At 43.6% G+C, this 144,179-nt stretch overlaps 1 protein-coding gene across 3 annotated transcripts; it reads right to left on the bottom strand.

Moving 5' to 3' along the window:
- Positions 1–43,438: 43,438 nt before the first annotated feature.
- Positions 43,439–121,781, bottom strand: LOC115086176. Of its 3 annotated transcripts, XM_029592674.1 has the most exons (6): positions 121,519–121,781; positions 48,882–48,977; positions 45,641–45,833; positions 45,302–45,392; positions 44,303–44,377; positions 43,439–44,091 (listed from the first exon to the last, which is right to left on the bottom strand). In XM_029592674.1, the coding sequence occupies exons 2-6, from the start codon at positions 48,956–48,958 to the stop codon at positions 43,862–43,864; spliced, it is 666 nt and encodes a 221-aa protein (XP_029448534.1). In that variant the 5' UTR covers positions 48,959–48,977; positions 121,519–121,781; the 3' UTR covers positions 43,439–43,861. The 3 variants fall into 3 exon arrangements, with proteins under 3 accessions (XP_029448534.1, XP_029448536.1, XP_029448535.1); XM_029592676.1 differs by lacking the exon at positions 44,303–44,377; XM_029592675.1 differs by lacking the exon at positions 48,882–48,977.
- Between the last annotated feature and the right edge of the window lie 22,398 nt (positions 121,782–144,179).

The raw sequence follows: 144,179 nt of genomic DNA, 5'->3' as shown, positions 1-144,179 counted from the left end.
GTAATAAACTCTGGATGATGTGTGCATGATGGTATTATGCAATATGATGCAATATTACATCATTCTAGGCTTATTTACAGTCCTACTGGATACATTTACATGACTAAACATAGAAAGTGAACTATATTAAATATCTTCAAAACGAGAGCCAATAAAATCTTTTCATGGTCATATTCGTGTTCAGCGCATCAAGATACTACAGAGTAGGACCTTTTTAGGTCAGTAACACTTTCATTGTTGCCCAGTGTGGCCAGATATTTTGGGGGCAGATCAAGGTGGGGCAACTTATCCACTTATCATAAACAGCTAAGTGCCTATACTTAGCCTTATCCGGTGGAGTTAACAGAATAAGCTAGACCAGATCAATAGCAGGTCTAACGTTATCTGGATATAACTTAGCCAGTTAGCTAGCACTTATCTGGTTATATTCAGCAACTGTTATGAAAAATATGTTGCTGGTAAGGAATATGGGCTTAAGTGATCTGCTTCTGATCAACAATGTATATCTAAGTAATTAATTTAGACTGAGTGTTCAGAATTCATAGTGTTATCTGGATGTTGAAATAGATGATGGACAAACTATAATTACTTTAACAGAATAAAAAAAAAAAATCCTTTGAGGGTAAAGTCACTATTTATTGAAAAATAATGAAACTCATCCCTTATCAGTTACACAAAGCTATTTGGTGCATATGTATGCATAATATCTTCAGAGGGATAGCTGAAACAAGGCGGGTGGCACCTTAGAGACTAACCAATTTATTAAAGTATAAGCTTTCGAGGACAGAGTCCACTTCATCAGATGCATCTCTTAACTGGGCGCACTGGGTACAAACTGGTAAAACTGGAGATAGCATCAGCGTGCCCCTCTTTTAAAATCCCCCATTTATGCAGTAGAAGTTGCATTTGCATGCTCATGTGCGTAACCACTTAGTTTGGCTCTCGTGTGCGTTCAGCCAGGCTATTTTATAGCATGCGCATTTACGTGCTCAGGTTATAAAATAGCTGTGTGCCTGGGCTGGGCTGACACATGGCGTGCACATGTGGGCCCGTGCACCGGTTTTAAAATTACCATCCCTGTGTAGAGGAACTGGAGGGCAGTTTTTATCTCTTTCCGTCCACTTCCTTTTTATACAATCATTGTGCTCTGATTAATGGATGTGGAGGACAGGAAAATAGGGAAAACTTATAGCTCCGTTTATTTCAGGATTTGACCAATTCTTGGCCCTAATCACTTAAAAGGTCCTGTTCTTCTGGGATTTTGACATCACTCTGTTTAGGACAGTAATTTTGAACATAAAACCTTGAACCAAAATAAGATTTTGGTTCAAGGTTTTGCTATTGCCCTTCACAAGAATTCATCTGATTCAATGTTTCTCTAATGGGTTTTGAGACAAATTCGCCTTTTGCCGCCACACATCTTTAACGGGTAAATTTTAAAGCCCGGCGCATGCAAATACTGGAAGATGTGCGCAGGGCTGGGCAGTGCACGTGCCGGGCGCATTTTCGAAACGGCCTGGCCACATGCTTATCTCCCAGTACACGTGGAAGTGCTGGGTCTGTAAAAAGGGGCAGGCCAGGGGTGGGGACTGGGTAGGGCAAGGGATGGGGAATGGGCTGGCTGGGACAGCAGCCATTAGGCCCTGTCCCAGGGAAGCTTGAGCTGGCAGCCGGATGGTTAGTGGAACTTACTTCACCTCTGAAGAGGAAGTAAGCTTAAAAACAAAAAAAAAATTAACATAGTTAGGTGGGGATTATGGGTCGGGGCAGAGAGGGGAAAAGGGTAGTTAGGAGGGATAAGGGAACTTCCCTCCCTGTCCGATCCTTAATTGGAGCGGATTGGGAGGGAACTGGGAATGGTCCAATCGTGTCGCCGAGCATTGTTTTTAGAAAATCACCCACCCTTGCGCACGCAAGTTGCGACCCGTCCGTACACGTGGGCTCCGATATAAAATTGGGTGCGCATGTGCGCGCAGCCATTGTATTTGATTAGATGTGCACGGTGACGCGTGCATGTTATAAAATAGGCGCGTCCATGTGCGTGATTCGGGAACTATGTGCACATGGATGCGTGCGCATGTTTGAAAATCTACCCCTAAATGTTCCTCAAAAAGAATGCAAAACATTTTCCACTCTAGCGGGCCTATGCGATATGGATGCACTAAAAACGTGCGTCCAAACTGGGCGCATGTTTTTTAACGTGCACAAAATCACCATGTAATAAGCAAATGAGCTGCTGCACTAAAAAAGCTGCGCTAGGGATAAATTGTGTGTCGCTAGCGCGTCCATGGTATCTGGAGCCCAGGAAACATGGCTGTGCGTGGGATAGGAAAATGGATGCTGAATTTACAAGCATCCGTTTTATCCCACGGCAGCTAATTTACCAGCACAATGGGGTAGATTTTAAAAAAGTGCAACTTCGCGTACTTTTGTTGGTGCATCAGGCGCAAACAAAAGTACGCTGGATTTTAGTAGATACGCGCGTAGCCGCGCAAATCCTGGATCGGCGCGCGCAAGGCTGCCGATTTCGTGTAGCCGGCGTGCGCCGAGCCGCGCAGCCTGCCGCCGTTCCCTCCAAGGCCGCTCCAAAATCGGAGCGGCCTCGGAGGGAACTCACTTTCGCCCTCCCCTCACCTTCCCCTCCTTTCCTCTATCTAACCCACCCCCCCGGCCCTATCTAGACCCCCCCTACCTTTGTCGGGGGATTTACGCCTCCCAGAGGGAGAAGTAAATCACTGTGCGCCAGCGGGCCGCTAGCGCGCCGAGACGCGACCTGGGGGCGGTTCCGGAGGGCGCAGCCATGCCCCCGGACCGCCACGGGTCGAAACCACGCCCCCGGGCCCACCCCCGAAACGCCGCGTACCGCCCCCAAAACGCCGCGCCGATCCTACACGCCCTCGACACGCCCCCTCGAAAAACCCCGGGACTTACGCGAGTCCCGGGGCTCTGCGCACGCCGGTGCGCCTATTGAACATAGGCGCACCGGCGCGCAAGGCCCTGCTCGCGTAAATCCAGGCGGATTTACGCGAGCAGGGCTCTTAAAATCCGCCCCAATATGCGCACACAATATACACGGCCCGGAATGTGTATATTATGGGCGTATATTGTGCACCTCCCCCCCCCAATTTTTTTTTTATGTCAAGACTTTTTTTTTGCATGGTGCTGCTTTCTATGGTTCTTCCTACTTAGTATTGCAATGATACTGAGTAGGAGGAGCCATAGAAAAGCAGAATTTTTTGTTTTTAAGTTTTTTTAAGTTTAGCCCTTGATATGTGGAAGACTTTACGTCTGCTCCAGGGCAGGCATAACATTTTATGGGTTAAAAAGTGCTCCTCAGGCATACAGGGATTTTTTGCACAGCGGGTAATAGCTAATAGCCTCATCTACATGGTACTTGCATGTGATGAGCGCAATTAGCTACTCCTTTGTTTGGACCCATGTTTTGGATGCGCCGATCCCTTATTGCATCAAGGGTTATGGACGCGCATCAAAAACACGCATCCAACTGCTGTTGAATCTTTGCTCTAGGCTGGGTGCACTTTATTGCATCAGCCCCTAGGTTGAGTGCTGTAATGTAGGTAGGTATTTGTGAGTCTCCACATTCCTACAGATTTGAGAAGACAACATTTTAGAGTCACTTTTGACCCATCTGAGGTGAGCACCCTGCTCCAAGTTACGAAGAAGAAGTGAGTTTTCTTCTTTGTTAACACCTGTTTTCTTTATGTTAAGAGATTACTTTGAAACAAGAATTTAAAATTCAGAACAGAATCAAATCTTCCTTCTTACCTAGAGTCAAGCAATCACTCTAAACCCATCTCTAATTTGTGTATTTTGCATTCTCAAAAATTCCATCCTTCATTGATATCTAAGCAATTTACTGTCATTGGTAGTTTTAAAAGAAATGTACTGTATTGAGAATTAGCAAATATATGAAAACACTTGAGTTGCAGTCATTGTAAAGTTCACTGGGATCTTCTGTGGATAAGTGTTGTAGGAACATCCAAACTGTTATTGTTAAGAACTGAGACAATATACAATGCACCATTGCTCTATGCTAAGAATATGGTTTTCTACATCTACATTGGTTGTCTGTTAGCACAATCAGGCTTTTCCTTGCAAATGGTATATTCAATCATTCTACGAAAACATTTTGAATGATCCACTCTATGTCTTTGGGAAGATCTGAGCAGAGTTTGAATACAAGCCAAGCAGTATTTAATCGCTTTAAATCATTTCAAGTCCATAAATACTTTCTGCTATAGAGTTTCAATCTCTAGTAGTTATACACTATGTCTCTCAGTGACTCTGTTTTACAGTCTAACATGATATTCTCAAATTAATAAAGTCTCATACTATTAATGGATGGTGTGTGCTCCACAAAATGTTGCAGTATGTAGGATCACGAAGAAAAAAATCCAAAACACTAGTTTAATCATGTTCCTCATTTGAGTGAGCAAATCTATCCTTTCTTAAGGCTCCTTTATCAACCTATTCCTTCTGTCTTCATTTTTATCCAGTGATTCCAATCAAATAAATTGCTAAGCATTGTAACTGGATCCAGTAGAACATTGCCATTGCCTGTACAAATTACTATAAATATGCTGCAAAGACTAATTAGGAGGCCTAAAAGCTTCTGGCACACACTAATGCTGGCAGTTTGGAGAGAATGATTATTAGAAACTCCACCTCCGTATCTTCCCTGCTTATTTACCGTACAGTATTTCATTTGACCGAGGGCATGAAACCTGCACCCTCAGTGGCACAATTAACTGTGGGAATTAGCAATTGTTATGGAATGATACATTACCACCTGCCACGCTGCTTTAAATCTAGATAAGGCACTTGAGAGAGAACTCTGTTCAGATATCAGTCAGATATCTTTCTCAAGCCTTCAGTTTCTTCGTAAATCATGTTAAGATCAGGAAATGACGTTCCGAAAACCAGAAGTTGGGTGTCATTTTTAGATCCACCTTTATTTTCCCTATGGTCTTCCATTTTGTGCTACTCAGTGGGAAAGGTGGAATAATAATTATTCAGTTCCAAATTCACATTTCTTGAGCTATCCTAAAAAGCTGTAGGGGCAGGAAAGAAATGGTTGGCCAGATCTTTGGAAGGATGTTCTGATTAGCCTTTGGATGCAAGTTCCCGGGCGGATTGAGAGAAAAAAAATGGAAAGCATATATGGAACATTCTATTTAACTAAACATAAATTTTTCCCACGTAACACTTTGATCTTGAAATGTTAATCTGCAACACAGAGGGATACTTTTGCTTAAGTCTAACAGAAGCCTTATCTGAAAGCAGAATATTAGACTAGGAGCCAGTGATGTATATCCTATGGTGCAAGAACTGGGTAAAGTAAATCAATCCTCTGACATTTTCCTGTGCTTCTTCCAGGTGTGAAACAGAAACACAAATCAATGATGTAATAGATTTTGCAACATGAGCGCAAAACTATCCACCAGGAGATAAAATTCCTGCTTTACTCTGTCCCTAATAACCAGGCTCCGTAAATGAAGTCTTGGAAACTGTTTTGAAGCTCCAAAAACAAACACGTAACAGAAAAAATAGTGTCAATCAGAAATCAATCCTACCTTGTCATCCTTTTTTTTTTTTAACCAAAATTGCTGCTTAGACTATAAATGAGCTTCTTCATTGCATTCCCTTTGTTTCATAGGTTGAGGAGCAGTGGGGGTGGTTGAGAAGTTCCTTCCCATGGCATAAACAAGATTATCAGCTTAGGTTCCAAAAAGTGTTTATCTCCCTGTACAAGCCACACTGAATTTTTTAAAGCAGCTTATTTGAATTTTGTTGCAAATGAAAGTCTCTCTTTTCAACTCCATCGCTTTTGTTACTCCAAGAGGACATTTCTTCCACTGAAAAGCTGTTAGCTTAGTGAGGAACTTCAGGCAGTTTGAAATGCATGAATACATCAGCAGCGAACAAATGAAAATGTCCCCAGCTAGAATATGTATTTGTAATTTAAAAAAAAAATAGAATGCATTCCTTAAAAAATGACTGATTGATGGCATAAACATGAAAATGTAAGGTTTATATGGAACACCTTCAGAAAAAATCATGTAGCTTCAAACATCTTAGAAGTAATGGGTATGCAGGTTGGGATAATGAAGAGGCATTTAAAGATGAAAGATGTAGATTATAGGGAATGACTCCATTCGTATGGAGGCAGCAGAAATATTAGAGCAGCGGAAAGATGCTGGGTGCTGGCTCTCACTGATCACACGTGCAGAATCATTTTAAGGTGAAAGGGCTTCTTGAATTGTCTGGTTACAGTTAGCATTTTGTACAGCATTAGTCCATAACAATCTTAGATTCGACAGCGTGACTGCCATCAACAGTTGCTGGAAAGGAGCATGCACTTGCACTTACAATCTGCTGCATTAACATTACATAAAATATGGATTTTATTGCAGCAGTGACAATAAATGCTCATGCAACTGCTGACTAAATATGCTCTGTTTCTCTTTCCCTCTCTCTCTCTCTCTCTACCCCATCCCCATCCCCATCCCCCTTCTCTGTCTCTCTTCTGCTCTCCAGATATCCTCCCTCTCTTCCCCCAATTTATAGCTACTGGTTCAATTTCTGTTACCCTAAAGTGTAATGAATTTATGCTATCATCTATACGCCTACTTACTTGCCAAACTGCCTACACATACTGTATGCAGACCTCTATCTCTTCCTACAAGAATAAGCAATGCTCAAATGTGGGCAGCTTTAATAAGATTTATTGCATCCAGGACTGTTAAAACAGAAAGTCATATATTGAAAGTGGATTATGTATGATATATATAGAGATATAATGTACTACATAACTATAAAGATATAAGTAGTACGACATACATTTTCACTAGTTACATTTTTTTCTTGCTCAATATCATTTAATTCTTTACACTATGAAAAATATTTGTGGTCAAAATACCTCATATTCATTCCCCCCCACATATTTGACATAATCGTATACAAAAAGTTCACCACTAACATAATATTGGGTTGGTCATGATATATTATTCTAGTCAAACTTATTCTAAAAAAAAAAAAAAAAAATGTCAAATTCATGCATCTGGAATAATAAAGGGCATTATTACCGATTGGTGCATTGGTTCACACAGTAGATATAGTTACTATACCATCCGTTTTTGTCTTTAATGCGATGTTTTTGTAGTGCATTAAAAGTTCTTCAGTTGAAAACAGTGCTGAAGAATGCTAGTCATGGCATTAGACACAGAGCTTCCACTATCCAAGCAGAGAAACAAAATCTTCAAAGCATAAAAACAGAAACGGCTTCCTACCTTTCATTCTGCTTCCGAGAAAAGGTATAGCAGTATTGTCCAACAAGGCAGCACTGGGAAATTGGCTAATATCTTCCCCTTTATGTTGGTTTTCTGCCGTTATTTCCCAAGACTGATCCTATTTGAATCTAACTCGGGCTTTTTCCTCACAGCATCACTTTTAACTCTGAAAGGCAGGGAAGCAAAGCTAAGGAGGGAGCTCTCTCTCTGATTGGCTTTCATTCCTAGCTCCTGATTAATAATAATAAAAAAAAAAAAAAAACCCTCCCTTCCTCACACACACTGAGACTCTCTGCTGATAGAGCTGCAGCGCTTACCATGGGAAGGTTAGGGACTAGGGAAAGTGCAGGCTGTTCCAATCTTACAGTGATTTGCAAGTGAATGAAGTGGGAGGCTTTGTTAAAGACACCAAAATATAATGATGCTCTTTGTTTGAAGCCTAAGGTCATGAGTTCAATTTAATCAAATGGTTTTCTTGGTGACTGTGAACTGGAAATATATAGTCATGCTCATACGATTTGAAAAATACCTTTTTTTATATTATTAATGCCATAAGTAGAAATGTTAAAATGCTCCAAGATAGCTCACTTATGTGTATCTCTTTCCCTCTCGCTTGGTATATACAGTCTATCTATGTGTGTGTGTCTATGTGTATAACTTATTTATAATAGCATGCTTTTATGAAACTCTGTTCTAATATAATAGCAGAATCACTGGCAGAATACTATACTTGTACATCATAATATTTTTTTTTTCAGATGTTATTGTCCATAGCATAAAGTAGGCCATTACTGGCCCCCTCATAGATGTTTTGCCATGATTTAAAAAGTGCTAATGAAGTCTAGCTTGGTATTAAATGCCAATACATATTCATAGGTCTACTTACATTACAAGGGATTTCATTTTCACATTCCAAACTTCTGTAGAATCATTAGCCTGCAGCCGTATGTCCTGTAGAGCATTGCAAGATGGGAAAAACTGAAATTGAATCCAAAATGTTGGCCAGGGTTAACATTCTGATATCAAGATTGCAACAGCACTCAGCATGAAGGTATCGTTATGTTAAATGCTCTTTAATTCTAAAAGGAAAAAAAACATTTTAACCCCAAGTAAATGCAGTGGTGGAATAGAAATGAAGCACTATAAGGTGTGTGCCCTTACTGATCCTGGATCTTTTGACATATATTAAAGCAAGAAGGGAAAGAATGAAGAGGCATGACTTTTGACATGCTTTCCAACATACATTTGTTGAAGGTTATGGTAATGGATTCTTAATTTGCATATTGATTACATGCTGTGTTTCAGTATGTTTTTTTTTTCTTGTTGTTTTTACAGGTTCCACTTGTTACAACCATAGGTCTAGAGAAGGGAGGGCACCTAGGAAGGCACGGGGGGGGGGGGGAGGGGAGGGCTGTTCCATGTGTGTGTGTGTGTGTGTGTGTGTGGGGGGGTGATCTTAGGAAGAATCCTCGTGCTTATAGAAATCAGTTACAAGCATTCAAATGTTGGCAAATGCTCCATCCAAAAGCCATGCTCCTCAATGACTTGACCCAGATCAAACTATCCACTCAGTATCCCAATTTGCTTTGTTATCACAAAAAAATTCTGGTATTAATCAGCAAACAATGAAGAGTGGGCTGCATACAGCGATGTATGCATCTATATATACATACAAAAACTAAATCTCAGATGTCTATGCATGTGTCTCTCTGTGTTTGAATACATTGATGTCTGTGCTTCTGTATGTTTAGACATATGTTTATGTGTGTGGGGGGGGGGTGGGGGAATGAATCTGTGTGTTTGTTTGTGCTTATGTGAGTACGTGTTTGTGGGCAGGTGGTAGTAGGGGGGGTATACATTTGCTCAGGGATGTAGAGTGACTGCTGAAGTTGGTGGTGCATCAGAACATTTTCTGCTGCCATGTGACCAACTCGCTGAGTTGCCTCCCAAGTATGACATCATCAATAAAGGCCAGGCACAAAATGTCTCCTTTGGCATGCTAACACAAGCAAAATTGAGCCGGCCTTTGATGATGATGTCAGGCTGTGGGAGGTAATGCAGAGTGTTGGCAGCCCAGAGCAGGAGCAGTGCTTTACTTTATTGGTAACTGTCAACAGATGCTGGTAGTTAGGAATAGATCATGTTAATATACTGCCTTAGCTGAGGGATAGGATACTAGGATAGGACAGGGTGAGGTGTCCACCCCTCACTGCCACCCCTGCTAAGGTACCCAAAAGGGGTCCACTTTTCAAGAGACAACCCACACCAACTCACCATACAATAGAACATTCATATTTCTGGTGTCACCTCAGTAACAGCCACAGAAACACCTTTCACTGCCAGAAACTTTTTGAATTAACACCTGGGAACTGATTTTCAGTCACCATGAGTTTGGCATGGATCAGTAGAGAAGAGGTGGAGGGGAGCAGGGAATATACAAACTTTCCCCTCTCTCACATACACACACAAAACCCTTCTACCCTCTCTTTTTCTTACTCCCCTCTTCCTCTAGTTCATTCCCTCTTTCCTTTCTCTCACTCATCCCTCTTCCCTTCCCTTTCAGTTACTCACCCCTTTCTTTCCAATCCTCCCCTTCCCTCACCCTTTCCCTTCCCTCTCAGTTACTCACCCCCTGCCTGCCACTTCCCTCATTATCTTCCTTCTCAGTCACTCAGTCACTCAACTCCCCCTCTTATCACTGCACAGGGTCTCTTCTCATTGGGGAGTGATGGGAACGCCTCTAGTGCTTCACCACATGGCGCTGCTGCACATGGCCAATGCTAGCTTTTATGCTGCCCTGTATGAACAATTACTGTGCTGGCCCCTCCTCATTCTGGTTTTTTTTTTTTAACATTTAATTTGTATTCTTTTTCTAATCAGGGCCACTGCAAGGCTGTTACGCAGCCTAAGTGAATCTTATAGCTTTGTGCCTGGCCCTCTTCACACACAATTTAAAATTATGAATTTATAATGCAAGATTTTACTCTCAAAGTATAGTTTTTTGAAGTAAAAATATAACAACAGCATGTATATTATATTTACATGCACTGTGTTGTGATTCCTCCCATGGCTGGAGCTACGGGAGGCCTCTCACCTCCCTTCTTCTGCTAACTCCGCTCCCCATCACCGTTCCTATGCAGCTTGGAGGCCGCCCTGAGGCCTCATGTCTTCGCGGCAGGAGCCGCCGATGTTAGCTGCCGCTGAAGTCCCTTCCATGCGGCCTGAAGACCTCCCTAAGCTCCTCCTCTTCTACGTGGCAGGAGCCGCAGACCTCGGGGCTTCTCTTCATGGCACGGCCTGCTGCCAACGTCGCTTCTAGCAGACTTGGGGTCCTGCTCTCACACGGCTTGAGCTGTTGATGCTAGAAGCTCCTCTTCTTGAGGCCGGGAGGCTGCCTTAGAGCTCCCCTTCACCGCGGCGGGAGCCATGGACTTCAGTGCCACTCTCTTGAGGCGGGAGCCGCCTCTGCCTTCCTCTTCTTGCAGCCAGGAGGCCGCTGGGAGCTCCTCTTCAGGGTCTGGAGTCACCCCCCCCAGTCCCATTTCACGGCAGGAGATGCTCTGATGCCTCAGGGCCTGCTCTGAGGCCTAACTCCTCCTCCTGCAGGGCAGCGGCACAGACACCGCTGCCCAGGGTCCTGCGGTCCTCTTCTTCCTTCTTCCTTAGGTGTGGGGCCATGCCTCCTCTCTGGCTTTAAAGGGCCAGTGAGGGAGAGGCCCTCCTGGCCCCACCTGATGACATCATAGAGGACGCTGCCTTCTTCAGCCTACAAATGCCTCTTGCCTTCATTCCAGCTTTGCTTTGGCAAGGAGTGAGTTCTCTCTGGACTCTCGGCTTCCTGCTCCTGCCTGGCTTCCTTGTCTTAGTCTTGGGATTCCTTGATGTTCTTCGTTCCTGGTTTCTTTACTGGATGACCATCTTGTCTCTTCATTCCCTGATGCCTTCTGTCTTCGATGTCCTTGTTGTCCCCATGTTCCGAATGTCCTTTGTCCAGATGTCCTCCGTGTCCAAGGTCTACTGAAGCTTCACTCATTCCATGCCTGCATGGTCCGTGACCAGCCCGGTGGGGTTGTGTAGGGCACACAGTGGCCCGAGTGATCCACGACCATCCTATCTGGGGTATGTAGGGCAATCGGTGGGACTCTTCCATCTACCCTCGCCAAGGAGCCTCCATCTTCCTTCAAGACCTCAACCTGGTTCCTGTTGTTCCTGACCTCTTCCCAGATGTCTTCTCCTGATTGGCAGTGCAAGCCTCCGGGACCTTCTTCCAGCTTCAGATTCCAGCCTCAGTTCTGGTCTGTCTCCGAGTCTGCTCCGAGTTCTGCACGCCAAGCCTTGGAGCCTGGGGTTCTGCTTTGGATTCTGATCCTGTCCGGGCCATCGGAGTCCTTGCACATGCTTCAACCCTTGCCTCTGTCCTCGAATGAACTCTTCTTTACCTGTCCATGGCGTGGTCCGTGCCTGGCCTTAGCTGGCTGTGGAGGGCGCACTTCGGCACAGACTTTGTCACCTGTGTTCCAGTTCCTAGTCTGTGTCTCATCAGTGTCTTTGTTCCTCATCCAGCAATAGATGTCTCCTTCTGCCCTTGACCACTGTCCAGCCTGCCACTCTTTGTCATTACCCAGCTGCAGATCTGAAAGGGCTTGGAGTAGTCGGAGGACTACTCAGAGACCACCATTGCATTGGTGGCCTCACCGAGCATGCAGGTCTGATGGAGGGTCAGGGTCCTCAGATTCCTCCTGTCTGCCCAGAAGGAGTTTATCACTCTGCAAGGGCACACATCTCCCTGGAATCGGGAGCGCCCCCTAGTGTCCTCGCCAATGGATCCACAACATCCTATTGTGGCATCAACCAGAAACCCTGCATAAAAGTAAAAAAGACACTTGGAACACCTATAGTATTAGGACTATTGTAACACATGTTAGGTGTTGGTTTGGTCCTCAGAAAGCCAGGATCAAACTAAATAACAATTACAATATAATAAACCTCTAATTCCAAAACAGCACTAACTGCCAACACACAGTTACAACCCTACTTATGAAAAGGAAGCACTGCAAATATTACAGCAAGCCCTAAAGCACTAAATCACTTTCTATTAGGAAAACAAACAAGTCAAGCTGCTATAGATCCCTACATAGAAATGACAGGTTAGCAGAATATTTTACCTCATTCACACAGGCAGAACCCAATCAGATCCTCACCAAATACAGAATAAAGTAAACCATAAAGTATACATGGAAAAGTTCAGACTGGAAACCTAAACATCAACTCTGTAAGTAAGAACATAAGAACATAAGAACATAAGAAAATGCCATACTGGGTCAGACCAAGGGTCCATCAAGCCCAGCATCCTGTTTCCAACAGTGGCCAATCCAGGCCATAAGAACCTGGCAAGTATCCAAAAACTAAGTCTATTCCATGTAACCATTGCTAATGGCAGTGGCTATTCTATAAGTGAACTTAATAGCAGGTAATGGACTTGTATTGTATAAATAGAAAAACAGAAACATCACCATTCCTTAGAAAACATCACCATTCCTTAGAAAACATCAAGCAATAAAAACAAGAAATATGAAGCATCAAACATTATACTAAAACCATACTCATAAAAAAATTAATATTTCCAAACAGATGATGAACAGAATAACTTCCAAAAATTAAAAACTCATATAATATATTTTTTAAATTTTCCAAACACCAATAAAATATTTCAAAACATCATATAAATCAAATAACACCCAATTAATTGAAATCAATAAGAATAAAAAAAATCACTCTCCATACCTGGGAAATATTGACTTCTGGTCACCCTGAGATTGTCATGAATGGGAAGGGAGGTGCACAAACATTCTCCTCTCATATACATACATGTTCATTCTTATGCTCACAGAGACATACACAAATGCTTTTTCAAAACACACACTCTTTCAAAACTCACACATGTTCACAGACACACACATACACACCGGGTCCCTCCCTCTCCCTCTCAGGCATACACACACACTTGTTCCCTCTATTTCAGACACATACACTGGATCCCTCTCTCATGCATACACACAAACATACACGCAAGCAGGATGGGCTCTACCCAGGACTCATGGGGTCCAACTTCTCCATCTTTTTCAGCTGCGAGTAGGATGGGCTCTGCTTGGGGCTTATTCCGCATCTCCAAATGCTGCATAGTAGGGGAATTCTGTGCAAATTTTGCATTCTACAGTAGTGCAGAATTCCCCCAGGAGTAAAGTTGGTGGTACAAGGCACTCCCTTTTCTAAAGTTGGTGGTGCATGTGCAGCACTGTGCACTGTGGACACTACACTCCTGCATTCATTTTGAAATAAAATGAAAAATGCAACAAAACACTCCATTTTGTTTATATCTTTAAAAATGAAATTTAAAAACAATGATTTTTTTTTTCATTTAGGAGTGTACCTACCACTGCTGCTACCGCCATCACAAAACCATCACAGTACCATTGTAAAGTAAAAGAGTTCTGGAGGTGGATGCTAGGGCCAAGGAGGAGTTGTTACCACCTGTAGGGAGGGCCCCCACAGGTCGCCTCTATCAGCTGGTAAGGCTGGAGAATAGCAGAGACCCCTGCTGGGCTTCACCACTACCAGCCCCGTTCCTCTCAGGTTGAGCCTTTGGGTACCAGGGCCAGCTGGACTTACGTAGGGCCTCTGCAAGGATGGAAGTCAGAGGGTTGTACAGACTAAAGTTGGTGTCCAGGCTAGATGTTGTAGCAGGTGGCGTAGCTCAAAGTCAGTGTCCAGATGAAAGGTTGTGGCAGGCGGCATAGCTCGTAGTCAGTATCCAGTCTGAAGTCAAAGCCAAGGTCAAACAGAAGAGGCAAGGAGGGCAGGAGTGAGGAAAGAGCTCAGGAACTGACAGCAAACTCAGGAAGCAAGGAGACTTGTTTGCCAAGGCATCTGCTGGGAGTTGGATGCAGCTTTATATAAGGCTGGAGGAGTGATGTCATCAAGGAGGGTCGGCAGCATTTTCCCGCCGCCGAACCTTTAAGAACTGGAAGGAGGCATGCACGAGCGCCTAGTGGGAGCTCACAGAAGGGAGTCAGTCGGTGGCATCCCAGCTGCAGAAGAGAGGGAGGAGACTCCCGAAGCCCCCGGACAGGGTGGCTCGCATCGGCAGCGGCTCCCCGACGCTGCCAGGGAGCCTGCGTCCGCTGCTACTGCTGCAGGGCAGCAAGAGGTGAGAGAAGCCAGTCGTGGGGTTGTGCAGCCAGCATGCATAACAGTACCCGCCCTTCTAATCCCCCCTCCTTTGGCTTCCTGCGGTGGGAGGCATAGAATTGTTTAATCAGGCCTTTATCTAATATGTTGGAGGCTGGTTCCTAGGTGATTTCATCTGGCCAAATCCTTCCCATGTGAGAAAGTACTCCCATCTTTGACCACGTTTCCTCAAGTCAAGTATGTCATGCACTTGATAGGTGGTATTGCTCTCAGAGATAAGCTGTTGCGGTTTGGGTATTTTCCTAGAAGGCCAAGAGAGTACCAGGGGCTTTAGGTGTGAGACATGGAAGGAATGTGGATTCTTAAGGACGAAGGTAGGCGGAGCTGGTAGGTTACTGGACCCAATTGATGGAGCACCGAGATGGGACCAATATATCATGGAGCCAACTGCATGGACGGGAGCTTGAGCTGGATGTATCTTTACTGAGCCAGACCCTCTTGCCATGTTTAAACTGCAAGGCTGGTCAACAATGAGCATCAGCAAATCTCTTGGCTTTATGCTCTGCTTCATGAAGCATCTGCTACGTATGGTTCCAGAGGCGGTGCAATCCTTGGGCTGTCAAATGAGCCGCGGATGAGGGAACGGTCAGTAGTAGAGGCAGAGGGGGAAGCGGCCGCCTTCCATAGATGATCTGGAAGGATGAAGATCCGGTGGCGGAACAAGGATGAGAGTTATGAGAGAACTCTGCCCAGGGAAGCAGTGTTGCCCAATTGTCCTGACAAGCGGTGACATAGGCACGGAGGAAGTGCTTCAGTGTGTGAATCATCCTCTCCGCCTGCCCATTTGCTTGTGGATGGTAGGTAGTCGTGAAGGCCAACTTGATGTCAAATTTCCTACAAAGGGCTCTCCAGTACTTGGCTGTGATTTGAGTTCTGTGATCGAATACAATATGCTTAGGGAGACCATGGAGATGAAACACGTGTTGGATGAAGAGCTGTGCTAGTTGAGGCACCGAAGGAAGACTAGGTGAGGTGATAAAATGTGACATCTTAGAGAAATGGTCAATTACCACCCAGATGACCGTGTTACCATTTGAGAGCGGGAGATCCATGACAAAGTCTGTGGAAATGTGTGTCCAAGTTTCCTTGGGTGCTGGCAATGGCTGTAACAGCCCCAAGGTCATCAGATGGAACAAGAGTCCACGTAGGCCCAGACATTTTTTTTTGCATATTGGGTCACCAATAGAAACGCTGTAGAGATGTGAGGGTCCGGTTTCGTCCAGGGTGGCCTGCGACAAGGGGAATCGTGGGACCAGTATAACACTTTATTGTGGAATTTGTGGAATGACCATCTTCCCTGGAGATGGTCATGGTGGTCGAGAGCAGGATCCATGCAGGAGTGGTTTGAAGGTATCTTCAGAGATAAAAGAATGGGAAAGGGCATCTGCTCAGAGGTTTTTGACTGTGGGTCGATATCAGAGTTCAAAGTCAAAGCAGTCAAAGAAAAGGGCCCAATGGGTCTGACATGGGTTCAAATGCTGAGCTTGGTGTAGGTATTCAAGATGTGTATGATCCTTGTAGATGGTGATACGGTGCTGGGCTCCTTCCAACCACTGGCGCCACTCCTCTAAAGCGAGTTTAATGGCCAATAATTATTTGTCACCAATCCCATAGTTCTGCTCCACTGGGGAAAATTTCTTAAAAAAGAAAGAGCATGGGTGTAGAGTGCCCGAGGATGAGTACTGGCTTAAGATGGCCCCTACCCCTTTGGAGGAGGCATTGACCTCCACAATGAAAGGGCATTGTGGATCGGGATTCCAGAAACAAGGTTCCCGGAGGAAGGCTGCTTTTAAGTCCTGGAAGGCTGCTACCACCTCAGAAGGCCACAGTTTAGGGTTCACCCCTTTTTGCATTAAGGCCATGAGTGGGGCCGCCAGCTTAGAGTAGTTGTGAATGAAGGTACGATAATAATTGGCAAAGCCAAGAAATCTCTGTAAGGCCCGTAGGCCAGTAGGTTATGGCCAACCTTGAATACGTTTGAGCTTTTCTGGGTCCATTTGGAAACCTCTCTTGGAAACTGTGTAGCCCAAGAATGGTAGACTTTCCATCTCGAAAGAACATTTCTCTAGTTTGGTGAACAACTGGTTATTCCGAAGGTGTTGGAGGACACAGGAGACATCTTGGAAATGGGTATTTAGGTCCTTGGAAAATACCAGGATATCGTCAATGTATATGACCACATATTCATATAGTAGATCCGGAACACTTTGTTCATATTTTGGAAGATGGCTGGCGCATTGCAGAGTCCAAACTGCATAACCAGGTATTTGTAATGGCCGTTTCTGGTGTTGAAGGCCGTCTTCCACTCGTCAGCTTCGCATATACGGATTTTTCTGTTTCACTGTAAACCGGCATGATTTGCATTTAATGCAAGAATGTCGGTATATAAAAGTTAAAAATAAATAAATAAAATTAAGTTATAGGCTCCCTGGAGATCTAACTTTGAGAACACTCTAGCCCCTTGTAAGCAGTCAAATGTTCTGCAATAAGTGGCAAGGGATAGCGGTCCCTCCTGGTGATGGCATTCAACCCCCAAATATCAATACATCGACAAAGGGTCCCATCCTTCTTGGCCACAAAGAAGAACCCTGCCCCTCCAGAGAAGGGAGAGTGCTGGATAAAGCCTTTGGCCAGGTTTTCCTGTATGTACTCAGATATCACCTGGGTCTCAGTAAGAGATAGAGGGTAGATTCTACCCCTCAGAGTGAGCCTCTGAGGGGTAGAATTTGCATTTAATGCAAGAATGTCGGTATATAAAAGTTGGGTAGGAGGCACAATCATACTTGCAGTGAGGTGGCAGTGTGTCCGCTCCTTTCTTAGAGAAAACATCTGCGAAGGAAGCATATTGGGATGGAAGGCCAGCAGGAAGGAGCGAGGACAAGAGACGGTGCTGGGCGGTGACTCTCTCCAAACAGAAGGTGTGACAGGCCAGACCCCCACCGGGACAGTTGCAGGGAAGCCCAATCAAATTGGGAGAAATGCTGCTGGAGCCAGGGGAGATCGAGAATCATGGGATGGATGGCTTTGCTGATGATGTGAAATGCCAAGTATGCCACGTGGAGGGAGCCCATGCAAAGCTTCACAGGAATGGTAGTGTGAGTAATTCTCCCAGGTAGGGGATCGCAATGGCTAGAGGAGAGAACCAGTGGCACTGGAGAGAGAAGAGTATGTATCCAAAGGTGTCCCACCAGAGACTTCAAGATGAAGTTGCCTCCTGCCCCGGAGTCCACTAGGGCAAGAATATTGAAATCTTGGTTGTTCACTGAGAGTGTCACAGGAATGGTTAGTGGGGGAGCTGGTGAGGTCAGGCCTAGGGACAGTCCCCCACTGAGACCTAGGCCTGAGAGTTTACCGGATGTATAGGACAGTGGGTTATTACATGCCCTGCTTCTCCACAGTAAAGGCAGAGACCAGCCTTACGGCGCTGGAGTTATTCTTCTGGGGTTAACCTGCCACGGCCCAATTGCATGGGTTTCTCCTCTGTGGTTCTGATTGAGGAAGCTCCTTCCATCGGTAAAGGGGAGTGCTGGAAGCCATGGGAAGCAGACAGGTGCTTCTTCAAAGCTTGCAACTCCCGGTTCCGCTCTTGGAGTCGGTGGTCTATCCGGCCAGCAAGGTCTACGAGAGTATCTAGGGAGAACGGTAGTTCACGGGCCACCAGCTCATCCTTTATTCGAGCAGCCAAACCATCCAAGAAGATGGAACACAGGCAGTCCTCGCCCCCAGTAGAGCTCTGAGGCCAGGGTCCGGAATTCTATGACATACTCTGTGAAGGAACGGGCGCCCTGGCGTATGAGTAGGAGAGCTGAGCCAGAAACAGTCTGTTGACAAGGATTATTGATGACCATCTGGAAGAGGGCCAAGAAGATTTATAGGTCCCCTAGGTCAGGATCTGGGCATACCCACAATGAGAGGCCCAGGCTAAGGCCTTGCCATCCAAGAGCGAGAAGATGTAGGTGGTCTTAGTAGCATCATCAGATAAGAGTGTGGACTGGAGGCAGAAATGCATATTGCACTGATTCAAAAAACCCTGACAGAGTTGGGGGTCCCCAGAAAAGCATGGCGGACCTGGAAGTGGCATGACAGGGCGTGTAGTGAGTGCGGAGACTGCATAACCTGGAGCAGGAGGAATCGAAGAGCCTGCCAAGATGGTGGAAATCCATATGGACACTAAGACATTCCACAGACACTGCAAGCACTTCCAAGACCTTTTGTTGTTCAAGGATCTTCTGGGCCAGGCCCAGAATAGCCTGCAAGGCGGATGCCTCCATCGGGTCCATGGCCTTGGCAAGCTGTTCTGGAGGTGGACCCTAGGACCGAGGATGAGTTGTTACTACCTGTATGGAGGACCCCAACAGGTCCCCTCTGTCTGATGGCAAGGCTGGAGAATAGCAGAGACCCCTGTTGGGCTCCTCCACTACCAGCCCACATTCCCTTCAGGTTGAACCCTCGGGTACTAGGGCCGACTGGACTTATGTGGGGCTTCTGCAAGGATGGAAGTCAGAGGGATACGCAGAACAAAGTCAGTATCCAGGCTAGAGGTCATAGCAGGTGGCGTAGCTTGAAGTCAGTGTCCAGGCAGAAGGTCGTGGCAGGCAGCGTAGCTCATAGTCAATGTCCGGTCTGAAGTCAAAGCCAAGGTTAAGCAGAAGAAGCGAGGAGGGTAGGAGCAAAGAAGGAACTCAGGAACTGACAGCAAACTGAGGAAGCAAGGAGACCTGTTTGCCAAGGCTTCTGCTGGGAGCTGGATGCAGCTTTAAATGAGGCTGGAGGAGTGATGTCATCAAGGAGGACAGGTAGCATTTTCCTGCCGCTGGCCCTTTAAGATCCGGGAGGAGGTACGCGCGAGTGCCTGGGGGAGCTCGCAGAAGGGAGTCAGTCGGTGGCGTCCTGGCCATGGAAGAGAGGGAGGAGACTCCCAGGGCCCCAGCACGGGGTGGCTCATGTCGGCAGTGGCTCCCCTATGCTGCCAGGGAGCCTGGGCCTGCTGCCGTCACTGCAGGGCGGTGAGAGAAGCTGGTCGCGGGGCTCCATGGCCAGCAAGCATAACAAAAAGTTAACCCCCACGGCCCCTCCCCTATCTTCCCATCCTCCCTGGATACATGATCTTAACTCATTCATGAAGTCAAATATATCAAAATATGGCAGGAGCATTCCCAGTCACTTCTTCCCCTGCAGGTCTTGTGAAAATGACATTGGACAGCCCTGAAGCCAGCAGCCTTCCGTTATATCGCTGTATGTTATATGATGATACATCATCCTAAGCATTCAGGCTTTCACCTAGGGTACAGTCTGAAATCAGCTTTAGTAGCCATGCTGAATTAGGAAACAAGGGTAAAGATACACTCATTGGGGTAAATTTTCAAGTATACCTGTAAAATTTAGCATATATGTGCATAAGTAACCTGTACTTGTGCAATCACTATTTTATAAAAGTCGAAAATACACATGTACTTTATATTTCGCATACACATATATGCACGGAAAAAGGGGCATTCTAGGGGTGTTCTGGGGTGTGGTCAAAAGTTACACATGGAAGTTGCTTTTTTATGACACTTACACACAGACATTTAGCAACTTACTCGTGTAATTTTATACCTGCCAATTATCTTGTGTTACTGATATCAGACTTGTTTATTGTGTAGTATTAGTTGTGTGGGAGGTCTGAGAGAACAGTAAGAAATTCAAGTTGAAGAACCTGGAGGGTCTCGATGACCTGGAGAAGGACAGGGTGAACTGCTGGAGTAATTGGTAAACTGTTTTAAAATATGCTGACTTAATTTTTTGTCTTTATCTTTACCTTTTATTTGAATTTGTTAATCACCCATATCCTGGGTGATGTACATAAAAACAGTCATAGCATTTCAAAATGATACAAACCAGAATCAAAATTCACAGCAACAATAGAATTCACACAACTAGGAACCTTCTGCAGACTTAATAGACCACCTGTCTGATTAGCCATGTTTTTAGTCTTAAAAGTCTAAGCACTGTCTGCCAAATGTAGAGCTTTGGGAAGAGAGTTCCAGATGACTGGGGCAACCACAGAGAAAGCACAGTCTCTGGTAACACTAGGTCTAGCGTGCAATGGTGAGGGCACGTCTAAAAAGCCTCACTGTGTGGATTGAAGTTGATGGGAGGGACAGTAAAGCCGTAAAAGAGTATTGGTCTATGGTGAAGCATCGGAAGAGACAAGATTAAATGTGATAGTTGTGATCTTATACTTAATACGTTATGCAATCAGAAGCCAGAGTAATTTGGAGAGTGTTATGGGTTTGAGGTGTTTGAGTGGATTCTCGGGGTACGGTGGAGGTGACCATGCCCACAGGGAGGAGCCCTTTCAGGAGCCACAGTACCAGGCTAGACTCAGGATGCACAAACACAGAGATTTGTCTTTTATTAAACAGCTGATGAGTTCCAGCACAGGTGGCAGTAGTGAGGCAATCCAGATATAACAGTCCAGGGATCCTCGACAGAGGAGACCCATCTCACAGTGATGGTTAGGGAAGTCCGGTTGCAGGTTCCCAGTGCAGCAGAGCTGTAGATGAAACAGACTGATAAGTTAGATTACTCACTAAGTTGGTAGCTGATGGTAGCGATTCCAGTAGGCAGAAGTAGATGGTTACAGGCACCAAGGCAGGGAGAGCAGGCCCTCAAGGAGCGAGTACCTGTTCCCAGTAAGGCACCTGAAAGAAAGCAAAGGACCCCCGAGGAGCAGGTACCCAGGTTAGAGAATACCCTGAAGGGCAGAGAGAGCTTCCAGCAGCAGCACAGAAGCGGCAGAGTAGCTTAGACCGGACAAGTCCAATCCTTGCTAACTCAACGAGCTAGCAAGAAGTGCAGGCTAAATACCTGGACGGCATGATGTCAGTCGAGGGGGATGCTCCCGAGGTTCCCGCCATGACGTGGATAAAGACATAGGTGGCGTGCACCCTAGGAGGCCCTTAGGAGAAACATGGTATGAGGCTTTGCCATAGCCGTTCCGGGGATGCCTGAGAGCACGGCTAGCAGACGCGGTGGTAGCCATCTTCCCAAGGCTAGCGGGGAGAGCAGAGAGAGAGGTGAGGCACAAAGGTCAAAGCCATCTGAGACCGACGGACGCAACAGTACCCCCATTCAAAGGGCCCCCTCCAGAGCTCCTACCTGGTCTTGGTTTCTGAGGATGTATTTTGAGATATTGTTGAAGCATCTCTTTATCCATGATATTTGCCAAAGGTTCCCAAGAGTTTTCTTCGGGTCCGTAACCCTCCCATGACAGGAGGTACTCCCAAACTTTGCCTCTCTTTCTCACATCAAGGATGGCTTCTACTTTGTACTCGATGTCTTCTTCTGCATCAATAGGTGTAGGTTCCGGTGTCTTAGAGGAAAACTTGCTGAGAATGAGCAGTTTCAATAGCGAGACATGGAACGCATTATGAATCTTCATTGCTGGTGGAAGTTTTAGACTATATGTCAGAGTACCCAGATTTCGGAGGATGGAAAAAGGTCCGACAAAGCGAGGAGCAAAACCATCTGATGTTAGTTTGAGTCTTAAGTGTTTTGTAGACAGCCAGACTTTATCACCAGGCTGGAATTCCGGAGCCTTTCAGTGGTGAGCATCATAGCCTTTCTTTGCTCTTTGTCCTGCTTTCTGTAGCATCACTTTAGTCTTAGTCCATAGTAGATGGATATCTTTGGCAGTAAATTGAGCTGCCGGGGAAGACACTGAAAGTGGAAGTGGTAAAGGCAGTCATCCATAGACCACTTCAAATGGGGTTGATCCAGTGGATGTAGATGGATGAGAGTTGATGGCGAATTCAGCCCAGGGCAACAGTTCAGCCCAGTCATTCTGACATGAGCACACATAGACTCAGAGGGATTGTTTGAGTGTTCTATTCATTCTCTCCATTTGGCCATTTGACTGAGGATGGTATGCAGAGGTGAAGTCGAGAGAGATGTCAAACTTCTTACACAAAACTTTCCAGAACTTTGCTGTAAACTTAGCTCCTCTGTCGGAGACGATGTGCTTTGGCATGCCATGTAGGCGAAAGATGTGGGTGATGAAAAGTCTTGCAAGCTCTATGGCTGAGGGCAAGTCAGGGAGAGCCACAAAGTGAGCCATCTTTGAGAAATGATCCACTGTAACCCAGATGGTATTGTTACCTCCCAAGAGTGGTAAGTCTACCACAAAATCTGCCTTAAATCAGCAACTATCAAACCCATACTGAAAAAGACCAACCTTGATCCAGAAAACCCACTAAACTACCGACCCATATCAAACCTACCATTCATTGCCAAAATTATTGAAAAAATCGTCCACTCCCAACTAAGTGACCACCTGGAAAGGAACAACATCCTACTCCCCACGCAATTCGGCTTCAGGAAACAACTACTGAATCACTACTCCTGTCTTTAAATGACACTATGCTCAAAAGGGTGGATTTTAAGAGCCCTGCTCGCGTAAATCCGCCTGGATTTAGGCGAGCAGGGCCTTGCGCACCGGTGCGCCTCTTTTACATAGGCCTACCGGCGCGCGCAGAGCCCCGGGACTCGCGTAAGTCCCGGGGTTTTTCGAGGGGGGCGTGTCCGGGGCATGTCGGGGGCGGGGCCAATCGGCACGGCGTTTTCGGGGCGGGACGTGGCGTTTCGGGGGCAGGCCCGGGGGCATGGTTTCGGGCCGGGGCGGTCCGGGGGTGTGTCCGCGCCCTCCAGAACCACCCCCAGGTCCCGTCTCGGCACGCTAGAGGCCCACTGGCGCGCGGGGATTTACGTCTCCCTCCGGGAGGCGTAAATCCCCCGACAAAGGTAAGGGGGTGGTCTAGATAGGGCCGGGGGGGGTGGGTTAGATAGAGGAAGGGAGGGGAAGGTGAGGGGAGGGCGAAAGCAAGTTCCCTCCGAGGCCGCTCCGATTTCGGAGCGGCCTTGGAAGGAACGGCGGCAGCCTGCGCGGCTCGGCGCGCGCCGGCTACACAAAATCGGCAGCCTTGTGCGCGCCGATCCAGGATTTTAGCGGCTACGCGCGTATCTACTAAAATCCAGCGTACTTTTGTTTGCGCCTGATGCGCCAACAAAAGTATGCTAAGGCGCACTTTTTGAAAATCTACCCCAAAGGATTTGACAACAGCCACAGCTACCTTCTAGTCCTACTAGACCTATCAGCAGCCTTTGACATGGTAAACCATTCAATACTGATTGACCGTCTATCCGAAATTGGTGTAGCTGAAAAAACCCTTCAATGATTCTCATCCTATTATCACAAAGGACCTACCAGGTGTCAATCAACGACACCCTCTCAAAGAAAATAAACCTTGATACTGGAGTTCCCCAAGGCTCAGCACTATCAGGGACACTCTTCAACATCTATCTTCTCCCAATATGCCACTTCCTCTCAAACCTTAAACTGACTCACTTCATATATGTTGACGATATCCAAATACTTATCCCAATATACAACTCTGGAAGACACCTACAAAAAAAACAGCCAATTACCTCACCAAAATAAAACAATTCATAACCAACATGAGACTTATCCTAAACATTGATAAGATAGAAATAATCATGCTGGATAGGAAGAACAACCCTACACACTTACCACCACTCAACATAATGAATCAAAAGACTGAAATCTCCCCTGTCACTCATGCCCGCAACTTAGGAGTCATAATCGACAAGGAACTATCCTTCAAGAACCACATCTCCGCTAAAATAAAAGACGGGTATCACAAACTCCTAACCCTACAACATCTAAAACCTTTCTTTTCCCCCAATGACTTCAGAACAGTCCTCCAACCACTCATTTTGTCCAACCTGGATTACTGCAACTCCCTGCTATTCAACTTACCTCTCACCACCATCCGACCTCTCCAAATCCTTCAAAATACAGCCACCAGAATACTCACAGGAACGAAAAATTACGATCACATTACTCCAACTCTCATTTCACTCACTGGCTCTCAATAAAATACAGGATAGACTACAAAATACTATCCATAATACACAAAATAATATATGAAAAACAAACAAACTGGCTAAGTGCATCCATAAAACTCCACTCACCGAATCAAAATCTCCATTCATCTAACAAAGGTCTATTAAAAATTCTACCTACACGCCACAAACAACTTACCTTAACTCGGAAGAGAACCATTTCCCTAGGAAGCCACAAACTCTGGAACACCCTCCCAACCAATCTGAGAACACAGCAAAACTTAAAAACCTTCAAAAAAGAACTAAAAACTTGGATGTTCACTAAAGCATACCAAAACACCCAATGACTCTATGCTTCATATAAACATGCAGAACCAATCCAATGCACGTAATTAACCTGTACAGTTTAACAAATGAACTATGCTTATAACGACTATGATAATGTTAACAAGCACGTGAATTTCTGAACACTCTGTTAAACATCGATACTTTGTAAACCATTATGATGGCGAAACCGGATGACGGTATATAAAACTCGACAAATAAATAAATAAATAGATAGATAAATAAATAAATAAATAAATAAAGGCTTCCCATGAGTAGAAGATAGGAGTAGTGGAGACTTTATGGTAGTGGTGGGAATCTGCAAGTGTTCCACTAGACATTTCAAAATGAAATTTCCTCCTGTCCCAGAGTCCACTAGGGCAAGAGTCTTGTATTCAAGAGGTCCGCAGATCAAATATTCAGGAAGAAAGAGTGGAGGAGAGGGTGCAGTTAGACCTAAGAAGAGTCCTCCCACAGGACTTAGGTCTGCCAGTTTCCCAGATATATAGGGCATGTTTGAACAGCATGGCCAGCTTGACCACAATACATGCATAGTCCCAGTCTCTTTTGTGTTCTTCTCTCTTTTGAAATTAGGTGACTGCGGCCTAATTGCATTGGTTCTTTTTTGCCAGTGACTGGACCTGAGGGAATAGGCCTGGGTGTGGGCTTCACTCGAGTCTCTCCCGGAGGAGGTTTTTTGGGAGTCTTGGACTCTTGAACCTTGTCATGAAGTCGGCAATCAATCCTTGTTGCCAACTTCATTAGTTCAGCCAAGGTCTCAGGCATCTCACAAGCAACCGGCTCATCTTTCAACCGAGAGTTAAGTCCTTCAAAGAAGAGGGTCTTCAGGCACTTAGGGTCCCAATGTAATTCTGACGCCAACGTCTTAAATTCTATGGTGAAGTCTGGTAAAGGTTTATTACCTTGCTTCAGGTGAACCAACATGGATCCTGCAGTCGTGTACCTGGCAGGGTCATCAAATACTGATCTGGACAGTTCTAGGAAGCCATCAAGGTCATGCAGGAGAGGGTCATCATGTTCCTACAGCAGAGAGGCCCAAGCCAATGCTCTTCCATCCAGATAAGACAAGATATAGGTGGTCTTAGCATAGGCTGTAAGAAAATGATTAGGTTGCAGAGAAAAATGCATGCAACACTGATTTATAAATCCTCTATATTTCCAAACTTCCCCTGAGAAGGGTGTTGGAGCAGATAGACGAACAATTGTCTTGACCGTCACTTCTGGCGTGTAACTTCTTTACCTGGGGTGTTCGGTGTATTCATCTGTGCGTGCAACTGTTTGAAGGCAGCAGTCAAATTATCCAGCGAGTTCTGTTGTTCGGCAATTTGCTGGGCCAGGCCTGGAATGGCCTGCAAGGCACTTATCTGAGCCAAATCCATAGAGTTAGCAATCTGTTTTGGTTTGAGGTGTTTGAGTGGATTCTCAAGGTACTGTGGAGGTGACCACACCCACAGGGAGGAGACCTGTGAGGAGCCACAATACCAGGCTAGACTCAGGACACACAGAGATTTGACTTTTATTAAACAGCTGATGAGATCCACCAGAGGTGCCAGTAGTGAGGCAATCCATACATAGCAGTCCAGGGATCCTTGGCAGAGGAGACCCTTCTCACAATGATGGTTAGGGAAGTCTGGTTGCAGGGTCCCAGTGCAGTAGAGCTGTAGATGAGACAGACTGATAAGTTAGATTACTCACTAATTGGTAACTGATGGTAGCGATTCCAGTAGGCAGAAATAGATGGTTATAGGCACCGAGACAGGGAGACCAGGCCCTCAAGGAGCGAGAACCTGATCCCAGTAAGGTACCTGAAAGAAAGCAAAGGGCCCCCGAGGAGCAGGTACCCAGGTTAGAGAATATCCCGAAGGGCAGAGAGAGCTTCCGGCGGCAGCACGGAAGCGGCAGAGTAGCTTAGACTGGACAAGTCCAATCCTTGCTAACTCATCGAGCTAGCAAACAAGTGCAGGCTAAGTACCCGGATGGCATGATGTCACTCGAGGGGGATGCCCCCGAGGTTCCCGCCATGACGTGGCTAAAGATGTAGGTGGCGTGCGTGCACGCACCCTAGGAGGCCCTTAGGAGAAACATGGTGTGAGGCTTTGCCATAGACGTTCTAGGGACGCCGGAGAGCGCGACTAGCAGATGTGGTAGTAGCTGTCTTTCCAAGGCTAGCGGGGGGAGCAGAGAGAGAGGTGAGGCACAAAGGTCGAAGCCGTCTGAGACCGACGGATGCAACAGAGAGCACTGGAGTAATGTGTTCACGCTTATTAATGATGGTGATAAGTCATGCTGCAACATTTAGCTGTAGTTGGAAGGGTCTAAGCATTGCTGCAGGAAGTCCAAGAAGAGTGGAGTTGCAATAATCTGCCAAAGTTAGGATGGATGCCTGTACCACTATTCGGAAGTCTGCTTTCTCTAGCAAGTGTTTAAGGCCACAAAGCATGCAAAGTTTGAAAAAGCCTGCTCTAATTCTGTTTTTGACAAAAGGATGAAAAGATAAAGAAGGGTCAAATAAGACACCCAGGTGTATATACAAATATAAAAAACTTCATTTTTAATTCTGTTCTATGTAAACCGCTAAATGTAGCGATAGTTACTGTTCCTTGTAAACCGGGGTGATATGTATATTATACAGGAACCTCCGGTATATAAATTATTTAAATAAATAAATAAATAAATATACAAATGTTTGGTGAAAATGAGAGATTGTCTATAGTGATAGAATCGTAATGGATTTTAGACAAGTGTTGATGAATCAGCAGACATTGAGTTTTTGATAAATTTAGCAACAGTTTATTGATAAATAGCCATCACTTGATGGTAGATACACACAGATTTACTAGATTAACTGTTTCAGTCCATGAGGGGTGCACGCAAATGAAAAACTGGATGTTGCCAGCATACAGTTTATATCCATTGCACAGACCGACTAATATTTTGCACAAAGGTGAAAGGTACATGTTTTTAAAAAGCATGGCTGATAATGCTGGACCTTGTTGCAGTCCTGTAATGACTTCGGCCCATTGAGAGAACTTTTTGTTAAGTTTAATGTGCTGAAATCGATAAGATATGAAAGAGGTAAACCACTGTAGCACAGTACCTGAGATGTCACATCTCAGATGCGATGTATAAGAATGGCGTGATCAATGATGTTAAACGCTGCTGTGATATCTAACACCACCAGGATATAACTATTAGGGGAGTGCATTCGTATTGAACATAAATGTAAAACGCTACTTTTTTTTTTTTTTACTTAAAAAAGTGATCAGACATAAACGATCGGATTTCCAACTTATTCAACATAGCTATGTTGAATAAGTTGGAAATCGCGATTGTTGATCCAAAATAAAAATTTAAACCCCTCACCTTCCTTAATCCCCCCCCAAAGACTTACCACAACTCCCTGGTGATCCAGCGAGGAGTGAGGACGCCATTTCTGAAAGCCTTTCCGAGGAGCACGTGACGTCGGCGCCACGTCGGAGTGACGTTGCGTCACGTGATTCCCCGCGGGTTCGCGCCGGAACGCTCGTTCGGCCCAAAAGGAACTTTTGGCCAGCTTGGGGGGGTCAGGAGGTCAGGAGGCCCCCCCAAGCTGGCCAAAAGTTCCTTTTGGGCCGAATGAGGGTGCCGGAGGGAACTCGCGGGGAATCACGTGACGCTGCGTCACGCCGACGTCACGTGATTCCCCGCGGGGTCGCTTCCGGGATCCTCGTTCGGCCCAAAAGGAACTTTTGGCCAGCTTGGGGGTGTCAGGAGGCCCCCCCAAGCTGGCCAAAAGTTCCTTTTGGGCCGAACGAGGATCCCGGAAGCGACCCCGCGGGGAATCACGTGACGTCGGCGCCACGTCGCAGTGACGCGGCGTCACGTGATTCCCCGCGAGTTCCCTCCGGCACCCTCGTTCGGCCCAAAAGGAACTTTTGGCCAGCTTGGGGGTGTCAGGAGGCTCCCCCAAGCTGGCCAAAAGTTCCTTTTGGGCCGAACGAGCGTTCCGGCGCGAACCCGCGGGGAATCACGTGACGCCGCGTCACTCCGACGTGACGCCGACGTCACGTGCTCCTGTCAAAGTTGGTCAGAAATGGCGTCCTGACCCCGCTGGACCACCAGGGAGTTGTGGTAAGTCTTGGGGGGGGGGATTAAGGAGGGTGAGGGGTTTAAATTTTTATTTGCACATATGGACATATACTCAACTCATTGAATTCTGTTTATGTCCATATTGACCGCAAATGGGACCCCCTTTGGACATATGGACATATGAACTTAAACTTTTGCTCTGCACATCCCTAATAACTATGATCTGAGTCAAGACTTTTTCTGAAAGTGTCAATGAGAGACAAAATTAACAGTTTGGTGCTTAAAGATTGTCAGAATCCAAACTGATGGGGGTCCAAAATTTGTTGAAACTCAATGAAATTGGTCAGTTGAATGAGAATGCTACTTTCAATATTTTTAGCCAGAAAAGGGAGAGATGAAATAGGCCTGAAGTTATTGAGATTTTCTGGGTTTAAGGTGTTCTTTTTCAAGAGAAGTTTGACCACTGCTTTCTTGAGGGGTTCAGGGATTGAGCCCTCAGATAATGATAGGTTGATTAGGACACATAAAGATGGTAATAAAGTGTCTTTGATCCCCTTCAATATTGCAATAATACATGGATTCAAAGAACATTGAGCCAGTTTAAGTTTGGAAATAATCTTCCCTAATTCTAAAGAGGAAACAGGCTCAAAATCACTCCAAGTAGGGTCGGAGAGTATTGAATCCAAAAGGGGCCGATCGGGGATAAAAGAAAAGGAGGCCACAAGAATGGACATTTTATCAATAAAATGGTTCAAAAAATCTGTACAATTGTGGTCACATGTGGGAATCGAAGAAGCAAAGAGAGCACCCAGAAAGGTAATGGTAAGGGTTTTAGCTATCTTAAACAGTGCTTTCGGATTAAAGCTGATGTCATGAATGCATTTAGAATAAAAAGTGTATTTAGAGTCCAGAATAGCAGTATGGTATGAATTTAGTAAAGACCAGTAAATGGTAAAAAAATCAAAGGAACATCGTTTTCACCACTGGTATTCACTGCATCTGAGCTGAACTGTCAGGGGTTCTGACAACAGGGGTAAGCCAAGGTGAATGATTTTTTGTGAATTATGTTTCAGTACTAGTAAGCAACCTTGTCTAATGAATCCTCTAACAGTGCAGTCCAGCTGGAAATGCCTTCCTCGATGTTGGTCGGACAAAAAAAGCTAAAATATTTTGTTTCTGTTTCACTGAGATCAAAGATGTAAATGAGCCCTCTTGTGACAAAGAATCATTGGATATGTCCGCAGATGTCCTTGGCTTTGAAGAGACAACACACAGCAAAGAAAACTTAATAAAAAAATGATCTGACTAGGGTACTCTGGTGACTGACACTGATTTGTTACAAATTTCTAAAACTAAAACAGCGTTATTGACAAAAAACAAGGTCTAGGGTATTGCCCATCTTGTGTGTAGTGGATGAAATAATCTGTTCCCATCCTAAGGAAGATAAAATAATCACAAAAAATGACACCCTGTGAAGAAAAGGAGTTTTCACAAAATTGTAGATTAAAACTCACCTAAAATAATCATGTTGTTCAGGTTAGCCTTTGAAATAACTAATTGCTCAAAGAATGGTGAAAGGTCATTAGATAAAAGCAAAGATGGACAATAGACCAAACATTCATAGGGCGATTTGTCACCGAGGTTTTCATGAGCCATCATGAATGTATCCCTATAAATGATTAAGAGACCATCCTCCTCCACCATTTTTCCTTGGTTGGGAAATCACCATGTATCCAGGAATGGACATTTAATTTAGGAAAACTGCATCAGAAGCCAAAAGCCAGGATTCAGTGAAGCAGAAGAAGTCAGGCGTGTTGTCTCTGATAAAATCAGCAATGATGTAAATTTTCTTTCTGACCACCTATGCATTAATCAGATAGATGCTAAGATATTGGGGAAGGGGAGGAGGGTCATGAGGTAAAGCAGAGAGAGAAATAGGGATCTGACAAGATGGAGGATGAACACCTCAGTGACGCCACAACCCACTAAGATTCCAGTATCTCCCCTGATGTAATACAACCAGAATAGAGTGGCCAAAAAAGGTCAGGTGGCCATCCAGAGAAGATGAAAAATGAAAAGAACAGGGCTCGGCACTACTCGGCGCTCACAAAGGAGCACACAAAGGAGCTCCTTTGTGTGCTCCTTTGTGCATGTCACGAGGTGCACGAACCTCTGGCACACAGCACCTCAGGGGTTGGCTGCCCCCTCTTCTCCCCCCTCTGCATGTGTTGTCATCGGGGGTGGGGCTAGAGCCAAATGTTGTCTCAGCTGATGTGGAACACACCGGGAAGCAGTAGCACAGTCTCTTCACTGATGGGCCTGCTGGAAATGGCCTAGAAGATCCGGGGAGGTATATCAGGTTTTATGTAAGTCCTACTTTATTTTCACACAAAGTTTTAAAATAGGTAGGAAAAGTGTGTGTGCTCAATGCATTGAAATACTTGCTTTCATCACACTGCATGTATTCACACATAAGCATACATATGAATGTATGTTCTAGGGTAAAGATGAACATATTTTGTAATACTATCGTAAATCTACGCACGACCATATACATGCATATATGCTGACATGCAATGTTGTTTGAAAGTCTTTTTAGATATATGAGTGTAGCATCAATCCACAAGCTCTTAATTTATAGGCTGAAGGAACATGGTTTTCAAGGAACCATTTTCAATGGTTTATATCCCTTTGGATAAGAGAGTTCATCAACTTGATTTGGAAATATAATTGAGAGTATCACAATGGGTAAGGTGCAGTGTATGTCAGGGATCCATTTTAGCAGCTATGTTTTTTAACCTTTGTTTAGGTTCACTTGTATCCTTAATGAAGACCTTGGTTTTAGCCCTTTTTTTATAAGCTAATGACAGCTCAGATCAATTGCTAAAATTTAAAGAACATCTGGACAAAATCTCTGAGTGGCTTCTGTTTCATTAATTAAAAGTCAGTCTCAGTAAGAATGAAACTTTAAGGATGTCCAGAAAGAACATCCCTTTGGCTATTTGAACAGAGATGGCAAGGATTCAGATATCTCTTGGAAGGTGGTCAGTGTCACTATCCTTAAAATAATCATCAATTTTAAACTTACATTTGCAAATCAAATTTCCACCTTAGTCCAACATTCATTTACTATCTTCATTACATTGGCATTAAAGGTCTGTTTTAGAATGGAGGCATCTTCAGAAACTTGTTTATGGATTGGTATGAATCATTTGGTAACTATGATGCTCTTTACCAGGGCTTACCATTGTCATCAATTTGGCATTTGCAACTTGTACAAGTACTGTAACAAAAGTAAATTATAGGGGTAAGAAATTGAATTATGTTACCCATTACTGGAAGAACTTCATTGGTTACCTATATTATGCAAGGTGAAATTTCAGATTGCATTTATTATATTTAAAGTATTTTATAGTGGTCTACCCACTTAGTTAGTTTTCTTATTCCTTATAAGCCAGTTAGAATGTTAGTACCATATCAAGCTGATCTGATAAAATTATCATCGTTTACAAAGATTTGGAAAACTACAGACCAGTTAGCCTGAATTTAGTGCCAGGAAAAATAGTGGAAAGTGTTCTAAATATCAAAATCACAGAACATATAGAAAGGCATGGTTTAATGGAACAAAGTCAGCATGGCTTTACCCAAGGCAAGTCTTGCCTCACAAATCTGCTTCACTTTTTTTAAGGAGTTAATAAACATGTGGATAAAGGTGAACAGGTAGATGTAGTGTATTTGGATTTTTAGAAGGCATTTGACAAAGTTATGAGACGCTTCCAGGAAAAGTAAAATGTCATAGGGTAGGTGGTGAGGTCCTTTTGTGGATTACAAACTGGTTAAAAGACAGGACACAGAGAGTAGGATTAATTGGACAATTTTCTCAGTGGAGGGGGTGGGCAGTGTGGTGCCTCAGGGATCTGTACTGGGACCCGTGCTTTTCAATATATTTATAAATGATCTGGAAAGGAATACGTTGAGTGAGGTAATCAAATTTGCAGATGATACAAAATTATTCAGAGTAGTTAAATCACAAGTGGATTGCGATAAATTGCAGGAGGCCCTTGTAAGGCTGGAAAATTGAGCATCCAAATGGCAGATGAAATTTAATGTGGATAAGTGCAAGATGATGCATAAAGGGAAAAATAACCCATGCTATAGTTACATGATGTTAGGTTCCATATTAGGAGCTACCACCCAGGAAAGAGATCTAGGCGTCATAGTGGATAATACATTGAAATCATTGGCTCAGTGTGCTGTGGTAGTCAAAAAAGCAAATAGAATGTTAGGAATTATTATGAAGGGAATGGTGAATAAAATGGAAAATGTCATAATGCCTCTGTATCGCTCCATGGTGACACTGCACCTTGAATACTGTGTACAATTCTGGTCACCACATCTCAGAAAATATATAGTTGTGATGGAGAAGGTACAGAGAAGGGCGACCAAAATGATAAAGGGGATGGAACAGCTCCCCTATGAGGAAAGACTAAAGAGGTCAGGACTGTTCAGCTTGGAGAAGAGACGGTTGAGGGGGGATATAATATAAGTGTTTAAAATCATGAGAGATCTAGAATGGGTAAATGTGAATCAGTTATTTAGTCTTTAGGATAATAGAAGGACTAGGAGTCCCTCCATGAAGTTAGCATGTGGCACATTTAAAACTAATCAGAGAAAGTTCTTTTTCACTCAATGCACAATTAAACTCTGGAATTTGTTGCCAGGGGATGGGGTTAGTGCAATTAGTGTAGCTGGTTTTAAAAAAGATTTGGATACATTCTTGGAGGAGAAATCCAATACCTACTATTAATCAAATTGACTTAGAATATCGCCACTGCTATTACTAGCATCAGTAGATTAGGATAGACTTCATTTTTGAGTACTTGACAGGTACTTATAGCCTGGATTGGCCACTGTTGGAAGCAGGTTGCTGGGCTTGATGGACCCTTGGTCTGACCCAGTTTGGCAATTTCTTATGTTTTTATGTTCACCGCTTTGACTTTTTACTAGAATTTTGTTTAAATAAATATTAAATGAACTAAAGTAAATCATACAGACCTCAGGGCTGACTGGAGACATTTTGATAATATAGTCAGGAGGGACAGAATTAACTGGTTATTGCTCCTGCCCCATTTTTACTTTTTGATACCACAGATGGAGTAAGATCATGCATCTGGGGAGCATGAGAGGATACAGCAAAAGGCTGGTGGGGGGGAAGCAACTTTCATAAGTAATTGGTCCTGGGAAGGGGGAAGGGAATCTGTCTCTTTTGTTTTTTTATTCATTTAAATTTTTTTTTCAATTAAACAAAATAAATGGTATAAACATAAAAATAAATTAAAACAAATAAAAAAGAAATTTAAAATATCAAAACTTAATTTTTTCCTCTGCACATCCTTAGTCTGTGCAGTTTTATATTTCTAAGCGTATGTGTTGGAGTGTGTGTGTGTGTGAAGATAGTATGAGATTGGGTCAAGTATGAGGGGAATGTGCAGGCATGGAGTATGAGTGAGTGTGTGTGTGTGTGTGTGTATATGTCTGTGTGTGTGTTTGTGCGAGTGTGAGATGTGTGTGTAAGTATGTAATGTGTCAGGGTGAATGTGTGGGATGAAATAGTGTGGAAGTTGGTGGGACACGTGTATGACATGTCAGGGTGTATGCGTGTGTGAAGGGGTAGGTGTAGAAAGGGTGCAAGTGAGTGTACATTATGAAACAAATGTACTATCCTTTGCTAGCTGCTACAGTTTTTGTTTTGGTCTGTCTGCCTCTCATTTTCTCTCTTGTTCTGGATCAAACTGCTGAAAGAGAGGAAGCCTTCCCCAACATTCCATAGCATGTAATGTGGATTTTTTAGTAAGGTTCATTCTCCAAAAATACTGATCCAGTATTACTGATTTTTTACACCAATCTGAGATACTCCCATTTTCTTCTTGTAGACCAAATTTGGTGACTTTCTATCTCTTCTTTACCGAGATATTTTGCCCCCAAATATACTCAAACCTCCTATATAAGTGTGTGTGTGTGTGGGGGGGGGGGGGGTCCCCTCAAATTTGCCTTTTACTAGTGGTAGTTGCTCTTGTTTAGTGTAAGATCAGTGGTGTGATCCGACCCTGCCCCTGTGAGCGATGTAAGTATAGATTAGGTGTGTTTAGGAAGGCATCTTAGGTTTAACACAACCCCTATGTCCAGTAGGAGCAGGGGGAGTACTGAGGTGCAGTCTGCAGATGAAATTGTGAGGGTATCAACTTTTCATAAAGTTGTGCTAGTATAGGCTCTTTCTCTCCATAGAAAAAGGACCCAGGAGTGGGCCCTCTCTCAACTAAGGAGTGACTGGAGAGAAGTGTTCCTATGATGGTGTAACCGGGTGCACCTATCCTGCATGGGTGGGGCTATAAACTTACTTGTATTGACTCTTTGGGGCTGGAACCCACCATACAGTCTCTTACTTCCAGGGCCTGAATTCTTCATCAAGTAGGGGAGAAGATTACTTCCAAGGCCCCAAGTGTTAAGAGTGACCCTTTTTGTCTTGGTTTTCATCCCTAGGAGTGGGGTATATGTATGTCCCAATGCATCCTGAGTGTGCCAGATAACACCACTGGAGCCTCTGTGTTAGTGTCCAAAATAAAGTCTTTACTGTTGAAATTACTGATGGCATATATGGCACAATTAATTTAATCCACAGCACCACAGAGTCTTTTACTTTTACAATTTCTTCCTCAATCTGTGTAGGAATCTCTGGTATCAGACCAGGGAAACTTCTACCCTCCAGGATTAGGAAACATAGGGCTCCCAGGTGGGCAGGGTAAAAATTAGATGGCCAGAAAGCCCCTTCCAAACTGTCAAAAAATACTGATACTGTCTCTGCATAGAGAGCTAAATTATCTCTCTTCCCAGGGCAGTGGAAACATTGGATGGGTGTTTCCAGTAGAGATGTGCATTCGTTTTTCACGATTTAGTCAATGCCAACGACATTGTCTAAATCGTCATTGTTGGGGAAGTTGGGAAAAAGAATCAAAATTCCACGAATTTTCGGGTTAAAGTCGTTTTTTTATTACTGCACACTAACGGATGTTAGTGCGCATGGATTATCCGTTAGTGCGCAGTCTCTGGAATTAGTGCGCAGTACATGGCGCCACACCATACTGCGCACTAACGGATTAGTAGTGCGCACTAGGTACATGACAGTGCGCAGTGATATATGTTAGTGCGCACTAATGTAAATTGATACTAAATTGACACTTTTTTGTAAATTGAAGGTTGAATATGTATTCCTATTGGGTGTCTTCTTGTTTTTTATTCATTACCAAGGTTACCAACAGCCAAGGTGCTGTTTTTTACAGATTGTTTTATATGGGGGAAGGAGAAATGGGAATGGGGGATAGAGCTATTAGCTTGAAGTTCTAATCCTACTGTAGTAGTGTGTCTGTGGATATTGTGATTATGTCATCAATCATGTGACTAGAATTTGTTTGATATATTATGCATAATATTCATTTGCATCATTTTTGAATTGGCCACTTAAATTAATAGGTTTTATTTTCCCTCCTACTTTTAGTCAATAGGTAGCTATAATAGCTATATAATAAGGGGTAGGGATGTGCAGACCAAAAGTTTAAGTTCATAAGTCCATAAGTCGAAAGGGGGTCCCATTTACGGTCAATATGGACATATGGAGAATTCCATAAGTTGAGTCTATGTCCATATGTGCAAATAAAAATTTAAACGCCCCCCCCCAAGACTTACCAAAACTCCCTGGTGGTCCAGCGGGGTCAGGACGCCATTCCTGAACTCCTTTGCAAGGAGCACATGACGCGGCGTCACGTGATTCCCCTCGGGTTCGCTCCGGGACCCCTCGTTGGGCTCAAAAGGAACTTTTGGGCCCAACGAGGGTTCCGGGAGCGACCCGAGGGGAATCACGTGACGTCGGCGTCACGTCGGAGTGACGCGGCGTCACGTGATTCCCCTCGGGTTCGCTCCGGGACCCCTCGTTGGGCCCAAAAGGCACTTTTGGCCAGCTTGGGGGGGCCTCCTGACCCCCCCAAGCTGGCCAAAAGTGCCTTTTGGGCCCAACGAGGGTTCCGGGAGCGAACCCGAGGGGAATCACGTGACGGCGCCACGTCAGAGTGACGCGGCGTCACGTGATTCCCCTCGGGTTCGCTCCCGGACCCCTCGTTGGGCTCAAAAGGAACTTTTGGCCAGCTTGGGGAGTTTTGGTAAGTCTTGGGGGGGGGGGATTAAGGAGGGTGAGGGGTTTAAATTTTTATTTAGATCAACAATCGCGATTTCCAACGTATTCAACATAGCTATGTTGAATAAGTTGGAAATCTGATCGTTTACGCCTCATCATTTTTTTAAGTTAAAAAAAATAATAAGTTGCGTTTTCCATTTAAGTTCAAAACGAATGCACACCCCTAATAAGGGGTGCTCTGCTTATGTGTTGCTTTTGTTTTGTGGGTTTGAGAAGAAAACATCAGTCAATTAGTCATTATAGCTAGCTGCAGCTGTTGATTGATAGTTAATATTATACAGTCTTTATTGTTATTAATAAGGGGTAGCTGCTAGCTGGCTTAGCTAGCTGATACTAGTATCAGCCTATGATACTAGCCAGCCAGCCAGTAGCCAATGCCACTAGCCACATTAGCATATAGCTACTGCTAGCAGCCAAGTACCACTAGCCAAAATAGCCAATAGCCACAACCAGTGAGCTGAGCTGAGCTCTACTATTTTTTTCTGTTTCTTGAGTGAGCTCTTCGTTCGCAGCATTCCTAGCCTAGGCATAGGCAGGCACCAGCACTCCAGCAGCAGTGCTTGCTTATAAAGGACAAGGTAGGTGCTTTGACTGCTTTCTGAACATTGCAGCAGTAGAGTTTTAATAGATTTATAAATATATAATATTATATAATATTATTTATCAATATTATATAGATGTATTAATGTGTGTAATCTACTAGATTTATCACTAATAGTGTTTATAGCTAGCTAGCCATAGCCAGTGACAGTAGGCTAATAGCTAGGCTATTAGCCTACTGTCACTGGCTATTAGGGGTGTGCATTCGTATTGACCGCATATGTAAAACGCTACGCATATTTTTTTTTTAACTTAAAAAAGTGATGTGACATAAACGATCGGATTTCCCACATATCCAACATAGCTATGTTGGATATGTTGGAAATCGCGATTGTTGAGCCAAAATAAAAATTTAAACCCCCTCACCCTCCTTAATCCCCCCCCCAGACTTACCACAACTCCCTGGTGATCGAGCGAGGAGTGAGGACGCCATTTCTGCAATCCTTGGCGAGAAGTATGTGACGTCGGCGCCACGTCGAGTGACGCGGCGTCACGTGATTCCCGGCGAGTTCGCGCCGGAAGGCTCGTTCGGCCCAAAAAGAACTTTTGGCCAGCTTGGGGGGGCCTCCTCGCCAAGGATTGCAGAAATGGCGTCCTCACTCCTCGCTCGATCACCAGGGAGTTGTGGTAAGTCTGGGGGGGGGGATTAAGGAGGGTGAGGGGGTTTAATTTTTTTTTTTTGCACATATGGACATATACCCAACTCATTTAATTTTTTTTATGTCCATATTGACCGCAAATGGGACCGCCTTTGGACATATTGACATATGGACATAAACTTTTGCTCTGCACATCCCTACTGGCTATGGCTAGCTATTAAAGCCAGTGAGTCACTACTATCAAATCAATTCTACTACTAAACCTATAATTGGCCAATAGTCTGTCCAATATCCTATATTATGTATCTTGTGCTTGGCTTGAGGCTTCTGCTCCTGTGTGTGAGATTTGTGGGTAAGACTTGAAGTGGGAGGGAGAAGTTATTTTAGTCCAAAGAACAGAATAGGCCTGAAAAGGATATGAAAAAATAGGAATAGGACTTCTCTAACCTCAATGCTTGGCTTGCATGTAGTATTAACAGAAAAGCCTAGCCAGTCCTGCCAGGAGGCTAATATAATGAGTGAACTGAAGTATTGCAGCCTAGTTTCAGTCTCAGTCTGCTGCAGTTTGATGCTCTGGCCAATGCATGGTATAAATTGCAATATAATATATTAGTAAGTATACTATATCAAATTATCAATTGTCAGTGTCACTCACTGACTAATAATCACTATATCCTTCTTTGTCCTGTGGTCTGGGGGTAGCCTTAGCAATAGCTAGCTATTGCTAATGCTATTAGCTCAATAAAGTTTTAAAAATGAATACCAAACTAATTTATTAACTTGTTTAATGTACTATATTTATTATATATTTCTTTGACCACAGGATCATAATGCCCCTACCAGTACCCTCTGGAAAAAAACGTGTTGCTAGTGATAGTGCTACTGGAAAGAGCTGTCTGCCAGACCCTAGGAAAAAACTGTGATTTATTGAGAAGAAAGAGGATGTAGAAGTGCAAGGAAACTTGTTGCAAGGGAAGGAACGAGCAAAATTTGAGGGAAAGGTGAAAAGATTAGATGAAAGAATGGTGCTACAGAAAGTCTTGGATGATGATGATGAATCAGATATTGAGGAGGAGGAGGAGGAGGAGGATGTTCAGGAGTTTTTGGCTAGTAAACATTCTGAGGAGAAGGAGGAGGAGGAGAACACAAGCAATGACAATGTTAGTCAGATTGCAAAACAAACAACTACTGCCAGTGCCAGCAGTATTGCTGGTACCCTGTCCCCTACACCATTTGAACATCCACGTGTGACTACTACTACTACTACTACTACTATTTCTACTACTAGTATGAAAATGACAAGAAGTATCCAGCCTAGAGTAAGGAACAGTACAAGGACATCAAAGATTTGGAATCATTATCATGTTGTGGCTGACCAGAGATTTGGACAATGAATCCATTGTAAAAAGATGGTGAGCCGTGGAAGAATTCTTGGACATCTTACTAACAGCAACATGAAATATCACCTTGAAAGAGAACATAGAGCACTGTTGCTTGCAGAAGAAGCTGGTCCCACCGTGCTTGCCCAGGCTTCAAGTAAAGCAACAGGGAAGCAGCCACAGAAGGAAAGTAGTAGTACTAAAGAAGATACAGATTGTGTGCATCTGCAGAAGCAGCAGTCTCCTCTTCCTCATCCCCAGCAGCAGCGGCAAGCTACCATGGAGCAGATGGGGTGGTGTTCTTCTGCAATGTCACAGAGCAGGAAGCAGGCAATGTCTAAAGTGGGTACACGACATATTGCTCTAATGATTGCTTTGGATGATCAGCCACTGCAGATTGTAGAAAATGAGGGATTTAAGCGGATGCTCCATTATTTCGCCCCTTACTACAAACTTCCTTCAAGAAGTACATTTAGCCGTCAGGTGCTTCCTTCCCTATACAGAAAATGTCGTGCTGAAATGCAGATTATGATGGCAAGGGCAAAGGGGAGGAGCATCCATCTCACCACTGATGTTTGGACTAGTATGAATGCAATGCATGCATATTTGTCTCTAACAGCACATTGGTGGCAGCTGGATGAGGCATTAATACCTGTAAGCACTAGCAGCATTGGCAGTGGCAGTGGCAGCAGCTCCAAAAAGGTTTCGCCAGGATACCGGTGGGCTTTACTGCATGCTCAAGTGCTAGACAAGAGACATACTTCAGAAAATATCTTACACGCAATTCAGGGGATGATGGAAAAATGGAATGGGCTCCTTAGAAGCAATGATATGAAATGCTTAAATGGATTTTTCATTACTGACAATGGTTCCAATATTATTAAGGCTCTGGCTGATGGTAGATTCAACGGCATCCGATGCTTTGCACATACCCTGCATCTGATAGTGAGGGATGCTTTGGTGCTTAGTGGCAAGGAAGGTGGTACTACTAGTTGTAGTAGTCAACACCTGAAGCGGTTGATTGAAAAGTGTCGCAAAATAGCTGGGCATTTCAATCGTAGTGTAAAAAGTGGGAAGCAACTCAGAAAGAGGCAAATAGGAGTTGGCGCACCTTTGCACAACCTTCTTCAGGATGTGCCTACCAGATGGAATTCCACCTATCTTATGTTGGAGAGGTTGTCTGAACAGCAGACACCTCTTCATGATTTGGCAATGGCAACTGAAATTGGATTGGAAAATCCTCTTGGATGTCAGGACTGGACAAACATTGCACACATGGTGCATGTCCTCAAGCCTTTCAAAGTATATACTGATGCATTGAGTTCAGCTAATGCCAATTTGGGTGGTGATTCTAAGGGCCTTGAAAAACTGACTTTTTTCTACCCTATGAGGGAAGGACCCAGGGGGCTTGGAGTGGATACTGCCTTGGCTTATGACTCTGCCAGTGAGCCTCTGTGCTTGTTCCCATATTGGGACAAGGGCTAAAATAATTCTTTTCTATTTTCCATATGCTGCAAAGCATAAAATACAGAACATGAAAAGTATGTACCTTAGAATGTCTGACTGTTGTTAAAATGCTGTCTTACATATTTTTATGTCTGCTTTTTGGTGGTTAGGTGGAATTAATTAATTTTCATTAGATTTGATGCTATTAAGGGAGCAGAATTCCATGGTTATATCTAATATGTGTAACCAGCCATTCTGACTGCTTTAGTTCAAAACTAAATTTTGTTCTGTAATTTATTTTAGTTACATTAAATGCATACAAATATGAAACCAGTCTCATGAAACAAATTATGAATACATTTTGTCGTATTGTTGTTAGAATTGACTGTCATTGGTATCTGAAGCCAATTCAAATCCTACAATGACTGACTGCCTTAATATTTACTCCTGGCTCTTAGCCTCACACAGCGTTTTACCTCTGTCTGATAGTAACTCTAAAAAATCCTGCTAGGTAGGGATGTGAATCGTTTATCTGACGACTGAAAACCAGACTGACGACTGGTTCACAGTCCGCTTTATTCAGTATTCAAATCGTAGGCAAATCCAAGTGGTGGCTAAGGCGCGCCAAACGCGCACCTAAAGCGCGGTTAGAGTTCGCTATTGATTTTACTGTATAAGCATTATCAAACGCCTATACAGTATCCAGGGCACGCTGCCCAAATAGCTCTTCCCTACATGTCAATATCATCAGATATCGGGAGGTCCCCGATAGCGATAGGAAACCCCACAATTAATTTAGTGGGTTTTATTTATTTATTTATTTATTTTTTTTTTATTTTTTATTTTTATATACAGGTGTTCCTGTATAATATACATATCGCACCGGTTTACAGGGAACTAAAACTAACGCCTCTAGGGCGACTTACAATGAAACAAAAATAACAATAAGGAACTAGGACAGCCTCTTGGGCAGCTTACAATGAAACAAAATAATAATAGGAACTTGGACAATAAGGAACTTAAAGAGAACTTACGAGGAGCAACAAGGCCTAATTAGACTGAAATATAGCACTATAAGGAACGTATATACAGAGGGAACGAATCGTTATGGGGGGAAGGGGGCAGGCGGGAAGAAAGGACACAACTTAAAAACACAACCTGACCCTTTAAAATGAGTTTGTTTAAATACCTGGTGGTCCAGCGGGGGTCCCGGGAGCATTCTCCCGCGCTCGGGCTGTCGGCTGCCACTAATCAAAATGGCGCCGATGGCCCTTTGCTCTTACCATGTGACAGGGGCTATCGGTGCCATTGGTCGGCCCCTGTCACAAGGTAGGTGCACTGGATGGCCTGCACCATTTTTAAAGATGGCGCCGGCCGTCCATTGCTCATTTTAAAGGGTCAGGTTGTGTTTTTAGGTTGTGTCCTTCTTCCCGCCCCCCCATAACGATAAGAAAACCCACTAAATTAAACGTGGGGTTTCCTATCGCTATCGGGGACCCCCCGATATCGGACAATATTTACAATCATCAGATAAACGATTCACATCCCTAGTAAACTGACAACTCTAACTGCGACCTCTTTCTCTCTCTTTTCCTCACAGATAGAGTGGACAATTGTGACGTTACCAGCGAACAATCCATTCCAACGCCTGAAAAATTTGTTTTCCCCATGCCCAGCGATGACTCCCCCAGCGAACACGTCTCCACAGAGGAAGTGTTTACACTTAACCTGTTCGATGTGTCTTCTGTGAGCCAACAACCTGAGACATCTAAAACCCTGGAACCATTGGTAGTACAACCTGAGGCATTTCAAGCGTCACAACCATCTCCGCTATAGGCTGCCACTCTACAGGTACAGGAAATGGCTTCAGTGTCACAGGACCTTGAACAAGCACTTTTTGGAATTGACGGGCTAAGCGAGCAGTTTATGAGTAGAATCACCTCTCGACAGGATGAACACAATGAACAGATGTTCCAGGAAATGAGGTTGATGCGAGCTGACATCAATGCTGGGATGGCTTCTCAAACAATTTTGATTAGAGAAATGATGACAGAATTGATCAACGCCATTTGAGATGTCGCCTCGGCCTTTCGGTCCATTAACCTGCCTTAAATTTTTAAAATAAAAGTTTATTTTGTCCATTACCTGATGTATCATTTTAATGTGTCATCCCACCCCTCATTTCATGTAAAAACTATTCCAAAAAAGTCAATTAAGCAAACTCAGTCAATATTCAAATTCAAAACAAATATATTTTCGAACTATTTACAAAAACAGTTTTCTGCATTATGTACAACTATTGCAAAACATTTTTTTTACATATATATATATATTTACATATGGGATGGGATGGGAAAGTGAAGTGAGGAGAAGGGACCATGCCATGGGGGAAGAGGAGGATCATCATCATTGATGTTGCTCAGACGGTGGCTGTCCCGCAGGAGCCTGCACCATGACCAGCAAGGATTGTGCTCTGGCCATCGTGCGCAGGAGCTCGATGATCTCCTGCTGGCCATGGTGCAGGTCGTGCAGAATGGTCCTCGCCTGCACGGTCAGTGCTACCAGGTCATCCAGGCTGTGGGACACCCGGACCTGGAGAGACAGCACAGCATCCAGGCGTGCCTCAAGGGCAGGGGGCACTTCCATGGATGCTGTGCTGGCCCGTCCTGAATGATCTGGAGAAACGGGTTGACAACATCAATAATGATGTCGTCCTCATCCCCTGTGGCTGGTGGGGCAGGAGAGACAGTGGGTGGGAAAATCATTGGCGCTGGAGGGGCAGGAGAAATGAGGCTGGAGCGATGGGGGCTGGAGAGACAGGGAGTGGAGAGACGGAGGCGGGAAAATCATTTCTGCTGGGTCGCCCATGGCTGGTGCGGACGGAGAGAGGGGTGGTGGTGTACTCAGCAGCGACGGCACATCGCCTTCCTCCTCAGCCGATGTATCTGAAATGAGAAAAAGCAAAAGCTTAACTGCTGTCGCGCATGCAAAGATTCAGAACGGTAGTAAAAAGAACTTGCTTATATCCATTTTAAACAAGACATCCCTCTCTTGCATTACCATAAGCTTTACATTTTAAATTCAAATGGGAGTGGCGTGCCACACGCCATAAAACATTCATATATTTTTACAAGGATGAAACTATTATAAGCTCACCTTGCTGTCCTGTGACAGGGAAGTCGGCGTAGCGGATTATGTGCTCCGTGAAGATTCTGACGTCGTCACTGAAAACTAGGGATGTGAATCGTTTTAGGACGATTAAAATTATCATCCGATAATTTTAATATCGTCTTAAACCGTTATGGAACACAATACAATAGAGATTCTAACGATTTATCGTTATAAATCGTTAGAATCGTGAGCCGGCACACTAAAACCCCCTAAAACCCACCCCCGACCCTTTAAATTAAATCCCCCACCCTCCCGAACCCCCCCCAAATGAACCCTCGCTGAACGACCTCCTGCAGTCGATCTCCTGCCGGCGCCATTTTCCGTACGAAAACGATTCGCGGCGGGAAATCGCTCCCTGACCCCCGCTGGACCTCCAGGAACTTTTGGCCAGCTTGGGGGGGGCCTCCTGACCCCCACAAGACTTGCCAAAAGTCCAGCGGGGGTCCGGAAGGACCTCCTGCCGTCCAATCGTGTTCGTCTATGGCCGCCGCCATTTTTCGGCGCCATTTTGGAAAATGGCGCCGGCTGAAGACAACAAGATTCAGTAGCAGGAGCCCGTTCCGGACCGCTGCCGTTCCGGACCGCCACTGGACCCGCAGGTTATTTAAGTCATTTGGGGGGGGGGGTTCGGGAGGGTGGGGGATTTAATTTAAAGGGTCGGGGGTGGGTTTTAGGGGGTTTTAATGTGCCGGTTTTGCGATTTTACGTTTTTTTCGATTTTTTCACGATTTTTCACGATTTTTCACGATATTTTACCCCCCCAAACGGCAACAATACGATTCCCTCCCCCTCCCAGCCGAAATCGATCGTTAAGACGATCGAGGACACGATTCACATCTCTACTGAAAACAGAAATAGGAAAGTTTCACTGCTGCTCATGCAAAGATCCAACGGTAGAAATTATACATTTCTTATAGCCGTTATTACAGAACACCGCGCCGCTTGCATGGTAACCATGACATTTTAATTGCTGACAGCACATACCTTCCTCCACTCTGCGGTGGGCCCACAGGTCCCACAGGTAGCCAGGGTCCTCCCGTCTAATCCTTCTTGCCCTCTTTTTCAGTGCCTCAACCTGGTGAGAATAAAACACACATAGGAAAGATAAGTTAATATAAAACCTTGACTTTGCTTTACAGGCTAAAATCTATTCTAACCAAACAAGTCTCAGTTTATCTTTTCTGACCCCTAGCAATACAGAACATGACCAAATTAAATTTTACTTGTTTTTTCCCTGTTACCGAAGAAGTATAAGCTGTGCCATTCCTTATAGGCAACATAAACCCGAACTTGGCAAACCACAACAGAGGCCTATGAATTTACCTCCCTCGGGAAGGATGACTGGGCATTGAATTCCTCCCTGAGTGCCCACCAGGCCTCGTTGGCCCGATCCTGGTCCCGCGGCTGCCCAGGGCGAAAGTACAGATGGTGTTCGTCCGCCACGGTTAAAGTGGACAGCAGCCAGACGTCCCCCTCTGTGAAATTAGGCAGCCTTCCACGCAGCATCTTCAGAGACCTGATAAAAAAAAAAACAAAAAACGAACACATAACATCCATTTTATCCTCTCTTCACTGGCTACCTATTTCTGCACGAATTACCTACAAATCAATGACCATCATTCATAAAATCCTTAATGATGATCTTCATGGACTAAAAGGCTTAAACATAACCCCCAAAACCCACAAAGAAACCTACGCTCTAACAATGCAGGATTCTTAAACATCCCCACCTTAAGAGACGCTCATCTTTCAACTACACGAGAAAGAGCATTTTCCATTGCCTCCCCCAAAATTTGGAACACCCTACCCAAAGAACTGAGGACCCAGCACATCCTGAAAACATTTAAAAAAGACCTAAAAACATTTTTATTCCGCAAACTCTATTCTAACTATCTGACACCTGATCATCCCAGCCCTCAACAGAACTCGCAAGCATAATCCTCCTCTTCATGCTCTCCTGATGTACCCTCTTTTTTCACCCCTCCCTGCTCTCTCACTTGATTCATTAAGTTCATTGAAAATGTTCTCCTCACTATTCTGTTATTCAACTACTAAGAAAAAATGTTTACTGTTCACAATACTCTACTGTTCCCAACTACCATGTTAACTCCATTTGATTGTATGCTAATTGCATATTTTGTAAACCGTTATGATGGCTCTACCGAATAACGGTATATAAAACTCTATAAATAAATAAATAAATAAATCAAAGAAAAAAATGGCTGTCTGGGCGTGGCCACACGGGGATGGCATTACACGTGCAAGAGTCCTGCATCCTGCATGCAAGAGTCCTGCGTCCTGCAGAGTGGCAGGGACGCCTAATTCTAGATGCCTGAGGAAGGCCTGGTGCGGTATCCTTCTCCCAGCGTCCGATTGACCCGCGGAGTGGCAGGGATGCCTAATTCTAGACACTGGAAGAAGGCCTTGCACGTTGTCCTTCTCCCGGTGTCTGATGGATCCGCGGAGTGGCAGGGACGCCTAATTCTAGACGCCGGAGGAAGGCCTTCCGCGGTGTCCTCCCAGCGTCCGATGGACCCGCGGAGCGGCAGGGACGCTTAATTCTAGATGCCGGAGGAAGGCCTTCCGGCTTCCTTCCCCAGGCATCCATACAGGCGTCCATGTCTCCGCAAATTTCTTCCCGGAGCATCGTGGATGCCAAAATAACAAAACCTATATAATAAAAGGAAAGAAAACAATAAATTAATGATAAAATTGGTAGACACAGTTTAGTGATTTTATACTTCATTTTATTTATTGATAATATACTGTTTATTGATTTTATTGATTTTATTCATTTTATCTATCAATTACATACAGTTTATATACACAATGTATTGATTGCATACAGTTTATTGATAGTATACTTCAAAAATTAAAAATGAAACCATGAAAAATGCAGAGAAGACAAGGAAAAATTCGAGCAAGTTTTCATTCGGTTCGCTATTATTTATAAGTTTGCATCTTGCTGGGGAATGGTTTGATGGAGGGATAAGCTTGCTGGGAACGGTTCTGATGGATGGATCAGGTTGCTTTTAAAAAATGGCTAGATCACAGCTCCTGAATAAAAAACAACAGAAGATTAAACATACTGTACAGGCATTAAAAGAATTAATATGGCTATGTACCACAATAAAAATGCCACTTCAGTATTGGACCCTGGAGACAGGAGTGGTGCCACAAGACACAAGAAGATCAGTATGGAGAAAAGAATGTATAACAGTTAGGAACTTACAAGAGAAATATGTTTCGATGATCCTTCGTCGGACCTCATGCTCCCATGCAGTGTTGTCTGCTTCAGCTGCCAGTTCCACAGGCGAATCTGGCGGCAAGTTTTCTGCTGCCTCTGCATCCACACCAAATCACAGACAAATGTTATGTAGCATGCAGCAGGCAACAATTATGTTCACCACCTTTACTGCACTGTACTGCAGGGCTCCCCCAGAGCGATCCAGACATTGGAATTGCCCATTCAGAACTCCAAAAGTCCGCTCTATCACGTTTCTGGTGCTGCCATGAGCCTTGTTGTAGCATTTTCAGCCACAGTGCGTGGAGACTGGAGTGGAGTTAGCAACCAGGGCTTACAGCCATAACCGCCATCACCTATTGTTGGAATAATCAGGAATGCATCAAAAACAACTTCACAGTGCTTAACATCATAATCATCATAAACAATTTTGTATACCTTACATCCCAGACATGCCCACATGACATAGAATCACATGCCATATCCCTTGTCACTTACCAATTAGCCAGCCTTCACCATACTTCCCCTCTGGGAAATGTGTCCCTATAGATGAATGTGCCAGAATGTAGGCATCATGGCAGCTCCTGGGAAACTTCGCTACAACATTAAGAATCCAAAGGTGTGCATCGCAAACAACTTGAACATTCATTGAATGGAAGTGGTTGTGATTCCGGAAAGAACTCTCTTCCTCCGACCTGGGGGTTAACGCAATATGGGTGCAGTCTATAGCACCCAACACGTTTGGCATCCCTGCAATACCCATGAAACCGCTGCGGATCTGTTGCAGCTGCACTGGATCGGTACGATACACGATGTACTTCCTCATCCGCTTCATCATGGCCTTCAAGACCTGTGCCAGATACCGTGAGAAGGAGGCCTGTGTCATACCCGCAATGACATTCATGGGGGTTTGAAAACTTCCGGTACCAAAGAAATGTAATGCACCAAGACGTTTTGTCAACCCTGGCACAGCATGGTGGTGATTGGCGAGGTGATCAAGGTTGCAGCGCAGATCTTCATAGAGGAACAGGATTGCCCGTGAACTCAGCCGGTAGGTTCGGACTACATCTTGCTCCGACATGCCAAAGATAGTTGTCAACAAAACAAGAAAATCCAATTTATATAGGCACAAGAGGTCAGGACATATTAATAGTTTCACTCAGTACATTAATGGATATGCTCCAGTGTGGATTCTCTGGTGCACATAGTTTTATTAAAGTATGGATTCTCAGATGAGCTATCCATTCTTATTAAAACTTCACTACAATCGGTACAAATATATAGAAGCAGAGCTCAGGGAAGGATAGAACACAAACATACCTCCTCTGGTCTTGCAGCTGGGTTCTCCTGTTGGCTGTTGTCTCTAATTGGCCGTCTACAATTCCCTCACCAAGCATTTCTTATTCTGGTTCTCATCTGAATGAAAAAGATCGCAAAAGCCAATATATAAATGTTGTCCATGACGCTGTCCAGTCCGATGCTGACTGTCACAGAGCACAACACCAAACTAATGCCAAGGTCAGGGTAGGCGGTAAATATAGAGGTTAAAGATGCGGTAAAAATACTGGTTAAAGACGCGCTATTTTGGGTGCGCGTTACTGTATCAAGGGGAATAGCTAATCCGATCATTAACATACCATATACATGCGGCGGGCGCTAATGGCAATGCTTCTTTTTTGGCACACGGTAAGGACGCGTAAAAGACGATACTGAATCGCGCGCTCGGCTTACATGCTTAAAACACGTGTCCAATGCGGGTTAAAAGTTGCGCTAGCGCGGCCGCGCATTACTGTATTGGCCTGTTTATTAGGACTGTTACTTATGCTGGCACCAGGTCTCTAGTGTTTAAGTTCTTCTAAGTTTTTACACACTAGTGTGGACACACACATATAGCAAATCTGTCACTATTGTCACAAACAAAATACATTGAATGAACTGAAGATGCTTTCTGAGTGACTATGTATACTAAGAAGATACATGTCAAAGAACTCAGCACAGCTCCATATATACATGTATATGGTCTGCAATCTATTATAGTGTTTTATAACCTGTATGTATCTGGTCCACTCATATTATAAAATGTATATATACATTATACATATACAGTATGTATACATTATACATATACAGTATGTTTCAGTATGTGTGAACATCAGGAATTTATTGAATGCATACTTTTCCTACCTTTTTTTTTTAAACATATGCACATATATTTTAAGCACTAAAAAATATAACTTGTTTGCGTAAAACCTTGATTTATTCATGGAAATAGGTATATTTTAAAATATACACGCATATTTGAAATCAACAGTTTGCTGATACATCCACCTGTTAAATCAGTCCATCTCCAGTTCATTGAGACCTTCCTATTACTTCACTCTGAATTCCCCCAGTTCATCCAGACCTTCCAACCAACAATAACAGACAACAGATGAGCTTGAAATCAGTTGTACTAAATAATTTACAGGTGTAAATCTGTGCAAATAAAAATGCCCAATGTATCTGTGTAAATCTCTTATAAAATAGCAACTTACATGCATACCTCTGGGCCCCGCCCCAGAATGCCCTAGACTGCCTCTTTTTTGCACAGGAAAATGTGCACACAAAACTGAAAATACGCATGTACTTTTGATGTTTGTAAAATGTGATATACATGAGCACTTACATGCATATATGCTAATTTTACATGCAAAACTCCTTTGAAAATTAAGTCATTAGTGCAAGAGTCATACATGCAAGGATCAAGTACACTGTCACACTAACATTTTTAAAAAGAGAAAGCAGGAGGCTGCTTCTATTGTTACTACAGTGCAGAAACACTCCACGTGCTGCAGGACACAGGCAAATTCTCCTGTGTTAGCTGTGGTGACAGTCTTACCTTGCTGATACTCGCTAACTCTTTCACAGAGATTGCACATTGCTTTAACTGGAAAAAAGTATCCGCAGAAAGTGCAGGTGCAAATCTTTGAGAGTTTTCTTTTGGGATATTTCAAAAGGAAAATATGCACACCCTTCCTTTAAGAACTGGGCAAATTCCTCTATAGTTTTGAAATTTGCCCTCTTAATAAGCAAATCTAGTCAAAGTTATATAAATACGAGTTGCATAATTGACAACTATCCTTGATCTGATGCGGGAAATTAGTATTTTGCCTTGTACCAACTGATGTCAGTATATGCTTATTATTATGCCTTTCAGACTAGACATGGAGAAATACATTGATGTAAATAACGGTCAGTAATGCAATCCTCACTCTACAAATTAATAGGCAAAATTTATTTGTGGTGGCTAATTCCATAAAGCTTTTGTACTGTTGGAATGTTTCCAGGGATATATTATAATCTATTTTTCCTGATATTTCTACAATTACATGTAGCATGCAAATAATTGAAACCATAATATAACTACTGTCTAGAATAAGAGCCCTAAAGGCATGCATAGATGAATCAAACCTCAACTTCCAATTTTTAAATGTGTTTTCTTAGACGATGGAAAGATGATGCAGTCCCAGAAACTGTGCTATGATCTTTCTTCCTGCTGTGATAACTGCCATAGGGTTGTGGATTACATGGCACTAAAAACATTCAATTTTTCTACACAACAGATTCAGTATTACAGTTGGCAAGCTTAGCCTATACTACTCCATTGATGCACTTGCTGAAAACCTGTTCTGGAGGGATCATGCCTGTCAGAGGAGAGCATAGGGCATGCATTCAATCTCTGGACCAGCTGCTGAAATTACCTGCTTAGGTATCAACTGTCACTGCGGGAGACTTTAGGTATAATAGGAATGCTTGTCAAAAGAGAATATATTTTCAAATAAAATACAAACTGGTCATCTTATGAAACAGACTTTTACTCCCTTATGAGATAGCAAGTTGCCTGTATCGTTTTGTCTTTTACTTATTATATACTACATTTAATAGCATGCACTAAAATGCAGGAGATAGCGAACAAGGAAGCCCATACAATTTATTGAGGCATGAGCATCCGAGGACCAGAGCTCACTTCGTCATACGTAGACTGTGATGAAATGGACTCTGGTCCTCAAAAGCTTATGAATGTATAAACTGGTTGGTCTATAAGATGCCACCCATATCTGTTATTTTTATACACCAGACTAACAAGGCTATACCTCTGAAAATTTTCATATTCAAAAGCTAGATGTTCAGCTAAGTTATCCAGATAAATTTTTCTGGCCAACTTAGCTGAGCTATTCTGTGGCTTGGGTGCACCTCTGAATATACCCATATAACTTTAAAGTTAACAAGATAAGTATATCTGACTAACTTAGACTTGCTCAATAGTAGGTCTAACTTATCTGGCTAACTTAGGCCAGGATTCATCATTCTGTGAGGAATGATGAACCCTGCACTACACGGGGGCGGGGGAGGGGTAAAGCAGAGGGCAATTGGGCGATAGCCTGCAGCCGGCCGCACCACAACAGTGCGGCTGGCTGAGGCTATTGTGGGCATAACGCCACCGTAAAAAGTGGTGCTATTCCCTGTGCTACTGCCTGCGATAATGTTTGAAACATTATCGCTGGCAGCGATGCTGCCGCCGCTTAGCATAATTCCCTCCCTAACTCCGCCCTGACTCCTCCCTTCCCCCTAATTTAAATCTTACTGCCTTTTTAAAGGGCCTATCGCGGCTTGGAAAATAATCCCTTTAGCCTGATAAGTATGAATATCGCTACTTATTCATCTAATTTAGCTGGATAAGTAGCTCCTCCTAATTATGCTCCCATCTGCCACCAGTTAGTCATCTAACTACTTAGCTGGATAAGTAGATTTCTTACTAAGTAGCAGCCACTGAATGCAGATGGATATTCATATGCTACCAGTTATCCAGATAAGCTGGAACTTATCTGTCTAAGATGCTCTGAATATCGGCCTCAAGATGACTGCTTTTTCATAGAAGGTTTTTATGAGTATTCTGCCATAATTACATATTTTCATAACAAACCAACTGTTGAGCCAGGAGGTGGACCTTTGGCCTAGTACAGGATTGGTAGGCTCCCTGGTCAGACCCAGAGAGCACCTGCCACCAGGAGGTGGAGCACAAGAGGAGACAGAGGCTAGCTGGAGCTTCGCCACTAGCAACCCTAGGTACCCCCGGGTTGAGCCCTTGAGTACCCGGGCCTCCTGGTCTTAGGTAGGCCTCACAGGATCTCCTTGATAGGAAGTTCAGGGGTGTGTGGTCGACACTTAGGCCAGAAGTCCTGGGTGTCTGAGAAGGCCAGAAGAGTGTCTCTGAATGTATGGCAAGGATCAAGGCCAGGTTCAAGGAAGCGTGGTCAGCCAATGCAACGGTCAGAGCCAATAATCAGTCCGTGGATAGTCAGGCAAAGAAGAGGTCAAGTTCCAGGAGGCAGTCAGACGTGGTCAAGTTCAAACAGAGGTCAGTTCCAGGCAGCATGCAAATGTGGTCGTAGAAGCAAGCAGGTCAGAGGCAGGCAGCGGTCAGACGTGGTTGTAGAAGCAGGCAGAAGGTCAGAGGCAGGCAGCAGTCAAACGTAGTCAAGTAAAGCTGAGGTCAGTACGAAGAATACAGTCTGAAGGTACTACCTGGGGAGACGAGGAGACAAGGGGCGCTGGAAAAGGAGGACGCTGGAACAGAAGGACGCTGGAACAGAAGGACGCTGGAACAGGACTGGAATGAGACTGGAACAGAACTGGAACGAGGCTGGAACGAGACTGGAACACAGACTGGAACACAGAGGCAAACTAGAAACACTCACTGTGTTGACCCTATTGCCAAGGCAGGGATCATGAGAATGAGCCCTGCCTTATATGCTGCAAGCTAGTGATATCATCTGGGAGCATCGGACCCGGGTTTCCCATGCTTGTGTCTTTAAATGGGATGATGCTGGCCGCACGCACACCTAGGGGCGTGGCCGAGGAGCAGGAAGACGCGGAGCCCCGGTGGAAGCTCCACTGTGAGGCCTGGTCGAGCGAAGGCGAGTGGGGAAGTGGGGGACACCGCGAACTAGCTGAGGTCACAGAGGAGATGAGCCCGGTGCTGGTGGATGGAGTAGCGAGGTGAGTGGGGCCGGCCTCGCTGCTGAAGCGGCCGGGAAGTGTAACAGTATCCCCCCTTTTAGGCCTTCCTCTTACCGGCATGGGTTTCTCTGGATGGGTCCGGTGGAATTCAGCAAGAAGTGTTTTGTCAAAGATGAAGTGGGAGGGCTCTAAGGAGTTTTCGTCTGGCGGGAAGCCCTCCCACGACAGGAGGTACTCCCAGTGACCCTTGTGTTGTCTGACGTTGAGGACCTCTTTAACCTGGAGGGTGTCTTCAGGCTCGGCCTCCAGCTGGGTAGGCACAGGTGGCTTCCAGGAAGGCCAGTTCAGGACTAAGGGCTTTAGTAGAGCAACATGGAAGGTCATTTGGATACCCATGGATCACGGCAATTGTAGCTGGTAGGTGACTGCTCCCACTCTCCGGAGGATGGGAAATGGTCCAATGTACTTGGGTGCCAAGCAATGTGAGTACAGTCACAGCCTAATGTGCTTGGTACTTAGTAGGGGTGTGCATTCGTTTTGAACTTAAATGGAAAACGCAACTTTTTTTTTTTTTTTACTTAAAAAAAAGATGAGGCGTAAACGATCGGATTTCCAACTTATTCAACATAGCTATGTTGGATACGTTGGAAATCGCGATTGTTGATCTAAATACAAATTTAAACCCCTCACCCTCCTTAATCCCCCCCCCAAGACTTACCAAAGCTGGCCAAAAGTTCCGTGAGGGTCCGGGAGCGACGCGTGGGGAATCACGTGACGTGTGGGGAATCACGTGACGCCGCGTCACTCTGACGTGGCGCCGACGTCACGTGATTCCCCTCGGGTTCGCTCCCGGAACCCTCGTTGAGCCCAAAAGGCACTTTTGGCCAGCTTGGGGGGGCCTCCTTGGGGGGGTCAGGAGGCCCCCCCAAGCTGGCCAAAAGTTCCTTTTGAGCCCAACGAGGGTTCCGGGAGCGAACCCGAGGGGAATCACGTGACGCCGCGTCACTCTGACGTGACGCCGACGTCACGTGCTCCTTGCAAAGGAGTTCAGGAATGGCGTCCTGACCCCGCTGGACCACCAGAGAGTTTTGGTAAGTCTTTGGGGAGGGGGGATTAAGGCGGGTGAGGGGTTTAAATTTTTATTTGCACATATGGACATAGACTCAACTTATGGAATTCTCCATAAGTCCATATTGACCGCAAATGGGACCCCCATTCGACTTATGGACTTATGAACTTAAACTTTTGGTCTGCACATCCCTAGTACTTAGCCATACCTTTTGAATGGGTGTGAAGAGTGGAGCTGCTCTTCTATGTGCATCAGTAAACATTTTAGCACATTCCGTGGCTTGGGTTATACGTTCTTTCACTCGGTTCCATAAGTTAAGGATACTTTGCGCTGTGAATTGTGCTGCTGGCGAAGGCACAGAGAGTGGTATCGGCAATGGGATTCGTGGTTGGCGCCCGAATACCACCGCAAATGGGGATACGTCTGTGGCAGCAGCATGGTGTGTATTATGAGATAATTCGGCCCAAGGGAGCAAGTCGGCCCAATTATTTTGCTGATCGTTTATGTAAGATCTGAGGAAAGCTTTCAGGGTCCGGTTAGTCCTTTTGGCTTGGCTGTTCACCTGAGGATGTTATGTTGAAGTGAAGCTCAATTGGATGTTAAATTTTTGGCAGAAGGACCGCCAGTACTTCACAGCAAATTGTGGGCCACTATTGGATACAATTTCTTTCGGTAATCCATGAATTCAGAAAATGTGAGTAAGGAACAGTTTATCGAGTTCAGGGGCTGATGGGAGGTTCCGGAGTGGGATGAAATGTGCCATCTTGGAAAAGCGGTCAATTTTGACCCAGATGACAGTGTTGTTAGAAGATGGTGGAAGATCGGTGATGAAATCTGTAGATATACTAGCCCAAGATTCAGTGGGCGCTGATAGTGGCTGCAGAAGTCCCCATGGCCGGCCAGTGGGTGGTTTCTGCTAGCCACATATTGGGCATGAGTCCACATATTTATGGGAGGCTGATACCATGCTGGGCCACCAGTAAAAATGCCTCAGCATCTCAAGCATTCGTGGTCGCCCTGGATGGCCAGCCAGTTTTGAATCGTGGGTCCAGCGGAGTACGTGTTCACATAACCGCCGTGGAATGACTGTTTTACCAGCTGGTACAGTTGTAGTTACTGCAAGGGACACACAGGCCGGGTCAATAATGTGCCTTGGGATGTCTGGGGTATCTTCAGGTTCGAGAGAGAGTGACAGTGCATCAGCACAAAGATTTTTGGAGGCTAGGTGGTAACGCAATTCAAAGTTGAATAGTTCGAAGAATGATGCCCAGCGGGCTTGTCTCGGGTTTAATAATTGTGCTTCCTTGAGGTGCTCCAGATTCTTGTGATCTCTGAATATAGTAAATCAGTGTTGAGCGCCCTCCAGCCAGGGGCGCCACTCTTGGAGTGCAAGTTTAACAGCGAGTAGTTCCTGATCACCAATAGTTTAGTTCTGATCCACAGGTGAAAATTTATGAGAATACAAGGAGCATGGTACCAGTGTACCTTGGAGGAGTACTGACTTAGTACTGCACCAGCTCTGATAGTGGACGCGTCTACATTGACGACAAATAGACGACTGGGATCAAGATGTCGTAAACAAGGTCCAGAGCAGAATGATTCAGTGCGTGGAATGCTGTTTGTGCTTGAGGGTTCCAAACCCGGAGATTAGTTCCCTTCTTGGTCATTGTGGTGAGTGGAGCGGCTAATCTTGAGTAGTTGGCTATAAAGCTTCTATAATAATTCGTGAATCCAAGAAATCTTTGTAAGGCCCGGAGACCGACTGGCTGCAGCCAGTCACAAATTCACTGGAGGTTTTCGGGATCCATAGTAAGTCCTTGATTAGAAATAATGTACACTAAGAATGGTAGATAATTCTGCTCGAAGATACACTTCTCAAGCTTTGCAGAAAGGTGGTTTTCTCGGAAGCATTGGAGGACGGTTTTGACATGGGAGTGATGGGACTCCAAATCTTTTGAGAATATCAGGATGTCATCTAAGTACACCACCACAAAAGAGTAAAGGAGATCTCTAAGGATTTCATTCATTAGGCATTAGAACACCGCAGTGGCATTGCAAAGGCTGAAAGGCATCACTATTTACTAGTAGTGGCCATCTCTGGTGTTAAAAGCAGTTTTCCATTTGTCCTCGGGATGGATGCATATGAGGTTGTGTGCTCTGTGTAGATTGGGCTTCGTGAAGATCTGAGCTCCTTTAAATGGTCGAATAATTCTCTGATGAGAGGTAGTGGGTAGTGATCTTTACGGGTAATGGCATTTAGCCCTCGGTAATCGATGCAAGGCCGAAGTCCTCCATCCTTCTTAACAAAGAAGAAGCATGCTCCTGCTGGCGAATCAGAAGGCCTAATGAATCCCTTCTCGAGGTTTTCCTTTATATATTCGGACATCACCTGGATCTCGGGGATAGGTCCTACCCTTGGGAGGTGTAGTACCGGGTAGGAGTTCGATAGGACGATTATATTTTCGGAGTGGAGGTAATGTGTCTGCTTTCTGTTTTTAGAAAACATCCTCGAAGTCAGAGTACTGAGCCGGTACACCGACGAGGGTGGTGGCCTTCAGGACAGTCACTGCTGGAGATACTTGCTTCAGACAATTCTTTTGGCAATGTGGGCCCCACTGAACTAGCTGGAGGGATTGTCAGTCAAATTGGGGTCCATGAGTCTGGAGCCAAGGGAGGCCCGGTATCACTGGGTGTTTTGAATGCTTTAGGACGTATAGGGATATCTCTTCTTCTTGTAGGGTTCCCACAGTGAGACGGAAAGCCACTGTGTGGTGCATGATACGTCCAGGGAGATGTTCACCTTGAACAGAAGCTATGCGAAGAGGAACTTCTAGGAGTTGTACTGGAATCTTCAAAAGGTTCACTATGTCATCCATTATGAAGCTACCACTGGCTCCGGTATCGATGAGAGCAGTGGTAGCAAAGGGGGCCGGTAACAGTAGCGCCCAAGTTCTGGACCCTTGTCGGACTTAGGCCTTGACGTTTTCGGGACAGACTGGACAGGATTGCCTCAGATGCCGGAGGCACCGCAGTACAGGCATAGGCCCTGCTTCTTGCGCTGAAGACACTCCTCAGGGGACAACCGCCCATGGTTGATTTGCATTGGCTCTTCATTGGAGAAAGGTGGTGCCGGTAGCACCTTCAGCTGAGGGCTAAGGGCACGTGCTGGGCATTGAGCAGGAGGCCGGGGTGCCTTCACGTCATGGTACCATTGTCTGAGGCGATGGTCAATTTTCCCAGCGAGGGAAATCAGGTTTTCTAGAGATATGGGAATTTCACGGACAACAAGTTTGTTTTTGAGAGCAGGTGATAGACACTTGAGGTAGAGTGCCCGAAGGCAATCCTCTTGCCATCCCAGTTCCATTGCCAAAGTCTGGAACTCCACCATGAACTCTGAAAGGGTTCTGGATCCTTGACGAAGGTGGAGTAGTTGATGGCCAGCAACCGCCTGATGACCAGGATCTTCAAAGGTCCATTTGTAGGTGGTGATGAACTGGGACAGTTATGTAAGGATAGGGTCAGAACGATCCCAAAGTGGGGAAGCCCATGCCAGGGCCTTCTCCTCCAGGTGAGAGAGAATGAAGGTTATCTTTGTAGACTCCTTCAGGAACAAGGACGGTTGGAGAGCAAATTGCATGAAGCACTGATTGAGGAAGCCTCGCAAGAGGTGTGGATCCCCATTGAAGCGAGGAGGTGCTGGCAGTGCCAGTGATGCTCTCGGTAGCAGGATAGTGGTTAGGACCACTGGATTGGCCATTGCTGCGTCCTGCATTTGAGAGCGGAGTTCCTATATGTAGTAGGCTAGAGTCCCTATGGCTCTTCGTTGTTCTTGAATAGTTGCAGCCAGACCCGGGATGGTCCATATGGCAGGAGACTCTGCTGAGTCCATGGCCTTGGTAACCTGTTGCACCAGGTGATGGACCCTTTGCCTAGTGCAGAACTTGTAGGCTCCCTGGTCAGACCCAGAGAGTGCCTGCCACTAGGAGGCGAAGCACAAGAGAAGACAGAGGCTAGCTGGAGCTTCGCCACTAGAAACCCTAGGTACCCCTGGGTTGAGCCCTTGTGTATCCGGGCTGCCTGGTCTTAGGTGGGCCTCACAGGATCTCCTTGATAGGAAGTTCAGGGGTGTGCCCATCACGATCAAGGGTGCCCAGTCAACACTTAGGCCGGAAGTCCTGGGTGTCTGATAAGGCCAGAAGAGTGTCTCTGAATGTATGGCAAGGATCAAGGCCAGGTTCAAGGAAGCGTTGTCATCCAATGCAAAGGTCAGAGCCAATAATCAGTCCATGGATAGTCAGGCAAAGAAGAGGTTAGTTCCCAGTAGTCAGTCTGTGGGTAGTCAGCCAAAGTAGAGGTCAAGTTCCAGGAGGCAGTCAGACGTGGTTGAGTTCAAGCAGAGGTCAGTTTCAGGCAGCGTGCAGACGTGGTCATAGAAGCAGGCAGAAGGTCAAAGGCAGGCAGCAGTCAGACGTGGTCATAGAAGCATGTAGAAGGTCAGAGACAGGCAGCGGTCAAATGTAGTCAAGGAAAGCCTAGGTCAGTACCGAGAAGACAGTCCAAAGGTACTACCTGGGGAGATGAGGAGACAAGAGACACTGGAACAGGAGGTCGCTGGAACAGAAGGATGCTGGAACAGAAGGACGGTAGAACAGGACTGGAATAAGACTGGAACGAGACTGGAACAAAGGCTGGAACGAGACTGAAACACAGACTGGAACGCAGAGGCAAACTAGAAACATTCACGGTGTCGACCCGATTGCCAAGGCAGGGAACAAGGGAATGAGCCTTGCCTTATATACTGAAGGCTAGTGACATCATCGGGGAGTGTCGGACCTGTGTTTCCCACGCTTGTGTCTTTAAATGGGATGACGCTGGCCATGCCTGCATGTAGGGGCGGGGCCAAGGAGCAGGAAGATGCGGAGCCCCGGCGGGAGCTCCACTGTAAGGCCTGGTCGAGAGAAGGCGAGCGGGGAAGCCGGGGACGCCACGAACTGGCTGAGGTCGCAGAGGAGGTGAGCCCAGTGCTGGTGGACAGAGTAGTGAGGTGTGCGGGGCCGGCCGCGCTGCAGAAGTGGCCGGGGAGCGTAACACCAACCTTATTGAAGAGTCAGTTCACATGTTTATATACAAATTGCCCTTTTCAAACAGAATAGCTAGCCTCCAACCATTGATATTTTATTTATTTTTATTTTTATTTATTTAAGTTTTTTATATACCAACATTCAAGACAAAAGTCCCATCATGCTGGTTCACATGAAACAGGAGTGCAAAATAAACTTAAACTTGAACAATAGTGCGGAAAAGCAGTTACATGTAACAAGGAAAATAGAACTTGGAGTGAGAAGGAAAAAGGAAAAAGGAAAGGAAAACCAGCTAATTACATATAATTACATTGTAAGAGGTAGCTAATAGTGATATTGATGGTGATGTGTGTTGATTGTTAGGAGTTAAATAATATTGGAGTTAGGAAAAGCCTGCATGAACAGCCAGGTCTTGAGTCTTTTCTTGAAGGTTGAGAGGCTGGGTTCTATTCTAAGATCTGGGGGGATGGAGTTCCATAAGGTAGGACCGGCTGTGGAGAAGGCCCGATTTCTTAGCGTAATGTGTCTGGTAGTTTTGGCTGGGGGTACTTGAAGTGATCCTTTGTAAGCATCTCTTGTCGGTCTTGTTGAAGTGTGTAATCGGAGGGGGAAATGAAGGTCAATTGGGGCTAGTTGATGGATGTTTTTGTATATGGTGAGAATGGCCTTGTAGATTATTCTGAAGTGGATGGGTAGCCAGTGGAGGCCCAATAGGATAGGGGTTATATGGTCTCTTCTCCTGGTGTTAGTGAGTATACGGGCAGAGGCATTTTGAACCATTTGCAGTGGTTTGGTGTGTAGTGAGGGGAGACCAAGCAAGATGGTGTTACAATAGTCCAGCTTTGCGAAGATGATTGATTGTAGGATTGTTCTAAAGTCATGAGTGTGGAACAGAGGTCTTATTCTTTTCAGTACTTGGAGTTTATAAAAGCAGTCTTTGGTGGTTTTGTTGATGGTGGCTTTCAGGTTCAGGTGATTGTCAATTAGAACTCCTAGGTCTCTCACTTGTGTAGTTTTTGGTATGGCTGGATGAGTGGGGGTGCAGGGACTGTTCTCTGGTGTGATGAGTAGTAGTTCCGTTTTGGATGAATTTAGTACCAGGTTGAGGCTTGTGAGAAGCTGTTTGATATTTTGGAGGCATGTTTCCCAATGAGATAGTGTTTTCGCGAGTGACTCCTTGATGGGGATCAGGATCTGGATATCATCCGCGTAGAGGAAATGTTTGAGCTTGAGGTCAGTGAGAAGTTGGCATAAGGGTAACAGGTATATGTTAAATAAGGTAGGAGATAGGGATGAGCCCTGAGGGACTCCTACTGACGCGGGGTAGAGTGAGGATTCTTTGTTATGAATCTTAACCTTGTATCCTCTATTGCTGAGGAAGGTTCTGAACCACGAGAGGGCAGTGCCTGAGATACCTATGGCTATTAGTTGGTTGATGAGAAGGGAGTGATTGACGGTGTCAAATGCTGACGAAAGGTCCAGTAGGATCAGGAGGAAGGCTTGTCCTTTGGCAAGGCCTAGGATGATGTGATCTGTCATGGAGATGAGGAGTGCTTCCGTACTTAAGGTTTTGCGGAATCCGTATTGTGATGGGAATAGGAGGTTGTTGTCTTCAATGTAGTTTGAGAGTCGTGAGTTTACCAATTTTTCCATAATCTTGGCTATGAAGGGGAGGTTAGCGATCGGTCGATAGTTGTTGGGATCGTTGGGGTCGAGATTTGGTTTTTTGAGTAGGGGTTTGAGTGAGGCCAGTTTGAGGTTTTCTGGGTAGAGTCCTTGTGTGATGGAGCAATTTATGATGTCTGCCAGGATTTTGGAGATAGAGTCTGGAATTGATAAAAGAAGTTTAGCTGGGATGTGATCCGAAGGGTGAGAGGAAGGTTTCATTTTCCTTAGAATTCCTTGGATCTCAATGGATGAAGTTGGATCAAGTTCTTCTAATCGAGTATTGTTGATTGCGGATTGAGGAGTGGTTGGTGGTGCAGTGGCGTTAGTGGGGAGCTGAGATAGAAGATTGCTGATTTTGTTGCTGAAGAATAGTGCTAATTCTTCAGCTTTCGATTGAGCTTGGTCATGTGCAATCTCTGTCTGGTTTAATTGCGTGAGGTTGGCTACATAGCTGAAGAGTGCTTTGGCATCGAATCCAAGGTCGTGTATCTTAGAAGCGTAGAAGTCCCTCTTGGATCTTAAGGTGCTTGCTTTGTATTGATGAAGAATTGATTTGTAGATTGAAAGGGTATTGGTTCCTGGGTTTTTGCGCCATTTAGCCTCATGTTGTCTTAGTTGGAGTTTGAGTTTTCTTAATTCTGAGGAGAACCAGGGCTGTCTTTTGGAGGAATTGGGGTGTGGTTTTTTTGTTATAGGAGGGCATAGCTTGTTAGCTATAGTTTCCGTAATTGTATTCCATGTTCGAAGCGCTGAGTTCGGGTCATATTATCAATATGAGTTTGCCATAAATAGTATGCCATTGCATTACTCATTTGTCTATATGAAAAACAAAAATATGCTGTCTGGTTCTTCTTATCTAAAAATATATTTGAATTAATTATTTTAAAAGTGGATTTAAGTAACAGATAAAGTTTAGTGAGATGCAGTTGGATATTATATATTCTTTACCAGTACTGAATGGGGATTAAGCAGAGTTACAACTGAATGCATTTTTTTTTTTTATTATTCCACTTATATCTATTGTTTCAATATTATATTTTATAGCATTTTATATACTATAGCATATATGTTAGAAAATATAACACAATTATTATATATTCCTCAAAATGATGGAAGATTGACTTGACCAGAGGTCACCTTTGGGAAGGGATGTTGTGAGGGAAAGGCTCTGGTGGTTTTGTGATGAAAGCCTGTTGAAATGAAAGGTGAACTGCCTTGGAACCACTGTGCTAAATTTTGGCTCAAGCAAGGTAGGATAATGTAAGGATAGTGGACCGTTGTGTTGTGGTATGGTTGACGCAGCCTAGTAGGCAAACCTACTAGGCTCATGCTGGCAGCTGGCGAACATAACCAGGATAGAGAATAGACTGGAGCCCCATTCCCCATGGGTTGAGTCTTTGGGTTCTAGGGACTGGCAGGACTTAGGCAAGGCTCCCACATGGTGTATAGAGAGAGAGTCCGGGACAAGGCCAAGGTCTGGACAACCTGTGGTGAGACAATTATCAGGAACTACTCTGACATCAGGTAGACAAAGGGACATAGAGTTTGTAGCTAAGATCAGAGGTGGGTGGCAGGCAAGAGGGAGATCTGCCGCCAAGGCTGAGGTCAGTGCCAGGTAGCAGACAAGAGGGAGATCCGGGTCCAAAGCAGAGAGGCAAATAGATTGAAGAAGGACTGGGATGAAAGGAAACCAGGAACAAAGCAGGCTGGATTAAGTAACACAGGGTTGAGCAAAGCAAGACAGGCTAGACAAGGCAGGGCAGGCTGGGCTAGTCTGACAGAAACCAAAGCGCAATCAGGAGCCAATGCAGGAGCAACATGCACTGTATATGAACAGGCAGACCTGTTGCTGAAGCAATCCTGTGGTACGTGACTGGGCCTTTTACAGTCATTGCTAGGGATGTGCAGAAGGAAAAAATGTTTTGCTTTGTTTTTTGTTTCACTGGGATCCAAATTCATTTCATTAGTTTCATAGGGGAAAAAAACAATTTGTTCATTAGTTTCATTCGTTTTTTGCTTGCCATTAAAGTCAATGGGGGAAGTATTTGTAGCCTATTTTTGGCTGCAGAATTGGGGTTTTCTTATCAATTCTGATGAAACTTCTGGGGAGCAATCATCAGAACGAGAAAAGAGCTGCAAGGTACTTAGACTGTGGCAAAGTGGCATGAATAGCCTAAGGCAATGTAAAGGGGCAAAGGGGTACCAGGAGTGGCAATAGTGCTTTAACAGAGGTGCAAAGCAGCAGTGAGAATGTAAAAAACACACCACAGCTTCAAAAGAGAACACCGATAACAGCACAACAGGCAAAGTGGCAAGACAAGTGGCATCAACATCCTACAGCACAATGAAAGGGGAACATAGCAAGCAGAAATAGTGTCAGAAAAAACCACAAGGCGCCGATAAAGGGACAAAGCAGCAGAAAGACTAGCACCAACACACTGAGGAACCAAGATAGTGGCAGCACCACAAGACCTTGCCTCAATGCCACCCGCTGCGAGCGTGGGGTGCGAGAGAGAGAGTCTGCTGTCCTCACGTTTCTGTGGCTCCGGGACAAACCTGCACTGGCGACCACCGCGTGCCTCCGGACGCGTGACTCATTCGACCAGCAGGCTCGCCTCCTCCTTTTCTCATCCCACCGGTGAGCCGGGAGCCAAGGGAATGCTGGGTTCCCCGAAATGGAGAAAGAGGGCAGGAGGGTCGCCCGGCACCCCGGATGGATCAACATCCCCGGGGCAGGGAAATTGGCAGGCAGGTGCTGTCTGCATCCCTGCCTCACTGCATGGAATGCAGAGCCGTCTGGCAGAACACCCTTCCCTCTGCGAGTTCCAGGTACCTAGTGCCTTTCCCCGCACCCGCTATATGACAGGGCTGTGAAGTCACTTATGACTCACAGGAAAGGGCTGCTTGTTGCTATGGATACTCCAACATGGCCTTCTCCTATTTCAAATGGCCACTAAGAAAGCACTGCAAACCAAAAGAATGAAACTAATATTTTTAATTTGTGGGGGATCACCATGTATTTTGCGAACCCACGAATCAAACGAACAGGGTTCTATTCATTGCGGATTGCACATTCGTTGAAAATGAATGCACATCCATAGTCATTGCTGAGCATCAGCAGCCAGGTCCTGCTGTGGGAACTTCATAAGGTACCGCGATGTACCACATGCCCAGTAAGCAGTGTTGCAGATAACATAATGGTGGATTTCCCACCACTGTAAATGCTATTGGCATCCTGGGATAAGTGCTACTGGTTGCAGGATGACCCCACAGGCCCAAACATTACAGTACCCCTCCCATCTAAGCCTCTTCCTGAGGCCTCTAGGCATGGATTTCTGGAGGAACCGATGATGGAAGTCCTGTACCATCTGAGAAGCTTGAAGATTGGATGCAGATTCTCATGAATTTTCTTCTGGCCCAAAGGTTTTCTAGGAAATAAGATAATCAAGATGGTTATGATGTCTACTAGAGTCTAAGATTTCCTGGACATCAAATTCAGTATCTGTTTCAGAGATAGCATCAGTTGGATTTGGAGGGTGACATGAAGACCATAAGAGTAGCAGATACAAGAGTAGCAGATACAAGACCATAAGAGTAGAGATACAAGGCACACTAATTTTAGAAGTGGATGGATGCTGCCATTCCAATAAAACTTTTAATTCTCTTTTTGTTGCAGGTTGAAAAAGCATTTCTTCCAATGATAAGAATATTTTCCTCATTCACCTATTTTTCCCATGCTACTGAAAGCTTTAACAGGGTTCAAAAGTATTTATAAAGGCATTATCGTTTTTCATTTGAAAATATTTCTCCAACAATCTTTTCAATAGCTGAATCAGGGTTGTCAGGTCCCCTTCTGGTAGCCACCCTCAAAATTCTTTGGTTTCTGGGTATTTTAAGGGGTTTTTAAACCCCAAATTAGCTGAGTTTCCATAGGGACAATTTTCAAATTTAAAATTTGCTCTGGAGTAAGGGAGGTGGTATCAGTCAGGTGGCCAGGGTCCCCTTTCCTAGTCACCATACTTATTTTATTTTAATGTTCCCTTTTCTTTTTTCTTTTTTATGTTTTTGAAGGCCTCACCCTGAGATCACAGGTACCTCATTGACATCAGCAATAATATCAGAAGGGTCAGCCTAGTTGTGCTTGCTATATTGGGCCTCCTCAAGGGCCTGGCACCCTTGTTCCATTCTTTTTAAATTAAAACCATGGTGGCCTTATTGCAGTGACTCACTAATGCTGCCTTCTGTCAGCCACTCATTCTGATCGCAGCCTATTGCTTCCGCCACTATGATCCCAAGGCCCCATGTTGCAGGGTTGGCTGACATAGGGTTAGCTGATGCATTGACGGCCCCTGCTCCACAGCTGAAACAGTGCCTCAGATCTTCGCAGCCCCTTCTCTCCTGCTTATCGCCTGCATGATCGCGGACTCCACCTGCATTGCTGCTCACACTGCTTGTAGCCTTCTCTTTTCTCATATCTTAATTACGACTCTCTCCTGTTTCAGCCCTCTCAGTCTTCCTCACCTCCTAACATAACCTCTCTTGGCACAAATGTGTTTAACACAGGGAAGGCCGGTGCTGTGTCATTTCCTCTTCTTCAGCCCTTTCCCTTACTCAGCCACTACTTTTGCCACTGCTATAGTTGGGGTTGCCTCAAGGGAGGGCTGGTTTTAAGTGACCCAATGCCATTTCCTTCCAAAAGACCCCTACATTGCTCAGAGCCTCTCACTGTCCTGATCGTGGCGGCATTTTCAGTGTGGGAGGGCTGAGATTGTTGAAATAGCCTAATGCTGCTCTTCTCTTCCCATTGTTCAAACATGGTGCTCGGTCCCCGGGTCTCCTCTCATCTGTCTCAGTCACGTCTCTTTTTTATTACTACCTAATGCCGCTGTTATTGCTGCTCGATACCATTGGGCATTTATGATTTAGCCTCCTGAAATCCCTGCTGTCACTGCTTCCAGCTTCACTGCTTCAGGCCCCTTTGCTTCAGGATTCCTATGAAACATCAATTCCCTTTAAACTTTGGGACTTGGGTAAGGTTTTTTTTTTTTTTTAAATTTATTTTTGGAGTAGTCTTTTACATTTTCCCCCACTGGAACTGAATGTTGTCCTCAACATTCCTGCTGTTGTTCACAAACTACATTCATACGTTATGCATTCACTCATTTATCAACAAAGGTGTCTTAGTTTAATGATAATAAACAAATGACTCTAATTTTAGCACATTTCTCAACATTTCTATGATTTGAGACATGTGTGTTCTGAGAATAACTTTCCAAATTCAATAATTTGTTGGAAAAATTTAACAATTATTTATGTTTGAACCACCAGCTTAGCTCACCCCAATCAGTGCAGGTGATATGAAGTTGTCAACTTCTGTCATTTAATCTGGTCTAATACATGTCATAATTTTCAGTTAAATACTTTGAGGGTTTTCCTTTGTTTATCCTGCCAGACACCCGGAGCTGTGTACGTTCTAAATCCTCCACTCCCAATGAGATCTCCAGGATTCCAGTTCTGTACTGTCAGCTGTGTACATCTCTGTTTCTCTGACTTTTTCATAATTTTTTTCACTGCTTTGACATCTCTCCCTAAGTTTCAACACATATTTTCGAAGGGGGCAGAGCACTATATTGCTATAATTGTTAATGTTCTATTTAAAATAATTGTTAAAGTTCTAGTGTAAATACCCTACTGATTGGCTACATTGTACATAATTGTTAATGCTCTATTGTAAATAATTGTTAAAGCTCTAGTGTAAATAACTGACTCTGTTACTATTTTGCTATCTAACCTTTCACGCATCTGACACAGCTACTCTAGCTCTTACTCCCAGTTCTGGCTCCCCTCGTTACATGTAACTTCTAATCTCCATCTCCTTAAAGTTAATGGTTTCCCCTTGTTCTTTGTAAACCAATGTGATATTCCCATGAATGTCGGTATAGAAAAGTTTTAAATAAAATAAAATAAATATTTTTTTTTGATGTAATGTTTCTCAACTTTCCATTATCTTTTTTTTTCTTCTCGACAATTTTATTCATTTCTTCAAATTAGCTTAATCTACTTTTGAATTAGCCTTAGTATCAAAATTATATCCCAATGATGTTTTCACTAATGGCTCAATATTATTTGGATTCCTTTTCTTTCTGGTTCACTTCATACAGTCAAACTTTTTATTGGCAATATCCCCTAAGAATGGCTCAAGATTGAGATATTTTGGTGCAAAACTATTATTTTGTGGGCACCAGCCATTTCTTTGAGAGCTTTGCTTCTATTTTCAGTTTCTTATCTCTGAAGAACATTTTTGCAGAAGAATAATCAACTATGGCTGTCTTCAACAGTTTAATAACTATCTTAAACAGGACGCTTAAGTAAAGGAACATAAGGAGGTATTGACAGAGCTTGTGTCCCTAAACTTTCACACCTCTATCTCACTGTTCAAGGAAACTATCAAAGCACCATGATCTAGATTCTTTTTGATTTCAAATTTGATTCTTTTCAGCTGTAACCTTGAATAGGCTGGTAATTTCTTTAGTGTTGTGATGTTCCTTGTTCTTTTCTAAGCATAGTTCTATCATTATTTCCCTTAATCAATTTCGCTCCTAGTATGTTTCTTAGTCATCTTTCCCCCCGCTTTCCCTAAGATGCCAAGTTATGTTATGATATGTCTGGTTATATTATGCTGTCCCATTCACCTGTCCTAAGCGCTCTTCTAAGACACCTTCTCTGTTTAAAAATATGACGATAAGTTGAGTTATACGATAAGTTAAGTTAAAGTTATGATATGTTACGATATGTTATAATATGTTACGATATGTTAAGCTATACAATATGACAAGACACAGTTTTGATATGTTTAATTTATAACTCATTCCTTATTTAATCGCCTCACTGTTCTATGTAACGCTCCTTAGCTAATTTTTGTAGTTACATTGTAAACCGGTGTGATTTGTATTCTTACAGAAACATCGGTATAGAAAAATTAAAAATAAATAAATAAAATAATAAATAATTATTACCTCATTTGCAGCTGTATTTATCTCTCCCACAGATTTAATTATCTCATCCTGTCCTTTGATTTTCTCAGCTCCAGCAATTCTCTCTACTTCCTGATTGCTTTCTCCAGTCTTCAAATAACATTCTTATTCACTTTTAATCCCAGACTCCTACTCTGTATCGTTCAATATCTCATCCATCTTCTCTTCTTTATCTTTTTCCTGTATCCTCTTTTTCAAGGCAACAATCTCCTTGTCTCTCTCTACAACACACAGAGAAAGTTTTCATAACCTACTTCTCAGTATGTCTCTCTCAGCCTTTAATGCCAGCTTATCTTTGTCAGTTTCATCTATCTCTCTTTCAATATTGTCACTTCTGTGTCTCTCTCTTGCAGGATTTCTTTCAAGTATAATCAATCTCTTTGTAGTGCTTTCTCCTGTTCCACTATTCTTTCTCCTGAGTATAATAGTGTCTGGATTTGCTGAGTGCGCTAATGTATCCTGTAGAGAGTTCACCTGTACATTCTCCTGCTCCTCTCCCTTCTCATGGATTCTACTTTACTTGTCCATTAATGAAGTTCAGCTTTAACTTGTGTCAGTTCCTCCAGGAGGACAAGCTCTAAAGTCTCCTTCTATTTCTTATACTCCTGGAACTGCTGTTGCTGGGACTCAAGTTGGATCAGCCTTTGGGTGAGTTTTTGTACAGGGTGTCCCATGGAAAAGTAGCCTGCCTCCGGCACTGATATTGGAAGTGGGCTAATTCTCCATGGGCCACCCTGTATTTTCATCTGGCATTCCTGTCATCACCTCTCATGTTTTCCCTTATATTCCTGAAGCTCGCTGATTTGCTGATGCTCTGCTTCTGTCTCTTTCTGTTTCTTATTCTGCATTGTTCCCAATTCTTCCTTTCACTTGTGTTGCTTTTTCTTTTCCTTATATTGCTTAAGTCTGTTAACTATATCGCTCCATGGCAGATCAGTCCCTTCTTCATAATTTTCTGAGTAATACCCATAACTATCATAATCATAACTTCTTCTCTCTGTACAGTGTTCTTACCATCTAATAGTTTCTCCTTCCAAACTCTAAGCATATGCAAATGTTTCACATCTTTCATTATCTACTAGTATGGCTCTACCATAGTGGCTGCTGTAACTCCTCTATTCTTCTTTTTGCATTCTCTGCCTTTTCTTCATATGCCACCTATCTTCCAACCATTCCAATAGATATTGCTGTTGTATTAACAGTGCTGACATTCTGGACAAGGTCATTCAAATCCTGCCGACTATGCCAAATGTGAACTGTTCCCCACTGTTGCAAAAATTCCTTTCCACTTTTGTGCCTGTTTTATAGAAATGTAGTTGCTGAACAGATGGTTAGGATCTTCTGATAGTTCACAGGTTGTACAGTCGCAAAGCCTTCCTCCCAGCCAGGTCTCCCAAAGAAATAAGGGCTGGATTTTAAAAGGGTTACGAGCGTAAATCTGGAGGATTTACATGCGTAACCGGCCTTACACTCGCTGGGCCTATTTTAAAAAGGCCCTGTGGTACACATAAAGCCCCAGGACACATGTAAGTCCTGGGGCTTTACTAAAGGTGTGATCCAGGGCAGGGCAGGGGCAGGCAGTCAGGGGGCAGGGCAGGGGCAGGGCATGGCAGAGGCGGGGCCAGAGGCCTCCGTCAGAGCGACCATTGCCACTGTGTCAGAGGATCATGTGCCGGCAAGCTGCTGGCGTGCGCAAAAGGTAAGATAATAATTTGGGCGGTTTAGAGTAGAGCTGGGGGGAAAGGTTAGGGAAAGGGTGGGAAGCTTAGGTTAGGGGGAAGGGAAGTTCCCTTCCAGGCCACACCGATTTCAGAGAGGCCTGGGAGGGAACGGGGAAAGGCAACGCGGCTTGGCATGCGCAAGGTGCATAATTGTGCACACCCTTGTGTGTGCCGATCCCCAATTTTATAACATGCGTGCACCTGCGTGCGCATATTATAAAATTGAGCATACATGTGTACGTCCCGGGTAGCGCACGTACATGTGGGCTGCACACACTTCTTTTAAAATCTACCCCTAAGGGTTTGCAACCCACTCGACAAAGTCTCTCAGAGTTAAAAAGGGTGGCAAGGATAACACTATAGAAAGAGTTTTCTTCAGAGCTATTTCAATTTAACAGTATTTAAAACAAAACACTTTTGCTAGCAAAAATAATTTTGTTATTCAAACACAGTGTTTAAGTTATACAGAATACACAAAACTTTAACTATACTTTCTCTGAAATCTTATTCCTAGAACCTAGTCCAAGAGTATGATATAATGACCTCAGAATTCTACATTCTACATTCTATCAGTCTACTTATTATAACTTTTATTTCACTTGATATCTTTATCTCTATAATGTAACCATAAGAATGGATTCATTCTCGTTCCTATGTCTCCCTAGGTTACCAGTTACCATTGAATATGTTGCCAGTGAATACTTCCTGCAGGAGCAGTCTTGGGTAAGTACTTTTTCTTTGTGTTTTCTGTATCTCTTTGTATTTGTTTTCTATTTTCTTTTCCTCTTTTTCTTTCTTTCACTGTTCTTTCTATTGTCTATTAAGTAGGCCTGTGTATTACGATGGTGTATACACACTTAACTTTTGTTCTTCTTTCTGGCTTGCTTGATGTTCTTTGAGTCTGTTGTTGGGGTGCATTGATAATTCCTCTTGACTCTTGTAGGTTTGTTCTACTACCTTTCTATACAAAATCAATAAGGAAGACTGAATCCCTGACACTGACAGCTCTTTCGATAACTTATTATGTACCTTGAAATGTAGTGTCCATGGTGGCTTATTAAACTAATATTGCTAACTATTAAAATTAAAGAATAATTATGTATTCCTTTACTAAGCTGGTCAGGAATAACATGGGTGATTGATAAACTTAGTATCAGTAAGGCTTCATATTTTTTTTTTCTTATTTCAAATTTCTTTCTTTTCTCTGAGACACCTTTTGCAGTTTCAAGAGAATAGGGATTTACCCTTCACACATCAGTTCTCCCTTAATTCTGATACATTCTCTGGCCACTAATAACCAAGTACAATTAGCACCCTTTTCTCTCTGAGTTTTGTTTCAGGAAAATCTTTATTTACTAATTGGTAAGAAATTCCATATATATATATATATATATATACACACAAGACTCCGGGTCTGAACTTCAGCTTTGTATTTTTCCGTAATTGGGAAGCTCCAAGGAGTTTTGTGTTTTTCCAGGTGATTTTATCACTCTCTTAAACAGTATTTCATTAAACTTTTTCAATCATTCACTTTAACTATCAAAGCTGGCAGTATTTAACCACAGATCAGCTGTTTCTACAATTAAATTTATTTGAGCATAAAACTTACCTTTCTGATAGTAATGAGTAATAATTATATACTCTCATTCACACTCTCACTCATTCTAGATTTTACTATTGTTCCTTCCATTTTCAACTATTTTCTGAGCAACTTTTATGCATTAGGAAAGAAGCACTTGTGCAGCACTTCCTCTCTTTGCCACTGCAGCATACCCCTCTTTTATAATTCTAAATGGTCACTGTCTTTCCTGGCTTCATATTCTGTGATGTCATTGGATCTCAATTTTTCTAAATCTGGATGACATTCTCTTATTAAGCATTAGTCAGACTTTCTAAGTCCTAGGGTAGCTATGCAGGTTCTTTGGAAATTATTAATAACTTTTACTTTTTCTTGATAGTATGAAGTAATCTGTATTATACTTGTGTTTTAATTAATCTTGGTGATGCTACACTGACTACTTCACTGGTTGCTAGTAAAGTCATATGTAACCTTGGGATATGGCTTTGGAATATTCTTGGTCGTAAAGGCAATCCTAGTTTTACAGGGATGATTTTACCTAGTCCACAACTTTAGGGGTGGATGGATGCTACCATTCTACTAAAAGTTTTAATTCTCCTTTTGTTGCAGGTTTAAAAACATTTCTACCAGTGATAAAAACATTGGGGTAGATTTTAAAAGGAGCACGTGTGGTGTACATGTGCATGTGCTACCCAGCACGCACACATGTATGCCTGATTTTATAACTTGTGCATGCAGGTGTGCAAGTTATAAAATCAGGGGTCGGCGTGTGCAAGGGGGTGCACAATTGTGCACCTTGCGCATGCCGAGCCTGCTCAAAGCCGCGCTGCCTTCCCCTTTCCCTCACAGGCCACTCCGAAATCGGAGCAGACTCGGAGGGAACTTACTTACATCCCACCCCACCCCACCTTCCCTTCCTTTCCCATACCTCCTCCGCCCTTTTCCCCCTACCATTTCCTTTTTTTCATTGTTGTTTCAAAATTTACTTCAGCCCTAGGCTGACGTAAGTTGCGCACGACAGCTGACTGCCAGCGCGCAATCCCCGGCACAGCGACAAATATCGTTGCTGTGCCAGGAGCCTGACCCCGCCCCTGCCCCACCCCCTTCTCACCTCTTTAATAAAGCCCTGGGACTTAGATGCATCCTGGGGCTTTACGTGCATCGCCGGGCCTTTTGAAAATATGCCCGCCACGCGTAAGGCCGGTTACACACGTAAATCCTCCAGATTTACACGTATAACCTTTTAAAAATCTGGCCCTTTTTCCCCGTTTACCCATTTTTTACCATGTTACTAAAAGCTTTAACAGGGTTCAAACTTTTATAAAGTCATTACAATTTTTCATTCAAAAATTATTTCTCCAACAATCTTTTCAATAGCTGGGTCAGGGTTGTCAGGTCCCCCTCTGGTAACCACCCTCAAAATTCACCAGTTTCTGGGTGTTTTAAGGGGTTTCCATTGGGGAAATTTTCAAATTTAAAATTTGCTCTGGAGTGGAGCAGGTGGTTTCAGTCACGTGGCCAGGATCCCCTGACATAACCACATGTTTATTTTATTTTAATTTAGTCTATTTTTGTTTATTTTGTATATATTTGGAGGCTCCCCCAAGGTTGCTGTGTTGTGGCCCACCCAAGAACCCAGCATCCCTTGTAACAATTTTTTTAAATTAAAACCACAATGGCCTTAGAGCATGGACTTACCAAAGCTGCCTTCTGTCAGCTGCTCAATCTGATTGTGACCTACTTCTGCTGCCACTACAAACCCAAGACCCCATGTTGCAGGGTTGGCTGACATCGGCTGAGTTGACTGCCTCAGTGGTCCCTCCTTCAGATCTGATCCAATGCCTCAGATCTTCGCAGCCCTTTTCTCACACTCACCACCATCATGATTGTGGATTCCTCATGTGATGATCCATATCATGGCTCACACTACTTGCCACCTTCTCTCTTCGCACATGGGCCCTCCTGTCTTAATTGCATGTCTTTTCCAGGTTCAGTGCTCTGGGTCTTCCTCACCTCCCAACATGGCCTCTTTTGGTGCATTTGGGTTTACCATAGGAAAGGCGGGTACTATATCAGCTTGATGCCATTTCCTCTGCTTCAGCCCTTCCCTTTACTCAGCTGATCTTCTTATTACTGCCTAATGCTGCTGTTATTGCTAATCTACACCACTGGGTCTTTACAATTTAGCCTTCTGGTAGCCACATGGGGAGGTGTCATTTTCTCCCTTGTCTCCCCTGTCACTGCCATCGGCTTCACTGCTTCAGGCCCTTTGCTTCAGGACTCCTCTGGAACATCAATTCCCTTAAAGCTTCAGAACTGAGGTAAGTTTTATATATTTTTTTAAATTTATTTTTGGGGTACCTTATTACATTAATGGCATCATGGCAGAGTTCCTGCCTCTTCAGAGGCTTTCGGCATCTTGGAGTAAGTGCTACCAATCATGGGATAACCTCATAATTGGCAAACATTACATAGACCTTTCATTGATCATGATAGTAGAGCCAATAATCATGCTTCCGAGGAACAACAATGGTCCTCAAAAACAGAAAAGGATTTAGCAGGTATAAGGAAACCTTTCTCAGCAACTTACACGCTAATTAGCTAGGTGACAGGAACTGACAAGTAAATCACTTTCATTCAGTCTGTAAGAGCTAAAAGGAAGGGAATTACTGGTCTTTAGACCTGTGACTAAAAGACCTTTATGTCAATATTCAGCACCACTTAGCTGGATAATTAGGGACTTATCTAGCTAAGTACTAACGTCAGAATATCCAGCATCATTCAGATAACTACTTAGCTGGTTAAGTAGCTAGCCAGCTAAGTACTGGGTGGGATAAGGCTACATATTTGACTTAGGCCTAAATGCATCAATCTATTTTGGTTAAATTTTCTTTGAAAGTGTGTGGTCAAATTGCAAGGGGTTAAATATATATTTTTTGACACTCAACAGTTGATCACCTTTATTTCCCAGTGGCAATTGCTCAATGCTTAATGCTTCACTGAGTTCTTCCTCTCTAGATCCATCTGCTTCTCCTAAAGATTAACAATTCAGTTCCTTTATATTATTTTTTTTTTTTTTAGATGTAGCTCCCTGATTATAGTAGCATATTGGTTATTTGTTTTTATCCTTAAATATTGTTACTTAATACTTATTGCTGAATTCCTCTAGAAGATTTTTCTTGTTTTAAATTTGGAAAATTGATTTAAAAAAGCCTCAGGAAGGGTGGGGAGATTGTTAAGAGGACCAGAGGAGGAGCTGAGGGTCACTGTTTTGTGGTTCTTTTGAGAAAAAATGTAAAACATTTGGAAATTTGGAAAATAGTGTGGCCCCCAAGGAATTTTTATGGGGTTTGGTAGCATGGAAATGTCCCTAGGAGATGTATGAATAAAGAGTAAGTGAGTTTTGAGTGATTGTGAGTATTTTGAGTGGGATTTTATCTTTTGATTTATTTTATTTATATTTATTTTTCAATTTAATGTTGAGTCCAGTAAAGAAACAAGATCCGACAACTGGATGGACACAGCAACTGATAACAAGAGAAACTGTTGCCTAGGTATTACCACAGCAACAGAACTCGTCTCAAGCTCAGCTATGAGGGGGTTTGGGTATTTATACTTACTTTATTTAAGTGAAAGCACTATAATTTTTTTTATTATTTAAGTGAATTAAACAAGGATTATAATAGTATAGAAAATGTCTTTGATATTCTTTTTTATGGGTTAAATAGTTAAGTTTTGGTTAAATTGTAGCCAGTTGGTGATACAGATAGGACTAGTATTATTTGCCCTGGATAATATCACAGAAAGTAAGGATTCTCCTAGCATCAGCTGTAAGTGACAGAAGCTGCATTGATTTTCTCAGGAAAGGAGCTGAGGTACTTTTGCTCTCTCTTATGGGCCTAGTTATAAGTCAAAATAGTAACAGAACACATTTTATTTGCATGAGTATGTAAGTGTATATGCTTTAAATGCTTATGTAACCTGTAAAAGGTAAGAAAAGAAAATAGAAAAATAATCTTTAATTGTAGCTGACTTGCAAACCTTTTGTTGGCTTTTTCAGTTAGCAGTTTGAAAGAAGATTAAATAAGAATATTTAAAAATAAATGTGCTACCACAAAAATCTAGGGGAAGTTATAATAATTACCTAAAGAATTCTAAATCCCCAGAAAGAGTAAGCAATTTTTGAATTCTTATAAAAAGGGTTTTAAATGCTTGGAATGTCTAATATAATTTCCAAAGTTTATTTTGAAGCTACAAAGATATTTGGTGAGAGCAGCCAAAATATACAAGAGCTGAGTGTTATAAATAATATCAATAAAAGGAAACACTCTAGTTTTGGCAATTGGATAATTTGGAAAAAAATATTTTTACATACATTCTAGAAATTTACTGGATTAAGTTGAGATCAATTATGCTTGCTGCTTATTAAAATGTACCTTAACCCATGAAGTGAACAGGTACAAACAGTAATTAGCTGCAGGTTATGTAAATCTGCTGAGTCACATTAAGTTTCAGAAAGAGAAAAAGAACCAGGGATAAGTGATAAGCACCAAAGCAATTCTGGCAAGCGTGTTTCACTATACTTATCAGATATGCTCTAGTTGACAAACACTTGCCTCTGTTTTAAAAACAATTATATACCTTTACACTTCTCAACAGTATGTTCTACTCTAACTCTAGATTAGGTTAATCAATGATTCTTTGATTTATTAATTAGAATTCCCAGTACACTAAGGGCCTCATTTTCCAAAGCTATCACAGGCTGTTAGCGCAAACCTGCGATAGCTAGCGAAAGTAGCGCAGGCCTGCGCTACTGAAATCGGGGCGGAGTTGGCCCCGGAAGAGGAGGAGTTGGGAGCGTCACCGGGGCCGACTCCGCGAGGACGGCGCACAGAGAGGAAAGGTAAGGCCCTTTTTGCTCGCTATTTCGCGCCCAATAACTACACCTTCTATGGTGTAGTTATTGGGCGTGATGCCGGCAGCAATCGCACCGCGGCGGTGCAATCGCTGCCGGCTAGCATAGGACCGCCCCCCTGCCCAAGAGTAGTGCAATTTTCTAAAGTATCGCAGGCCTGCAATACTTTAGAAAATGAGGCCCTAAGAGTACATACACTGAGGGATTTACATTTAGTTTATGGAAGTATTGTTTGGTGAGAGGGAGGTAGTTTTTCTCATTTGTTTACTACAGTCAAGTTATTGGGAGCTAACTATTTTCTGAATGCCATAGTCAAGAGTGGAAAGTAGATATCCTGACAGCGCTCACAAGTTCCGTTTGCCAGTAGCTTACCCGAGCAACTAAAGCTTCTCTACTTTGGGATTCCTGCATCTACACTAGCTAGCATCGATAATGAGCATTGCAAGCTAGCACATATGACTAATCTAAGTGGGTGTGTACACTTATGAACTGCATAATACAATGTACACTGACAAAATTGATATGCAGAAAATAGCAAAGCCAAAAGAAAAGAACAGACATATAAAAGAGAATGGGTTATGGGTTTGAGCTTGTGCGAGTAATTTTGAGTGGGGTTTTTTTATATCTTCTGTATTTAATACTAAATACTTTATTCATTTCATGTAATTAAATAATTAATGATATATTGTTTAATAAATATTGTGAAAATTATTTGCATTTTCCCTTTCTTTTGTTCCTATATATTTTGGGGTGTATGTTTTTAGGTTAGTTGATTTTCTTTCTTATGAAAGAAAGAATAAAAGACATAGAAAATATATAATAATACTTGTCTGAAGTGGAGTTAAATTCTCTTCTTTGGAAGAATCATTCTGAAGAATAGAATTTACAAAAAGTCACAATTCTTACAATAAACAGGAAAATATAAAACATACTAGGTCTTTCATCAAAGTGTGTTAGGGCCTGAATGAATATTAAATGAGGTCTAACAAGCAGTGGGGATGTGATAAAATTAGCTCAACACAAGCTAGCTTACACATTTTAAATTTAGTATACACATTTAGTTAATGCAAATTTGATGTAAACCGCCACCCCCGTGGGATGGGATCGCTGTTGTGACCGGGATTGATGTTAAAATGTAGTCTTCAGAACTAGAGATGTGAATTGGAACCGGAATCGGTTCTGATTCAGATTCCGATTCACATCGTGGGTTTTTTTTCGTCCGGCAAGATCGCGGTTTTGTTTATCGGCTGCGCCCGAAAGTATGCAACTTACCCCCCCAAAGGGGGGGTAAGTTGAACTATTGTACTAATGCATACTTTCTGTTTCAGAAGCTATGGGGAGGAAGCGCGGGAACGGATGTGTCTGGATCGTGGGTCATTCGTATGTGCACAGAGCCCAAAGAAGAGCCTTAAAGCGTCCTTATGGGGAAGATTTGGAATTGGAGCGCCTAGGATGGCAGTTAGCATAGTTCAGCCGACGGGGCATACAGTGGAACGAGCTGCTGCCCTTCTTGACTGAAAGGATTGAAATGTGGAGAATTCTTGTTGAGTATTCATTGGGTGTGGGGGGGGGGGGGTGGGACATCAGGAAGCTCCCAAATGCATTGTCTTTCCTCCCCATGTTAAAGCAAGCCATGCTGGGTTACAGCATGGCGGCCATAACAGGGGAAAAAGCGCGCGAAGGAGGGCTGCAAGGAGAGCAGGGGGAGGGGTTGTTAAGGATAGGCAAGGTGGGAAGAGTTAGAGGAGGAAGGGAAAGGGAGGGGGGAGGAGGGGAAGTAGCTACCTACAATTCAAACGGGAGGAGCTGATTGGAGGGGGTTCAGTGACGTCAGGGCTGGCAAGCAGCAGTTTGCCGTGAGGAGAGCACAGGAAGGAGCGCTGAACTTTGTCCCGCCCGCCCGCCCTGGTTCCATGTTATGATTATTGTTATGTATATCCTCGCGGAGGCAGTTATGTGTTTATATCGTCGTGGAGGCGATATTATTAAACTGTGGCCAATTTTAAATGCCAACCAGTTGTGAGTATTCATTGGGGTGGGGGGGGTGGGGGGGTGGACATCAGGCAGCCCCTGAGTGCATTGTCTTTCCTCCCCATGTTACTTATTCTTTAAAAAAATCAACAAAAGAAATTTCCTCCCTAAAACCACTCCAGATCTTCCGTAAGCTAGTCAGTGTGTTCCCTCAATGTAAGTGTCTTTGACAGCTTATTGTTACTGACTATCTAGCTAAGATAAATAAAAAAATAATTGAAATAACCCTATTTCTCTTTTTATATGAAAGAACAACTCACAAAACAATAAAATAACTTTTGTCATTCAGTCATCCATTCTTCTTTTCCTGCCAAATTACACTCAAATATTCCTCATATCAGGTATGGACTTTGGCTTCTATATATATATAGCAAGATGGAACCTAGAACTTTTTCTTAAGGACAGCATATTCAATACTTGCTTTAACAAGTATTGTTATTACTGTTACTACTAACAGTTACTCTGTCATCCGACAGTATGTTTAACAACTTTTCAGCATAGAGTGTGTATCTCCCACGTGATCTCCACTTCCTTTGATGAACTGCTCTGAATTCTCAATTGTTCATCAATAATAAGGATCACGATCACTCACACTCTAGTATTGATTCTACTAATTGCTGTGCTAACACGCGGTACAGCAACAAACTTTATATTTAAACTTCCCTAACTTCCATCTTAACTTTAGCAGAAACCCACAATCACTCATTAATTTCTTCACTCATTCTTCCCTATCAGTGTGAATGTTCTTTCATTATTTAAATGTGTTTATTATGCTTTATATAGGCCTTGAAGTCAGAGGACTTTGACAGCATCTCTGCTCAGTTAAGACATCAGGCTCACAACTGTTGTATTCTATAACTGCTTTTCCTTTTTCTGAGCTCAGCAGTTACCTACTTTTACTTTTGTCACTAACTTAAATAGTACATGGTACTAGTATTAGATATATTCTATTTTTCTTTCTGTGCAAATTTCTATCTGCGTTTATTATTTTTAATTTAAGAACATTTTCAATACATACTTTATTAGCCAAACCTCTTTTTATTCCCTAATTTCATCCTGCGCTTAGTCTTAGGATAGTCTACCTGCGCTCACTCATTACTGGTAACTAGGGAAGCCATCGTCACTGCTCCATGGTTACCACCTTATTTTTCAAAGGTGTTGTGGCCTGTACTCCCTCAAATAAGGGTGTCTGGATCATACAAACTGTTCTATTATTTCATTTTCTTAACTTTCTCACACTTTAACATTTTTCCTAAACACAATAAAAATATTCTTCGTATTTTTTTTTTAACTTCTATAGTATTTTTCTCCTTTCAAACACTTTTAACATCCACACAATTACCATAAATATATGTCTCTCAGTCAGACTATACTCCAAATTATTCCTAATAATTAAATAGAGTCCCTCACATTTAAATACACTTTTCTTATACCTTACCAAATTTTTCCTCACGTTTTCTAGGTTATTTTTATTTCTACAAGCTTAGGGTGTCCATTGGGGCAATTTGCATATTTAAAGGATTCCTGTGACCATGGAGCTTGTCCCAGTCAGGTGGTCTGGGTCTCTTTATCTTGCCACCACTACCATTACATTTAAAAAGTATGTAATTTTCTTTATTTTATTAAAATTTGATAGCCCCCCCCCACACTTAAAATTGGGTTCCTGCTGACATCATTGATGATGTCATCTAAACTGCCACAACCTAGGCCTGCACCGGGACCCTAGTTCTCTGATGTCAGTCACAACCCCATTTCAAATTCCTTTTAACTGTTCTCCCCATTCAGCACTCACCCAGCAGTCCCAGTCACCAGCTGCTCCAGTTCCTGTCAGCTCCGATGCCCTTTACGTGGAAGGGGAAGGCCTTCAGCAGCGATTGCGGTTCAGCTCAGCTGACTTCTGCTGGCCATCTGATCCCTCCCACACCGGTTTCCTTCCTTCCTTTGCTCTGGTGCCATCCCGAAGGCATCCCAGCGAGGCTGGCTCCTCATCGGGCCTCTCTCCACTCAGCAGCAGCGCTGTCCGACGCAGCCCCCATCTCTTGCACCACCCACAAATCCAGTCTTCGCCCCACTGCCGTCTCTCTGCCGTCCTGAATCACAGATCCTCTAGATCGTGGTCTTCCCACTTAATCATGGCCCCAGAGCTAGGTCCCATCCAGGTCTGCCGATCGCATTGGGCCCAACTCAGAGCTGCCAATTGCAGCGGAGGGAGTATTAAAAAAAAAACAAACAACAAATTGCCAGCTTTTCCAGCATTTTCTGCCTCCAGGTAATATTTTATTTTATATTATTTACATAGGTCTCCTACCTCGTTTCTCAATAGCTTAATGCACACTAACACATTTAATATCAGAATTAAAAACACCTTTTTTTTGGTACCAGTGGAAAAATCTTTTTATCGCACACCCATGGCCATTATCTTGGATTGCGGCTATTATCGTGGTGCTGCTATATGTATATATGTTTGCCTCATTGTTTCCTCCATTACCATACCTATGACTACACCAGAGCAGGCAGTGTGTGTGCATCTGTTTCGCAGATTGTCTTTTAACACAAGTGATCCTGTACTTCCACTGTTTACAATGGCTGTCTCAGAGATATGAATGTATCATATGGGAGAAAATGGCCTCACAATTACTCCAAGACTGCGTCAGACCTCATATATGATGTGTCACATTTCTGGATGAGTAGATATCTGCCTGTAGTGTACACCTTTCACCCTCAAACCTGGATGCTCTTCCACCTAGTACTTGGGAGTGTGCCTAATTGTCCTGTTATTTCGTGTGTGCATCGTTCCAACAGTTTCAGCTGCCAGAGAGGGTTAGCTGTTTTGGGATGTGGTGGGGGATTGCTTGAGGCCTGCTAGCTCTCCTATTAGAGGTTCCCTTTTTTGAGTCTGTGGCCATCTTACCATCTTCTCTGTAGACAGATCCTGAATACTTCACATAGATGCTGCCACACAGGTCCATCTTTTGCATCTTACTCTGCCAGATGTATATGCTGGCAGGTTATGGCTACAAATATGCTGCCAGATGGAGCTCGATATGTTTCGTGTGAATACAAAGAAGTGGTGGCAAATTTCCACAGTTGATGTTAGGGGACAGGTTTAGCAGATGACTTTCCCACCATCACTTGTCCTCTATACAACCTGTGCATTATGGAGCTCTGTCTACTTGGCTGTTCTAACACCATGTCAGCAGCTATGTGACAACTGAGGAAGAGCAAGGGAGTTGTTTAGGTTAGACAAACCCTATAGCCACAGAGTAGACAGCTAGGAGACCTGCTGTTTCTTGGGAGAAGGCAGACCTCCACAGACTTGCTCCCTCTCCTGCACTGGCCTGGCATGTGGATCTGTCTAATACTTGTTCACTTTGGCCATGACTATGTCATGAATATATTCGGTGCCAGATCCAAGTTCTACAAGGACAAGACATGCAATGTCTGTAACTGAAATGAACAGCACATTGCATGTATACCTCTGTATACATTGTTACAAATGATGATAGCAGCACAACTACCAGATGTAAACCAAAAGGCCCCCAGACTGTCCATGTTGAAAGAGTGCACTCAAAGGGGGGGACAGCCTAAGGGCCAAGAAAACAGAGTTCAAATGAAGGACCCAGATGGTCCATGTAGAAAAAAGTGCACTCAAAGAGGGGACAGCATAAGGGCCAAGGCAGCAGAGGTTAGGTAGCAGGCAACAGGTCCAGAACTGAAGAGCATATCATGGAGGCTGAGGACAAGGCAAAGACACCAAAGCATGGAGGCAAGAGCTCCAATAGAAGACACCGAAGCATAGAGACAGGATTCCCAGGAGAAAACACCATATAATGGAGGCAGCAGCCCCAGGAGAAGACACAGCACCATGGAGGCAGCAGCAGCATGAGATGAGATGAGACACAACAGCATTGAGGTAGCAGCAAATTGAGTGAGCTGAGATGAGACACCAGAATGGAGGCAGCAGCAGGATGAGATGAGATGAAACAAATACCAGAGTAATAGGTGGCTAGATAAAAATAAATAAATAAGAACTAAATACTTGAAGGGGAGTGCTGGGAAGGCCGCCAGGTCTGAGCCTGCATCCTGTTCTCACCATTGAGTTGAGTGGAGCCGGTTGGTGAAGAGGTCTGGAGGAGGGACCACCACGAGAAGAAGGTCTGAATAGCAGAGGGAGAGTGTCTGGGAGAAGCCCTATGGCTGTGCTTGACTGCCATGCTAAAAAAACATAAATACAAAAAAGAGTCCCCAAGAAGAGACCCAGAGAAGATGAGTGGCATTAGAGGCTGCTGCTTTGGTTTCATGCTGCTCGCTGTCAAGGGGGAGGGCTTGAGAGATGAGAGAGATGTCAAGATCACACTGGAGAGGCCCACTCCTACCACTAACATTGCCGCCTTTCATCCCAGGAGGGACAGGAGGAGAGAGAGTCTGCCACTATCACTGCTGACCCTAGGCCCTGATTGCCTCTGCTGTGAATGGATAGCCGAGGAGATGAATATAGGCTGGAGCCACCCAGCTTGATGTGCTATCACTGCCGGTTCCTGACTCTTGCCTCCAGTGTTAGGGTAAGTGCCTGATTATTGTTCATTGCTGCCACGAGGGACGTGGAGACAGACGCTGGATTTGAGGGCCTGACTGTGGGCCTGCCACAACCGGATACGCAACAGTCACCACTCAGATTTTTGGTAGACAAACTCCAATAGTTCTTATAAATTACCATCAAGTCCCTACCCTGCCCTTTTTTTCTTGGCTGAGAAACAACTATGTATCCCGGCAGACAGATTTGGTTTAGTAAAACAAATTTAGAATCTAAAAGCCAGGTTTCAGTGACACCAAAAAATCATTAATTAAATAAAAAATATATTTCAATTTTATTTAACAGTTGGCACATTAATTAACTAATGCTGACTTTACTGTTAGTAGAAAAATCAGGACTCTGAAAACTGGTAGGTATTAATACTAATAAGATGGCTGTCTGGGGCTTGTTTTATAATGATTTATAGCAAGATCACCATATTTTCCATGCCATGAGATGACCGGAATCAGTAGGCCAATGACATCTAGGGATGTGCATTTGTTTAAAATGAATGTCCATTCTGCAACAAATATGCCCCATTCATTTGATTTATTGGTCCATGAAAATTAATGAGTATGTCCCACGAATGAAATATATGTCATTTGTTTCATTTGTTTCCATTTCCCATAGAAAAGCATTGGCTGCATTGTAAAGAATAGAGCCTGCCTTTCTGCGGCTCAGCCTGGTGATCTGGGAGTCTCATAGGTCAGAGAATAATCGGGGTCTGTTGTCAAGAAAGCCAGATTGACAAAGTAAGGGAATGCATCAGAGTGAAACATTTTTCTAAACTAGCTCTGTCTATTCTTCTTATAGTATGTTCAGATTATTTCAATCTGCATTTGATTAGTTTTTTCAAGAGAGAAACATTCCTTTTGCTGTTGCATGAGCTCTTTGTTGTTCAATACTCCACAATGTTCTGAATCAACAGTGCACTCTTGTTCAACATCAGAAACATTAAATTCCAGTTCTTTTGGCTGCTGTGTTCATCTGCACAAGTTTTTATTTGTTTTTTAAATTTAACATCTCACTGTCACTGCCGCTGACCAAGAGGAAGGCTTGTATTTTCAAGCCCCTTCTCCCCTTCTGGCTGCAGTGATTTAAATTTAATCTTGTTGCAGTGAACTGGCAGCAGTGCCAGCTAGTGCTAGTGCTATGCTAGATAGCTATGCCACAGTGCTTAAGACAGATTGAGGCTTTTTTAACTCTCTCCATCTGGGTCGGTGCATCAGAGAGTGTATCTACAATGAAAACAGGCAGTGCCAGTCAACAGTCACAGAAACAGCCAGCCACTTTGTGGATTAAGTTTGTTACTGCATTTACTAGTGCATACCTGTGCTATGTACTCATGCACATCACCATTCTTTGCTAGTTGTGTGTGTGTGCATGCAGTGTACTAGTTAGCAGAGCAGAGTACTAAAATATTACTGTATTGCATTCTTTCTGTGTGGTGGTATTCAATGTTACATACAGAGTGCTCACTTTAGTCAGTGTTACACATACATCCACTTCATTGAAAATAATAAAGATAAAAACATCTTTTGTCCATCATTTAAATCCTGGTAAGCAGGCATGTCAGGGAAAGGTATTAGAGACCATGGAAAGCCTGCAGTTGGTAAAGGAATTTTTTACAAGACAACAGTGAGCCCCTCCCAACTAAAACAAAGAGGGATTTTTTCAAATCCAAACTGTCAACAGGAAAAGCAGGCATGTCAAGCCACAAGAAATTGAAATTTGGGGAAGATATGCCAGCACCATCTGTGTCTCTGGCAGACCCTGTAGTGTCGGAGGAGAGGGAAAGGACTGGCACTAGCAGCATCTGCAGGGTACCAGTGCCTTTGGAAGTAGAAGTGGAAGCAAAGCTGCTTCCAAGCCTTTGGCTCCTTCTACCAGTCAGGTGGCAGGCCAGCAGCAGCAGTCCCCAGAGATACCTAGGAAGTGACAGCCCACAATGGAGGAAATGCTGTGGTATTTGGTAGCACTGTCATGGGGAAAGAGGCAGGCAGCATCTAAAATGGTGACCGGGACTATTGGCAAGATGATCGTTTAGATAATCAGACCCTGCATGTAGTGGAGAATTGGGTCTCAGTCGTTTGCTGCAGCTTTTAGCACCAAACTATAAAGAGCCCTCCAGGACCACTTTCATCGGAAAGGTCATTCCCAATTTCTATATACATTGCCATAGTTACATCCAGGTGCTGCTGGCGAAGGCACGCAGAAGCAGTATGTATTTCATTACAGACATCAGGACATCCACAAAGGCTTCACACTCTTTGTCTCTGATGGCAAACTGGTGGAACCTGGCTGAGGTAGGGGCAGGCTGCAGCCCCCACAGGGGATGGATTAACAGGGGACAGATGGGCTTTGCTGCACACTCAAGTGGTAGATGGGGCCCATTCCTCAACCAATATTGTAGGAGCCATTTGAGAAATGCTGGAGGAATGGAGACTGGATCAGAGAACCAGAAATCTAAATGCAGGTTTGTTTAAAACTGACAATGGCTCTAATATAGTAAAGGAAATAATTGATGGGGGATATCAAAGTTTACCATGCTTTGCTCACATTCTGCACCTAATAGTAAAGGAGGTCCTGGGGCTGGGGTCCAGGGACACAGAGTGGGGTGGATTTTAAAAGGCCTGCGCGCGTAAATCCGGATTTACATGCGCAGGGCCCTTGCGTGCCGGCGCGCCTATTTTGCATAGGCCGCCGGCGCACGTAAAGCCCCGGGACGCACGTAAGTCCCGGGGCTTTCGAAAAGGGGCAGGAGTGGGCGTGTCCGGGGCATTTCGGGGGTGGGCCCGGGGGCGTGACGCCGGACCGGAGGCGTGGTCGAGGCCTCCGGACCAGCCCCCAGGACCAGAGGACGGAGCGGGGCTGCCGGCCGACAGGCGTAACTTTGCCGACAAAGGTAAGGGGGGGTTTATATAGGGCCGGGGGGGTGGGTTAGGTAGGGGAAGGGAGGAGAAGGTGGGGGGAGGGCGAAGGAAAGTTCCCTCTGAGGCCGCTCCGATTTCGGAGCGGCCTCGGAGGGAACGGAGGCAGGCTGCGCGGCTCGGCGCGCGCAGGCTGCCGATTTTGCGCAGCCTTGCGTGCGCCGACCCCGGATTTTATAAGATATGCGCGGCTACGCGCGTATCTTATAAAATCCAGCGTACTTTTGTTCGTGCCTGCTGCGCGTATCTTTTGAAGATCTACCTCTGTGGGTAGCATTAAAGCCTTACTGACAAAAAGGTATTATACATTTCAAGATCACCGTTCCTACTCCAGTAAGTATGTACACAGAAAAAAAGATGGAAAAAAATATATAGATATGTATATACGTATGTGTATGAAAGTTGGGGCACATGTATTTTGGTGCAAATTGTTGATAACTTCAACTTCAAAAGTACTGCTGCAGTTTGGTAATGGTTGAACTCCCTGGTGGAAAACTCCAGTCCCATAAATACTCAATTTGCACAGATAAGCTGGAATCCCCAGTTCTGTAGCAGGGCCTTGTACACTTGAATTAGTTTATACTCAGCCTGGGACAATCAACAGTGTGGAACCTTAACTGATGAGCCAGTCTACACATCTTAAAAAATGGTGCGGGCCATCTATTGCTCCTACCATGTGACAAGGGCTGACCAATGGCACCAGTAGCCCCTGTCACATGGTAAGGGCAAAGAGCCACCAGCGCCATTTTGATTACTGGCAACCGATGGCCTGAGAGGGGAAGATCACTCTCAGGACCCCTGCTAGACCACCAGGGACTTTTGGCACGTCTTGGGGGGTCAGGCACGTCTTGGGGGTCGGGATGGTGGGGGTTTGTAATTAATTAAATTTGAAGAGTTAGGGTGTGTTTGGGTTTTTTTTTTCAGGCGGCCGAAAAAAAATCGTCCCGAACTTTGTTAAAATTAAATTTCCCGCAGTGGGCTGATAATGAAGGCCGAACCGAAAGGTTCTGCTGAATCACATCTCTATGTGACATCCCTCCTCTGCCTAAAGCTCTAGCTCTCTAGTTGACAAATCTCCTCTATCAGCATGCTTTTCATATGTGTCAGATTGTTAGCTTGCAGTGCGACTCTCCCTTTCACACGTGGATCACATAATGTGGCGAGCATGTATGTGGGGTTTCTGTTCAGAGATCATAGTATCTCTCTTACCTACTTTTCCAAAGATGTCAAACATCGCAGCATCTCAGCTCTGACTCCCTCTTCCTGTTGAAAGCCCTACAACTTTTCTAACAGGATATTTACTATGGGGATGACATCTCCCAAGGTGGTGCTTATAGCATTCAGTTCCTCTGTGGCATCCTAAAAGGGCTTCAAGATATTCAGAAGCTGTCTCATGACTAACCAATGATGATGCCCTAGGGGAACCTGCACACCTAGCTCCATTTCCCAAGACAGATCATGCAATGGTGTCTGCTACTCCACTAGCTTCTGCAGCATCATGTAGGAAGAATTCCAGCGAGTGCCCACATCTTGAATGAGACATTTGTGAGACATCTCTAATTTCTCCTACTTTTCACAGAAAAGCTGCCCTGCCTTCACACCGGTGAAAGTGCCCAGTTATTTTCCAAAATTGTCCATTAAATTGGATCAGTATACATACTGGGGTAGATTTTTTTAAAAAGCGCGATCGCGTACTTTTGTTCGCACAGCAGGCGCAAACAAAAGTACGCAGGATTTTATAAGAAATACGCATAGCCGCGCATATCTTATAAAATCCTGGATCGGCGCGCGCAAGGCTGCCGATTTTGGGCAGCCTGCGCGTGCCAAGCCGCGCAGCCTGCCTCTGTTCCCTTCGAGGGAACTTTCTTTCGCCCTCCCCTCACTTTCCCCTCCCTTCCCCTACCTAACCCACCCCCCCCGGCCCTATCTAAACCCCCCCTTACCTTTGTCCCTAGATTTACGCCTGCGAGAAGCAGACGTAAATCTACGCGCGCCAGCGGACTGCTGGCGCGCCGTCATCCGACCCAAGGGCTGGTCCAGAGGCCTCGACCACGCCCCCAGGCCGGCACCACGCCCCCGGTCCTGCCCCCGAAATGCCGCGTCCCGCCCCCGAAACGCCGCGTCGTTCGGCCCCACCCCCGACATGCCCCCGACACGCCCCCTTCAAAAAACCCCGGGACTTACGCGCGTCCTGGGGCTCTGCGCGCGCCGGCTGCCTATGCAAAATAGGCGCACCCTGCTCACGTAAATCCGGGCGGATTTACGCGAGCAGGGCTTTTAAAATCCGCCCGAAAATCTATTCCATACTTCTTTACTCTCCAGCTTAGAAACAGGTAACCCTGATGCATACATTATAGTCCCCAATCCACTAAGCAAAGAGTTTTACCTAAAGTCTCCCACAGGAGCTCATCAAGGGATGTATCCTTTTGGCATGCATGTTCAGAGCGCCACAGCAGTTCAGCACTCAGTGGCAGCTTAGTGTAGAGCCGGGACCAGCTTTCACTGCGCCCAGGGCAGATACACAGAATTATGCCCCGTCTCCCCTTTTTGCTTACCAGTGTCGGCTCTGACACAGTGCTTTCTCTTTTTTGCAGCAAAGGCACAGCCATCCTTATGGCGGTGTGAAGGAGTAGCCTAGTCTGGTTAGAGCAGTGGACTATGACCCAGGGAAACCAGATCCTACTGTCACCCCTTGTGACCTTTTGCAAGTCACTTTACCCTCCGTTGTGTCAGGTACAAAATTAGATTGTAAGCCCTCTGGGGATAGAGAAATATTTACAGTGCCTGAATGTAATCTGCTTTGAAGTGCCAAAAAGCGGAAAATAAATACAAATAAAAAAACATAGTGGTGGCAGCTTCATCAAAGTACCCCTCTCTCTCTCTATCCCTCTCCCCATGTACTCTACTCTGTGCCCTGAATCCTCCTATTTCTCCCCCACTTCTTGCCCTACATCCCCCAATCCACTCTGTGCCCTAAGACCCTTTCTTTTTCCCCCACTCTTAGCTTGCATCTCCCCCCACCACTTGCCCTAGGTCTTCTTCTTTCTCCCCACCCACTACTCATCTTGTATCCCCCTTTCACTCTCATCCACCCCCGCCCAGCAGTGGGAGTCTCCTCTCCCACACCTCCCATATCTAGCAGCAGAAGTCCCCTCTCCTCCACCACTCTGCCCAGCCAGCAGCAGCCCTTTCTCTCTTTTTGACACCACCCCCCCCCCCCCCCCAATCTACTGCACAGCAACAGCCCTTTCTCTGGCTCTCCTCTTTACCCCACCAAGCACTACAGATGTGAATCGTGTCCTCGATCATCTTAACGATCAATTTCGGCTGGGAGGGGGAGGGAATCGTATCGTCGCCGTTTGGGTGTTTAGAGTATCGTTAAAATCGTTAAAATCGTGAACCGGCACACTAAAACCCCCTAAAACCCACCCCCGACCCTTTAAATTAAATCCCCCACCCTCCCCAAATGCCTTAAATTACCTGGGGGTCCAGCGGCACACTAAAACCCCCTAAAACCCACCCCCGGCACACTAAAACCCACCCCGACCCTTTAAATTAAATCCCCCACCCCAAATGCCTTAAATTACCTGGGGGTCCGTAGCGGCGGTCCGTAGCTTAAATTACCCCCGGGTCCGTAGCTAAATCGGGGGAAGGGGGAGAGCAGGAAATCCGGCACACTAAGTCGTGGTGTCTTCAGCCGGCGCCATTTTGCAAAATGGCCGCCACAAAATGGCGGCGGCCATAGACCAATATGATTCGACGCAGGAGGTCGTTCCGGACCCCCGCTGGACTTTTGGCAAGTCTTGTGGGGGTCAGGAGGCCCCCCCAAGCTGGCCAAAAGTTCCTGGGGGTCCAGCGGGGGCCCTGGAGCGATCTCCTGCCGTGAATCGTTTCCGTATGGAAAATGGCGCCGGCAGGAGATCGACTGCAGGAGGTCGTTCAGCGAGGGTTCTGGACCCCCGCTGAACGACCTCCTGCAGTCGATCTCCTGCCGGCGCCAATTTTCCGTACAGAAACGATTCGCGGCAGGAGATCGCTCCAGGGCCCCCGCTGGACCCCCAGGAATTTTTGGCCAGCTTGGGGGGGCCTCCTGACCCCCACAAGACTTGCCAAAAGTCCAGCGGGGGTCCGGAACGACCTCCTGCGTCGAATCGTATTGGTCTATGGCCGCCGCCATTTTGCGGCGGCCATTTTGCAAAATGGCGCCGGCTGAAGACACCACGACTTAGTGTGCCGGATTTCCTGCTCTCCCCCTTCCCCCGATTTAGCTACGGACCCGGGGGTAATTTAAGCTACGGACAGCCGCTACGGACCCCCAGGTAATTTAAGACATTTGGGGTGGGGGATTTAATTTAAAGGGTCGGGGTGGGTTTTAGTGTGCCGGGGGTGGGTTTTAGGGTGTTTTAGTGTGCCGCTGGACCCCCAGGTAATTTAAGGCATTTGGGGGGGGGTTCGGGAGGGTGGGGGATTTAATTTAAAGGGTCGGGGGTGGGTTTTAGGGGGTTTTAGTGTGCCGGTTTTCCTGCCCTCCCCCTTCCCCCGATTTACAATTTTTTGACGATAAATCGGGGGAATTGGTATTGTATCGTGGCCCTAACGATTTTTGACGATTTAAAATATATCGGACGATATTTTAAATCGTCAAAAAACGATTCACATCCCTACCAAGCACACTTGCCCTCTTTCTGTCTCTCCTCCTTCCTATGATCCTTGAGGCTTCAATGCCCCAGATCTTTCTGCAGTGACAGCAGCAATAGTTGAAGAAATTTAACAGAGGGCCAGTGAGCCATAAGGCAGCCCCCACCTTTCTCCTAAACAAGCTTATTCATTGCAAACTATGGGTCCGCCAGATCACATTTGGAATCTACTTCCCTAGGTCCCTCAGCCCTGTGCACCCTCCTCAATTAATTTTCAGGTTCAAAGGCTCCCCCTGAGTTTTTATAATTAAACTCAACTATCAATAAGTCCCCACTACAACCATTCCCAGAACAATCCTGTAAAATTGCATCACTGGACATCATGCTTTTAGACATTAAACTTTGCTTTGCAAAACATATGTTTCAGAAATCATGTCACAGAATCTGATGTATATGTAATCTGTAATTTTTGGAAACAGACTAAAAAAAAAAAAGATCCCCAAAATTCCTAAATGTATGAAGTATAATGGTCCATATTCAGCTGTTATGAGGTTCTGCTAGTTAGCAGGATTGATGTATCTGCCTAACTGGTGCTGTATATTCATCTGCACAGCCACACTGCTAAGTATATCCAGAACTATCTTAAAGTTAGCCGGGGAAGTTTATCCAGATAACTTTAGGAGAGTTGTATGGGATAATCAGAGTTAGCCAGACAACTTATGCAGCTAATTCAGCTTCCCCCCCCCCCCCCCAGAACAACTCTGGACCTCCCCTGGAATTTAGCTGGATAAATGGCCAAATTTTCTCATAAAAACTGAATAATTCTTTGTTTTGCTATCCTCTCCAGTCCCCTCTTTAACACCCCCCCCCCCCCAACACACACACACACTCCTCTTTCTGTCCCTGCAGATAGGAGGAGAGGGGAAACAAAAGAGAAGGGGCTGGATTAGGGAGTAGACAGAGCACATTAGCATTGTGCTCTATCTACTCCAGGCTCACCTCCACTCCTTCCGGTCGTTCACATGTTGCCTGGGATGGAATAAGAAGCAGAGGGCTGATCTCTGCTGCCTAAGATTTTGGGCACTGACCAATAAAGTCAAGATGCTTTCACCTATGGGTAGAGCCTTGTGTCCATAGGTAAACTTAGTCTTGATGATGCCCCCTTGGGCTTGACACTCGGGCAGTCATCACTCTCACCGCCCCCCCCCCCCCCCCATCCTAGCTCTGGCTTAGTGTCTCTTCATGCCCTTCCTAATGATGTGGATGAGTGGGATTTAGTGTGCCATGGCAAAAAGTGAGGCCAGGAACCTGGCTGGATCTAGGATTAACTTCCAAACAAACCCAGATGGATGGCCTATTGACCACCACAGATCTTGCTAGTGAATCGCTTACACACGGATACTAAGCAATGTACAGCTAAAACAATCATAGAGCAAACAATTCACATAACAATTGAAATATAAAGCAAACCTAAACATTATATCCTATATGCTGTGCTGAACTTTCCCTATTAAATACGAGAGCTGCCAAAATAAGTTAATAGCCTGTTAAACTGGAAAGCTTTAAGCTTTCAACTAGACACAAAGCTTCAGGGAAGGAATTCTAGAAAATAGGGGTAGCAATTGAAAGCATGCAGTCTTTTGTAGTCACAAGCCGGGCATGTTGCATGGGTGTATGTCCAAAAGTCCTCTCTGAGATGACCTTAATTGGCATGAGGGACAGTAGACATGTAGCAGTGCATTACACCATGGAGAGTCTGAAGAAGAAAATAATCTGAAAACAGAAGTACCAATCGTATTTATTGTATTCATTTATTTATGAACTTTTATATACCGGCATTTGTAGGACACATCACACCGGTTTACAATTAACTAGAAGAAGGAAGGAAATTACAATGAACGAGGAAGGGGAGAAGGGTCAGGCTAGAAAAAGGAGGAGTGGGCAAGGGCAAATAACACAGTTAAGCGAAGGAGGAAGGAACGAGAGTAAGAGGAGAAGGAGACAGATAACCAATTTAAAATACTAAATAATGCAACACATGCAGCGTGCAAGTAATAACTGGAATAGCTGTATACAAATATGTACAAAAACGATCGGCACGGGGCGTGGAAGGGTAGAATAGGTAAAGGACGAAGGGAAGCTAGGAAGCCAGTGCAGTTCAAGGGAAAGCATTGTCTAGGTTTGGTTAATATCCGGGTTGGCGGTTCAAAGGAGAACACTGTCTCGGTTTTGTTCATATCTGGGTAGGCCTGCTTGAAGAGCCATGTCTTGATACCTTTTTTGAAATGGTGTAAGGATGGTTCTAGACGGAGGTCAGCAGGAAGGGAGTTCCAGAGGGTGGGACCAGCAATGGAGAAGGTCCTTTCTCTGGTCATGGTGAGGTGTGCGGTTTTGAGAGATGGGGTGTGAAGGGCGCCTGCCAGGGATGTTCTGGTACGGCGGTTAGAGGAATGGAAACATGGCATTTCCTTGAGCCATGAGAGATTGGTTTTGTAGAGCGTATTATGTAGGATGGTAAGTGTTTTGTATTGTGCACGGAAGGAGATGGGAAGCTAGTGCAGATCTCTTAATATGGGAGTGATGTGGTCCCTTTTACAGGTATTGGTTATAACTCTCACCATGGTGTTCTGCAGGATTTGTAGGGGTTTGATGGTGGAGGCGGGGAGACCTAGGAGAAGGGAGTTGCAGTAGTCCAATTTAGATAGAATGGTCGTCTGCAGAACTGTGCAGAAATTCTGGGCGTGGAGGAGGAGTTTAAGTTTTTTGAGGATGTGGAGTTTGTAGAAACCCCCCTTTGAAGAGACTTAATGTGGGGTTTGAAGTTTAGATGTTGATCTAGGGAAATGCCTAGGTCTCTTACAGAGTGCAATGGTGTATAGGTTAGTGCATTATTATGGGAGGTGGGGTGGACTGTGTGGTCTGGCTGATTAGAAATGATGAGGATTTCTACTTTTGATGCATCAAGTGCAAGGTGGAGGTTGGATAAAAGGGAGTTGATGGATACAAGGCAAGATTCCCAGAATTGCATAGATTCCTTGAGGGATTTCTGAATGGGGATGAGTATTTGCACATCATCAGCATAGAGAAAAAACTTGAAGCCTAGGTTAGAGAGTAGATGGCAAAGTGGCAAAAGATAAATATTGAAAAGGGTGGATGATAGGGAAGATCCTTGGGGGACACCTTGTATGAGGGGGATGTGCGAGGATTCCGAGTTATCAATTTTTACAAAGTACTCTCTAAGGGTGAGGTAGGAGGAGAACCATGATAGACATCTCCGACACGGCCCTATTTCTGCCAAACGGGAGATTAGGATTTGGTGGTTGACAGTATCGAAGGCTGCTGAGATATCTAGGAGGGCAAGTATATATGATTGACCGTGATCCATGCCTTTGAGAATGGTATCTGTAATTGCAAGTAAGAGCTTTTCAGTATTGCGGTCTTTATGAAAACCAAATTGTGAAGGGTGTAGGATACTGTGGTCTTCGAGGAAGTCGGTGAGTTGCATATTAACTACCTTTTCAAGGTAGTTAATACGCAGAATCCATACAGAATCCATGTAGCAATCGGTAGCCAATGGAGATCAAACATGACTAGTGAAATATGGACTCTACCTTTCCTTCCTGAGAATAGATGAGCAGTTGAGTTAAACAATAACTGCAAAAGTTTCAATGTCACTGCCAAAAGGCCAATATTGATATAATTACAGTAGATGACCAAAGACAGGATGGATGGATGTATGTCCAAAAGTCTTCTCTGAGATTACCTTAATTGGCATGAGGGACAGTAGACATGTAGCAGTGCATTACACCATGGAGAGTCTGAAGAAGAAACTACGCTGAAAACAGAAGTACCAATCTTATACAGAATCCATTTAGCAATTGGTAGTCAATGGAGATTGAACATGACTGGTGAAATATGGACTCTACCTTTTCTTCCTGAGAATAGATGAGCAGTTGAGTTAAACAATAACTGCAAAAGTTTCAATGTCACTGCCAAAAGGCCAATATAGATAGAATTACAGTAGATGACCAAAGGCAGGATGGATGCCTGTACAAAAGTCTGAAAATCAGGCTTATCAAGGAAATATTTCAGACCACATAAAATTTGCAACTTGTAAAAGCCAGATTATATGTCAGCTTTCACATGAGGATGAAATGAGAGGAAGGGTTCTATTAATACACCAAGATTTTTTTTATACTGGGACATAAAGAAAATGTAGTGTCCTCTATTGAGATAGATGTATGTTGAATTTTAGTGTGCGGTCTCTGGAATAGCACAAATTGAGTTCTGGCATAGTTCAAGGCCAGCTTATTAAAAAAAAAAAGCCATTTCTGAATAGTTGATAAACAGATCTTCACTGATTCAACTGTTTTTGGCTAAGATGGATGGACACTTACAAAGAACTGTATATCGTCTGCATATAGTTTATACACATCATAAAGGCTGGCAAGAATTTTATATAATGGAGCTAAACAGAGATTGAAGAGAATTTCCGATTGGGCCGAGCCTTGCGGAACACCATTATTAATACCTTACCATTTTGAACATTTATTACCAATCTCTACATACTATGTACTTTGTGAGAGAAAAGATTTGAATGAAAGCAAGACAGAGCCAGTTATGCCATATTCTCTCAGGAGATACAGGAGGATCAAATGGTCCACTATATCAAATGCTGAAGAAATGTTGAGAGAGACTAGAATGTAGCTATTGCCCCCATGTAAGCCTCTCTGAAGGGTATCTAACAGGGAGAGGTTTAGCAACTCAGAGCTTAGTGATTTACTAAACCCTTACTGATGGGGGTCGAGGACCTCTTTCTCCTCAAACAATGGTCTTAATCAATTTTGCCAAAAATGGTAATGAAGAAATTGGCCTATAGTTAAGGTCTGATGGATCACTACCAGTTTTTTTCTGAAGAGGCCTCACTGAAGCTTTCTTCTGGTAGGAATGATTACTCCTTGCATTAAGGATAGATTCACTAGGACACTCAGGGAAGGTGCAATGTTATCTTTAGCTATTTTTAGAGTAGTTACATTACAAGGATTCAGAGAGCAATACGAAGGATTCAATTTTGAAATAATCTGTGTAATCTCCTTGAAGGAGGTACTGTCAAATGATTTCCAAGAAGAGGCCATATCTTGGTCTGAATCTGAATACCAAATAGGTACTGAGGCAAAACTATTGGTTAGTTTAAATACTTTAGAATTAATAGGAAGCATATATTTATTATTTATCACAATGAATGTTAATCCCCGGCCCTAAAACATTTATGATACAATCCCTAGGAGCAGTTATAAATTTCTTTGCAATTATAAAAAGCTCTTTGGGGTTATAGCCAATTTCTCTAATATGTTTTGAAAAATAAGACTATTTGGATTCATTAATTAAGGAATGGTAAGTATTTAATAGTGATTTACACTGAGTCAGTGAATCATTGGTAGGGATGTCAGGACCCAACCTCCTTGTTAGGTCAGAATGCCAGACCTGGGTCTAGACAGAGAGCCAGGCATTGGGACCCGGCCTCCAGGTTGGATTGCGGCATCAGGCCTAGGCTTGGGCTCTGGCCTAGGCCAAGGGACAAGCTTTGGGACCTGGTCTCCAGGTCAAGTCGTGGCATCAGGCCTGGGTCTGGGCAGAGGCCCCTGTATAAGGACCTGGCCTCTAGATCAGGTTATGGCATCCAGTTTGGGTCGGGCCAAAGCCCAAGTGTCAGGACCCAACCTCCAGATCGGTTTTCAAAATCAGGCCTGGGATTGGATTTTGGCCTAAGCTTGGATCAGGTAAGTATTAATTTTTTAATTTCCGGGGGTCTCAACTGAGGCTCCGTTGTCAGTCCGTGCCTCTGCTGAGAACCCACCCAGCATCACATTCAGGCCTAGGCCTTGGCCCTTTCCTTGGGTCTCAGTCTATGCCCTAGGCGAGGCTTCAGCTTTGGGCCTAGGCCCAATGCATTAGTTTAAAACGAAACAAACAAATAAAGTTTGTTTCATTTGGGGGCCCCGGATTTGGTTTGAAGCTCCCTGATTGAAATTAATTAGCCTTATTTATTATGTTTTGCATTTTTGTTTTAAACAAATGCATATTCGTAATCATTGGTGCATAGCTTGTGCTATTTACATTCACTGTGATAGAGCATTTATCTATGAACTTTTAAGGCAGGTGTTAACTAGGGAAGTTGTTTGGACTAGGACTTATGTTTCACCAAAAGAGCAGAAATTTTGTCAACAATTGTACTAAGAGTGGATTCCAAACAGGAAACTCCTGAATCAATGTTATTGGATGAAAGGAATCAAGCTCAGATTTGGTCAAATCCAAGATTTCCTGACTGCCAATATGTCCTCTATGCAAAATAAAAGCATGACAAGAAAAGTCAGAAACCAAGGCCCTGGGTCGGGACCAGGCCTCCAGATTGGGTCAGTGTCAGACTTCTGGGCTTTTCCATTGTAGCTCCTAGTTTATCTAAGTATATGCCAGTGAATTACGAAGGGATCTTGATATTAGAGTTTTTAGAAAGAAATTAAAGGCATTGTTTTTTAGGGGTGGCTATTTATAATTTGTTTTTTATGATTATTATATTGTTGTATGTATTATTTTATGACTGTTTTATTGAAGCCCACACTGAACATGATTGAGAAGTTGCAGTCTAGAAAAACTGTTAAATGAATAAAATAAAGAAATTGTGTCAGTAACAGTCAATGTATGTTGGCTGAATTTGCATTATTAGTTTTGTGTATTTTATAGATGTTTTTTTTAATTGTGATCTGTTTAGAACTAAGGAGAATGCAGAATATAAGGGGTTGATTTTAAAAGGAGCATGCACTCGTCCATGTGTGCGCAGTTCCCGGCACGCGCATGTTATAAAATCGGATTTTTAAATTTGTGAACGCATGTGCGGGTGGCCCATGACTCACACGCACTGGGGGGGGGGGGGGTGGATTTTGTAACCTGCGCACGGCAACGCAATCGGGCCTCCCCCAGTTCCCTTCCAGTCCAATCCAATTAAGGAGCAGACTGGGAGGGAACTTCCCTCCCCCCTGCCTAACCTGCCTTCCTTTTCCCTTCTCTACCCTGCCCCTAACTCCTACTTAGCAACCCCAAATGTTTTTATTTTACTACTTACTGCTCCTCCGAAGCAGAAATATTTTCCATGCGCCGGCTGCCTGCTGGCCTACACTTCCCCAGGACATTGGCTAATGGCCGCTGTCCCGGCCGGCCTCCATCCCACCCTGCCCCTCCCCACCCAGACCATGCCCCCTGGCCTGCCCCTTTCTCAGGGCCCAGCACTTCTGTGCATAACGGGTGTTAAGCATGTGGCTGGGCCTGTTCTAAAATGTGCACGGCACGCACAAGGCCCAGCCATGCGCATAACCCCTGCTTTTTTATGCGTGAGGCCTTTTGAAAATTAACTTGTAAATGTTTTAAACAAACAAGCAAGTAAATGAAAAGCAGCATGTAACACAAGTAGAATTAGGAGGTCATTTTTAAAGAGTTAAAGATGTAAAAATTAGTAGTCTGCTTAGCAGTTTGCGCTAATACCTATGTGAAGTGCTAAGAACTTTGAGATAAACTATTACCATAAAACATGCCCCTTTTCCTATTGCATGCAATATTTAGTGCATTTTGATAAATCCAGGCCTAAGTGTCTTAGTACTCTTGTCTGATGTGCTAGTTGTTCATGAATATCTCTATCCCAAGATAGATAATAAGGATGTTTATTTTTCTAAGTTCATGCATATGATTTTTCTTTAAGGAATTCTGGTAACATTATAATCTTTGAATCTAATTCTGTGTATTTTGAGAATAGGTTTTGTTTATTGTACTTATGCACTGTTTCTTTACCTTTTTTATATTTTCTCCATGGGGCATTCTCTATTTTCTGCAGCCCACATTCAGCCACTATACAGCTCTGCTAGTTAGCCAGTAATACAATACTGAGGGCTGTCCTAAAGTTAGCTGGTTATACATAGCTGGCTAACTAATCATTTATATTCAGTGTTGCAGCCTCACCGCTGAATATACCCAGCTATCTTAAAGTTAGCCAGCTATGTATAACCAGCTAACTTTAGGACAGCACTCTGGCCCAATCAGAGTTGGCCTGATAAATCAGCTGGCTTACTCTGAATATCGAGTTAGCTATTTAATTTATCCAGCCAACTTGACTGCCCTGAAATGCCCATTCCCTCCCCCTGACTTGTCCAGCTAAAAATAGCATGCTACGCCAGATAGGAAGCTAAATGGAGTCCAGTGACCATAGCCGAATATTCAGAGGTGCCACTTAGCCAGCTACTTGCAATTTTGAATATCGGGCTCCCTAATTTTGATTCTCTTTCACCTTCTTTTGTTACCTGTACTTAGCTCTGTTGTTTCCCCCTTCCTTCTCTTTTTAACTCATCCAGGCTATTTTATCTTCTTTCCTTTTGTTTTTGCTTCCCTTTTTCTTTTCATTTCCTCTTTGTCTTCATTTTTCTTGTATCTAACTCTCCCAGTTTTTCTCAACTCCAACGATTTTAATATAAATGCTGCTTGGCCCTCTTCTCAGAGGGCCAAGCTTCAGACATTGATGAGAACTTCCCAACTCACTGCAGCATCTGGAAAGATCATTCAAGCACATAAAAACATAAGAAATGCCATGCTGAGTCAAACTAAGGTCATAAGGCTCAGCATCCTGTCTCCAGTTCAGTAACAGAAAGGCAGTAAACAGTGCACAAGAAACATTCCTTCCACATGTAGCAGATCCAAAACTAGAAGTCACAGACCGAACAAATGAATATAAATTCTCAAAGCACTTGATAATTTTGGGCAGGGCTTTGGGGAATCATTATCTAGTTCTCCCAAAAGGTATCACCTCTTTTTGAAGCCTTTAGAATTCTAGAAAATCGTCAACTCCTACACCAAATAAAAAGGTAATATTCTACCAGTTTGGTAACACAGTTTCTTGAACAAATTTGTTGATTCTCTTGACCTTGGGAGATGAAATCCTCCTGGCTATGGATATAAATTGCTTTATTACTGGATTTACTTTAACCTTTAGCTCAAGAAAGAGAGTTAAACTACCCTCTCCCTTTCTTAGAGAGAACAACAGCCCATGGCTGACTCTCCCTAACTCCCTTCAACATTGACTCCCAGTGACTCTTTGAGTCATCTTTCATAATTTTGGGCCATGGACCCACCCTTTTGGGATGGGCCCTTCTATCACTCACACAAACCATAACTAGCACCTTGAATTTCCCATTGGTAAAATGTTCCTGTTGTAGAACCTATAGTAAGGTCTAGTAAGCCCTACATATATGTCCCAGTACGAACTTGTATATAATTATATTTTTCCCATTGTTCTTTATTAGATCATTCTTCATTTAGTATTTACTTGATAGGGTCAAAGACTGGCTGATGCCATTTTGAAAGATGGTGGCAATCATCCTAGAGCCTAGGGAACCCACTAGGCTACCAAGAGCTCCAGGTATGACTGGAAGTGGATTAGGGTGGGTAGGGGATTTGGGCGAAATGACATTTAAGGGGGTTGGGTGTTTGCAACCAGAGGGGGTTGTTTCGATTTGGAGGGGTATATGGAACTGGGGGAGACTTTTGTTAAAGGGGAGTGCTTTGGGAAGAGAGTGGGGCATCGTTGAATGATTTAATCTTTTTTTTTTTCACTTTTTCTCCTGCTGGTCCACCTTGACAAAGGTCTACCCAGACACCCAGTGGATTTTACATGGAGGGAGGGGATATTTTGGGCTGGTGAAGCCCTTTAATTTTAAATTCTGTGACACTGGGATGTGCATTAGCATCCTGATGCCTCTGAGAAAATGTAGGTACAATTCCTGAGTTGTAGCTACCTTTTCGAGAAATTACACGGTTTACATTATTTGATACCTTCCATGACTTCCCATTCCATCTGGCCAACTCAGCCATTTGCCAAGACCTCTCTGTCCCATCCCAAGGGCAGAGGTCTCTTGTCACCTGGTCAGTGTCCACACTGCTTGAAATTAGTTATGGATGAGCTGATTTGCATGCATTTGCAAATTTTATGCATGCAAAACAGCTCACTTCAATATGATGTGGTTTTTTGGGTAAAATATTGCGTGATATTGACAGTATATGTACATTGCGCGATAAATAGCATTTTTCATTCAATAAACACTGTTTTTTGCAAGTTAAATGCTTATCGTTGCTTTTAGAATTCTATTTCGAGGTCTATATGCTCTTGCAGTGATGATCTTATCACACTGCAAAGTGATCTTAGCGTGGTTTTAAAACTAACTAGTCTGAAAAAAACAGGTACAGAACTTTTGTTTCATTTAGTCACATACCATTAAATCTGTGATATGCTCAGTGATGCTTCATCCATTGGCTTTTATTAGTATTTTTAAGTACAGGATTGTTCAATAGACATTGATTTAGAGAACAAAAAGATTTTGATTGATATCATCTCAATGAAAGCCAGAGGCTTCTAATTTGCGTTTTTCTTACTTACAAAAGAACATTTCTACAAGTATTTAAGTTACACTTGACAGATAATAACTGGTAAATTTATTCTTATAACCTCAACATTTGGATTATCACTTTCTCTTGCAACAGTATTATTGCATTGGTCTGAAATCAGTTTCTCCTCATAAAGTAGAACAAATATTATAAGCAACAGTTGAACTAAGCTGAGAACAAATGGAAATTAGTGTTCATTTCATAGAAACATAGAATATGATGGCAGATAATGGCCTATTTTCCTTTTCTTTTGCAAAACCAGAGACCTTACTTGATCTCCAGCTTCACACTTGTTTTCCCATAACTAAGGATCCTCTATGCTTATCCCAGGCTTTCTTGAATTCCTATATTATTTTTGCTTCCGCCATGTGAACTGGGAAACTGTTTTATGCATCTCCCACCTTTATTGTGAAGATCTAGTTCCTTGTGCTTTTCCCTGAGTCTGCATCCCTTAATTTTCCGGCAGCTTCCTCCTCCTCTTTTGGCATTTCATCACAATCACAAACTGGCCTCAACTGGGATTACAAAGTAATGAGACTTCATTATATCCACCCATATTTTTTTTTCTCATTTTAAACCCTCTCCACTGTCCATACAGCCCAATCATTGCTGTGAGACGAAGGAGCAGTTTTCAAGGAGATTTCTGTGAGAAAATGTGTGTTTACCTGCAGAAACTCATTCTTTAAAATTGTCCCCCTTCTATATGGAGGAAAAGTGCAACACCAGGCTAAGGCAGTGGAAGTACATGTAGGGATTTCATTTTGAAATCCCTGCATTGTGTTTACTCCATGTACTTTGCATGAACAAAGAATGCAGGGTAAGAAATATCACAATGGCATCACCCTAGATGGATGTTCAAAGAAAAACTTCAGGGAGAATTTCCCTTTGAAAATCAGCTTCTAAACATGTGGTTACAAAGTACCAGTGGGTCTACAAGCATTGTGGGAAGACTGAAAATTGGCTTCTTGATGTTGCCATTGTAAAAGTGCTGGGGAAACTTTCACCACTTTGTGCTCTATGAATGTTTCCTTTGCAGCATCTCCAGTCCTGGCCACCTTAAGAAGAAGAAGTCAGGTTTGGGAATAAAGTGATTTCCATTACTACTCCTACTACTTACCAGTTAAATAGTGCTAAAATATATGTACAGTACTACATTAGATATGCCCAGTTGCTCCTGCACTGCCAGAACCCATCTTCAAAATGGCACTGGCTAGTCCTAAGGCTTTGCCATTTTTCTGTACAGCCATATCACATATATCCATATAACAGAATGGAACTACCAACATAAGAACACAAGGGCCAGTTAGTGCCATTTTGAAAACAGGGCCCTACAGGAAGGAAAAACTCAGTTACTTCTGCTCAATTTTGACTTCTTACAACCCACAGATGGGGTAAGCTGGATACAGGAAGGGTGGAGGGATAGGGAATGCCCAGAAGGGGTTATGTTTTTATTTCAGCAATATGGAATGGGGGAGGGGAATTCTGACCTTTTTTGTTTCCTTTTGTTTTTTTATGGTTTTTTCCAATTTTATGTTTATTTTATTTCAAGTAAGTGAAAAAAACTGAAATAAACATCAAACAAAACTAAAAACAAATAAGATTACATAATCGAATAATTTATTTTTCTGTTCTCATCCCTAACATCAAAAACTCACAGTAAAAACTTTTTAAAATATATCCAAAGCATAAAGCCTGTGAGGGAGTCAATTGGACATTTAGATTATCGAGGGGTTAAAGGGGCACTTAGAGAAGATAAGGCCATCTCGGAAAGATTAAATAATTTCTTTGCTTCGGTGTTTACTGAAGAGGATGTTGGGGAGGTAGCAGTACCAGAGAAGGTTTTCATGGCTAATGATTCAGATGGAATGAACCAAATCACAGTGGACCTAGAAGATGTGGTAGGCCTGATTGACAAACTGAAGAGTAGTAAATCACCTGGACTGGATGGTATACACCCCAGGGTTCTGAAGGAACTCAAAAATGAAATTATAGACCTATTAGTAAAAACTTGTAACCTATCATAAAATCATCCATTGTACCTGAAGACTGGAGGGTAGCTAATGTAACCCCAATATTTAAAAAGGCTGCAGGGGCGATCTGGGAAACTACAAACCAGTTAGCCTGACTTCAGTGCCAGGAAAAATAGTGGAAAGTGTTCTAAATATCAAAATCACAGAACATATAGAAAGACATAGTTTAATGGAACAAAGTCAGCATGGCTTTACCTAAGGCCATGGCTTTACCTAAAACCTCTGCTTCACCCCCATGATTTCAAAACCGTCCTTCAAACCCTAATCTTCTCTGGTCTGGACTATTGCAATTCTCTACTAATTGGCTTACCTAAATCATCCCTAAGACCCTTACAACTTCTTCAGAATGCTGCTGCCAGAGTTCTGACGGGTAAAAGAAAATTTGATCATATCACACCCGTACTCAAGCAATTACAATGGCTCACAATTGAACAAAGAATCAAATTTAAGATCCTCTCAACTTTACAGAAAGCAATATACAAAGCAGACTACACCGCACTTGATGACATCATTCATATCCAGTACTCTCCACACACAACAAGATCAACTAGTAAACTACAGCTAGTGATTCCATCACTCCCTTATGCTAAACTCTCTTCCACCAGAAACAGAGCCATTTCTATCATCGGCCCAAAAATGTGGAACTCCTTACCTCAGTTCCTCGCCTCTCAAGAAAACCCAAAATCTTTTAAGAAAGAACTAAAAGCCTGGCTACTCTGCCAATCTCATACTGACAGCCTGCACAACAATCTCAAAACTTAATCCCACAGCTTCCCATATTTTGTCATTTATTCCCCCCCTCTGTCTAATCATCCTGTTTCCTACAGATATCTAAGACTATTTTATCATTATACTTGATCTCAGTCTATTCAATGTACCTTTCCTTTGGTACACCTTATCTGGTTTATATTCAATGTGCCTATCCTTTGGGATAGCTTGCCTTGTCCATATGTTTGACATGACAGTTCTCAGATTGTTAAATGTTGTTTTTCTTCCATGTCTTCAATAGTTTTATGTAACAGGTTGTTATAATTGTAAACCGGAGTGAAGGCTACTCTGCTCTACATCGGTATATAAAAAAATGCTAAATAAATAAAATAAATAAATAAGGCAAGTCTTGTCTCACAAATCTGCTTCATTTTTTTTGAAGGAGTTAATAAACATGTAGATACAGGTGAACCGGTAGATGTAGTGTATTTGGATTTTCAAAAGGCATTTGACAAAGTTCCTCATGGGAGGCTTCTAGGAAAAGTAAAATGTCATGGGATAGGTGGTGATGTCCTTTTGTGGATTACAAACTGCCTAAAAGACAGGAAACAGAGAGTAGGATTAAATGGACAATTTTCTCAGTGGAAGGGAGTAGGCAGTGGAGTGCCTCAGGGATCTGCATTGGGACCCGTGCTTTTCAATATATTTATTAATGATCTGGAAAGCTATACGATGAGTGAGGTAATCAAATTTGCAGATGATACAAAATTGTTGTAGTTAAATCACAAACAGATTGTGATAAATTGTAGGAAGACCTTGTGAGACTGGAAAACTGGGCATCCAAATGGCATATGAAATTTAATGTGGATAAGTGCAAGGTGATGCATATAGGGAAAAATAACCCATGCTATAGTTACACAATGTTAGGTTCCATATTAGGAGCTAGCACCCAAGAAAGAGTTCTAGGCATCATAGTGGATAACACATTGAAAATTAATAGAAAGGGAATGGTGAATAAAATGGAAAATGTCATAATACCACTGTATCGCTCCATGGTGAGACCACACCTTGAATACTGTGTACAATTTTGGTCGCTGCATCTCAAAAAAGATATAGTTGCGATGGAGAAGGTACAGAGAAAGGCAACCAAAATGATAAAGGGGCTGGAACAGCTCCCCTATGAGGAAAGACTAAAGAGGTTAGGACTTTTCAGCTTGGGGAAGAGACCGCTAAGGGGGTATATGATAGAGGTGTTTAAAATCATGAAAGGTCTAGAACAAGTAAATGTGAATCGGTTATTTACTCTTTCAGATAATAGAAAGACTAGAGGGCACTCCATGAAGTTAGCATGTGGCACATTTAAAACTAATCAGAGAAAGTTCTTTTTTACTCAACGCACAATTAAACTCTGGAATTTGTTGCCAGAGGATGTGGTTAGTGCAGTTAATGTAGTTGTGTTTAAAAAACGATTGGATAAGTTCTTGGAGGAGAAGTCCATTACCTGCTATTAATTAAGCTGACTTAGAAAATAGCCACTGCTATTACTAGCAACAGTAGCATGGGATAGACTTAGTTTTTGGGTACTTGCCAGGTTCTTATGTCCTGGATTGGCCACTGTTGGCAAAGAATGCTGGGCTTAATGGACCATTGGTCTGACCCAGTATTTCATGTTATTATGTTCTTATCTATATTGTTGCAGATCCAAGTGTTGTCTGTGAAAAGACATAGTTTTCCTACTATCTCTCTGTAATAACACAAAAATATCCTTGTAGAAGTCTTCCTTTCCTTTAATGTGAACTGCATTTATCTGTACCTTCTGTGTTCTATCATTCAAAATATTTTTTAACCCAGCTTACTACTTTAAGACTCAGATCTAGACAGGTAAGATTTTTATTGAGCCCCTATCCAGAAAAATGTCAAAGGCATTCACAGGTCTAAATGTACTCTAAGTATTTCCTGTATTTGATGAATTTGTGAAAGTTTTATCTGGGGAAAAATTTATAATTTCTTGATCACATTGCTAGTTAGTTCACAGGTCACTTGATAGGCATCCTGTACATGACCATGCATGCAGTTTATATACTTTTTTAGTGAATTTGGTACTCTTGTAAGAGTGAAGTACTGGGATAACAACAAATGTAAGCAGAAAAAAAAAACCATATAATTGTCCTCACTTTGGCCAACCTAGTGTTTTTATCTCAACTCTGTTGTAAGGACTGTAGATGTAGGGTGAGTGGATAATTCAGGTTCCATAGATATTCATTTTTAGGCTGATCTGCTGAGATTTCCAAGTCAAAACTAATTATTACTAGTTATTTTTTGGCGTTTTAGCAATGTGGATACCCAGCTAGTAGGGTACAGAACTGAGACCAGGAAACCATGTCTGATACAACTGACAGTCAAATTACTTTAACATAATAATTACTTCTGATTACTGCTGGCTAGCTCAAAGTAGACAAATGATTTCTCCTTTTCTGCTGCCTTGCATATCTCACCTTTCCTAGCTCCCCTCTCTCCTGCATTCCACCATACATTCCAGCAGAAATTGATGGCCAAAAAGCATTCACAAGTGAAAATACTTGCAACAAACTGTAGTCAGTTCAGAATTTTTTTTCCCACAGTTTGACATTTGCATTAATGATACTAAAAAGTTAGATAATACGCATATTTATGTGAGCACGAGAGAAATTTCACAATTTATAAAAGGAAAGGAAAGAGTTCTGTACTGCATAATAAGAGATAATTGAAACAAAAATAAGTCTTCCTGAAAAGAATCAGTTATCTTCTATATGTGGCAATGTAGATGAATTTTAATAAAAATATAATGCATACAGTGTTTTAAGAAAAATGTATCATTTTGAATGCAGAATACTTTGCTTTAAGTAACGTGAAAGAAGAATACTCATTAATCTTTTCATTTATAGGTTTTTAAATTGCAGTCACTGTTTGTGGTAGTTTCTTTTAAAGATTTTTTTGACAGCTTCCCATATTGGTCAATATTCAAACAGCCACTGAGTAGCCAAGATCATTGGCTAGTTTCAGCCAAATATCATTAGGCAGATTTTCAGCTAAAAATCACCCTCATTTTAAACAGACAAGTTTCCTCTGGCTAAATTTATCAAAACAGGATTTCCGGGCTAAATTTAACAGGTAAGGGATGAAAATCACTGCTAACTGGTTAAGTAAAAAAAAAATGTAAAAAGAAAGACTGTGGGGCTCCCAATAATGCCTCCTAACTACCCCCTTCCATATTTTAAACAAATACCTGGTTCTGAAACCCCCCTCCCCCCCCCACTGATGCCCACCCTTGTGATATTTTTTTATAAAAGTTTCCTGTGGCTGCAACCCTCCCAATCCTGCTTACCTAATTTAGGGGGGTCACTTACTAAAGGTTCTCTCTCATTTTGCGTCTATGGGAAAAATGCTTAGTAAATCAGGCCCTTAGAAAGAAACTGTGACAACCACTGCCTCTCAATCTCTCCTTCCCTCCCATCTATCCACCAAAGCAGAAAAAAAAAAAACATGGTGGTGGCAGGCTGTCTTATCCTTCCATCCCATTTGCCCCAAGACAAAATATACTTTAGTAGTGAGCTGGGAGGCCACAGGATGTCAGGGCAATGCTAGAGCCCAGCCAGGAGGATGGTAAGCCTGTGTCTTCCTGGTGTCACCGTCGTGTTACCTTTTGGTTTGAGCCAGGTAGGAGAGAATGATGGAAGGACCGTCACCACCACAGTTTCTTTCTGCTTCAGAGGGTAGGGGGGAAGAATGGAGGGGCTGTTGCTGTCATTATTTATGTTTTGCTTTGAGAGGGAGGGTGATCAGAGGGGCTGTTGGCATCACAGGTAACTTTTCATTCCATCAGATGGGAGGGAGAAGGTTGACTCGCACTAGTAGGCCAGATTGAGTCATGCAATTGCAGTGTCTAGATTTTGCAGTACAATTTAGGGTATCTAGAACTGGAAATCAATGTTAGCCTTGAAATTTTTCCTCCCTGCTGTCACACCAATCTGCCCTGGGCCTGACCAGAATTTGGTCAGTTAAATTTAGCTGTCTATTGAAACTAAGGCATAAATATAGACGATTAATCTCATTGATGTTTGAGTACTTTCATCTAGTTGACTAAGTATTTAGCCAACAAGATCCCTTTGAAAATTGACCTCACAGTGTTCATTGTGGGAGGCATTTTGAGAATAAGCACACAGCTTGCAGATTTTCCCTTTGAAAATGAGGGCTGGCAGCTGCAAAGTACCCAAGTTAAAGCAACTGCAGTGATTTCAAAATGAAATCTCTCCATACTTTCTCTCTTCTAACTTAACCCTACTCACTTTTCATTGTGGGCAAAAGTAGGTGCGCTATGAAGCCGCGAGCATACTTTTTAACCCATGCTAGAGAGGGGACAATCCAGCAGTAAAGCCTTGGCAAAGAAGACACCTTTCAGAATCATAAGTGTTGATTCTGGAGGGATGATAGGGGAGTAGAAGAGGAATCAAGGAAGCCTTGGTGCCAGGTGGAGAGATTCATTGCCAGGGTGCGGGTGGGTAGGAAATGACAGTTTGTTCAGTTGCTAGTGCTGTGAGGAAGGGGGTGAAGGACTCATTTATTGGTTGCTAAAAGGGATACTGGTACTTTACTTTTACTTTTTTTTAATATTGAGTAGAGGAGGGGAGGGGGTTGAGAGGGGAACTGAAGCTTGTAGACGCTATTCTTTTGATTACAGTGGGAGGGAAGGGAGATTGGGACTGGCAGAAACTATATTTGATTACAGTGAGTGAAGGGAGGAAGAGGAAAAGGACTGAGGCTGGTGGGAACTATTATAGCTGTACTGAATCTTTCATCACAACAAATAAGAGAAAAATCCAAGAAAAAATAAATAGGCAGTTTTATAGCAATACAATAAGAAATAAAAATATTAATAGGAAATAAATGAGAATGCATCAAATACAAACACTCATTATATGGGGCTCAATAAAGAAAAATGAAGTCAAGAAAATTCTATTTTACCAAAAAGCTGAATGAATTATTTATAATAACCCCAATTTAATCAATCCCTCCCATATTAGTTTATAACAGTTTTATCAGCAATGAAGGTCTCCAAGTGTAAAGGATCTATGAAAATATATTTACTACCAAGGTAATTAACAAGACATTTGCAGGGAAACTTCAGGAAAAAAGATACACCTAAGAAAACAACATGTTGCTTTAGCTGTAAAAAAGCCTTTAAACACATCTGGGTTTCCTGGGAGATGTCAGGAAATATTTGGATCTTATGTCCACAAAAACAGCATTTTTGTTTTTAAAATATTGCCTCAAAAGTAATTCTTTCTCTTGATCTAAGGCAAAGAACACAATCAAAGTTGCTCTAGTTGCTATGTTATCTAATGAATCTTGCAGAAAAGCAGTAACATTTGCATTAGTCAAGGCAGGCAGAGCTCAGACATGGTCAAGAATCAGGTAGTGGTCAGTGACAGGAGGAGTTCAAGCACAGTCAGAAGTCAGGCCGAGGTCAGTGGCAGGCGGAGTTCCAGCGTAGACAGGAATCAAGCTGAATTCAGAATCATAAATCCATCCAAGGGCAGGCAGGATGGACAGGCAGGTAGAGAGGCGAGGAACAACACAGGTGGTCAGTCAAGGGCACTGAAGACTCCAAGGAACTGAAGACTGACCATGAACAAAGACCAGACGAAGATTTGAAGACTGATTACAGAAGAAGACCACAGGAACAAGGAACGAAGGAAACCAGGAACTGAAGAGATGAAGACCAGGAACAAAGGAAATGAAAACCAGGAACAAATGAGATGAAGACCAGGAAAGCTGAGGCAACTCCCTCTACTTCTTAATAGTGGACCTATTGCCGCGGCAAGGAGGAGCTGCAGTAGTGGCTTTTTATAGGCCTACATCTATGAGGTCATCGTCGGATGCTGTTGGCCTTTTTCCACCTTGTGTCCTTTAAGAGTAGCAATGTCAGGTGCGCACACACCTTAGGAGGGCCCGGGGAAGCGGCAGCATCACACTTGGAGCAGGAGAATGAAGCAATCTGCTACATGTCCATTTGGAAGCCTTCCCTAGCATTGGGGCTTCTTCCACTAGACTTGGGGCTGGAGGTAAGTGCGGCGGTCTGCGGGCCCATCCTGCGGACTGGCAAACAAAACAATAAGTACATTTTTTGCCCTAACATTATTTTCAACAATTTCCATCCTATTATGAAGCACTAAACAATCCTTTATTGGTAACTAAGGATGATTGCACCTTGGTTACCATATCAGACATAAATGCAATTTGTTTACACAAATCATTTACCCTAGTGTCCAAATCAAGCATTTCATCAGCTGTTCCTGTGGAGAAGGAGCATAATTGTCCCACTGTATTTATCAGCAAAGACTCAGTCCAGATCACCACTCTCCAAATGTCTTTAAGTGTGACCATATCGGTTCAGTAAAGCTTTCTACTGTTCCTAAAACACTTGCTCCAAACAATGGAATAACCACGGAAGGGATAGGAACCTCCAACACGGCATTGGAGTCTCTAGAAAAAACATTCGCAGGAATTCTCTCTTCACTAATTGTCCCCTCTGTAGTAGCAGATGCATTAACAGCCTATGAAGGCTGACTTTCATTTATAGATCTTACATCTTCCTTGGTATCTACAACAATACCCACAGAATCTAATATATTAATTGAGAAAGAACAGATACCTCATTATTCCCTCCAGAGGTGACCATTAGGAGAGATAGAGGGGTGGGAGCTCTGGAGCTGAGGGATGCCTCACCTGGAAGCTGAGGGATGCCTCACCTGGAAGATTACCAGACACAACTCCAAACCGAATGGTAGATCAAATAAAGTGGCTATCCAGAGGTCCCCCCACCAGAGTTGAAGCAGCCACAGGTGCCAATAATTTCCCTTTTCTTCCCCATGACAATGTGATCAAAAATGGGGCATAGGGGTTACCCCTTTGGCATGCAGCTTTGGTGCACTGGCAGAGGTGATGGCACTATTGGCTATCTGCTTTTGAATGATCTTATGCTTCACAAAGCCAAGAATCTGGGCAGTCTGCTGTACTGCCTAATGGAAAAGGGCCAGGAAAAAGTCAGCAGGAAGTTGGTAATTCTGTCAAAGTGCCACTGACAGCCTGCATTTGAATGCTTCTCTGCCTCACAAAGAGAAGGTGGATAGTTTTTTTGGGGAAACCCATATTTCAAGTTTGTTGTTTCTTTTCAACAATAAAGGAAAACAAGTTGAATTGTTTTTAAAATGGGCTCTAGTAAGTAAAGAGTTGAAGTCAACTCCTCAAAGAGACTGTGGAGAAGAAGACCGGAAGGCTCATTTCCATACCATTCCCAGCAGCCCCTGGGAGAGGACTCCAGAGGTCACAACGAGTGATCCAAGCTTTGAACTCCACAGCCCCAGCTTCCAGAGGCCTGCAATCCTTGCAGCAGAAGAGGACTAGAAGGCTCATATGAGTAAGGTTCCCAACAGCCCCCAGGAGAGGACTCCAGAGGTCACAGTTTGCAAGCCAGGCTTTGAACTTGACAGCATTAGCTTCCAGAGACCCACACCCCTCATAGCAGAAGAGGACTGTAAAGCCCATCTGCATATGGTTCCCAATAGGCCCTGGGAGAGGACTTCAGAGGTCACAGACCGGACTTCTCTTGTTGCCTGCTGTGGCCCCTGGACTGGATCCTAGTTGTTCCTTGACTCGCTCCACCCCTGGCCATTTCCGGGATCATCCTCGCAGAGGCCCACCTAAGAAGGCTGGTATTGGCGAAGTCCCTGTTTGCTGAAAATTGTGCCTGATCACACAGAACTCATCCCAAGTTATTCTAGGCCTGCTATGGTTCCAAAAGCATCAACCGCAATTTGATTGGTCCACAACTGATCTCATCCAGTGGGGTTCGCAGTGCTCAGAATCTTGTCTAGGACCAGAAGAGCCTCCCCATCCATTGATCGTGTCTACTGCTCTCCCTAATCTTCTTCTACTGGGTAAAAGGTCTCAGGAGACTCAGACCAGCTCTTGCACCATCCAGAAGAATATCTTGAGGGCTGTCTTTGGACAGCTGAAGGAACGGCTAACTCAAGGAAAAGCCGAACACAAACTTTTAGTAAAGGAACAGAACTGAGTGATGAAAGGATTTAAATCCCTTTTGGCCTATAAGGAAGAGGAAATTCAGAATTTGCATGCTCTTCTGCAATAAGAGAGGGGAAGAAGGCTTCCCTTTACAACTATTTCTGCTCGTCGGGACCATGGGAATGCCAAAATTGGCCCTACCCCATCTGGGGTCCCGGTTGTTGGCCAAAACAACTCTGGAATATTTTTCCCTCCATCTTCAGTAAGACTTCAGTCCCTGGAATTGAATGAACTAGGGGGCAAAACTAACCACTGGACTACGGAACTTGCCGTCTCTAACCAGGAGAGCCATTGGAGCCTTAAAGATGTTGACAGATGGTAGCCCGGTCACAGTGACCCACAGGAAGGAGGATTAGAGGAGGGGTACTGTAACATTGACCGGCCATGGAGCTTGTGGGCAGCCTCCCTCACCTAATGATGCACTGCATAGCAAGAGTGAGCCCCTGCTCCCCGGCAATGAAGGGAAATGCCCCTGACTCAGCTCTCCTTTTCGTGGCCCTGCTTGCTGCTGGTACTTTTTGAAGCACGGCGGAGATGCTGCCGCCATCTGCTTCCTCTAACTCAACCTCCTAGGTGCGCAAACACACGCCTCCCTACAATATTTAAAGGGCCCGAAGCAGGAAAGGGCTGCTGGCCCTTCCTGATGATGTCATTGGTCTAGGACTATTTAAGACAGGCTCTGGCAGTCAGAGTTTGCCTTGGCAACAGGTTGCCTCACCTATCCTGAGTGTAGTTCCTGAGTTCCCGCGTTCCTGTTCCTGAGTTCCAATCTTCGTTCCTGCTTGTTCCTGATCTTGAGTTCCACTATCCGTTTCCTGCCCTGCCTTAGTTCTTTCACCCTGCTCTTTGGACTGACTTTGGCTTGACACTTGGACCGAACCCGACTATTTATTTATTTATTTATTTATTTATTTAACACTTTTTTTATACCGGCATTCGTAGGACACATCATGTCGGTTTACAAGTAACTGAGAAGGGAAATTACAATGAACAAGGGAGGGGCTAACTGGGTAATATGCAAAATACAAAGGAAGAGAGTCAACAGCAGAATTACAACTTTTTGCATTCAAGTTAGGGTTAAATATGCAAAAGAACTTATAAACAAATTAAGCGAGGCATGTACACTTGAGAAATTAGCATATGAGGGCTTATATACAGTAAGAGGAGGCAAGTGCACATATGTATAGTTAAAAGCTAGTGGGGGGGGAGAAAGGAGGGAGGGAGCAGGGGGGAGAGGGGCGGGTGGGGTAGAGTGAAGAAGGGTACAGTAAGGCACGAGTACTTGAGGGAGGGGTTGCTAGGGGGTGAGAGGGAGGGGTAAAGGGGGGGCTAGGAGTGCAAGGGAAGGAAACAGGAAGGGGTGGTATGAAGGCTGAGTGTGAGCTGAGGTGGTTCGTTTTTGTTTAACGACAAAATTAGGGTTGAGAGGAGTTGGGGTATGCCTGTCTAAAGAGCCATGTTTTGATTCCTTTTTTGAAGTGGCTCATGGATGGTTCTAGGCGGAGGTGGACGGGGAGGGAATTCCAAAGTGTGGGGCCCGCAATAGAGAAGGCTCTATCTCTGGTAGTGGTAAGGTGCCCAATTTTAAGTGAGGGGATTTGGAGAGTGCCAGCAAGGGAGTTTCTCGTGGGGCGATTAGCTTGGCGGAATTGTGGCATATTTTCAAGCCAGGGTGAGTTGTTATTGTATAGAGTGTTATGGAGGATGGTGAGTGTTTTGTACTGGGAACGGAAGGCGATGGGGAGCCAATGGAGGTCCTGGAGTATGGGAGTGATATGGTCTGTTTTTCTGGTGTTTGTAAGGATTCTTGCCATGGTGTTTTGGAGGATTTGGAGGGGTTTAATGGTAGATGCTGGTAGGCCTAAGAGGAGGGAGTTGCAGTAGTCGAGTTTGGTTAGTATAGTGGTTTGCATCACAGTACGGAAGTCGTGGGCGTGGAGGAGGGGCTTCAGTTTTTTGAGGATTTGGAGTTTATAGAAGCCCCCTCTTAGTAGTGACTACGAGTATTCCACCTGCCTCTGACCCTTAGACTGGAACTGACTACGAGTTTACCGCCTGCCTCTGACCCCTGGACCAGACCTGACTTCTCTTGTTGCCTGATGTGGTCCCTGGACTGGATCCTCTTTGTTCCTTGTCAAGCTCCATGCCTGGCCGTTCCCAGGATCATCCACGCAGAGGTCCACCTAAGACTAGCCGGCCCTGGCACCCAAGGGCTCAACTTGCGGGGAATGAGGGCTGGTATTGGTGAAGTCCCTGTTTGCCTCTCCTTCCCATCCAGCCTCACCTCCCCGATGGTGGGGACCTGTGGGGGCCTTCCCCTCACAGGTAGTACTAACCCCACCTCAGGCCAAGGGTCCACCTCCGCAATAAAAGTCAACCCTTAATTGAATCCTGGATATGTCAGATAAGGTAAGTTTATACAATGTAAGTTATTACATACCAGTGGAATTTCATGTCAAAAATGACAAGTTAAAAAGCACTCCCCCTCTCTCTGACCCCAGCCTCTTTCTCTCCTCCCCAATCTGATCCTAGCTCTCTCAATCCCTGCTTTTCCCCAGTCTGACCCCAACACTGTGTTAGGAGCACGGCCTTCAGGCCCTGTTAGGAGCGCAGAGGCACAGTCCCATCTCAAGGGAGGATGTGAGCCCCAATACATACAGCAAGAGGTGAGCAGGTATAAGCACAGGTGGAGCAGGAGCAAGGCTAGACTGAAGACAAAGTGAGGAATATCTGGAACAGGAACAAGGCAGACTCAGCCCTCCATTGAACCTACATGCACCAATGAGACCCAGCAATGCAATGTTGGCCTTGAGAGTAGCCCTCCAGCCACTCGATAGCCCTTCCAGACCCGTCGCTTGGGAATGACGACTGCGTGAGGCCAGATGGAGGCTGAGGGCAGGAACAAGAAGACTCAGATGAAGATTCAGGATACTCAGAGGATTCAGACGTAGATTTGGATACTCGAGAGACTCAGATGAAGACTTGGATACTCAGGAGACTCAGATGAAGACTGGGATACTCAGAAGACTCATAAGACTCAGATAAAGACTCAGAATACTTAGAGGACTGAGACAAGGACTCAGGATACTCAGAAAACTCAGACAAGGATTTGGGTTGCTTGGAGGTTTCAGGCAAGGATTCAGGACTCAGTCAAAAATACTGGGTGAGAACTGCATTACAGCGCGCCCTACGCAGCTGCCCATGGCTGATCGCGGACCACACTGAAGCAGAGCATGTTTTGGCAGTCTTAGGCATGGACGGAAGCAGGCACAAGGAACTCCGAAGACCGGGACAGGATTCAAGACTCAGGATTCTCAGAAGTAAGGCATTAAAAACAGGAGTCTTCCGGAGGCTTGCGCTGCAGACGAGAGGAAGGCCTTGTATCATGAGATGCCTTACACAGCCCCCCATGGGCTGGTCACGGACCATGACAGTGGCACGCCAGGAAGGGTGAACAGACGAGGGACCTGGGAACTGGACGAAGAGCTGAAGATGAGATGGACGAAGTCAGGACAGAAACATCGGACATCAGGAATGTGGAACATGGTACCTTAGGACATGGAACATCAGGACATCTGGACATGGAACATCTGGACATCAGGAAAACTGGACATCTGGAACATCAGGAACATGAGACTAATGACGAGGGAGCTCTGACAAGGGATGAGACCAGGAACACCAGGATGACAAAGTTCAGGAACACGAAGAACATGGACCAAAGATCCATCTAGGCACAGGAAGACCACGGAGGACCTGGATCAGGAAGAAGACCACAGACGCTGTGAAGACCAGATCCAAAGGCCCTGAAGAACTGAAGCAGGGCCCTTTTACAGGGCTGATCCAGGAACAGGCTGATGATGTCACTGCTGAAGGCCGTGGGGCTTTTTCCATCGCTGGCCCTCTAAAAGTTGAGAAGTGGTACGCGCCCATGCCTAAGAAGAGCTGGGAAGCTGAAGACATCAGCGGCGTCCATGCCACATGGAAGGCCAGGCAGGCCGTGACATTGGGGGCGGCACCCCTGCCACAAGAAGATGAAGATAGGCAGGGGCAGCGGCGGCTTCAGCCATGAAGGAGAACTGACGGTGGCACTAGGACTGCGGGGGAGCCAGGAAGCTGCGGCTCGGCCTGCTGCGAGGGACAGCATCAGTGTTGGTTGTAGGTAGGGACTGCTTGCAGCTAGGCCCACAAGCAGGATCCTAGCACATTCTTTCCCACCACTTCTTCAGTCTGTCTTCAGCATTCTTTCTCCCCCTTCCCAGTCTCTCTCCCCATCCTCCCCAGCCTTACCCCAGCACCTTTGGCGATCAAGCCCTTTTCTTGCCTCCTGATGCTGAGTGAGGTGATATTCTTCCTGTTCATGCTTCTTTGCCTGCTGACACTGCAGCTGATGGCACTTGGGCATGCAGAGTACAGGTTACAGGCATTAGCTGGGCAGAGAAGATAGGACCTGTAAGGAGGGAGTTCATGGACATGAGTGAGAGAGCTTGTTCAAAGAGAGGGGAACATGAACGGGAGAGCATATTACCTGCGGAACACCATACAAGAGAAACACATCAATTTTTTGTTAACATTTAACGTTTTGGGGCTGAAACAACATAAGGGTGATTGTGAGGTGATGTGAAGGTGGAGAAAGGAGCCAGTAGAAAATGAAACATTGTGCACAAGAGGTGTGTTTGAGTGTAAGTGATAACATTACAGAGATCCCCTAGCAAATTATATGTAGGGATCCTGTTAGTTTCCTACTAGAGCTTAAATAAAAGAATATGCCAGTGCTGTGGGGAGAGACTTGTTGCCAACATTTTGGGGTTTACAGCTCCCCCATGTGGAAGCTGGTGAATGGTAGGCTCCTCTGGCACTTAATGCCTTACCACCATTTTACCTTGTGGATCCCTTTTGCTTTTGAAGAAGCAGCATGTCTTTTGCTGTGCTCTCAATTGTCTATTAATTAACTTAAAGCCTCCCTGGAGTTATTTTTGTTTGGATAGGGGTTTCTTTCCACCCTCCCAGTCCATCCTTTAACTTTAATTAATTTACTTAAGTTTGGAGTGCCCAAATCATGTGGGTCTCAGTTAAATTTAGTTACTGTAAGTTGTTCTTCAACTTAACGGGAGAGGTCTCCTTAATGTAAGAGGGCCTGAGATCATCAAATCCAAGGAGAAGATGACTTCCAGCCATCCTGAGAGGAAGGAGAAGAAAGGGGAGAGAGGAGTGCAGATGGACCCCATCCACAGCCCAGGTACATCTACTTTACATTGGAAGAAGTAAAGTAAACGGTATCACCCTGATGCTACAAGAGGAGAGACAGGAGAAGGTCATGAACGCTAGGTAGGAGATAAATGAGTGTCTAAAATAAATTCCATCTTTGACACGTCACCTACGTTGGGAGGGAGGCCATTAAGTTGCCCTATTCCAATAGTATCAGTATCTAAAAAATGAATTCAATTGGATTTAACATCTGAATTTTAAAAAGACTGTAAGAAGTCACAAATTTACTAAAGAGCACTTGTACCATCTTGAAAGTGAAGTACACAGCTGTCAAGATTTTATATCCTCATTTGCACCTTATCAGTAAAAGAAAAATGTTGGAAACCATCAAACAGCTCTTATGTGTTTCACTAAGCAGTGACTTTATAGCTCGCCTATTGTATAATCATCAGTGCTGTGAGCAGAAACTTTAATGTGAGAAAATTAAGAGCAATGTGAAGAAGGGCCCTGAAATGAAACTTTCTCCTTGCACAGGAAACCCTGGAGTTACATCTTATGGCATAAGGACAGTGTTCCGCTTAAAATAAAAATTTGAGATCTGGCCTCTGGGTCTGGCATCCAGGTTCAATCATCACAGGGGTTATATATATAAACAGGATAATGTAAGGGACTATTACTAGGATGAATAAGGGGTCTGGGGATCTTTTGTGTGATAGCATACAAAGAAAACATAAGCCCAACAAGTGATGAGCCTGAACTATAAATAAATGGATGGACAGAGGTTTGTGGATGTATAACTTGCTGAATGTGAACTACTTTAATATCCTGATCCATTACCACCTCATTTAGGATGCAATAGTTGTATTAGTTATTTTTGCTATTATAATGAAATTATGCAAAATTGAACTAATGTACCAGAACTGTTGTTTTGTTTATTTGTATTTGAGACAAACTTTCAATAAAGGAAAATGTACAAACAAAACATCTGATACATTTTGAAATGAATGGATATCAGCTATCCTTATGGGAGCAATATTCAAAGGTTTTTATCCGGGTAAACTCATTTATCTGCAAAAAAACCATGTACCTGTTTTCACTCCCCCACATATGTGGGTAAAAATCTACGTGCTGCTTCATAGTGCACATATTTTTACTCACATAAAAAAAAGTTAGGTCAGGAGAGGGAAAATACATGCATTTTCAAATCACTGCATGTTCTCTCTGCAGCATTCTTTGCACCTTCTCCCATGCAGGTTCAAAGTATGTTTGACTGCAGAAGGACACCCATTGAGGGTTCTACTTGAAGCTTTGGAGGGTAATTTTCAACAATGTGCCTAAGCCGGCATATATGTGCTGACATGAGTGCGCATAAAGTTATATGTGTATTTTAGAAATTGTATGGTACCAATGGCACAGTTTATAAAAACATACTTTTCTCTCTCTGCTCCTCCCAAAACCTATGCATGTATATTATATGCATACAAAATGTATGTGTGTACTTTCTGCATGTCTCATTTTCACTTCCAGCAGTGCGCGGACATTAGCAAAATGACTCCATAGGTGAAGAATCCCCAATTTCATGGATAGGGATGTACAAGGACTTGCCCACTCTCTTATAGCCAGTGAAGGTGAGCTGTTCCCCATCTGTGGGGTAAGATGCAACCTCTGCAGGATATCCTGAATCTGGATGGACATCTGAAGCAATTTAACCACAGGTTCTCCTATCACCAAGAAGTAAGAACTTTCAAGGAAATAAGAACAGGAGCCACTCTTTGCAGGCAATGGGAAAGGTGGGTGCTCATGGCAACTAAGAAGGAAAACTGAGATGCTTTTCTACTCAACATGGTGGAGTACATAGCAGAAAGGTAAAAAGGCAATATGGGATAAGGTGTTGTCTGGCAGGTGGTCACACTCTGGCAGGCAACTGGGAGATGTTCTTAGCAGTGTGGACAATAGACCTGGCCAGACTGCAAGAACAAAATGGGCATTTTCTGCTTCCATGTACTATGTCAAAATGTAACTATGGTAACCAAAAGGGTGGTGGATGCTTGGAATGAGCTCAATCAGAAATGCTAAATGAGCTCCAAAAACCATGGCAAAAGCACAAAGAATTCATAGATGACAAAAAGGCAAGGAAAGTCCCATAGTTACTGGGGCCTAGGGTTAGGATTCTGCCAGGAAATGGGGCACACTGGATAGATTGTATGGTCCATATCTTCTCTAATTCCATATCTTCCTATCTTTCTATTTTTACAAATTGAGAACTAAAGAAGGCCCAGGAGCTCCATAATCTGGCTGGAGCAGCTACATGAGATGTAGGAGTGGGCCATAGATAAGGACACCAATTTACTGTATGTGCAACTTTGATGAAATAGCAACTACTGGACATCTAAGTGTGCACTTCTGTGGGAGGCTGTCTTTCTAGCTTTTACTCCAGGCACAGGCCTGATATTGGAGGCAGTTTTCAAAAGGATTTACACATGTAAAATTAGCATGAATTGTAGCAATTTTTGAAAGCCCATTTATGCATGTAAAACCTTTTGAAAATTACCCTCATAATATACAAAGGCATATCATTAAGTGAAATGGAGGAAATACCCAAAGTCAGGGTAACTGATTAGATTTCAAATAGGCAGGGCTGAAACTTTAAGCATTATTGGAACTGTTGCTTACTGTTGCTTTATATTGGGACTCTCAATGGTGTCAGCATTCTGACACATTTTCCCCATTCCTACAAGATGACTTTACCAAGTGGCCTAATCATCATTAGAGCAACAGAGCAATCATAGCCAGCTTCTCAAAGCCCCTCCACATGGCCTTGGAGCAAGGGCCTCTCCCTATGCTGCTCACCCTAGCCTTATACAAGCCTCATTCTCTTGTATTACTCTGATACAGGCTTGCAACCCAGGATCAGTGAAGATTAATTATTGCTTCATTCACATCCATTGGCCACAAACCTTACCTTAAATCAATCCCATGCTTTGGGGAAAAAACCTCACTTCTTTCACCTTACTGTGACTCACCCTACCTTTTACACCAGCTTCTTGCTTAACCCTCTATCTTTTCATAGTCACAGCCAGCAACTCCTACTCGGAGAAGGAGGAATGGGTACTGATGCACCAGCAGCAATGAACCTCCAGCAGAAGCTGGACCCGGGCCTCAGCTTTAACTCCTGCCTCCACCCAGAAGCAGAAGTTGGGCCTTGGCTTCCTCCACTTCTCTCCTCCTTAGTTGTCCCCCTGTAGGGCTGCCCCATCCCCTATTTTTCCACAGGATCTGCAACAAAGGTCCCACTTGGGACCTCTATTTGGAGATGGAGGAAGTTAAAGATGATGTGCCACAACTTGGCACAGACACCCTGGAGTGACCTGCAGCCTGCTCCTCTAGCTCAGCATCAGCTCTTATGGAAGTGTAGGTACATCTCTGGCGTGAGTGTGCCAAAATGTTGCTGGCATATGAGCTAAGCCTAGGCGGTTAGTTGCCAAGGTTGGCTGCCTGGTTGCTATCCAGGAACAGCTAACAGACATTCTTGATCTGATAGTCATGTAACTGGTATCTCAGAACCCTATCCCCTGTCTACTAGGGGATAGGGGTCCTATTCTTTTATACCATTTTTTTGTCTCTAATTCTTCCTTTCTTACTCCCTCCCCAGTTTTATGCATCATTAAAGCTTTTCTATAATGTTTAATTCATACAGTTTTATATATTTCAAACATTTGGGTATGTTGACTTTTCTTTGAATGCTAGGTGCCATGTAACCCCTTACTCAACTTGGTATCAAGGACAACTATTACACACATATGCATATACAATACAGTTAACCCCATTATCTAAGCATTATCTGAAGGAATAATCTGCAAATCTATCTGTATGCATATTACCTTCAGAAATCTCTTGCAAGTGCACCTAACTTAGGAAGTCATTTACTAAGCATTTTTCTCATAGGGATAGAATGGGAGAAAACCTTTAATAAATAGGCCTCTTAATTTCTATAAAGGAATACATTATACCCTGAAAAGGCTTATGATTTGTAGTCTTATAAAAAATCTTATCTTATTTGTAACATCCTGGTTTCTAAGATTTATTGTTATTGTCAAATTATTATTTTCGCATTCAACATATTGTTAATTTCCTTTCTTGCAGCATGACAAGTCTTAGATTCAAATCCACACTTACTTGAATGACATGATGTAGGGATATGGAGTCAATATCAAACAACCATGAGTTTGTTTTCTTTTATGGTCATATTCATTCTTGGTCTTTGGTGTTATGAGTTGAAGGTTTTCTTTCCTCTCAGCAATGTCAAGTGCAGAGGGCCCTGGTTCTTGCAACAAAGCAGAAATCCTGTTCTCTCAGACTCTCCTTAGGAAAAGGTCAAGGCCAAAATTACCATACCTTACAGTTAATCTGACCCTATAGAGTTACTCCTAATGAATGATCCAATATCCTTGCCTTATAGTTTCCTAAATCCTTAGTCAATGTGCACTCTTTATAAGTTACACCTGCTTGCTCATTTGTATTACTGACAAAGTAGAGGTTGAAAATGGGTACCATATACCAAATGTCTCTTCTTGCAGCTGATTAACTTCTATTATCAATTAGCCCACTTATTGCCATCATATTGGACGGTCACAAGCATCTGGGGCTTTGTACAACATTTTCAATCAGAAATGCTCTTTCTGAAACTCTGTCAGGTTCCCTCTCTTCAGATATAGGCTTAGGGCAGGGCTGAGCCCAGGTGTAGGTATTTGGGCAGGGCCTAGGACAAGCTGAGAACAGTTCAAGACTCTGGCAATTTGCAAGCAGGAAAAGGAGCTGACAGTGAGGGTGGCAGCCAGGACCTGGACTCATAAACCAGTTGCACCCTGAAGCAGGCTTGAGTAGTAAGCTGGAGTTGCAGGTTGGAAGCTGGAGTCAGGAATAGATCACACATTCATAAGAACATAAGAAATGGTTCATCAAGCTTAGAATTTTAATCCCATCCTGAAATGCCCCATGTATGTATGTGTATGTGTGTGTGTGTGTGTGTGTGGGGGGGGGGGGGGGGGGTGGATTCACCTGAGAGGTAGGACTTGCTGCCAGGAGGGGAATTGCTGTCAAGGGTTCCAAGATGTAGGAGTCTTTGGGAATTGGAGTGGCTCAGAGGCCCCTTGGTTTTCATGCTAAGAGAGTGGGAGCATGAGGGGGTATTATTGAATGCCCTGTGCTAAACAGTCCTTTAACTTTTGATTGGTTAATATGGTAATTTCTAATGTGCCTAGAGCACATTTTTTCATTACCATTCTGACTAATAGCATGCACATGTTATTGTAGCTTTATATTTAATGCATATGAGCAAAAATGTAGGGTATCATACTAAACAAAAAAAATTAGCCTATGTTTTAATGTATAGGTTCTTACCACATAGTTCAATTAGTGAAAAAAATTGCTTATTTTTAACACTAGGTTTTACCATAGAAGCAATTTGATAGTGTCTTTTCTTGTAATTTCCAATGTAGCCTATTTTGTGCAAGCACAAGATAGAACTAACAGGCAGCGGCTGACATGCTATGGGACCACCTCCTTCTTGGGTTGAGCCCACAAGTCCTGGCAATCGACTGGACTTACAGGTCGAGCATGATGGAAGAAATGGGCCAGATCTGTGGCCAACCTGAGGGTCCAGCAGGCTGAGAGTAAAGCAGAGTCGAGATCCAATCCAAAGTCAGGGCAGGCTGAGAGCAAGATAGAGTTGAGGACTAATCTGAGGTCAAAGCAGCGAGAAGTCTAAGATGGAATGGAGGCAGATGAGGACAGCAAAGACTGGAGCAGAACAGGACAATACTCACAAGGACAACACCACGAATAAGGAACCAGGAACAACACCAGGAACAGAGCAGGAACACCAAGGAATGAACAGGAATACACTAAGCAACTAGCACTGCTGGAAAAAGCAGGAGACCTAATGTGAATGTGAAAAATGCAGTGTGGTTGGGATTTAAATCCCTAGGTTGGCTGATGTCATCTCTTTGGTGGCCCAAAGAAGATTTCCGATGCAGGGTTTAGAAAGGCAAGAAGTGCACACACGCAAACACACAGAGAGGTCACAGCTATGATGAAAACATGGGATGTTTGGTGGCATCTCCGGGGTGAGTGCGGATGATGATGGCATGGCTACCATGGTCAGCCGAAATTAACAGCATCATCTTTTCTGAATGTTCTCAAGGTTAATATTAATACTAAATTTTGCTTAACAAATTTCACATTGCTACCGGTAGGTTACATTTTGATACATTTGCCAGCACTGAAAATTCAGTAGTTTTGGATAAACTAAAATCTTTGCATTGTTTCCTTGTTCATGTCCTTTTTGGATCATATGTAATGCACATTCTCAATTGTGAATCTATCATTACCTAAAGTTTGTGCGCCTTCCATTTTTAGAAAGTACTGATGACTCCTATAAAAAAGAAAGGAAATCTAACTAATGATTTAGTTTACAGTTATACACCCAGTCTTGAACCTGCCATTTCTGGTTAAGGTGCTAGAGCATTTTGTTTTGACTCAACTTACAACTTTTGTCACTGATAATTGTGTCCCTTATCCCAATCAGTGTAGACCCCGCATAGGCCATAGTATAGAAACCTTACTTTTATCTCTGTCAGATAAATCTTCTTACATTTAGCTAAGGGCCATTCTTTAATCATCATTTCTCTAGATGTGTCATCAGATTTTGATAGGGTAAATCGCCTCACTCTTTGAACAGATTAAATTATCTTGGACTGGCACAGATATTCTCAAATGGTTTGAATCTATTCTATCTCAACAAGTTTTTCAAGTTACAATAGGGCGTAAAAGTTCAGCTTGGAAGTCCATCACTGCAGGAGTCCCACAAGGATCTGCTCTGTCATCTTTATTATTTAATCTATATTTGTTCTCTTTATGCCTGTTACTATCATCTTTTGAGGTCAAATTTAACATATACGCAGATGACATTCAGATACTTTTCCATGTCTCTCCCAATTTATCTATTACTACTAGACTAATGTTAAAATGTTTGGGAGCTACTAATAGTTGGCTAAAGGAAAATCATTGAATTCTCAGTCTTACCATGACAGATGCATTATTAATAAGTAGTTCTCCATAGTTACTTACTCTTACCATGAATGGGACTCCCCTCACATTTGTTAACACTATACGCAATTTAGGGATTATTATTGTCCCCTCTCTGTCATTTTAACCGCAGCTTGCAGTGATGATAAAATCTACTATTTTAAAACTTAGAATGGTACATTCTGCCAACTGAGGATTTCAGGTCAGTGGTCCAAGAATGTATTCTATCTACCACTGACTACTGCAGTTCTTTATATGTCAGTTTACTGAGATATAAATTGTAGGTTTCACACCTCTTAGAAAGCGCTGCTGCTTGATTGATCATATCAAACCTGTACTTCAAAAGCTTCACTGGTTGCCTGTCGCCCAGTGGGTTCAATTCAAAATGGTATCACTGGTTTTCAAAGCCCTTCAGGATGAAGGACCTCTCTCTCTTTCAGAGAGCCTTATAAAATACGTCCCAACCCGCAATTTATGATGTATGGATAAATCTCTTCAAGTAGTGCCTTTCTCATACATTGGTTCATCTTCAGTCTGTTTGTAACCAATCTTTTTCCCTAGCAGCAGCCACATATTGGAATGAATTGCCCATTGAGCTTTGTATAATATCAGATAAAAATTGCTTAAGAAGAAGCTAAAAACCCATTATTTTTAGTTGGCATATTTATGATTTTCTATCTTTTTCTTATATTTGCAGTATTTTTTAAATGACTGGATGACCATCTGTTACTGTTTTATTTTTATAAATACTTAATTTTTAATATCAGTTTCTTTTTACTTCTCTGGTTTGTTTATATATTGTGTATGTTGACTACCAACCACCTAGCATGATTGTACTTTTATAGGTGGTAACAAAGACATTTTAATTAAATAAATAAATAAATAAATGTTTTCTGTAGGTTCCATTCATGGAATATCATACAGGGAAAGAGGAAAATCCAGTTCTTTTTCCGCCTCCAATCATTAGGATTGCTCTTTTCGCTCCAATGTTGTTGCTACTTTCCATTTTATCACAAGATGTATGTACGCTGATATAGATGAATAGTTGGGATGCTGAGCCCACCTTTCTCTTTGCTCATTTTAATTTACTGGAGGGCTATACGCAGAGGTTTATTTTCCCAGAGGAACTTTGAATGCATACAGTCCAGTTTCTTATACAATATATCTGGAAAAAAGTATCATATCAGTATATACTTTATGTTTTTGTTGAAAAGAAATGAGAAATTTTAACAAAATGTTCTATTTTGTTTCTTTTTCTGTAAATTTGTCTGGTCTGCTTCCCAATCCCCCTCTTCCCCAAAATAACACCTCCTGTGCCCATGCCCAGTGCACTCAGCCTCACCCAAACCCTGTTACCCCATATAGGGGTTGATGCAATACAGTGCACTGTTTAACCCGCTGTCGGAAGTGCATTAGGGGTGGATTAGCGCCTATTTAACGCGCGTCCGACGCGGAGTGAATGAGTTAGCGCTCATCACATGCAAATGCATGTGAATGAGGCTATTACTCATTCACCCCGCATTCAAAAAAATAAATCTGCGTCTCAGACACACATTTATCGCTAAGCTTTTAACACCTGCCTGGAGCAGGCGTTAAAAGCTGAGCGCATATAGAAGTACAGAAAAGCAGAAAAAACTGCTTTTCGGAATTTCTTCAGTAAAAAAACAAAACAAAAAAAAAAAAAACTCGGCGTCCGTTTTCATTACTGGCAGACAGCCAGTTATGAAAACTGATGCCGAGTTTACCGGCGTCGGTCTTCATAACCGGCAGCTGCCGCAGGGTCGCGTTAGCAAGGAGGCGCTAAAGTCGCGCAAGCGACCCTAGCGCCTCCTTGCTAGCGCGACCCCCTAATTTGCATATTGCATGGCGCCCCCCCCTTGCGTGCGCTAAGAAAGCGGGCGCTGAAAAGTCAGTGCCCATTTTCTGCAAAGTTTATTGCATTGGCCCCATAGTCTTTAAAATCTGTTTAAATCTTTATAGAGCTAGAGCAATCACTAGTTGCTCCTGCCCCACAGCTAGGGATGTGCAGACCAAAAGTTTAAGTTCATAAGTCCATAAGTCGAAAGGGGGTCCCATTTGCGGTCAATATGGACATATGGAGAATTCCATAAGTTGAGTATATGTCCATATGTGCAAATAAAAATTTAAACCCCTCACCCGCCTTAATCCCCCCCCCCCCCCCAAGACTTACCAAAACTCCCTGGTGGTCCAGCGGGGTCAGGACGCCATTCCTGAACTCCTTTGCAAGGAGCACGTGACGTCGGCGTCACGTCGGAGTGACGCGGCGTCACGTGATTCCCCTCGGGTTCGCTCCCGGACCCCTCGTTGGGCTCAAAAGGAACTTTTGGCCAGCTTGGGGGGGCCTCCTGACCCCCCCCCCCAAGCTGGCCAAAAGTGCCTTTTGGGCCCAACGAGGGTTCCGGGAGCGAACCCGAGGGGAATCACGTGACGTCGGCGCCACGTCAGAGTGACGCGGCGTCACGTGATTCCCCTTGGGTTCACTCCCGGACCCCTCGTTGGGCTCAAAAGGCACTTTTGGCCAGCTTGGGGGGGTCTCCTGACCCCCCCAAGCTGGCCAAAAGTGCCTTTTGGGCCCAACGAGGGGTCCGGGAGCGAACCCGAGGGGAATCACGTGACGTCGGCGCCACGTCAGAGTGACGCGGAGTCACGTGATTCCCCTCGGGTTCAATCTCGGACCCCTCGTTGGGCTCAAAAGGAACTTTTGGCCAGCTTGGGGGGGCCTCCTGACCCCCCCAAGCTGGCCAAAAGTGCCTTTTGGGCCCGAGGGTTCCGGGAGCGAACCCGAGGGGAATCACGTGACGCCGCGTCACTCCGACGTGACGCGGACGTCACGTGATTCCCCACGCGTCCACTCCCGGACCCTCACGGAACTTTTGGCCAGCTTTGGTAAGTCTTGGGGGGGGGGATTAAGGAGGGTGAGGGGTTTAAATTTTTATTTAGATCAACAATCGCGATTTCCAACGTATTCAACATAGCTATGTTGAATAAGTTGGAAATCCGATCGTTTAAGCCTCATCTTTTTTTTAAGTTAAAAAAAAAAATAAGTTGCGTTTTCCATTTAAGTTCAAAACGAATGCACACCCCTACCCACAGCTACTGTTATTTCAGATAGCACCAGCAGACCAAGACTGGTGCCATTATTACCTTCTTCCATAAAAAATGATACTGGATTACATAAATAGAGGCCAGAACTTTACAGCAGAAAGGATGTCCATGAGCTTCAGTGTGTGCAATTTGATGAGCTGGGGTGACATTTTTCTGCAGAAGCCACAGCTCGAGATATTGAGCTCTAGTCCCAGACATCACATGCACATTTTAGAAAGTTCTATGATGGATATCTCACAGTTAAAGCAGAAGGAGATTTTTGAAGCCCCTTAGACTTCTTTGACACTATAGTTGTTATAAAAACTGATGATGAGAACTTAAAAGTCAGGAAAACGATGTAGGTGGAAAAGACCCAAAACCACAATATCAGGGGAAGCAAACAGTAAGGGAATGTCCATCAATTTATGCTGTTCACAGGCAAAATGTATTCATTAAGCCTCATGTAAATGATTTTTAATACTAGTGAGTGAGTTAGCAGTCCCCTGACATGGACCACATTTCAAAAAAACTGCATCGGGAGAGACCAAATCAGTCAGGGGACTGTTAACTCACTCACAACTATTAAAAATCATTTACAAGAGGTTTTAGGAATAAAATTTGTGAGAACTTAAAAGACAACATTTTCATATGGAAAGGGAACGGTTGAGGGCACCAAACAAGTAGAAACATATTTGGGGCAAAGCAGCCATGTTAAAAAAAAAAGTATCAAAACTTAGAAAAGGCTAAGTAAAGATATTCCTGGGATGAAGGAAGAAAAAGAAATTGAATGTGTAGGCAGATGACGTAATTTGTCTCTCACTGTGAACCATGCAGGCAAAAAAAAAAAAATGCATTTACTGTCTCAAAAAGAAATGACTGTGAAGGATCTTCAAAATGGTGACAATGCATTAAATCTTATTCATTCCGGGAAAGGCTGTTCCAGAATTTTCTGGGGTATGATCCTTTTTGGCAGTGTTAGATGACTGTGAATATTCATTCACAGGCCTATGCAGAAAGGTCGATTCAGCAGATTGCAACATTTTACCTGCACTTGAATACATTTTGTGAGTGTAAACCTTGCTGTCAATGCAGCAAGCAGTTTTAAGCACATAACATTTGCAGCTAACACTATGCATTTGTCCTAGTGCCCTCACATGGAAATCTCATGCTTATAAGGGCATTAGCTATTCCTTCCCAATGCAGAGAGATGTGCTGGAATAATTCCCGTTTTCCTAGCACTGGAAATGTTACTCCTGGTCAGAGATGCAGTAAACTTTCCAGTGCTTGGAAAATGTCAGAAGTTTCCATACTCCTAGGCTGAGATGGGGGGGGGGGGGGGGGGGGGGGGCTGTGGCAGGGGTCTCTGCAGGAATGCTATTGCAACCGAATAGTGAGCACAGGAGATGGAATGAACTCCAAGAAGTCCTTGACCCTTTTCAGCATGGAGGATGAAGAAAACTGACTCCAGCAGTCATCTGCCCGCCCAGGGTCCTGGAGAAGTTTGCTGGCTTGGGGCCTTCCCAGAATGGCTTTTGATGAGCCGTGGCTCTTTCCGTCCTTGCCGAGGCTCCCTCCCAAGTTAAAACATGTGTTGAGCCTGCGGTGAACAAACCTTTTAACTCAGTATATGCACTTTTTAACTCTTGATGCATTGGCAAAACATTAGTTTACTGCATTGGGAATTTAACAAATATAGCAGCCTGTGCATTAGAAAACCGGGCACTGAAATGCAGCACGCAGTTTGAATGCACGGCTTTCTGCACTAGCCTGAATGCTATTGATTAGGCCCTTATCAGTTTCAGGACTCACAGTGCTTTGTGAGAGGTTGTTTGGCCCCCATGCAAATCTGGATATTACAAAACATATAAGGTTTACAGAGGCTATTGCATCAAAATGTGTTGAGAGGGGGGATATAAACTGCAACTTGGATTCTTAAAGGCTACTGTGGTATCCCATGATTTCTCTAAGTCTCTTCTGAAAAAAAAACTGTTTCCAACTGAGCTTCAGTATTTCTTAAACTAATTTACCTGGGAAAAGTGAGACACTAGTAGCATAAGTACTGCTAGCATGAGGCATGGGGGTGGCTCCTCTCATCATTTCTTAATACAGTTTTGTACTTGCACTGAACAATTTTTTCCAGAAATAGCTACAGAATGAAACTATAGTGTGAATTAATTTTCCAAAGAATTTTTTATATTAGCAATAATAAAGGATTTCTTCAAAGTCAGCAAGAGTGGTAGAGATGTATGTCTAAATCTGAAGTCAGCTTTGTATGCTATTTTATATTATAAGTTTCTTTTTAGAGTTAAGGAGAACCATTTGCATTATTTAAAGTGATATACATAAAAATGTTTCGAGGGTTTTCTTACTTTTTTCTCTTTGCAGTGCTATATTTTTCTATGTTAGTCATGAGGACCAAATAAGAACAAAAGAGCATAAGACTTGCCATACTGGGTCAGACCAAAGGTCTATCAAGCCCAATATCCTGTTTCCAAAAGTGGCCAAGCCAGGTCACAAGTACCTGGCAGGTTCCCATGGGGTAGATAGATTCCAAGGTGCTTATCCCAAGGATAAGAACTGGATTTCTGCAAATCCACCATAATAATGGTTTATGGACTTTCCCTCAGGAACCTGTGCAAACTTTTTTTTAATACAGCTACAGTAATAGCTTTCACCATATCCTCTGCCAACAAATTCCAGAGCTTAATGCATTGAGTAAAAACAGGCCTGGCACCATTGGGTGTGCAAACTGTGCAATTGCACAGGGCGGCAAACCCAGTGGGGCAGCATTGGGAGCAGGGAGAGACCTGAGCTGCCCCTAATGGACCCGATTCCACCAGCGGCAAAAGAAGCAGGATGCCTGTGGTGCTACCGGTGGACCCGATCCCACAGGCAGGGGAAGAAGTAGAAGGCCACAGCAGAAAAGGAAGCCAGTTTGGCAGCTCCTCCTCATGTGCTGGCTCTGCGATATTCAACACTCGTGGTACTAGCACTTCCTGCATTCTCATCTCATGATGCACATGAAGAAAAGCTGCAGAACAGCTTCTCTCAAAAAATAAAAAGGTACAGGCTGGCAGCAGCAGTGAAGGAGGAATAACTCATGGACCCTGACTGACTGGTCTGCATGTGTGTGTGTGTGTGTGTGTGTGTGAATGGAGACTGCCTGGGATTGTTGGGGTATATGAATGGGACCCTTTCTGGGTTGCATATGTGTTTGTGTGTGAGAGTGTGTGAATGGGGCCTGCCTGGGATGGGTGGGGGGTGTGTGCACATGCATGCATTGGAGCCTTCATGGGATGGGCAGAGGGAGACTTGTTGCCACCTGTGGGGAGGAGCCCTTCTGGTACCCACGGTCAGTAGGTGAGGCAGAAGACTAGCAGAGGGCCCACTGAAGCTTCACCACTACCAGCCCATGTTCCCCTCAGGTTGAGCCCTTGGGTACCGGGACTGGCTGGACTTACATGCGGCCTCCGAAAGATGGAAGTCCAGAAGAAAGGCAGGTAGCACAGTTCATAGTCAGTGTCCAGGCAAAGGTCTTGGCAGGTGGCATAGCTCTTAGTCGGTGTCCAAGCAAAGGTCGTGAAAGGTGGCGTAGCTCTTAGTCAGTGTCCAGGCAAAGGTTGTGGCAGACAGTGTAACTCATAGTCAAATCTGGTCTGAAGTCAAAGCCAAAAGACAAGTAGAAGGAATGAGGAGGGCAGGAACAAGGAAGGAACTCAGGAACAACACGCAGATCACAGGAAGATAGGAGACCTGTTGTCAAGGCTAAGGCTGGAAGCTGGATCCAGTCTTATATGCTGTTCCAGGGATGATGTCATCAGGGAGAGCCAGCAGCATTACCCTGCTGTGGGCGTGTGCCTAGAGGGAGGTCCCTCACAGGAGGAGCTGGGAAGCATCCAAGCTTCGGGGAGAGTAGGACCAGCGGCATCAAGGCTCACTTCGAGAAGGCGTACGTGAGCAGGGGCAGCACTGTAAGTCGGCAGTGGATTCCTGCCACTGCTAAGGAACCCGGGCTCAACCCTGCTATGGAGCAGATTCGGGTAGGAGAAGCCCGCTGTGGACATCCATGGCCAGCAAGCGCAACATGAGGTTGCACTATGGAGCAAAACAGATTTTCAGGACTTAAAGGCGGCCTTCCTCTGGGAACCTTGTCTCCGGCATCCTGATCCACAATACCCTTTCATTGTGGAGGTCGATGTGTTCTCCAAGGGGGTAGGGGCTGTCTTGAGCCAGCACTCATCCTCGAGAACCTTACATCCATGCTCCTTCTTTTCGAAAAAATTTCCCCAGTGGAGAGGAACTACGGGATTGGTGATAAGGAGCTGTTGGCCATTAAACTCGCTCTGGAGGAGTGGCACCAGTGGCAGTGGCTAGAGGGGGCTCAGCATTGTATTACTATCTACATGGATCATAAGAATCTTGAATTCCTCCACCAAGCCCAGCATCTGAACCCACAACAAGCCACATTGGGCCCTCTTTTTCACCTGCTTTGACTTCGAGCTCCGATATAGACCCACAGCTAAAAACATCTGAGTGGACGCCCTTTCCCGCTCTTTTGTTTCCAAGGATATGCCCGGCATATCATAGCTTCAGCACAAGTTCTTCTCACAACCACCCTGACTGTCCCTCCAGGGAAAATGGTCGTTCCAAGTAGAATCTATAACAAAGTGTTACATTGGTCTCACAATTTCCGCCTTGCAGCCCACCCTGGACGATCCCAGACCCTTGCATTACTCCAGTGATTTTATTGGTGGCCCAATATGCAGAGGGATGTTCCGGTCTATGTGGACTCCGATCCCATCTGCGTGGGACAACCTTGGGGGCTGTTACAGCCATTGCCCACCCCCAAGGAACCTTGGACATACATCTCCACAGACTTTGTCGTGGATCTCCCACTCTCAAATGGCAACATGATCATCTGGCTGGTAGTTGACCATTTCTCTATGATGTCACATTTTATTGCCTTGCCAGGTCTCCCTTCGACGCCAGAACTGGCACAACTTACATTATTTATTTTTATTTATTTATTTGTCGTTCGGTTTCGCCATTGCAACGGTTTACAAAGGGTCAATTTCTACAATCGTACATTTGTTGACATGGTTATTAGAGATTAAGGTATATATTTATTCATAGGGTTGTTCTGGTATCGTCAGGACTAAGCTGATAAAGAAGATTGGGTAAATAGTCAGTAGGAGATTTGGTAGGCTTTTGTAAACAATCAAGTTTTTAGCTCTTGTTCTGAAGGTTTACATGCTCTCCTGTGATACAAACCAGAAATCCCTGCAGAAAAAAAACACTTGGAACCCATATGGTATTGGGCCTATTGTGATGTGTATTGGGTATTGTCTTGACCCTCTGAAAACCCAAATACACTAATATACTTCCTAATAGGAGAATGCCTCACCTCAGTCACACATGCAGAACATAAACAGACCGTCCCAAATAAATAATAGAGCAACCATAAAGTAGAAATACAAATGTGCAGACAAAAACTAACTGGAAACTGCAAGAAGCCAGAGATTATATGTAGTGCAACAATGAAAAAACAGAAGCATTACCATTCCTCAAACATCAAACAATAAAATCAAGAAATAAAATAAATACATATTCATAATACTAAAAACATATTGATAATATTATTTCAAATAAAACTGATGAATAAAAAATAAAATAATTAAATACTCATATACTATTTTTTAAAATGTCCCAAACACTAATAACAAAATATTTCAAAACAGCAGACACATAAAATAACACCTGAAAAGTAAAATTTAGGATTTTAAAAAGTCATGTTCTCCATACCTGAGAACTTTTGATTTCCAGTCACCCTGAGATTGTCATGGACTAGTGGGAGTAGGATGTACAGACTTTCTTCTCTCTTTCTTGTATACATGAACACAAGCTCATACGCTCCCTCTCAGACAAACCGACAGGTGTCACCAGTTCTTCTTTGGTTGGGATCTTCATTTCAGCTGCTGGCAAGTTGGAATCCTCCTGCAGCCCCCATTTTCTGTCTCACACACAAACATAAACAAAACCCAAGCAGCTCCCATTCTCTCTCTCTCGTATCGGGGGGGGGGGCCCTTGCCGAATGCAACGTATCTGCCTCCCGACAAATACGAATACCGAATGCAACGTATGCCGTCCCTCTGCACATCCCTACTGCACACTGAGCACAAGAGTTCAACTTATTATCAACGATGATGCCTAGATCCTTTTCCTGAATGGTGATTCCTAATGTGGAACCTTGTATTGTGTAGCTATAATTTGAGTTACTCTTCTTTAAGGGCACAGCTTTGCACTTGTCCACATTAGATTTCATTTCTATTGCATGGCCAATCAGCCAGCTTTGCAGAGTCTTCTTACAATTTCTCAATCCTCATCTGATTTAACAACTTTGAATAATTTGATGTCATCAGCAAATTTGATCACCTCACTTGTTGTTCTCATTTCCAGGTGTTGTGCTGGAGGTGGACCCTTGGCCTAGCACAGGATTGGTACAGCTCTCTGAGGGATCCCAGAGGGTGCCTGCTGCCAGAAGGCGGAGCACACGAGGAGACAGAGGCTGACAAGAACTTCACCAATAACGGTCTGGGAGCTCTGTGGATTGAGCCCTTGGATTCCTGGACCACCTGGGCTTAGGTGGGTCTCTGGGGGTCTCCTGGAGAGATGATGGAGAGGTGTTCCCACCAAGAGAAGAGGTGTGCGGCTGTCAGTGAACAGGCGAGCTAGACCGGAACAGAGAGTACCAGAGACCACGGGAACAAGGCAGAGACTGAAGGTCCTCTGGGTAGGATAGGCAGCACCTAATGGTCCAGCTCGAAGAAGACCGCAGGCGGTGTTGAAGCAGGCAGACTTGGTGGTCACAGGAGGAGCAAAGAGAGTGTCCGAATGGAGCGCAGGGGTCAAAGCCAGGGTATCCATCCTAGGATAGTCAGCCAAAGCGAGGGTCGGTTCCAGGTATTAGTCCGAGCGTAGTCAAAGGCAAGCAAAGGTCAGTTCCAGGGATCAGTCTGAGCATGGCCAAAGGCAAGCCGAGGTCAGTATCGAGTATCAGTCCGATAAGGTGCAACCTGGTAGCAAGACAAGGAACAGGACTCAGGGATGAAGGAACTCTGAAACAGACGCTGGAACATCGGAAGGACCACAGGAACACAGGAGCAAATGCAGGAAAACTGGAAAAAGCACAGGAACAAGGAATGCAGGATTTACGTGCATAACCTTTTTAAAATCCAGCCCATATAGCGTCCCAAATTGTATCAAGTGTGATTTGAGCAGATCTCACCAACTCGACGACTCATGACTCAATCCTGCTGGTTATGTCTCTATTTTGTTGCTGGACTTCTGGCAAGTGAAACTCTTCACCGGTTCCCCCAGTCGTTGGGGGCCATCTCGTAGGGCTCAAAGAGTAGAAGATCAGTTTCTGGTTTGTTTCTTTGTAGGGGTTACTCCCTTTTCTCTTGTAGGGCTTACTCCATCTTGTAGGGCTCTTGTAGGGCTTACTCCCTTTTCTCAGGTCTTGTAGGGCTTACTCCCTTTTCTCGGGTCTCAGCAGCGCTGCATACTTCCAACATACTTTCCCAAGGTAAGTTTTGGGTTCTAGCCTCGGCTGGATTGGCCGGAGCACACCGCTCTTCCAGGGACAAAGATGTCTGTAGCTCTGGGGGAACACTGAGTACAGCTTCCTCCCTGTTATTCCCCAGCGAGCCGACTCCCGGAATCTCTAGGCCTCGCCACACATGAAAATCCATCCGGCCCTTCGCACCAGTTAATTGTAGTTCACATTCTTTAGCTCTCCGTTTTCTACCGGAGTGCGGCATTATCAGAGGAAATCTGAACCTGTGGAGCCGTTCCAGCTCATGGCCATTTTGGATCTCCCCCTGAGTAGATATCTTTAGTGTCCTTCAAATTTGGTCATGTTGTGATCCCTTTTGCAAAGTGGCCCCAACACTATTACCTCTTGCACCAAATTCTGTGTTCCACTAAGGACTAGGTCTAAAATAGTTCCCCCACTTGTTGATTCTTGTACCAGCTATGCTATGAAGCAGACATATATTTCATCTAGGAACATTACTTCTCTAGAATGTCCTGATGTGACATTCACCCAATCAATTCTGGGGTGACTGAATTCACCCTTTATTACTGTGCTGCTGATTTTGTTAGCTTCTCTCATTTCTTTTAGCATTCACTGATTGTTCATTCTGGCCAGGTGAATGGTAAATATACCCCATTGCTATTTTATTCCCTTTTTCACCTGGAATTTCTATATATAAAGATTCAACATTGCATTTTGTTTCTTGCAGAACTGTTATCTTGTTTGACTCAATGCCCTCTCGAATATATAGTGCCACTTCTCCACCAATTAACTCCATCCTATCATTTCCATATAGTTTGTTTCCTGGTATCACAGTGTTTGAATGGTTAACCTCCTTTCACCAGATCTCTGTGATGCCAATTATATCTACCACTCCATCCAGTGCTATGCGCGCTAACTCTCCCATCTTAATTTTTTAGACTTCTAGCATTTGCATACAGACATTTCAAAGTATGTTTTTGTTTGAATTAACAGTCTGCTTATCAGTTGACAGGGATGATTTGGAATCTTTCTGCTCTGTCTGATCTTTACTGAAAGGCACCTTGTCCATTTTAGCATTTATTGAATCCTCTCTACTGTGATATCCTAATTTCTCTGTTCTCGGAGCATCCTTCTAAGATACTGTACATCTTTCTGAACCATGCGCTTCTGAGCGACTGTGTACTTTCTCCCATCATCTAGTTTAAAAGCTGTGCCTTCTTTTTAAAGTTTAGTGCCAGCAGCCTGGTTCTACTCAGGCTAAGGTGGAGTGCATCTTTCCAGAAAATGCCCCCCTTCCCCAAAATGATGCCCAGTTCCTAACAAACCTAAAAGCCTCTTCCCTGCACCATCATCTCATCCATGCATTGAGACTCTGGAGCTCTGCCTGCCTCTGGGGTCCTGCACAAGAGACTATTTCATTATGTGCTGGTATATATATATATATATATATATATACTCAACTATATATATATACTCAACTTATCAATAATGGAGTTATCTGTTGTCAGGCATCAGAAGGTTAATATTGAAAAGTTAAACATCAACAAAATGTGCCTTGAAGAAAGCAACATGCTGTCCCTTTCTTGATGATATTATTTTACGGTATGAAAACTAGTGACGTGAAACAGGCTGCAATGCTATAAACCATGTGACCATCTGTTCTATTATAATGCTACCTGATTTCAGAAATAATAAATTCACTCCAATATTTGCTTTTTTAAATTTAGAGAACCATTGCTTTTGTTTTGCTTTTTTTTTTTTAGCTTCTCTGGAACTAGTAACAACCGCAATGGAACTTGTGAGTTCATATACTTTTCATTTAGAGACATTATGGGGGCAATTTTCAAATATCCCCCATGTAGTTAAAACTATGCAGATGGCATACTTTTACTCAAAGTTTCCAAGAAAAACAGCTTGTTCTTGTGTGCAATCACTCAGAAAGGGTAAAATAGCATGTATATTTTTCAAAATATCATGTACATATGCTATTTTCATTTCCCAAACTAAACATACCTCCTGGAATGTCCCCTTAAGCTCTGCCTAAACATATGCATACTATGGGGGTCAAGATAATAAAACACACATTAAAGCCTGTGCTAGATTTTAGCACAGATTTTCTTTTACTCACAGGTTAAAATGCCACGTTAATGGTGTTGCAATAAGCTAATGGCATGCAAATGGAATATGAGTAAAAAAAAAAAGCATGCTAAATATAAAAAGCACACTTTTTTTTACACTCACAAACAATTTACATGCTATTAAGCTACACATCTACTCTAAAACAATTGAATAGAATCAGACATAAAAATAGTAAAGGTTGCAATTGTGTGGTGGCCTTCTGAAATGGGGAGCTGAGAAGAGCATGTGTGGAGAAAGTAACAAATGAATGAAACTCTTCAAAGAATCAGACTTTTCTCTCTCCACTCAAAGCTTTACTATTTTCATAAGAGTAATTGTATTTACAGAGAAAGTCTTAGTCCATCTGTCCCATTATGGTTTAACCCACTGTGCTAATTTTATAAAACTGCCATTCAGTTCTAGTCCTCAGTATACTTCTGTCCACAGTTAATATGTGTCAAGTTTTACCTGGTTCAGCCTTACTTGTTCTCTAATGATTTATATCAGCTCTGAAAGCAACATGCTTTTAGCAGATTTACTTCAACAACCGTTTGAAAACTCAAAATACTTTTAACTGTTAACAGTAGTTCTGTCCCTTATCACTGATAACCAACAGACCATATCATTTTACATATGCCATACTGATAGAAAGTATTGTCAGGCTGCTTATACCAATAATCAACCAAGAGAAAAACTGGTTGGGAAAAAGAGTGTCAAAATGATGATGGAAGGTGCTCAAATTTTTGTGGTGATCAATTTCCATCAGTATGGACGAGCCTTATACTTCCTGAACTGCAGGATCCAACATTTCTCAAATACTATCGATTTGTGATATGATACAGACCTTCAGATACTTGAAAAGTTTTAATGATCCATGGTCGTCAACAAACCTTTTCGATTGGAAACAATTTATTAGAACTAGGGATCACGATTTGAAACTCCAGGAAGGAAGACTTAGAACCAATGTCAGGAAATATTTCTTCACGGAGAGGGTGGTGGATGCCTGGAATGCCCTTCCAGAGGAAGTGGTGAAGACAAAAACTGTAAATGATTTCAAAGGGTGTGGGATAAACACTGTGGATCCCTAAAGGCTGGGAATGAATAAAAAAGCTTGGGGATAACCTGAACGGAATAGCAGTTACTACATTGGGAAGCTTGCTGGGCAGACTGGATGGACCATTTTGGTCTTCTTCTGCTGTCATTACTATGTTACTATGTTATTATATAATTAGCAATAAATATTGAAATACCTCACTTTCAACCACAGATATGACACCCAGACTCTTAATCCAAATATCAAGATCCTGTTCTTTCAGTTGAATCCTGAGTGGAAGTTTTCTTCCACTTCTGACCCAGGAGTTATATTTCCCATTGTCATAGAAACATAGAAATAACGGCAGAAAAGAAACAAATAGCCCATTCAGTCTGCCCAGAAAGCCCATGGCAGCATCTGTCATGCCGTACTAGTTACCCCCATTCTTAACAGATTCCAAGACTGTAAACATCAGGCCCTTGTTGGTTACTGTTTGAATCCAGTTCTCTGTTACCCCTTGCTGTTGAAGCAGAGAGCAATTTGAGTTTCATCAAATGTATTAAGCTTATTGGTTAAGAGTAGTAACCACCACATCAGCAAGTAGCCCCCATGCTTATTTGTTTCCCCAGACCATAGAAATGAGGGCCTTATTTGGTTGCTGTTTGAATCCAATTACCCTTTTCCCATGCTGTTGAAGCTGCTGTTGAAGCAGAGATTGATGATGGAGTAGGTTCCATTTATTATTAAACTCTGTCTTTTTCCAGTCAACCAATTTGTAATCCATGCCATCACCTTGACACTCACTCACATGTTTCTCATTTTATTCACAAGCCTCCTATGTTTTTGGGTACTTGCCAGGTTCTTATGGCCTGGATTGGCCACTGTTGGAAACAGGATGCTGGGCTTGATGGACCCTTGGTCTGACCCAGTATGGCATTTTCTTATGTTCTTATGTTCTTATGTTCTTACATCAACAGTATGAAGGCTTATTATTAAGGGTAGTAACCGCCAAACCAACAAGTTGCCCCCATGCACTCATTTCATTTCTTCATTTCCATCCTGTAGTCTTTAGGGATCCACAGTGTTTATCCCTTGCCTCTTTTGAAATTTTTCACTGTTTTTGTCTTCACCACTTCCTACAGAAGGGCATTCCAGACATCTATCACCCTCTCCATGAAGAAATATTTCCTGACATTGGTTCTGAGTCATCCTCCCTGCAGTTTAATTTTGTGATCCCTAGTGCTACTGAGTTCTTTCCTTTGAAAAAGGTTTGTCAATTGTGCATCATTAAAATATGTCAGGTATCTAAAGTTCTGTATCATATCTCCTCTGCACCTTCTCTCTTCAAGTTTATACATATTCACTTCCTTCAGCCTCTCCTCATAGGTCATCTGACTCATACAGACCCCACACCACTTTGGTCGCTTTTCTCTGTATTGCCTCCAGCCTGTCTTTGGCCCTTTTGAGATACAGACTCCAGAACTGAACACAGTACTCCAAGTGAGGCCTCACCAAAGACCTGTACAATGATACTATCACCTCTTTTTTCTTACTGGTTATTGCTCTCTCTATGCAACATAGCATTATTATGTCTTTAGTTATCGCCTTGTCACATTGCTTTGCCTTCTTTAGATCTCCAGACATTATTACCCCAAGATTCCTCTCTTAGTCCATGCACATCAGTCTTTCATCAACCATCACATACAGCTCTTTTGGATTACCACAATCCAGATGCATGACTGCACTTCTTGGCATTGAATCCCAGCTGCCAAGTCTTCGACCACTCTTCAAGCTTTCTTAGATCATTTTTCATTCTCTCTACACCTTCAAAATTGTCCACTGTATTGAAGGTCTGAATAAATAGACAAATCTTTCCTTCTATCCCTTCCACAATGTTGCTCACAAAGATATTGAACAGAACCTGTCCCAGTACCGAACCCTATGGTGCTCCACTTAACACTGTTTTCTCTTTGGAGTAGGTTCCATTTATTATTAAACTCTGTCTTTTTCCAGTCAACCAATTTGTAATCCATGCCATCACCTTGACACTCACTCACATGTTTCTCATTTTATTCACAAGCCTCCTATGTGGGACAGTATCATAAGCTTTGCTGAAATCCAAGTAGATCACATCAAGTGCCCTTCCTTGATCCAATTCTCTAGTCACTTAATCAAAAAAATCTATCAGATTTCTCTGACAGGACCTTCCCTGGTCAATCCATGTTGCCTTGGGTCCAGTAACCCACTGGATTGTAGATTGTTCACTATTCTTTCCTTCAGTAGAGTCTACATTAATTTTCCAACCACCGAGGTTTGGCTAACTGGCCTGTAGTTTCTATCCTCCGCTCTGCTACCACTCTTGTGAAGCGGGACCACCACTGTTCTTCTCCAATCCTGAGGCACCACTTCCATTTCCAGGGATTTATTGAAGAGGTCCTTCATTGGACTCTCCAGCACAACTCTGAGCTCTCTCTGTATCCTGGAGTATATCTCATCCAATCCCATGGCCTTGTTTATTTTCAGTTTACCTAGCTCCTCCCATTCATTCTCTTCTGTAAACATAGTTTTGTCTACTCCATCCCTGTCTACGGTCTTGTTAACCAGTAATGGTCCTTCTCCAGGGGCTTCTTTAGTGAATACAGAACTGAAGTATTTGTTTAATATTTCTGTCATTTCTTTGTTACTCTCTACACATTGCTCCTTCTCACTTTCAGTTTCACTATACCACTTCTGACCTCCCATCTTTCACTGATACATCAGAAAAATGTTTTGTATCCTTGCTTTACCTCTTTGGCCATCCTTTGTTTTGCCTGACCTTTTGCTTTCCTTATTTATTTCTTTGTCCCCCTCAGTTTTAACAGATATTCTTCCCTGTATTCTATTTTTTAGCATCCTTTATATTTCTTGAATGCTATTCTTTTTGCCTTTATTTTTTCAACCACCTCCTTAGAGAACCAGATTGGTTTCATTTTTCTCTTACTCTTTACTTTTCTAACATATAAATGTGTTGCCTTTTAATTTGGCCCACAGTTGCTCTATCTCGCCCACTTTCTTCCAGTCTTCCAGTTCTTCCTCCAGTTGTGTCCCCATTTTGACAAAGTCCGTATTTTTGAAATTCATAACTCGGGTCTTTGTGTGAGTTCTCTATATCCTATTTGCAAAATCGAACCACACCATCTAATAATCACTGGTGCTCATGTGAGCCATCTACCCAAACTTTAGAGACATTATCGCCATTAGAGAGCATCAGATTGAGTATCACACTCTCCCTCGTGGGTTCTATTACCATTTATTTGAGCAGAGCCCTTGAAGAGGGCTCTGCTCAAAAAAAAAAAAAAAAAAGAAATTGGCTGCCAAAAAGAAATTCAATCTTACATTTCAAGCTACTTCACCATCTCACAAAATTGAAATTGGCCTTTTCAAATCTAAAGAACTACAAATCTGCCTGATCTACTCCCCCCCTATCATACTTGAAAATAACCCATCTTTCCTTACAGAATTCATCACCAAAAACATGGATTTACATTTCCCAACAATTATACTCGGGGACTTTAACTTACACTTTGATCGGCTCCCACTAACCCCAGCCTGCGAAGCATTAATGACTTCTATGAATGCCCTAGGCTTTCAACAAACTGTGACCAACCCGACTCACAAAGCTGGTCATACCCTTGATGTCATTTTTACTAACTCCCTTATTGAAACTAGGGATGTGAATCGTGTCCTCGATCGTCTTAACGATCGATTTCGGCTGGGAGGGGGAGGGAATCGTATTGTTGCCGTTTGGGGGGGTAAAATATCGTGAAAAATCGTGAAAAATCGTGAAAAATCGTGAAAAATCTAAAAATCGAAAAATCGCAAAACCGGCACATTAAAACCCCCTAAAACCCACCCCCGACCCTTTAAATTAAATCCCCCACCCTCCCGAACCCCCCCCCAAATGACTTAAATAACCTGCGGGTCCAGCGGCGGTCCGGAACGGCAGCGGTCCGGAACGAGCTCCTGCTCCTGAATCTTGTTGTCTTCAGCCGGCGCCATTTTCCAAAATGGCGCCGAAAAATGGCGGCGGCCATAGACAAACACGATTGGACGGCAGGAGGTCCTTCCGGACCCCCGCTGGACTTTTGGCAAGTCTCGTGGGGGTCAGGAGGCCCCCCACAAGCTGGCCAAAAGTTCCTGGAGGTCCAGCGGGGGTCAGGGAGCGATTTCCCGCCTTGAATCGTTTTCGTACGGAAAATGGCGCCGGCAGGAGATCGACTGCAGGAGGTCGTTCAGCGAGGGTTCCGGCGCCTCGCTGAACAACCTCCTGCAGTCGATCTCCTGCCGGCGCCATTTTCCGTACGAAAACGATTCAAGGCGGGAAATCGCTCCCTGACCCCCGCTGGACCTCCAGGAACTTTTGGCCAGCTTGTGGGGGGCCTCCTGACCCCCACGAGACTTGCCAAAAGTCCAGCGGGGGTCCGGAAGGACCTCCTGCTGTCCAATCGTGTTCGTCTATGGCCGCCGCCATTTTGGAAAATGGCGCCGGCTGAAGACAACAAGATTCAGGAGCAGGAGCCCGTTCCGGACCGCTGCCGTTCCGGACCGCCGCTGGACCCGCAGGTTATTTAAGTCATTGGGGGGGGGGGGTTCGGGAGGGTGGGGGATTTAATTTAAAGGGTCGGGGGTGGGTTTTAGGGGGTTTTAGTGTGCCGGCTCACGATTCTAACGATTTATAACGATAAATCATTAGAATCTCTATTGTATTGTGTTCCATAACGGTTTAAGACGATATTAAAATTATCGGACGATAATTTTAATCGTCCTAAAACGATTCACATCCCTAATTGAAACAAAACACCCCCACTGCACTCCTATTCCCTGGTCTGACCACTTTTGGATTGATACTTCATGCACAATTAAGCATTCACCAAATAATGTTCACAGCAAAAAAACTATCTACTTCAGAAAACAAGGTCAAACAGATGAAATTATTAATGTGATATCAGAAGATTTTAAAAATTTAGATCTCACTGATGCAGAAACAGCAATCTCATCTTGGTTTAAAATTGCCAGTAACATAGCAGAGAATCTCTGTCCTATACAATCCAAAGAAATCAATACTGAAAAAATAATTAAAAAAAAACCTTGGTATACTCCTGATCTAAAAGCTATGAAAACAGAGCTTCGAAAAACAGAAAAAGTATGGCGCAGAAATCAAAATTCTACTACTTTATTAAAATGTAAGTATTTACTACATAAATATCGCCAAAACACCGATAAAACGAAGAAGGATTTCTATACGGCCAGAATCCATCAATATCAATTCAACCCTCAAGCACTCTTCCAATATGTCAAAAGCCTTATTACTGCACCAGCTCTCACTATCTCAAACAATGACGAAGATTCAAAATGTGAGGAACTAGCTACGTATTTTTATAACAAAATACAATCAATTTTAATGCGATTTAAATCACAAATTACACTGAATTCAAACTTTAATTTTAACTCCACCTACATTAACAATCCTACTGATCATACCGCTACTACATACTCCAATCAAACTACATCAGCCACTCAAAATAAAGCTGAAACAAAGCTTACCAATCTTGAAATTACTACTGGTATTTAAGTTGAATCAATTCTAAAGAAAATGAAACCAGCTCTCCACCCCACAGACATCATGCCTACTAAGATTTTCCTTGCAATACGTTCAACTATAGCTAAACCCATTGCAAAGATTCTTAACAAATCCATCACCTCAGGCATTGTTCCTTCTTTACTCAAACATGCTATCATAACTCCTACATTAAAAAAAGCAAACCTAGACTCATCTGATCCAGCAAACTTTCGCCCAGTTTCTAACCTACCTTTCATTTCAAAAGTAATGGAAAGAATCATCAACAAACAACTAACTGATTATCTAGATGAACATCATCT

This window comes from Rhinatrema bivittatum, chromosome 2 (genome assembly GCF_901001135.1).
Source record: "Rhinatrema bivittatum chromosome 2, aRhiBiv1.1, whole genome shotgun sequence".
Lineage (NCBI taxonomy): Eukaryota > Metazoa > Chordata > Amphibia > Gymnophiona > Rhinatrematidae > Rhinatrema > Rhinatrema bivittatum.
Note: the sequence above shows the minus strand (reverse complement) of the source record. Positions and strands in the feature narration are given on the sequence as shown.

What these genes read in the sequence shown, in the direction of transcription:
- LOC115086176 (XM_029592674.1), bottom strand. Translation starts at nt 48,958, where the DNA reads ATGCTTGGTGAGGGAATTGTAGACGGCCAATTAGAGACAACAGCCAAC. An exon ending in CAGCTGCAAGACCAGAGGAG is followed by an intron (nt 45,834 to 48,881) that starts GTATGTTTGTGT and finishes TTTTTTTATCAG; the next exon opens with GTCTCTGAAGATGCTGCGTG. An exon ending in AGTCATCCTTCCCGAGGGAG is followed by an intron (nt 45,393 to 45,640) that starts GTAAATTCATAG and finishes TATTCTCACCAG; the next exon opens with GTTGAGGCACTGAAAAAGAG.